The sequence below is a fragment of the Haliotis rubra genome, unplaced genomic scaffold (genome assembly GCF_003918875.1).
Source record: "Haliotis rubra isolate DU_JTF1 unplaced genomic scaffold, ASM391887v1 Scf181, whole genome shotgun sequence".
Classification (NCBI taxonomy): Eukaryota; Metazoa; Mollusca; class Gastropoda; order Lepetellida; family Haliotidae; genus Haliotis; species Haliotis rubra.
In genome coordinates, this window is record NW_025765792.1 from 1,509,426 (window position 1) to 1,653,604 (window position 144,179).

The following is a 144,179-nucleotide window of genomic DNA, read 5'->3' on the forward strand; positions in this document are numbered from 1 at the left end:
GCACAGGAAGTTAAATTCCGTAGCACAAGAAGTTAAATTCCGTTGCACAGGAAGTTAAATTCCGTACCACAGGAAATTAAATTCCGTACCACAGGAAGTTAAATCCCGGTGGTTAGCGTTATAAACAAAATTGATGATGTGTTTATGACGGTGCCACCGGTGGGGCAGGATACGCTCACCTTCTCGCGAACACCTGGTGCCATCACTATTTGATAGTGGTTCATAAACACAGGGCCAGAACACAGTCGGAATTGTACAATCGTTGTGAAAATGGTGCTGTCGCTTTCAATCAGACACCATCCGTAAAGATACGGGTTAGAATTGTTTTTCAGTAACCCATGCTTGCCATAAGAGGCGACTGACGGGGGGGGATCAGGCTCCCTGACTTGGTTTACACATGTCATCTGGATTGTCTGGTCCAGACTCGATTATTTACAGACCACCGCCATACAGCTGGAATATTGCTGAGTGCGGCGTAAAACTTAACTCATTCAATCAATCAAACATCCATACGCCTAAACATCCATGTAGTCTTGGTTAAGAGTTCCAGGGCATATGAAACTATGTTGAACACTCATCATAGATATTTATCAGGAAACTCAATACTCTTACTTTCTCGATATGTTTTATACATCGCGTGTGTAAGGCCCACGCTCAGGTAACAGTATTAATATATGGGATTATACCAATAGCAGTCGATCAGCTAGGACAGTAATCTGATATACAGATCTTTCCTTGAAACCAATCAAGTTGAAATGAGACTCTGTATTTGGTTACGGTACCTATTCTGCAGATCTGATAACACCTCGACCAGTTTTGCAATGGATCGGAACAGCCAGGAGAAGGCAGAATTCCTTTATTTTAGTTACACAAAATATACATGCAAATGGCTGGAAATGGAGACTTGTGATTGCAAGAATATAAAAGCAATACTAAACGCATATATTAAAGATAAAATATTAATATTATAAATACTAATTAAGATACATTATGTTTGCATGTGCTTATACAGAGCGAGAGAGATATCTGCCGAGTATGATAAGGGTAAATGCGAATCTCTCATATTTTTAGTAGACATAAGTCGTTATACATGGTAGTGTTCATATTATAACTGACATACGTGGATCCCAGATTAAAACAACTCCGTAACAACCTACAGTAGTTGGCCATAAGTGAGCCATCATTAGTGAAATTCCCGTAGACTTGCAAGTTAATTAACTTTTGCAAGAATAATCTTTATAAATCCAGTTTCGGTGAAATTGCTTTCAATGCTTATCTACCAGCTGGGAAATCATCTGAGCTACATACACATAATTCCCATTCAATTTTCCGAGGATTATTAAGAAAACTATTTAAACAACATACATTAGACATACAAATCAGGTTTAACGGGGCTGTCTATGTCCATGGGATATATTATAAGTTGTACTTATAGATGGTGCTTCGATATCATTCGATAACTAATCAACGGAAAGATAAAAGAAAAATATGTACAAGTAGCTGAAGATGATTTCAAGATGTTTGCAAAATAACAAAATAAAATGACTTCTTCTAAATTTATGAAAATTATTCTTGCAAAAGTTAATTAACATGTAAGTCTATGGAAATTTCACAAATGATGACTCACTGATGGCCAACTACTGTATATGTTTGCTGAATGTGTATTGGAGCGACAAGTTCTTTTAAACATGCAGGAAATCTGCTAAAAGAAGCGTTGACTTTACGATTCCGACTGTTGTGATCATGTGTTTATGAAGCCCATCAAATAGTAATGACACCGGGTGTTCGCCATAACGTGGGGTCACCGTAATCCTACCCCAAAGCGAGTAAGCGTATCGGGTGGTCAGACAAAGGGATTTGGTTGCTACGATGGACTGTTGCTCGCAAAATAGACCATTGGATGGATTGGTCCAGACTATTCACAGGCCGTCGTCATAACGCCCGAATATTGCCCGAATAAAGGGATGATGTAAATCCAGGTAGGGTCCATGTAGGTAGCATAAGGACTGTAAGTCCCCATGGTCCCTAGTATGGTGATCTACTTTCATGTGTTGGCGATCTATAGCCTGGTTTTATATTGGATCGTCTTCTATAGTTAAACTGTTTTACATTTAATTATTAGTTTGAAATTTGTAACTGTGATAGTCTAGTTGTTTTACTGTCCTTCATTGACAGATGTTTTTAATTTACTTTTAAATTATTATGAATCTATAACTTGATTTTGTCACGATAAGGCTGAAATATTGCCGATGTGACTTAAAGTCTTAACTCACTCACTCACTAGTAAACATGGGACTAGCTGTTTCTCCTGTTCAAGATAAATTAACATCATGAGTTCGAGTTTCAGTGTTCCCTGATTGTATTTTACATATGGATGCTGCTCCTTCGTTTCACCAACGTTTCAAGTATCAGTGACATACATCACAACATCTTTCCATTCCCCGATGCAACTCACATATTCTTCAAAGCACCCTGATTAACCGACGAGACTATTTTAACTCTGTGTTACATTTGGGATTACACATTCGTTTGCTGGGTTGGACCTTAACCCCGAACCGGGACACAAACCCACACCCTCAGAGTCAGGCACCCAATCGCCAGCACACAATATCAGACACTAACCCGCTCAGCCACCGCGGCTTCCACAAAATGGAAGTCGGACAGCTATTAGTCCAGACTGCGGACTAGCTATGAATACACAATGCCATGTGAAACGAGGGATTACACTTTCTTAGTAAAGTACAGATTCTAGTACTTTTGTTGGGTTGAACCTACACCCTCAGGGTCAGGCACCTGATCGATGAAAGCTGTGACGACATCAATGACGATCGGGAAAGGGGTAGGTATGTCCTTCCCTAATGGTAAGACCCGCCATTCACACAATTAGACACGTAAGTTACTATGTAGGGATCAGATTCTTGTATTACATGGCAGAGGATTGTTAAATGTACTTAAATGTTGCCTAGGTTTACTTCACAAACATACTGATTAACTGAATTTTGAATTCTAAAAGGCTGGGCGTAATGTATTGTTATACTGTTTGTTGGACCAAACAATCCCGTGATCTACCCACTTGAGACATGATGACATGAATCGAAGACCTTCTTATCACCCAATTCTCTTGGATGGCTAAATACCAATTCTAACCATGATCCAGGGCTTATTCTGGTGTCAAACCGTACACTCGGCCATTCCATGTCTGTGACCACTACTTCTAGCTATTCCATGTCTGTGACTAATACCTCTAGCCAATCCATGTCTGTGACCACTACTTCTAGCCATTCCATGTCTGTGACCACTACTTCTAGCCATTCCATGTCTGTGACCACTACTTCTAGCAATCCCAATGTGTGACCACTACTTCTAGCCATTCCATGTCTGTGACCACTACTTCTAGCTATTCCATGTTTGTGACTAATACCTCTAGCCAATCCATGTCTGTGACCACTACTTCTAGCCATTCCATGTCTGTGACCACTACTTCTAGCCAATGCGTGTCTGTGACCACTACGTCTAGCTATTCCATGTCTGTGACCACTACTTCTAGCAATCCCAATGTGTGACCACTACTTCTAGCCAATTACATGTCTGTGACCATTACTTCTAGCTATTCCATGTCTGTGACTACAATTCTAGCCAGGATCTTCACGTCTACATAACAGTTGTTACATGACATGTTTCTTTTTTGACAGGTGTTGCCTAACCACTATCTGTACATCAGCACAGTATTTTCTCTCTGGACGGCTACCTCGTTTCTATGTCATCATGTTGCAAAGGAGTTTTTGACCCAAAGCGGGACATTAACAGGAGTCTGTGTCATATCATTTTGTCAGTTGTTATTTTGTGTCACCTGTCTGGAGATTACAATAGAAGACAAGAGTGGCAGCATCCACAAACATCTGAAACACTTTCAACTCCTGAGTGGTGTCAGTCACATGGTCGCTACACTTTCCACCAACTACAGCATGTCCCTCATTCACGCGTCGTGTACCTTTGCCATCAAGATGTTAGAACCAGTCACAAGTGCTCTTGTACAGTGGATTGGGTTCGCTGTTCAACCTCCAGCATCAACTGTGCTCAGTCTCCCCATCATCGTCACAGGAGCAATCATCTTCACAGGCAATCCTTTCAAAGACGCCATCTTGTCCCAAGGTTTAATCTGGGCTCTGGTTTCAAATCTAGCACTTGCGTTCAGAAATATTGCAATGAAGAAACTTTTTGCTGTGGAAATACAGATTGTTCCACGTTCTTACAAGTCTATTCTCTCCATGAACGCTGTGGCTTTTATTGGATTAATCATATTGATGAAGACATCTATCCGCACTGACCTACCCCTGTTGTATATTTTGTCAATAATATCCTCAATCTTCCATGTATTGTACTCCTACCTATCAGTTGCCCTTGTCCTCAAAACAATGTCTGTGGTCACACATGCGGTGATCAACATCTTCAAGCGGGTGTTTGTTGTGGTGTTATTGTGTATAGCTGGGAAACGGGCTCTGAACTTGGAGAACATATCCGGTCTACTGCTCTCCTTCATTGGTCTGTTCATCTATACTTTACAGAAAACCAAGCTGGATACATCAACAGTTACGGGCGGAGGTGAGATTATGTTTCATTAATATTAGTTTGAGAGGGTGTGAGTTTGTGAGTGCCATCCTACTACAGATCTGCTCATTGGTTTTGGTTGGTTTGTTGTTTTACGCCGCACTCAGCAATATTCCAGCTGTATGACGGCGGCCTGTAAATAATCAAGTCTGGACCAAACAATCCATTGATCAACAACATGAGCATCAATCTACGAAATTGGGATACGATGGCATACGTCAGCCAAGTCAGCGAGACTGACCACCCGATCCCGTTAGTCGCCTATGATGACAGGCTAGTTAGTTTGCTGAAGACCAATAACCCGGAGCTTCACGGGTAGTGACTGTTGATTATGGAGACATCAAGCTATTTCGGCAAAATACGTGTTACTGTGTGTAAACAAAGGCAATAAACGTTGAAATATCACTAAAATTCATTCAAATATCACACTTATTTGCCAAAAATTTATGTATTAAACACATATGTTTTATCATGAGTATATATTATTTCATATATGTCAAAAATTGTCTTTAAAGCCGTTCCTATTTTAATGTTTCAGCAAGTTTTATTTCAACCAAATTGCATCATTGATGGATCTCGATGGATCAACGAGTAAGAAATTGTAATAAAAATAACAATTCTTATTCGTAATTTTTCTCAGGTTCGAGACTTTGGAGAGTTACGGCCCTGGGAGCAGCTCTGGTGACGTTGTGTGTGATGACGGTGGGCACCAACTTTCACATGGCCCAACAAATGGCCAGAAGCCCAGAACGGATAATTACAGCCATTTCAAACATCTACCAGCACCAATCAAACAACGCCCCAAACGCACAAACGATGACGAGACAGGAACTGGACCCCAGTATAATTACGAAGATTGAAGAACAAGCGTCCATAGATATGGAGGACTATCTTAAACTTCGTCTCCTGAATCATGCCAACTCAACCGACCTCTTGTCTCCCTTTTTACCAACACATTATCACGTCATAGAAGAAGCTAAGCGGATACATTTAAATATATTCAGCGATCTCTTTGGTGGTGCAAAGTACGCACTGTTGTTTGACATGGCTGATTACGAGAACAAGGGAGACCCTGCTATTGCCACAGGAGAGATTTATTTTTTGAGAAGAATGGGTATCAAGCTTATTTACTACTGTATGACCAGCAAATGTACACAATCGAATATTGACAGATCCCACGGTATCGCAAAGGAATATCCTTTAAACCAGACTATCGTTCTACTCCAAGGTGGCGGAAACATATTCTCCTATGAAGGGCTAGACATACTAAGAGAAAAGGTTCTGAATAGGTTTAAAGAACACAGGGTGGTACTGTTCCCTCAAAGTGTTTGGATGCGATACTCGGAAGCAAAAACGAAACACTATGCTCATGTTTATAACAGTCACCCGTATTTGACCATCACTATTCGGGACAGGATGTCTTTGGACAGAGCTCGAAAGGTCTTAACGAAACCACGGCTTATACTGGCTCCAGACATGGCATTTGAGATAGGTAGCGTGGAAAGGTTCGTGAGCCCTACATTTGACATACTGTGGATGAGGCGGGGTGACGACGAGAGCACCAGATACCAGATGCCATTTATTCCACAACACATATCCTACCACGTAGAAGACTGGCTCGGATGGGCGACGCCCAAATCTCCTGCCATGGAATATGCCTTTCACATGGCCACCAATGGTATGCTGTTCTTACAAAGAGGTCGAGTGGTAATCACTGACCGCCTCCACGGTCACATCCTGTCCACCTTGCTGGGCATCCCCCACGTGATACTGGACAACAACTACCACAAGGTGTCCAGCTATCGAAACAGCTGGACGAGAGGCGTGCCCTATATCAAAGAAGCGAAGGACAGTAAAATGGCTTTGGCCATGGCTTTAGAATTACTACACAAGTACAATGATACCATACCCAAAATACAGCAATACAATACAAGACATGATGGTTATTAGGACTAAATATTCAGTTATAAATTGTATAATTGTATCCAAACATTTCAACAGGAATTATCAAATGAAATTGAATGTCCACCAAACAAACATGGGAAGGGTCGACCATCTTTAGTGCGACGAGTACTTGCGGTTATATATAACTAAAATGGAGTTTACAAATAATAGTGGAGTGGTAGAGAGTTGGAATCTGTTGTCTATGGTCATTTCTTGGTGTCTAACATAAACGAAACAATCTTGCCGTTGCATGTTACGTTTTAGCGATCTTGACATCAAAATATGAGGCCACCCTGCTCCCATCCTACTACATATCTGCTTGCTATTATGAACGTGCTTCATGTTTGAGCTCATGAAGTTAATAGTAAAATTTAATGAACCCGTGAAGATCGGGGTTGGAATTGGTCTTCAACTCATTCTTGTCGTAAGAGGCGACTAACGGGACCGGTTTGTCAGGCTTTCTGACCTTGTTGAAACTTGTCATTGTATCCCAGCTAGGTTGATCGATGCTCATGATGTTGATCACTGGATTGTCTGGTCCAGGCTCAATTATTTACACACCGTCACCATATAGCTGGATTATTGCTAATTGCGGCGTTAAAAAACAAACCAAGAAACCAAGTTATGTTAAATGTGAACTTCAATACACGCTGCAGCTATTTAAAAAAAGAAAACTACCATGCTATACAGAACAAACATTCAATCGCGTTTCTTGCTGGAACGGAATCTAACATCCAGTCCACGTTTAAAAATGACGGCTTGGTTCCTGCCAATTCTGCTCTCTATGGGTGACCGACCCGTGAAGGTCCGGGTTAGAATGAATTTTCAGTAACCCATGCTTGTCGTATGAAGCGACTAACGGGATCAGGCTCGCTGGCTTGGTTGACACGTGTCATCGGTTCCCATTTGCGCAGATCGATGTTCATGCTGTTGATCATTGGATTGTCTGGTCCACACTCGATTATTTACAGACCGCCGCTGTATAGCAGGAACATTGCTTAGTGTGGGGTAAAACTAAACTCACTCACTCACTGTTTGGATGACCCTTTAATATTTACAGATCACACTGTAGCTGAAATAGTCACGGCGGATTTAAAATGCATTTCACTCACTGACTTAAATAGCCGCGTTGAGTATACGCCATACTTACCAATACGCATATTTGGAGTGAGTGAGTTTAGTTTTACGCCGCTCTAGGCAATCTTCCAGCAATATAAACCGCTTCCGTGGTGTTGTGGTTAGAGCGTCTGCTCGGAGAGCGGAAGGTCGCGGGTTCGATCCCCGACCGCGTCATACCAAAAGACGTTAAAATATGGTACTTGTTTGTCCCTGTTGGCAATATCAAGCCGGGGGAGACCAGAACTGTTTTTCACACATTGTACCCATATGGGGAATCGAACCCGGGTATTCGGGTTTAACCACTAGCCCACCCTACCTCCTGATCTACCATGAGTAAACCACGAACATGGTATTGACAAACCTACTCCAAACATACTCAGGGATTCAAACCCACAGTGCAAGCTTTCTGGAAAGTCCAAACCCTCAGTCATAGGTTTCTGGTGAGCCAAAAGCGTGCTACAAATCATAGCGTGATTAAAATGCATTTTACACACTATTGTTTTGAAGCCAATTGAAGTTTTGGTCAGCAGTCTATTACTCGTGGAGTAGAATATTTCGACCTGAACCTTAGCAACAATACATTTCTGCCGTCTCAAACACATGCAAAGGCATGTCAATTGTGCACCTTAACAAAAAACAAACCATAATATGGAACTCGTCAAAATAGAATATTGAATCCGACATCATTCTGATTGCTGATGCATCATATTTGGGCTGTGATTAAAATGTCTACCATAGCACGTTTAGAGTGTATTACTGAAGCCTTGAAAATTCATAAAAGAACTTTTGAACAATGCACTTATGACGATTTTTTTATAGAAACAGAAGTGTGAATGTTATAGATTTTAATACTGAAGCGTCACGCTAACATCAAAGGCGAGTGCAAGCGTTTGAAGCTCACGTGTAACATGCTCATGAAAGGCTTCTGTGGTGAAGATAAACATCTTAATTTCATTCGATTACATTCTGGTGAATAGTTTCCTTTAATCCTAGCTGCACTAAGTGTGTAAGCTATTCCAGAAGCACACGGAGCACGTTTCTTACAGTGAGCGAGTTTAGTTTTCAGCAATAGTCCAACTACATGGCGGCGGTCTGTAGATAATGGAGGTTTCTGATGAGCCAAAAATCGATCCCGGGTCTTCGACATAACAAGCGAACGCTTTAATCACTAGGTTACCCCACCCAAGCGTATTTGGAACGTGCTATGCTAATAACTCGTGACCGCCTCCGTGGTGAAGTGGTTAGAGAGCGGAGAGCGGAGAGCCTGGAGAGCGGAAGGTCGCGAGTTCGGTCCCCGTCATACAAAAAGACGTTAAAATATGGTACTTGTTGGTCCCTCCCTGGCGCTCGGCATTAATGGGTACAACAAGGACTGGTCGGCTCAGAGTTAGTATAATGTGTCTGAGTGGGGTATTCATGCTTCACTGCGGCATGGTATCTCAGTAGGCTAGCACTATAAAACCAGCTTAAGTCTTGGCTAGTACAAGCAACCGCACATACACATACACACGCATGCACGTCGTCATATGAGCGAAATATTCTCAAGTACGAAGTTAAACCAGATTTCACCTCACCTCACCTAATAACTCGTGTTCCAATCTCACAGTGTTTGAAGTATGGTAATAAGATGGTATATAACTATATGAAATTACCCATGTACGAGTCATAGCGTGATTAACATGTATTTTACACACTATTGTCGCTATGTAAACAATCGTTTCTTATTGTGATTGAGTTTAGTTTTACGTCGCACCCAGCAATATTCCAGCTACATTTTCTCACGGTCTATAAATGATCGAATCTGGACCAGACAATCCAGTGATCAACAACATGAGCATCGATCTACGCAATTTGGATACGATGACATGTGTCAACCAATTCAGCGAGCCTGACCACCAGATCCCGTTAGTCGGCTCTTACGACAAGCATGGGTTACTGAAGATCAAGTCATACCGGGATCTTCACGGGTCACATTTTTTGCATTATTTCGCAAATTATGGGCATGAGGGGCAGGACTTCTTTAAAGTGTTACGGAACACCGAAGCCACTGGGGGCATGGTGCTACACTGGCGACGACGTTCTATAAGTGTCGAAAACGTCTTAATTCGTAATTATATTTCTTTACTGTTTAGCTCCGTACTCAGCTCTAACAAGATGGCATGCATCCATCTATCTACTGACATAATTGTTATATTATTGTTGCGTTTGGGACATGAAGTTTGTCATCTGTTTTCAACTCAGTAACTCTATCATAATGTTTGTAATGTTTGGTCAAATTCAATTTCAAGTAAACATAAATGTTTCATTCGCCCGGCTTTTGAGAATATAACAAAAGTATATTTGCCAGAGGCTTGATATATTAATCAGAAAACAAGGGCAACACGCAGTGCGTGGTTGTTTCCTTCAACTTTATGAGTTTATATTTATATATTACTTTATATTATGTACTACTTTTGTATTCCACGAAATATATGTAGGCGTAATGCCTCTTTACCGATCCATTCATTTATTGAATAAAAATATTGTTTAAATCAACTTGAGCAGAACATGAGTCACGAGTTCTCTGTAAGCGTTGGGCGAAATGTCTGTTACCAAGCCAGTTGGTATGACCACCGATAGCAGTGAAACAAGCTTGACAATGGATTCTCAATTACGACTGACTGACTGAGTTTGGTTTTACGCCGCTTTTAGCAATATTCCAGCAACATCACGGCGGGGGACACCTGAAATGGGCTTCACAAATTGTGCCCATGTGGGGCTCAATTACGACACTGGATGGGTAAAGAAGGCATGTCCGTTTGGACCTGACCAAGTGATACCGCATTTTTGGCAACGTCATCGGTAGGCTTTGACGTCGGCGTAAAAGCACATTGATTTCTTCTGTGTTCTCACATTCAAAGGGCAACGGATAATAAATAGAGGATATTATATTCGTGCCCATGTCATACTATGTTTACGACACGAGTGCCTAAATGTTGGTATTTCCCGAGCGAGAGCTAGGGATATACCAATATTTAGGCACGAGTGTCGTAAACATAGTATGATATGGCACGAATATAATATTCTGTGTATTACCGAAGTCGTCAAATTGAGGAAAATGAACTCAAATCTACTTTGAAACATAGGCTGGCTACCCGCCGTCGTGGCAAGTAGAACGCAACGTCATAGAAGAAACGTGACGTCACAGCATTGTTCCGGACGTCACGTCACCATGACAAAGTGATATTTTACCCTAGGGCTTCGTATGAAAAATATGAACCCCGATATATTCGCCTTCGTAGATAATAATATTAATCATTAACATTGAATTTTCTGTCCCTTTTGACAGATACGTGTTTGGCAAGATTCGGGAAAAACATGATAAATGTACTGTCGTCAGGCTCCCCATTGTTCTCGACGCCCTTGGTTTGGTACCTCCTGATCTCTTGGCGCAGATCAGGAGAGTGCCCGGGTCCTCCACCGGGAGCACAGCCCTTCTGACACTCTGGGTAATGCAGAAGGCTGCAGTGTTGGGGAGCCTTCATATTCTCCGGAAAGTTCTTGGTGGGTTCGACTAGGCAGTGTTTCTCGGAGAGTCCCATTCGCTGTCTTGGCTCCGTGTAGAGGGGACAAGGGCCCTGAGCTGATGATGAGCCTTACCAGCCTGACTGTGCCAGGATCACCCGAACCCTCTCTGCTGCATACTATCTTTAACCTGTAAAACATAATAATAATAAATTCACATAACACTTGCGTCCAACTTAGTAATTTGTTCAGCGGCGTTGAACAAACTAGCATGCTAAGTGAATGTGGCGATATTCTGTTGTCAAATGAAGTCTAGATCTGTGACGTGATGGCGGGCATTGTCCTGAAGTGACGTGACATCTATTAGTATGTCGGGGTAAGCGGTACGTCTCATCTCAGGTCTATACGCACGCGGACTCCTATCACTGCTATGACTCTACAGAGGACGTAGCTAATGATGAGCCTTACCAGCCTGACTGTGCCAGGATCACCCGGACCCCCTCTGCTGCATACTATCTTTAACCTGTAAAACATATCGACATATTAATGGTTTCTTAGAGGCCTATTAATGGTTGCTTGGAGACATATTAATGGTCGCTTGGAGGCCTATTTGGAATGCTTGGAACCGAGATTACATGAAACGGTTAGTTACTCGTTTTTGAGTTCAACCCCTTTACCACGGCAACGTCCTCCACGTTCCGGACGACCGCGTTCTGCATGTCCCCGTGTAACCGACATACTAATAGAGTCACGTCAATTCAGGACAATGCCCGCCATCACGTCACAGATCTAGACTTCACTTGACAACAGAATATCGCCACATTCACTTAGCATGCTAGTTTGTCATCGAGCTTATAAGCCAGTCAGATATAACCTGAACGTCACCTTTAACTGCACCTTTAATTGTTTTCTTTGTTTAATGTTGATAAATTATTCCACTTCTCGTTGCGTATAGTGGAGGTGTGACTGGTTTCTGTCGAGAGGCACACTCAAACACAATTGTGTGGAACTTGTTTTCTCGAAATAAAAGGCTTGGCCCCTCAGTATTCCTTAATTAGTCGACCTTCGAGGCTGTGTTGACAGTACTGAAAGTATATGGATGCACACACACAACAAAATCTCTCTCTCTCTCTCTCTCTCTGTGTCTCTCTCTGTCTCTCTCTCTCTCTGTCTCTCTGTCTCTCTCTCTCTCTGTGTCTCTGTGTCTCTCTCTGTCTGTCTCTCTCTCTCTCTCTCTGTCTCTCTCTCTCTCTCCCTTTCTCTCTCTCTGTCTATCTCTGTCTCTCTCTGTCTCTCTCTCTGTCTCTCTCTTTGTCTCTCTCTGTCTGTCTGTCTCTCTGTCCCTCTGTCTCTGTCTCTCTGTCTGTCTGTCTCTCTGTCTGTCTCTCTGTCTGTCTGTCTGTCTGTCTCTCTCTGTCTCTCTGTCTCTGTCTCTCTGTCTCTCTCTCTCTGTCTCTCTGTCTCTCTCTCTTATTGTGAGAGTATGTGCAGATAGATATCTTCCATGTGAAATGTTAAACGTACTCCCGTCACGCCGAAGACCCGGGTTCGATTCCCCACATGGGTACAAAGTGTGAAGACCATTTCTGGTGTCCCCCGCCATGATATTGCCGGGATATTGCCAAAGGCGGCGTAAAACTAAACTCAGTCACTGTCATGCAAGCCCTCAAATAACACAGATACTATACGATAATTGATTTACAGTAACTCATGCTTGTCGTAAGAGGCGACTAACAGGATCGGGTGGTCAGGCTCGCTGAATTGGTTGACACATGTCATCGGATCCCAATTGCGTACACCGATGCTCATGCTGTTGATCACTGGATTGTATGGTCCAGACTCGATTATTTACAGATCCCCGCCATATAGCTGGAATATCGCTGAGTGCGGCGTAAAACTAAACTCAATCACTCCCTCTTTTAAATATTGTTGTTTGTTTATTTCCAGTATAATGACGGTGCTTCATAATCGAATCTCGACAAGATAATCCAGTGGTTGACATTATGAACATCGATCAACGCAATTTTGTAATAATAATAATAATAATAATCTTGTCGAGTCCTTTTCTAATGATATTGGCATGACATTTGGACTCGGCAAATGTAATACTCTTCATTTGAAACGTGGCAAGGTAGTTAATGATGGATCGGTCAAGTTACAAGGGGGAGGAGTTATTGAGCATCTTGTGGAAGATCAGGCCTACACCTATCTTGGAATGCAAGTTCGAGACAAACTCCAGAATGCCCAAATTCAAGGCAAACTTCGGGCCGAGTACAAATCTCGCTTAAAGAAAATCTGGAGCTCAGAGCTAAATGCTCGAAACAAGGTCAAAGCCACCAATACTTTTGCTGTGCCAGTCCTCTCCTATTCCTTTGGAGTAGTTGATTGGACGAAACAAGACATCCAGAGTCTTGACCGCCTGACCAGAAGGATCATGTCTGATAACAGAGCCCACCACCCTCATTCCTCTCTTAACCGTTTATATATGCTAGTCAATTCTGGTGGTCGGGGTTTGATTAATGTGGAGGCTCTTCATGAAAGAATCGTTGGACAGAATCTGAAATTTGAGGTTGACTTTGCTCATGGCAATGTACTGCTGGACGGTACAGCGATCGGAGTAAACCAGGTGAAGTCCTTCACCAACTCTGCCCAGAGTCGGTCTTTTGTGGAGAATCTTTCTGAGAAGCCATTGCATCGTGTGTACATGCAGTGTGTGGAACAGAAGAGCAATCCCACCGACTCCTTCGCCTGGATGAAGTCGGCTGGTCTTAAATGTGAAACTGAGGGCTTCCCGTTTGCTGCCCAGGACCAGTCACTTCCAACTCGTAATCGCCTAAATGTGATTCTTAAAGAAAATATCAGCATGAAATGTCGACTTTGCAATGAATTCACAGAGACTGTCCAACACCTTGTCAGTGGATGCCCTTCCTTGGCACAAACAGCATGTCTTAAACGACATGATGGCATGGTTCGTTGCTTTTACTACCGTTTCCGACATGCCTGTGGCTTTGACTCCGAGTTCCATCCATGGTACGACCCTGAACATGTCCAGGGCGTCATGGAAAATGATGCTTTCAAACTTCTCTGGAATAGGCCCATATACAGCCTGAGGAGAATTCCAGCCAACAAACCTGATCTTGTCCTTTTGATAAAGCCAATGAATTTATTTATATAATTGAATTTTCTGTCCCTTTTGACAGGAATATGATTGACAAGATTCAGGAAAAGCATGATAAATATGCGGACCTCGCCTTTGAAATGTCTCGCTTGCATCCCAAGTACACTGTCGTCAGGCTCCCCGTTGTTCTCGGTGCCCTTGGTTTGGTACCTCCTGATCTCTTGGCGCAGATCAGGAGAGTGCCCGGTTTCTCCACCGGGAGCACAGCCCTTCTGACACTCTGGGTAATGCAGAAGGCTGCAGTGTTGGGGAGCCTTCATATTCTCCAGCAGTTCTTGGTGGGTTCAACTAGGCAGCGTTTCCTGGGAGAAGTCCCATTCGCTGTCTTGGCTGTATGTAGAGGGGGCAAGGGCCCTGAGCTGATGATGAGCCTTACCAGCCTGACTGTGCCAGGATCACCCGAACCCTCTCTGCTGCACATTATCTTTAATCTGTAAAACATAATAATAATAATAATTAATTTGTATAGCGCCTATTTTCCAAATTTGAGCTGCTCAGTGGCGCTGAATAGGGTAGATAATTTACATTTCATATGCTTGATTAAACAGGAAACTTTTTAGACAGTTTGGGAAGGATTTGTATAAGATGGCATGTGTCAATCGAGTCAGCGAGCCTGATAACCCATTCGCCGCTTCTTACGATTAGTATGGTTTTCTAAGAAACGTTACTAACACTGATCTAAACGGGTCTGTGAAGTGGAGTACATTCCGAAATACATCTTCATGACACATTCTTGAAATTTGGAATTAATTTCAGGGTAAGGCAACATACTCAGTTAGGAAGGTTATGAACTTTTATACTTTTTTGCCTCACCGTGAAAGCGGCGTGCATGGCGCTGACAAAAATGCCATCATATTTTAATGTCAATATAGAATTAACGGAGCCTATCACGTCTAAGGGACACAACTCTGCAGAGCGACGTTGGGTTCCCCTGCCCTACCTTCAGTCGGTCGGAGACGAGCATGTCCTGTGTAAGGTCACGTCCTATATGATGCTTTATATATACAGTACAACCAGAAATTATTGAGAATTTAAAGATTGTACTTTTGTATATTTTTTTCACTCATTACTCACGTATTAAATGTGAATATTAGCAGAACATAACTCCAGATTCAAAGACAGGTGAACAGTTAGTAGTTTGTCAAGTCACCATGGGCAGCAATGCAGGCTTCAATGCGGCGGGGCATACTACTGATCAAAGAAGTTAGAAAGTCGTGGTCAACGCTGTCCAAATATCGGACCACCTCTTCATTCATTTCAGCAGTATTTGTAAGATTTTTCTTATTGACACTTTCCTCATAAGTCCCCAAACATTTTCTATTGGATTTAGGTCGTTGCTGTCCTGCTGGAAAATTCAAAGTTTCCATAGAACACGTGAGCAGATGGCAGTAAATGTCCCTCGAGAATATCTGTGTACCGCTCACTGTTCATATTCCCTTCAAATACACAGAGGGGTGTTGCCCCTAACACAGATATGCCACCCCACATGTTAAATTTCGGACTGTACTTTGGGCGCTGATACAAAGGTTTTTCAGTTTGTTTGGTCCAGAATTTCAGTGTAATAGGACACAGCCACACAGAACTTTCATCTGAGAAAATCACATTGTCCCAGTTAAAATTTCTATGCTGTAAGCACCAGTTCAACCTTCGCTCTTTTTGTTCAGTTTTCATGATCGGTGATGGAATTCCTCGACTTTTCTGCCAACCCATTGCATACAGCTCAGTTCTAATTGTCTCTTTACAGACAGCCACAGTTCCTCTATTAATCATATCCAGCCGTAAGTTTTCTAAACTCCTTCGATATTTTTAGAAACAAGAATACCAAGCCACCTCCTGTCAACGACAGTCAATTTTCTGGGCCTACCTGCGCCTCCCTGGTGCTCAATGCCATATCCATTTGCAATGTTTCTCAAAACACGATAAACAGTGGACAAAGGGATGCCTGTTCTACTTGAAATCACTTTAGCTGATCTGATGTCCTTGTTATAATACTCTAAAATCAACTTCTTCTTCTCAAAATCATCCATACTGAGGATCACTGAAAATGTCGTCTGTTAGCAACTAAACAAAGGGGGATAAATTTTCACAAACTAATGAAAAAGGATTAACGGAGCTGTGTCTCTTGAATGAAACCAAGCACTTGATAGCTGGTCAAGGTTGTCCAAAAGTCTCCATAATTTCTGGTCATACTATATATGATAGACAGTGTGGGCCATCCACAGCAAATTCAATTATTAATTGTTTCGAGAGAACCGAGCTTAATGAAATATATTGTTATTGGGTTATAATTGTAGCAACACTAAAAATAGTCACTCGAGCACGTCTTAAATCTCACATGTACACAATACGTCGATTAGTATTGAGTGAGTTATGTTTTACGCCGCTTTTACCGATATTCCAACAATACAGCGGGGGACACCAGAAGTGGACTTCAAACATTGTACCCATGTGGGGAATCGAACCCGGGCTTTCGGCGTGACGAGCGAACGCTTAAACTACTAGGCTAAACCCCACCGCACCCCCGCATCCATCTCCCAGTCCCATCCAACAGTTTTATAGTCTCGTTATCATAGTAGTGTCCCATCCTCATATTCCTTACTCAAATGCTATAGTTCTAAATGAAGTAAATCTATATTTTCCAGTGGTCTCGCATACCACCAGCTATCCCCTTTGTAATATACTTGCTTGTTTCTATCAAAATGTTATACATTGTCAGAGGCTATGGATGTATCTACCGGATGACCAGCAACTAAAAATACTTTTGATGTCCGCTTTCTATACAATGTGACAGAATATTCTGACCCGTAAGAACGATCTGCTTTCGCGGGTGTTTTATGATACGGATTATTCCCCGGAAAACTAATACAAGGAAGTAGATTTGTATGCATGTCTGTATATATCCTTTGGGTTTTCCCTCTTGGCGAAGAGCCAGTGTCCTATTTTCACTTTCGTTTTGTCAGATTACAGAGCCCAACAAGGACGTTGTTGTTGTGTATTGTAATTCATTTCTGTAATCCAAAGAGGTTTTCAGTGATCACAGCCTCAACATACTGATTGAACGCTTCAAGGTAAGATCAGGAAGATCTACATTAGTGCTACTCGGGGATGAAGCAGATTCCTGCGTTTCTGGGAGAGCGACTACTCTAAATGGGGTGGCCCAGATCAGGCCAGGGGTGAAGCTTGGTGACTAGGTTTTATTGTGTCACTGTGTCCCGACGAGGCGTGACGTAGCACATGATACTGATCAATCAATTCATCAATCAACCAATCAGTCAATCAGTCAACCAATCAATGGTTAAAATGTGTGTACTGGGATATATAGAGATCATATGGAAATGTAAATATAGTACGCACAATCAATTGCTTAGCTACAATGGTTCTTGAACAACAACGATATTTTTATGGATAGACAACTTCTTTTTTGCATTGGATGCGACGTTTGGGTGTAGATGCTAACACCGTTATCAAGCAAGTGATACATAACATTATGAACAGGGAGAAATATATATATGTGGGATATAAGACAAGTTGTCTATCCATAAAGTATTGTTCCTGTTCATATTACCAGTTTCTAAATGCCTCTCAAAGAATTACAATATTTCTTGTAAGCTGTGTAGCCCTGACCTCCCAACAACCCAGCGGGTCGTGACATACCACCAGTGTAAAGCACACTGCACACAGTGTCTCATGTCGGTATCTACAAGCTGTGCACATACACTGCAGCTCCCGCCTAGTATCAATATAAATAGGTCATATCAATATTTATAGCACGGGCATATACTACATAAACATGTGAGAAAGGGAGAGATCCACAAAGACAGAGTGATCTTGGGAAAGACAGACTGAGAAAGGGGGGAAAGATCGAAAAAGAGAGAGAGTGAGCCGAAGAAAGATGCCCAGAGAGAGAGAGAGAGAGAGAGAGAGAGAGAGAGAGAGAGAGAGAGAGAGAGAGAGAGAGAGAGAGAGAGAGGGAGGGGAGGATAAAGGTTTGGGGAAGGAAAAATATGACGCGGCAGTGACAGCAATCGGGAACGAGGTAATACCACATTTACCCTTCTACGATATGTTCCCAAGTGATTTATTCGCCTTTGCGTGTGTTTTGACGATGGTGCAGGAGCGAGCACACGATTACTATTTCATTCTCTTTCATAAATGCATGCCCCTATAGACGGAATCGTACAATTGACGCTACCTTTAGCAGGGAGTTCTTGTGAATATGAGGGGCGGTGGGGTAGCCTGGTGGTTACAGCGTCCGCTCGTCACGCCGAAGACCCGGGTTCGAATGCCAGCACGGGCACAATGTGTGAAACCCATTTCTGCTGTCCCCCGCCGTGATATTGCTTTAATATTGCTAAAAGCGGCGTAAAACCATACTCACTCACTCACTCTTGTGAATATGGAAAGTCGCTTGTCGCTTCTAAGTACATATCTTGAAAACAAACAGGACAGGCCACACTCGAAACAAATAGTTCCCCTCGACACATCTTTATAGTAACCTTCAAAGTGTCAGTGTGAAAACAATGATACCCGATGCCAAACTTTGTGGTAACTTCAAACGTATTCACAGTGATCGTGCCGTTCCTTTTAATGACTTGTAATTGCGGCACAAGTATTAGTATCTTTCAAAGAAATTCGTAACAGTTACTGTTCATCTATTATCATATTATTTGTTGTAACCAACAAATGATATTGTCTGTTTTAAGAAGGAGGAGGATCCATTACGCTCCGTTTATGTCTTGTCTTTTTCCCGAACTTGAACGAATCAAGACTTGTGTCATTTAGCGCTTTAGCATTGCAGAAAGGGCTGGGCGGAAGGACAATAATGAGGTTCAGGGACTGTGAGGCAGACTATCCCTGTGCAGGCGTATGGTAGAAATTGTATGGGAGCTTCTAGCGATTGTTCAATTCTCACTCTTTTCCAGAATACCATTGACTCTACAGTGTCCACTCACGATGACCGCTACCTACCCATGTCCGGGCATCAGAGTGGTCAGAGGTCCCGACTGGGCGGGGAGAGATCAAGATGGCGGCGAAGGTCACGTGGGAACGGTTGTGAAGATAGAGGATTCTGATTGGGCAAAAGGCAAAGTGTCTGTTATCTGGGACAGTGGTCGAGAGTTCCAGTACCGGGCAGGATATGATGGCAAGTTCGAGCTGCTGGTGTTTGACTCGGGTCCTACAGGTATGATATACAATGTACCTTTAATAATGACAAATGTATGGAAATGTTTGTTTACTTCATGAACGCCTCAAGTTCTGATATATGCCATAATGCATCTATAACGTAAAATAATTATGTCTTGTTATATAGTGAGTGAGTGACTCACAGTGAGTTTTACGCCGCACTCAGCAATATGCCAGCTATATGTCAGCAGTCTGAAAATAATCGTGTCTGAACCAGACAATCTAGTGATCAGCAGCATGAGCATCGGTCTACGCAATTGGGATACGATGACATGTGTCAACCAAGTCAGCGATCCTGACCACCCGATTCGGTTCGTCGCCTCTTACGACAAGCATGGGTTGCTAAAGATCAATCTAAACAGAATCTTTACGTGTCCTTGTCATATAGTAATACCATATGTCATGAATTAATATCATAGACCAACTGTAAAATGTAAGAGCTGTAATCAGCAGAGAATACATAAGTAGAGTAATTCTCTGTGTGTGTGTGTGTGTGTGTTTTCATGTAAAATCTCGATTTAAGCTTATTGCCATTGTTCAAATTAATTTGTTTGGAGTGAGTGAGTGAAATAGTGATGATGAACGCTGCTTTCACCAGTATTCCAATTATATAACGTGTCAGGGCCCTGTTTCACACAGTTCTCGTAAACCTAAGATCTCATAACTTTTCCCGTAGCACTCGTACCTCCTATACTGTAATATAGGAGGTACGAATGCTATGAGGGAAAGCCCGAAGTGAAGCCGGGTCATTACCACTGTGATGAAGCACACGAACACAGGTCTGGTTCCTGGAAAACCTAATAGAAGCAAATTGGGATTCGAACCCACAACTTTGGTTGTCGTGTCCACATGTCCCAGCGAATATCGGTGGTCTAGACGATTGCGCCAAACATTCCATGATACCAAGGAAGCATTTTGTGAGAGAATGTTAAAGATGTGTCAAATGTATGCGATCAACCGTGTAATATTCTTGGTGTGGGCAGGGAATTTTATCATCAGTCAGTACTTTAAAATAAACACTTCTCTTTGAATTTTAGACAAATGATTTTTGTCGGAATCTTCCAAACTTTTCATTTCTCCATTCTTAGGACACAAAACACAGGCCAATCCGCACAAAGCTCAATAAATTCAAATAGTCACCCCCTAACATTGAGTCATGTTCTCTTTTGTTGAACAGGTGTTTGCACCAAGCTCAAGAAATTCAAATAGTCACCCCCTAACATTGAGTCATGTTCTCTTTTGTTGAACAGGTGTTCGCACCAAGCTCAAGAAATTGAAAGAGTCACCGCCTAACATTGAGTCATGTTCTCTTTTGTTGAACAGGTGTTCGCACCAAGCTCAATTAATTCAAATAGTCACCCCTAACATTGAGCCATGTTCTCTTTTGTTGAACAGGTGTTTGCACCAAGCTCAAGAAATTCAAATAGTCACCCCTAACATTGAGCCATGTTCTCTTTTGTTGAACAGGTGTTCGCACCAAGCTCAAGAAATTCAAATAGTCCCCCTCTAACATTGAGCCATCTTCTCTTTGTTGAACAGGTGTTAGACAAACGGTTAAGCTCAATGAATTGAAATAGATGACGACTTAACATTGAGTCATGTTCTCTTTGTTGAACAGGTGTTCGTGTCCGCACCAAGCTCAATTAATTCAAATAGTCACCCCTAACATTGAGCCATGTTCTCTTTTGTTGAACAGGTGTTCGCACCAAGCTCAAGAAATTGAAATAGTCACCCCTAACATTGCGCGATGTTCTCTTTTGTTGAACAGGTGTTCGCACCAAGCTCAATTAATTCAAAAAGTCACCCCTAACATTGCGCGATGTTCTCTTTTGTTGAACAGGTGTTGGCACCAAGCTCAATTAATTCAAAAAGTCACCCCCTAACATTGCACGATGTTCTCTTTTGTTGAACATGTGTCCGCACCAAGCTCAAGAAATTGAAATAGTCACACCCTAACATTGAGCGATGTTCCCTTTTGTTGAACAGGTGTTCGCACCAAGCTCAATTAATTCAAATAGCCGTCCTTTAACATTGAGCCATGTTCTTATTTGTTGAACAGGTGTTGGCACCAAGCTCAAGAAATTCAAATAGTCATCCCCTAATATTGCGCGATGTTCTCTTTTGTTGAACAGGTGTTGGCTCCAACCCCAATTATTTCAAAGAGTCACCTCCTAACATTGCGCGATGTTCCCTTTGTTGAACATGTGTCCGCACCAAGCTCAAGAAATAGAAATAGTCACCCCTAACATTGTGCGATGTTCTCTTTTGTTGAACAGGTGTCCGCACCAAGCTCAATTAATTCAAAAAGTCACCTCCTAACATTGCGCGATGTTCTCTTTTGTTGAACAGGTGTTGGCACCAAGCTCAATTAATTCAAAAAGTCACCGCCTAACATTGAGTCATGTTCTCTTTTGTTGAACAGGTGTTGGCACCAAGCTCAATTAATTCAAAAAGTCACCTCCTAACATTGCGCGATGTTCTCTTTTGTTGAACAGGTGTTGGCATCAAGCTCAATTAATTCAAAAAGTCACCGCCTAACATTGAGCCATGGTCTCTTTTGTTGAACAGGTGTCCGCACCAAGCTCAATTAATTCAAAAAGTCACCTCCTAACATTGCGCGATGTTCTCTTTTGTTGAACAGGTGTCCGCACCAAGCTCAATTAATTCAAAAAGTCCCCCCCTAACATTGAGCCATGTTCTCTTTTGTTGAACTGGTGTCCGCACCAAGCTCAATTAATTCAGATAGCCACTCAATAGTATTGGGCCATGTTCTCTTTTGTTGAACAGGTCTCCGCACCAAGCTCAATTAAGTCAAATAGTCACCTCCTAACATTGCGCGATGTTCTCTTTTGTTGAACAGGTGTTGGCACCAAGCTCAATTAATTCAAAAAGTCACCGCCTAACATTGCCCGATGTTCTCTTTTGTTGAACAGGTGTCTCCACCAAGCTCAATTAATTCAAAAAGTCCCCCCCTAACATTGAGCCATGTTCTCTTTTGTTGAACTGGTACAGGTGTCCGCACCAAGCTCAATTAATTCAAATAGCCACCCCCTAACATTGAGTCATCTTCTCTTTTGTTGAACAGGTTTTTCGCACCAAGCTCAAGAAATTCAAATAGTTCCCCATAACATGTTCTCTTTCTTTGAACAGGTGTTAGACAAAACGGTTATACGTGCGACGGGTGTGGAGATGACGACTTCCCAGGAGTAAGATGGAAGTGCCAGGAATGCCGAGACTACGACCTGTGTTCTTCATGCTACAACACAGACCGACATAACACGGGCCACGCCTTCCTCCGATGTGTCACCAACAACTCACCACTGTGAGTAGTCTCCCTTGGCTGAACAAGCAACGTAGAAACTAAAGATTGCAAAATGAATAATGATGTTGATGCTGCAGAAGTTCCAGAAAATTCCTGATTTATGGATGTGATCAGTGAATTGTTTAAACATGCTTTGGCCATATTATATATATTGCTGGTGGAAGATCCATCACTGATTGTAACCCAACCGAAGTGTTCTTCACACAGCAACAAACCAATCTCACCCACCCTTCTATACACCCAACCACCGACTTACTGATTCCTTCACTCACTCACTCAATAACTCACTCCTTCACTCACTCACTCACATGTACACCCACCCACTCACTAACTGTAGTTGCCAGTAACTTTCCGAGAGGTTTAATGATACGCTAAATGAATAATTTTAAGTCGTTTTTAGTACTGTGTATAAGCTTTGTGAAAATCCAAGAACTGAAAAATCGTTTGTTTTTAGTTCTAGCAGAGATTATCATACAACTCAACCGTGAGTCGATAATTAACTGATGTTTCACTGATTCACGTTCCAGTCAGCGGGTTTCCTCTCGGTCTAGCACCCGAAGAATCCAGTCTACAGGTCTGTTCGTGGGGGCAAAAGTCAGGCGTGGACCTCACTGGTTTCAGTTGAAACATGGAAATTCAGATGGTCAGTTTTTAGCTCACCTTGCCATCGTATTGGTTTTCATCTGTCAGCAATCTGTCCATAATTTCATTCAACGTCGTATCTTCAAATGACAAACAAACGTATTTACGATCGACGGTCATGGAAGGAAAGTCACATTCTCACATCCTCAAACATGGTGTGAACATGAAAGGTGGTATGGTTTGCGGTGAAGGTCAAGTCTGTAGCCTATGTCTGTCAGGTTTCCAGTTTAATAGGAAACTTTCTCTGTCTGTATTGTTTCTCTCTTGGATTTTGGATTTTGCTTGCTATAAACGGGTCATCACAAGATGTGATAATAATTAAAAATGACAAGTTCAGAAAACTGTAGACTTACTGCACTCTCAATCTGGAGTAAAAATATCTACTTGCAGTAGCCCATTGAATTGAACTGATCAAAACACAAACCCCGCATTGTATAGCGATGTTTAAAACAATCCTGGTTTAATCACCTTGATATAAAGAAAGCACCGGCGAAAATAATTTCCAGTGTCAAATTACTGAACATTTGAATATATATTTTAGTGAAAATGACCTTCATCAAATCTTGCGTATGTTTGTGCGTGTGCTCGATATAACAGTAAAATAAAATATAACATTATGAAAACAAGCCACGCCAAATATCTGAACATCGAAACAAACACGTAAATACTGACGCAAAAATATCCAAATGTGCCAAATTCAGGGGGCGAAGGAAACACTGGTGAAGTCGTCAAAGTGGGCACGTTGGCCGGAGTTTACACCCGAGGCGCTGTCAATGTGAGATGGTTGGCCGATCAGAGCAATCTTAAGGGGTATTGTACCGGTGCCAAGGGCAAGGTTGAGGTCACGGCGGTTAAGGGCTCACCAGGCTGGAAGTACTACAAGGAACATCTCCCTGTCCTTGGTGAGTTATGTCAGACACCACATTGTGTCAAAGTAAAATGTGTGTACATCAGGTGTAACATACCTTATAGTTGGGATTACACTTCCTCAGTAAAGTACAGTTTCCATATGTTGGGTGTTGAGTCCCATCCGGCTCAAGGGTCATTCTGATTTATCCATAATATTAAACTATCACATGGGATCTCTGTGGGCCAACAGTACAAAGATATCGTGACACCAGAGTGGGCCATCACTAGAAAGATATCGTTATATATGAGTGGGCCAGCTCTAGAGCGATATCGTGATATATAAATGGGTCAGCACTAGAAAGATATCATGACACCTGTGTGGGCCAGCACTAGAAAGATATCGTTATATATGAGTGGGCCAGCTCTAGAACGATATCGTGATATCTGAGTGGGCAAGCTCTAGAACGATATCATGATATCTGGTTGACTTACTGACTGAGTGGGCCATTCCAGCAATATAGAAAGAAATGGGCTTAACACATTGCGCCCATGTGGGGAATCGAACCCGGGTCTTCGGCGTGACGAGCCAACGCTTTAACGACCAGGCTACCCCACCGCCCTCATGATATCTGAGTGGGCCAGCTCTAGAACGATATCGTGATTTCTGAGTGGGTCAGCACTAGAAAGATATAGTGATATCTGAGTGGGCCAGCACTAGAAAGATATAATGACACCTGTGTGGGCCAGCACTAGAACGATATCGTGATATCTGAGGGGACAAGCTCTAGAACGATATCATGATATCTGAGTGGGCCAGCTCTAGAACGATATCGTGATTTCTGAGTGGGCCAGCACTAGAAAGATATCGTGATATCTGAGTGGGCCAGCACTAGAAAGATATCATGACACCTGTGTGGGCCAGCACTAGAACGATATCGTGATATCTGAGTGGACAAGCTCTAGAACGATATCATGATATCTGAGTGGGCCAGCTCTAGAACGATATCGTGATTTCTGAGTGGGCCAGCACTAGAAAGATATAGTGATATCTGAGTGGGCCAGCACTAGAAAGATATCATGACACCTGTGTGGGCCAGCACTAGAACGATATCGTGATATCTGAGTGGACAAGCTCTAGAACGATATCATGATATCTGAGTGGGCCAGCTCTAGATCGATATCGTGATATCTGAGTGGGCCAGCACTAGAAAGATATCGTGATATCTGAGTGGACCAGCTCTAGATCGATATCGTGATATCTGAGTGGGCCAGCACTAGTAAGATAACGTGACACCTGAGCGGGCCAGCACTAGAAAGATATCGTGATATCTGAGTGAGCCAACAATGGAACAATATTGTGAAATCTGAGTGGGCCAGCTCTACAAAGTCACCTAATCCACTACAGTAGCACATCAGGACGATAATAAACAGCGTTATCCCGCAATAGTTCCGGCAGCCACTGACACATGAATGGATGTCGCTGTATTAGTGAAATAATGTTAATTTAAACAAACCCCAAATCATCTCAAAACTCTTTGACACTTGTATAATTGTAATATTCGCCGTCTGTGGTAAACAAAAGAGCCATAAAAGATTGTACTTGCTTATTATTGGAGTATTGCTCGAGTCCATAGCAATTGGGGACGAGGACAATTTATCACTTTATTTCAAGATTTCATTTAACCGAGAAATATGTTCTCCATGAATAGTTTTCATGTTTGCACTTACAGATGTTGTACAGCCAAATGACGTTCGGTTGAAACTTGGGGACAAAGTGAAAGTGGAGGACGAAAAAATATTTAGACGAGTGCATTTAGATCACAAACTTTTAAACGAAGAAGCCATGGCACAGGTAACTGTGTAATGACAAATTTTCTCACATAATGCTTGTATATAATTACCCAAAGACACACGGTTCATGTTTTTGTCGTATATTTAGGCACCACAGTGTATGTGATTTGTCAGGCGTGACAGAACCTTGCAGTTCTGGGCCTAGAGTTCTGGAAGCTCTCTTAGCGATTAAGATAGTCGAGTGCCAAACATTAACTTTAACTATCTTAGCGCTCAGAGAGCTTCGAAAATCTAGGCCCTGGGTTCAAATCCCGTTTCGCCTATATAATGTTTACAGATTTGTCAGGGTCATACCTATGGTAAAGTAAGAACCTAAGGACTTGGTTCGTTTCGGTAGCACGCTTTTAGTTAATTGAATCCTGATCAAGCCGGCGTTGAACACCACACACTCACACACTCACTCACTCACTGTTTCAGTGTCTGGAGGAGGTGGGGACGGTTGTGGCTCTAGAAACAGGTAGTAAGATAAAAGCCCAGTACCCAGATGCAGAGAAACACCGCCTGATGAAGTCAACGTTGACGAAGGTGAGTCCCGGTAGACAATAGAAACTTCTGCACATATTTCTGTAGTAACTGGTTGTTTTACGCACTTACACGTACAACATTAATATATTTAACGTTCAAAAACAACTTCAGTTGTTGGTATTATAGCGAACCCAACATTTGTAGTTGATAATGTGACCACAGCCTGTTCCCCCCAAATGAGAACCTTGAAGGTCCGGGTTAAACTTGATCATCAGGACCTCATGCTTGTCGTAAGAGGCGACTAACGGGATCGGGTGGTCAGGATCGCTGACTTGGTTGACACGTGTCATTGTATCCCAATTGCGTAGATCGATGTTCATGCTATTGATCACTGGATTGTCTGGTCCAGACTCGATTATTTACAGACCGCCGCCATACAGCCGGAATATTGCGCCGTAAAAGTAAAATCACACACTCACTCACCCAAAAGAGACCTGACAATATAGTGCACGTGTGTATGAATACACAATGCCATTTATTAAGTGGTGAACTGTCCCTGATGGAACTCACCCAAAAGGTTCTAGAAGCTGTACGTTACTGAGAAAGTGTAGTCTCAAATGTAACATGTGGTAAATATATAGCGTGTGGCTTTGTGCAGGACCGAGTTCGATCTTCAAAATAGCAGTTGAATACATATTTAAACACGTTTTCTCGAACTTTGGTGGGGTGCGATAAATCATGAAGTCCAAAGGTTAGGGGAAAGTGTTCCCCCCCCCCCCCCCCCTCCCCCCCTCTGGATACGCCCCTGGTTTCAGTGTAGGTGAACTGCGGACAATCAACTCCATCCCTGGCAATTGCAGCTTCACACGTTTGCTGTTGGGGACACTGTTAGGATCATCAGCAACTACAACGCTGCCCTTGAGCTTCAGAATGGACATGGCGGTTGGACCGATAAAATGGAAGATGTAAGATTTGTTGTTTATTTCCAGGTATTTTCTAACAATGTCAACCCTCAATGATACCTCTTCTTACATGTATGCCACGAATCTAAAGTAGGTATTTTAGAACATGACTTAAAGTAGGTGTTTTAGACGTACATTTGTTCACCGTATTTCTGCACTTGATGTCGCCCTCATGTCCATGAAATGACTTGGTTAACCACGAGCAATATACAACCTGCATTTTGAACACGTCAAGAATATGAATAATTAATTTGGAATTTGAGAAATATATGTGTCATAAAGGAAAACGAAAAAATCTCATTGTTAAAATCATTAAGTACCTTCCTGCGAGTTACCTGATACTGTAGTCAACCAACATCAGTGAGAATGAACTGGGAACACTGCCCACCCATGGAGAGACAAAAGAAACGTCGGATTGGTATGTGAGGATGTTGCTTAAGTTAACAAAGTACATAATAACGATTAGGGATGTCACGATACATAAGTTTCATGAATCGATACGTATCACGATATCTACGTAACGATTCGATATGTATCACGATACCTATTTTTGCGCCATTATTGCGTAAATTTAGTTACATTTTGAACATTAATATTTTATAATTGTCCATGAAACGATCAATATTTTTTTATTCTCAGAGATTAAAACGTTCTAATTTCCCATCTTTGTGCATGAAAAATAATCATTATAACTCTCATAACATCAAAAAGCATGATACAATTGCAAATGTAAACGATACATAAACATATTTAACCGATACTTACAAAGTAAAAATCGATACAGTTTTGAATCTATCGATAATTGTATCGTCTTAGAAAAAGTATCGATGTATCAATGTATCGTGGCATCCCTTATAAGGATATCATCTGTCGTTGTCATGGGATACTATTCTGAAAATATTTCACACAAATCAGTGAAGAACTTCAATTGTGGGTATCTACGTTTCTCAACAGTGTCTGGGAATGACCGGCCAGGTGGTTGAGATCGACAAGGACGGAGACCTGAGGGTTGACTTTGGGAACGTCAAGTGGTTCCTTAGTCCTGTCTGCTGTGATCCTCAGGACGGAGAGGCCTTGTCAGGGTCCGAACTCTCTTCTGGGTCTAATAAAAGCACCAGCTCAGATTCATCGGACGTGGACAGTGAGTATTCTCCAGGGAAATATGTGATGTAATCATATCAATATTCCTTTATTTATCACAGAGTAGTTGTGAATAATGTGACGACGTTGTGTAAGATCCCGCGATTAAATCAGTCACAGCTACCTCGTGGAAGCTGTAGGTGATCAATAACACACATATAGCTTCGAGATCAGCTTTAGGGAAATGAGGAAATAATGGTGGCCAAGCCCTCTGAAGACCCGCAATTCCATATACAGTCAGGTACCTATTCTGGGTTCGAATCCAATATTCGCCAGGTTTGTTGGATCCATTATTGTGAATTTCACGTTATATAACGTCTATGACATGTAGATATTACCACGCCGCCATTCCGTTGGAAAATAGCTGAATAGCGTTAAACAACAAGGAAAACAAGTTATATCAGCCTCATTCATGCTGACTCACTGATTAACTCACTCATTAACTCACTCATTAACTCGGGGCGGCGTAAAACGGCGTAAAACCAGCCTCATTCACGCTGACTCACTCATTAACTCACTCATTAACTCGCTCACTCGAGGGAAATTCTAACAACTGGTGGAACACTGTCAACTGACGTAGTAGAGTAGCCTCCCTTGTTCTATGTATATTTTACAGCAGCTTAGTCCACTGGCTTCCTCAATATTGAACATGGTTGAAAATGTTAATTTGGGTCAATTTGTTCTTTAATTTCTATAGAACATCATGATATGCTTTTCCAGACATAGCAGAAGGCGTGGCAAAGGTCCTTTTCGACCTTCTGAAACCAGGTGAGAGTGTTATGTTTAAACCCACGACGTCAGTCACAGCCAGGGACCTCGTCATCGCCGTCAGCAACGGCGACACGGAATCAGTGAAAGACATTGTCAAGTCTATTGGTGACAAGGTACGTTTTGATTCAATGTTTCAGTGAAGGCTTTGTATCTATCATTACGCTTACTGCGTTAACTGTCTTTGCTTTACCATATTTAACTTAATTCTTACGAAAGTCCAATGGTATCACACTGATAGCATCAAATAATCAAAGCAAAGAAAAAAATCGGAATTGTATGCTTTTGGAATAAACTTCGAAAATACCGAACAAATATTCGAAAATACGGAAATATATTATTTACAGAGAAAACAATTATTCTAACGATATGCAGATAATTGAAACAATGGGAAATTTCAGTTTAAAAAAATAAGTTATACTACCAAAGTGGCACCATCAGAGTTTGTATCTGCTGAACTGTCGCCAGGTGAATGAAGCCGTGGATGGTCTGACGGCACTGCAGACAGCGTGTTACAAAGGTCACGTTGACATTGCCAAGCACCTGATCAGTGCTAAGGCTGATCTGAACAAGGCCGACAACGACGGCGACACACCTCTACACTATGCCGTATCAGGGTCAGTATTTACCTTTTAAACCCAGGCAAAGAGGTTACGAAACAAGTTGAGAAAGAAACTATGTAACATGATCATACAATTCTTAATGTTTATCCTCAACAGAATCGATGTGGGAGAACAGAACTATATTTACAAAATATACCACTCACAAAAAAAGGTTGGGGACTGCCCGATTCTGTCTTATTATTGTATTTATTCTGTGAAGTTATTTTTTGAAATATAGGATATTGCCATGGGGTAAAATAGACTGTTACCCAAGCGAGATCATTTAGTCTTCTTCATGCAATACACCACATGGGTACAATGTGTGAGGCCCATTTCTGGTGTCCCCGCCGTGCAATTGCTGGAATATTGCTAAAAGCTGCGTAATACTGAACTCACTCACTCATGCAATACAGGACTACTGTACTTAGAATTTTTAGTTCCCCGCCCAGTTGAACAAACGTTGTTGACTTGCTCACTTATCCCGATTTCTATACGAGTTATGTATTTATAAATCATATCGATTTTATTATGTGAAATCATCCTGTCAAACAATAATCGGTAAAATCAATATTAAGATTAAGTGATGGCGATAATTCAAACCATCACAAACAACATGCTATGTGAGCCGTTTGGTGAAGATTTAATATATCAGCAATAATATAGCTATAGATGCGGCTTGTAAATAATCGAGTCCTGACAAACCAAAGATTAAACCGGTGATTAATACAATGAGCAACATCTCACGCCGTCGGGGTTGAATGTCAAACAATTAAAACCAACCAAGTCCCGAACTCAGCCCAATACACACGACCCCTGTATTGTTTATTTTGGCGCTTCGAACGACAAAGATAGTTCCTGTAGACAAATCCCAGGAATCCCTGGAATTGCTTGACCCTGACAGAAGTTCTGCCATATTGACAGAGAGCAACCCACTCTGGTAAGGATACTGCTGGAGGCCAAGGCACGGGGCAACACGAAGAACAAGAAGGGACTGACACCATTACATCTGGCAGTGGCCAAGAAGGACCCCAGCACCCGGTGTCTGAAGACACTCATACAGTACAAGTGTGATCCCAACACTCAGGTGAGATTAAGGTCCCTTCCTCAACACACAAACCTTCACCAAAAGCCTCTAAACTTCGGAAGCCACTCCACGTGGTAATTACATACTACTATTGTATTAGACGGATTCTGTAATCCGTCTTAATCTTCCTAAAATCTCAGCAACAGCGAAAACAATTAATTAACATCATTGTCACCTAAACCATCACAGTATTATTACTTATCAAGCCAGGATTTTATACTGTTATTTTTGTCTTTTCCAATAAACATTCAATTTCTCAATCCTTGAAATATAAATCGTTTTCTTGAAAAATATTCTTCAGGATGAGGACGGAGATACCCCACTTCATGATGCCATTAGAACACAGAACCAGCCTCTTCTTGACGCCTTCCTGGAGTGTGACCAACTCAACCTGAGACTCGCCAACACAGACGGTTGCAACCCGTTCCACGAAGCGTGTACCTCCCTCTCCGGAGCAGCAGAGTGCGTTCTATGATTGCTATACATAACTGATATCTCAAATTGTATTTTATCTCAATAATCTGTCATAAATTATCTCAAACGTGCCAGAGGGATCCACAGGGTTGTCAGACTTCCAGGTTTATGAAGGTGAGTTAGGTCGCTGACTTAGGTGCCTGAATGGGACGTAACAGATAAAATGCCAGAATCTATTCTTGAAAATGAAATCCTAAATATAAACAATGCTCATTATCTCATTGTGGAAAATGTCTCTGTTGTCAGCACTAATTTTTAGTTGTCCTTTGATACGATTTTAACTGTCATTTTGCCTGGTACGCACTGTGTAATACTATATCTATTGTGGCTCTGGCGGTTGTTATTTACTTGACATCAAGTACACAATCCAGGTATTCCACACCTGTCCTTTTGATCTTATTCAGGTTTCCACAAGCACTGATAAAGAAAGAACCGAAGATTGTCAACGTCCCCATGAACAATTCCCTCACCCCCATACACATCGCAGCATTCAGGAGTTTTGTGGCTCTGGCAGGCGTCCTGGTGAAGGTAGGTGTTGCGAGGGCGAGAAGGAAGGTGGATGCTTATGGGTTTAACATCGCGTTGGTGACCGCTGCTTGCATACTTGAGGTGTCCATAGTGCGTGCGTGTTTAGTTTTGAGTTATCATACCAGGGGTTAATAGTTGTACCCAGGAATTCCCTCTGCCCTCCGAAGATTTTTTTCTTCAATCATTAACTTGAAAATTGTTGGTTGGGTTGTTTTCAAATTCAAATTCCTTGTTCAAAATCTAAGGGAGAGGTGCAGTGGAAATTATGATTATGATGTTGTGTTTTGTAAGAATTACGGCAATTAAAATATTTGAAATTAAAATTGTTCATCATATAACTTATAAACTATTGGTTGGTTGTTATGAACTGAAACTACTCGCCTCTTTCCGTGACCTACAAGAAGACTCGTACCCCTATCGTACGCCATTATTGCCAAGAATCGTGGCAAATCAATCAAATCGCGCGTAGTAAAACGCATTTCGAAGCATGAAAATGGCGGCACCGTTGAACTTTGAAACTTCGCTAAACTATGCAAAGCACAATTTAAACATAAACTTTGAGCTAAAGGATCAGAAACTATAAACACTGAAACATATTTACAAAGGAAATGACTGTATTGCTGTTTTGCCCACGGGATATAGGATATTCTTGGGGCCATGTTATCTTTTCTTGGTAATAGTACTAGACTATTTTCATCTCCATGCCCGTTTGCGCTTAGACAGGGCCTAGTCGTAAACATAGCCACGAGAGGGTACGAGACGCCATCCGGCTTGCCGGAATGACACGAGTTGTTACGAATGGAACTGAAATCGTATTACGTCTTAAAGTTGTACCTTATTTTTGAAATCAGAAATTAGAAAATTGTTTCCTACTTCCAGGACTGAAAGTATTGTATAATTCCAACTGGGTAATCTGTTGAGCAGGCTGGGTGTAACGTTAATGCACGAGACGACAACGGCAAGACACCTCTTCATCTGGCAGTGCATGGGTGTAACCTGCAGATGGTCCAACTGCTACTTGAGTCCGGTGAGTGTAGTCTGATGGGAGCAGCAGATGGTCCAACTGCTACGTGAGTGCGGTAAGTGTAGTCTGATGGGAGCAGCAGATGGTCCAACTGCTACTTGAGTCCGGTGAGTGTAGTCTGATGGGAGCAGCAGATGGTCCAACTGCTACTTGAGTCCGGTGAGTGTAGTCTGATGGGAGCAGCAGATGGTCCAACTGCTACTTGAGTCCGGTGAGTGTAGTCTGATGGGAGCAGCAGATGGTCCAACTGCTACTTGAGTCCGGTGAGTGTAGTCTGATGGGAGCAGCAGATGGTCCAACTGCTACTTGAGTCCGGTGAGTGTAGTCTGATGGGAGCAGTGAGTGTAGTCTGAGCAGATGGTCCAGCTGCTACTTGAGTTCGGTGAGTGTAGTCTGATGGGAGCAGCAGATGGTCCAACTGCTACTTGAGTCCGGTGAGTGTAGTCTGATGGGAGCAACAGATGGTCCAGCTGCTACTAGTCAGGTGAATATGGCCTTACGTACTGTAAGTATATCCGGAGTCCTGAGGTCCGGTGGCTAGGGAATAGTGTGACCTGTAGATGGTCCAATTTGTCCTCATGTCTGTTGGCCAGGAACGAGCGTGACCCATGGGATCGTGTAGTAGATTCCTCACCTCCAACCGATGAATGCAGACGGTCTCCACGGTTGAATCGGGAACATTTTGCCCTATAGCTCAATTTAACTCCCAATGAAAGTCCTTGAGTACAGAACGATTTGCCCACTGACATTTGCTTCATCCGGGAATCTGGTCTGTAGAGAAATTTGTAAAGCTAATTATCTTCTTGTCGACAAAGCCACTATCAACAGATGCCTTCCATATTCACTCCAATAACTGTCCAGTAAACAGTTCCACGTCTTTCAGGGTTTTCTATTCTATAACTCACTGTACCTGCTATGATCTGCAGGGGCGGAGATCAATGTACAAGACCAGGATGGTAATTCTCCTCTGCACGCCGCCCACATGGACAGCACGCTGCCTGGAACTGTGAGTACTACCGTGCTTGCGTCTGAACCTTCGTTACAATCAGCTGTGTCAGGTGTTAAAATGTTTGCTGAACGAAAGTCATGTCCTTTTGGCACATATTACCTGCATCAGTTGTTTTATGGTTGTGACAAATAAGGTTGAGTGTACGTAGGAAGATTTTAGTTTCATTTTGATGTTGTTCAACGCTGCACTATTCCGGTGATATGACGGCGGTCTGGAAATAATCGAGTTTTAACCAGACAATCCAGTGATGAACATCATGACCATCGTTCTGCAGATGTCTTTAACGCAAAAAGTACAACACCTAACGCAAAATGTAAAAACATTTCTTAACGTAATATGTAAAAAAATAACGCAATATGTAAAATCCACTTTTACGTTTGAATATTAGGGGTGGCGATCGAAATCCATTTTTGTCGCAATGTTTCCTACAAAATAAACTTCATATTACATTTTTTTACAAAATTTTACCTCGTTCAGTATACATGTAAGCAGAGTCGATAAACATGTAATTTCCTTGTGTATAGAGATATTTTAATCGATCTTATAGTCTATTTTCGAAAGTTTTAAAGGAATAATTTTATTCTTCAAACTTGTTTTCATAAATGGTAATTTGGGTTATTTTGTCATATAAGAAGGTTTGACCTTTCCTTCAAACTGTCCATTCCGTTGTTGATAATCTGTGATCACCGAATAGTTTTTTTAAAGAAAACCACTTATTGATCCTTCTTAATTTGGTTTGAAATAACATGCATGTTGTAGCAATGTTTGACTGTGTACATGAAACAACGATGGGCGGTTTAAGGGACTACTGGAATAGTTCCTAGATGCAGGCATTTTGAGCCGCCAATATGAAAGAAACTATACTCTCTGCGTCTCTCTCTACCGTTGTCCCGTTTACATCAAAGATTCTGACCTCTATCATAAGAGTAGTGTACCAGGTGATCACCATATGTCCCGTGAGTGAGTGAGTGAGTGAGTGAGTGAATGAATTAGTTCATAAGGTTAAACACCTCTTCAGCATTTTTGCAGATATTGAAGACCTTAATTACACTGAGATAAACAATGGAATAACTGGTTCCATTTCTACTAATGTTTGATAGTACGTCAAATAATCACAGGAATGTCACAGAATACACAGCGAATGGTAATCTATGTGATTAACTGGTGAATTACGATCATAATTTCTTAGACGTGGTTGGTGATTTTGCAATTCTATACGTGTATCATTGATCTTTGCTTTTGCATGTTTGATGGATTCAGTTTTCTGACACCTAAAACAACAAGTCATGTTACCCATTTACTTCAAAATTCCATATTACTTAAATTGCATCAAATACAATAACTTTATTTCATTAAATTTGAGCGATCAACATCGGGATCCAATCTCAAATATCTCTGGTATTACTCGATTTCATTGGCAGCAATATTACCTGTGACTTGATTGAAAAATATCAGATGTGATTGGAATGCACATACCCGAATCACTGCGATGCATTTTACATGTCCATTATACCTAAAACTGCAAGATGGATTTACCATTTCTAAATAAAAAGATACTTGTGTCCAGCGACACATTTATACTTAAACAGCAATTTTCACATTTTGGAGTAATATAATATTTGTAAATACATCATCGTAAATATGGTATTTTCTCTAAAATTCATTCAAAGTGTGTCTGAAACAAATTCCCAAGTTTCTCGTCATTTCTATGGGATGGCTCAAACTTTTTATCAGGAATTGTTGCATTTCATTTGTTTATTTTGAGGTGAGATTAAAAAAAACACTGCCAGGAAAATAGCTAATACATTAATTCCATAAAGGAAAATGTTTTGCTATTAATTCACCACTAATAGGACAAATTTGAAAACGAAACTGGTCTCTCAGCAAGAATAAAATGATTTCCTTGGATACTATCGAATATAGATTATGATATCCAGTATCGCTATACATGTATATTACATAATTATCGGCTTTACTTTGGTGTTAAACGACCAAAAAGATCAGATATCAACTAAGTCAGAAATGAGGTTACTTTTGTCAGAAATATTGCAATAGCTTAGGTATTTTGAAACGCATTAAGTAAAGTTTCTAAAAAAATAAACAACAATAAACAACAATAAAGCTGAAATTTTACAGATTCCGTTAATCTTTATCTAATTGCGTTAAAAATTGTTTTTACAATTTGCGTTATGTGTTTACATATTGCGTTGAAGACATTCTTTTACATTTGGCGTTAATCTTTTACATATTGCGTTATATTTTACGTTTTACGTTAAGTTTTTACATATTGCGTTAGTTTTTACATGTTGTCTTGATTCTACATATTGGGGTTGTACAAGCCTGACCACCCGATCCCGTTAGTCGTCTCCTACGGCAAGCATGGATTACAGGAACCAATTCTAACCCGGATCTTCACGGGTCGTATGTAGGTTGAGTTAAGCTGTGGGTGTGTATGACAGAACTGTTTTCATTGGCTGCAGGAGGCAAATAAGGATGAGGACATTGCACTGGAGATCCGCTGCCATCTCGCAGAACGAGGAGGGGACATCAAATTGAAAAACAAAGACGGGAAGACACCTCTTGAGTTTGTGAAGAACAAGGAAGTGCGAGTAATGTTAGAGAGGTAGGACAGATCCCATAGATCAGACAACTATATCTTTTAACAGAAAACGACAGAGCAACAGCTTTATGACAAATAATAAAGAGATAACACGCGACAGCCATTTTGGTTGGTTGGTTGGTTTGGTGTTTAACGCCGCACACAACAATATTCCACCTATATGGCGGCGGTCTGTAAATGAACGAGCCAGGCAATCCAGTGATCAACAGCATGAGCATCAACGTACGCAATTGGGATAGGATGACATGTGTCAATCAAGTCTGCGAGCCTGACCACCCAATTCCGTTAGTTACATGGTTTGCTGAAGATCAATATTCTAACCCGGACCTTCAGGGGTCGGCAGCCATATTGACAAAAACACAAATAACCTTTATTGTGTCATTTCATTTCTTCACTTATACTGTTACAATTATTTTTTTATGTTTTAATACTGTGGATTAATAACTGGGTTAGTAATAACTGCACTAGTGCACACCCCCAGATGTTTATTATCTAGGAATTCCATGAAGTCACAAATTACTTTGCTTGTTGTTTTTGACGCCCACTAAGCAGTGTTCAAGTTATGACGGTAGTTTGAAATAACGTACTCTGGACCAGACATTCCCGGTTGATTCTGGGATTTGAAATCAATGTCAGCTGTTCCTGTGACTACTAGGGGAGACAACTGTGCACAACGAAGTGCGATACCAAGGAAGACAGGACTGGTAGTGCAATCATATAGTGATTGTGTTTTACTCCGTTTTGCAAATGCTCGAATGATATTCTGGAGTCACCAGACTCGGGCTTCTGTTAGTATACCATGTATGGAATCGAACTAAGGTTTTCTCTGTGAGAAGCCAACGCTCTTATCACAATACTTTCCTATTATCCCATATGATACCATGCGCTGATCCAGAGGGGGGTGCGGGGGTGCGCACCACCCCCTAAGAGTGTTCCAAATGTACTACATGTTTTATGCCCTGGGTTCCGAGGATTGGGGTGCACCCCCCACCCCTACCCCCAAACGAAAATCCTGTATCCGCCCTGGATACTAACATCATAACTCTGCTGATTATGTATACATGAAATAATCCTCCCGCTGTTTTGAAACCTATTTATTGACATGCGCCGGATTTGAAAATATATCTTCATTTTCAGAATTGCAAAACGATCTTCGACATCGTCAATGAGCCAATCAAAGCGCCTACCAGCACATTGGGAAACCATGGGACAGGATGGGTTCAGGAAGGTGGAGCTAAGTGAGTCCAACCCGCTGACGGCCTTTGAATACAGACATGTTGAGTCAAAGGTGGAAGAGACGCTGTCAAATAAGAACATCGTGTCCATCTACCGTGTCCAGAATGTGGCACTGTGGGAACAGTATAGGGTGTAAGTATGATGGACCTAAGCACATGCTGCGCGTGTCTCCATACCGGAGCGAATCATGCCTTTTTCACACAGAATGTACTGGGTACCTGTGACGGAGGAGTCCTAACAAGACTGTTATATATTGTAGCTCTATTTGTCGGCTTAGGCTCACAATGATAAACGCAGTTCCTGCATTTCACACGTGTCAGCCTCAGTCGTTATGTCACCATATTACAAATCTGCAGGGGGCCATATAGCTGGAATATTGCTGAGTGCGGCGTAAAACTAAACTCACCCACTCACAAATCTACAGCAGTCCCTTTACAACCAGATACAAGTTTGCCGAGGGTCAAGTTTCGGTGAAATACACAAATTGGCCAACAAATAAACATTGAATATCTGAGAACTCATTGACTAGGTAACCCTGTAGAACCCTAAAATCTTAATCATCTGGTTCAAAGATTCACCTAACACAGTTGTATTCTTTTTATTCGAATGGCATATGTTCGCAGCATTAGAAGCAAGACAATTATAGATACAGCTCCGATGTTTTAGCTAACGTTCCAATGTTGTTGCCTTTTAACTGTTATGTGCAGGTAACCTCAGGAAATAGTTATTTCATTTTGCTATACATGCAAAGCCGTAAAGCTACTGATAGTGTACCTCTCTCTCTCTCTCTCTCTCTCTCTCTCTCTCTCTCTCTCTCTCTCTCTCTCTCTCTCTCTCTCTCTCTCTCTCTCTCTCTCTCTCTCTCTCTCTCTCTCTCTCTCTCTCTCTCTCTCTCTCTCTCTCTCTCTCTCTCAAACACACACACACTCACACACTCCTCCAGTATATGAGACTTTAAGACCTTTCTTGCTTTCAGTGCCAAGGGCAACATGGAACGTGAATACGGTCGGGGTCTTGCCAACGAAATGCAACTCTTTCACGGGACCACACCAGACTCGGCCGATCTCATCCCGCACCAAAACATCGACTTCCGGTTAGCCGGAAGTAGAGTGGGCGCCCTCTATGGCCAAGGAGCGTACTTTGCTGTGGATGCCAAGTACTCGGATGGCTATGCTAAAGAAGACGCCCGGCGTCACAGGTTCATGTTTTTGGCTAAAGTTTTGGTGGGGAAGTCGAGGCAAGGGAACCGAGAGTTAAAACGTCCCCCAGTGTTGGATGCCAGCAACAAAACTAAACTCGCTGACTCAGCATGTGATAAGGAAACAAGTCCGAGAATCTACGTGATTTTCAGCGAGAATCAGATATACCCTGAGTATCTGATTGAATATTGTTGATTGTCCTAATCTGACCTGTGTACTGGCTTCAGACGCGTGTATATCATGCTATAACGTCCTTGTATACCTAGTATCACCACTTTTTATATTGATTCAGCTGATGTATTGCAATAATGATATGAACATAGAAACGCCTTTTCGCTTTCATTTATCTGCAGATGAGACCTTTACAGAGAGCAATATCCATCTATAAGAAATATATCATTTCGATTGAAGAAATATTTTGTATAATGTGTACCAATGTCATATTTCGTTATTTACTTACTTAGGTGTGATACTTTTATTCAGGACTTGCAATCATCTTAAAATCTTTGTTCTTGTTCTGATTAGAGAATTCGATGTTTCCAAATTATTTTGCATCTGTAACCTCTGAAGATCTAAAAAAATTTATTTATTACTTAAAAAACATTATTTTTTAGCTTTGTTGCCAATATGTGTCGACCAGCTTCCGAGTTCAATTCTTACGTCGAACAAGAACGATGTGGTAATCAACTTGTACCTGAATGAGTCGATATCAGTATTTAACCGCTTTTGTTATGTGTAGAGACATAACGGATTCTCCTGGAGCCATATCTATCGGGGTGTTGGAAATCATAATGCTATAACTGTTGTTGGATGGTTCCAGATGTGAAGGCAGTGCAATAAATATAGAAAACTCATATATTATTATTTTTGTTTTGTTTTGCTATTTATAGAAAAGAGAAATGAAGGGGGGAAAAGCCACAATTGACGGATACAACACAACCTAAAGGTGAAAAATAAATTTATTTAATGAGTATAAGTTTATAAAAAACTGAACTCTTCTTACAGTATTACAATTAATTGTTCGTTTATTTGAGGTGGAAAACTAATGTCTGCACCTTGACTGAAACACAAGCACGTCCATTGAGCGGGAATATCAAGGATCATAACCGGGCTGAATTTGGATTCGAACCTATAATCAGTGGTTTCAGGAGGCACAGGAACCCGGTCTACATGCCGCGTATCAAAGAAGCATGAGGAGGAGTCTGTAGAGCCTTTCCAGAGGTAGAGGCTGGATAAGCTACAATAAGTTGTACTCCTTATAATTTATCGATTCGCATACACACGGTCTGCGTGTCCACTGAACAGTGGCCGGAGAATGGACGGTCAGTCCTAAATTCCATTGGTCGCGTCATACCAACTTGCTTTAATATTCTTGATCACTGGATTGTTAGGTCCAGATTCGATTATTTATAGGCCGCCGCCATATATCTGGAATACAGCTGAGTGCGACGTTAAACAAGAACAACACAAACCAACAAGATTTAAAAGAAGGTACATGTTGTTTTCGTGCCTGGCACGCGACATTAAGGATATATATAACAAGGACTCTCGACTTTGCTATCTGAGGATCGGTTTCTCAAATAACAATTTTATATCCTCGAAAACACCCGCTATATTAAGGCCATATATGAACATATTCTTGCTTCTCATTACCGCTAGACCCCCAAATTCGACCCGACCCTAAGATTCGTTTGATGGTTTACACTGGAGAAAATGCAACTTTGATTCTCAGAATGCGCATGAATTTATCACTCTTCTAAGTTTTGATTTTCTATCAGAGAAAAGGTGTAAATATCCACAGAAATCAAACGGTTTGGGACATAACATAAAATAAACGTAACAATATTATCCACCCGCCCGACACATATATTTAGGAATAAGAGATGAGAAACAAGAATATTATTTTATATGGCCTTGGTTCGATTCATCAATGAAGCATTAACTTTTTTTAGACGCACAAAGCAATCATGTAGACACATTTATAGCCCGTTGAGCAACAGCCCAGGTTTTGTTTAGGTGTAATAGACCGCCGTCAGTGCGGATATCTAAAGTCAATCAATATGCACTGTATGGTGTAGACGCATTGTATTATGTCAAGTGACGCAGATATGTTAGCCCGCCATTTCTATTTATAGGTGGGTTTTCTCGCTGGCACAAAGCCACAGTTCTGTTTCTACTTTCGGTTTAGTGAGATGGTAGTTGTTGACAAGGACGTCCATATATTGCTGTGAAGATTGTGTTATTCAAATCGGTGATATCGTGGTAAGTGTAACCGTCACAAGAACACGATTATATTCATGATAAATGCCGATGTTACAATGTATGCAGCGCCCATGCACGTTACGTTGCTTTATTGTGAGAATGTATTAACTATACCTGTTCGAACTTGTCATGCAGACATGTAATAATACACGACATATCACCACAGTTATATATGTATGATATATATAGGTGTTCCTTGTAATACATAGGCGTTCCTTAACTAAAACATCAGCTTGAAAATGTTGAATTTACGTTTTGTATAAAAGTGTGAATGTTGAACTGGCTAAGTTGGAGATATAAATAGATGACCCGATCAATGACATTTCAATAGGGTTCTGTTTATACTTGACCGTGTATCTGTTTAACAGTGTACATGAGCACTGAGGTATATCTTATCGCTAGTGAATTTTCCTTCCTTGTTCTCGTCTTGTAAAAAACCTTTTTGACTGGCTGTACAAAGGTTAACTGATTCACGTTAGACAATCCTGTTGCCAGTTTTCTGTTAACTGATCCGGGTCATGTGATAAGCTAATGTATTCGCTGTTCCGGGTCATATTGTCAGTGGATTTATTCACTCTTTCAGGTCACGTTGTCAGTTGACATAGTTACTGTTCCAGATTATGTCAGTTGATATATTCACTCTTTACGTCATGTTGTCATTTGATATTGGTACTGTGTCAGGTCATGGTGTCTGTTGATTCTTTCACCGTTCTGGATCATGTTCTCGGGTGAGTTTTTCACTGTTTCAGCTCAGTCAGTTCAAATAGTCACTGTTTCAGGTCATGTCAGTTCATATAGTCAATGTTTCATGTCATGTTGTCTGTTCATGTAGTCAATGTTTCAGCTCAGTCAGTTCATATAGTCAATGTTTCAGGTCATGTTGTCAGTTCATGCAGTCACTGCTTCAGGTCATGTTGTCAGTTCATATAGTCACTGTTTCAGGTCATGTTGTCAGTTCATATAGTCACTGTTTCAGGTCATGTCAGTTCATATAGTCAATGTTTCAGGTCATGTCAGTTCATATAGTCACTGTTTCAGGTCATGTCAGTTCATATAGTCAATGTTTCATGTCATGTTGTCTGTTCATGTAGTCAATGTTTCAGCTCAGTCAGTTCATATAGTCAATGTTTCAGGTCATGTTGTCAGTTCATGCAGTCACTGCTTCAGGTCATGTTGTCAGTTCATATAGTCACTGTTTCAGGTCATGTTGTCAGTTCATATAGTCACTGTTTCAGGTCATGTCAGTTCATATAGTCAATGTTTCAGGTCATGTCAGTTCATATAGTCACTGTTTCAGGTCATGTTGTCAGTCCATATAGTCACTGTTTCGGGTCATGTTTGTTCATGTAGTCAATTTTTCATATCATGTTGTCATTTAAAATAGTCACTGCTTCAGGTCATGTTGTCAGTTCATATAGTCACTGTTTCAAGTCATGTTATCAGTCCATATAGATAGTCAGTGTTTTAAGTCATGTCAGTTCATATAGTCAATGTTTCAGGTCATGTTGTCAGTTCATATAGTCACTGTTACAAGTCATGTCAATTCATATAGTCACTGTGTAAGGTCATGTCAGTTAATATAGGCTCTGCTTCAGGTCATGTTGTCACTCCATATAGTCAATGTTTCAGGTCCTGTTGTCAGTTGATTTTGTCACTGATCAGGTCATGTTGTCGGGTTATATATTGATTTATGCATGGACATTTTGTCGGATGGGTATATCAACTGTTTCAATCATTTTCTCTGTGTTTTCATTGATTGTTGCGGGTCAACTGAAGTTGTCAACTGATATCGTTCATCGTTTCGGTTACGTTTTCAGACAGCGTGTCTGTCGATATATCTTCTGTTTCGGGGCATATTGACAGGTGATTGGTTCACTTTTGCGGCTTATATTCCAGATGTGTATTACGTGTCATGTCACGTCAGTAAACATTAAATTTCTCTGATTGGATTGTTAGCTGCCCGTTGTACTAATTCACGCCTTGTTTGATTGGGGTTTGTTAAGTTTTGTTTATTCAGGTTTCCCCGCGTGTCCTTCCTTTTAAACGTATCAGCTGATTGTTAATTTATTATGTTGTGATGTCATTTGCTTGTTTCATTTTGCAGGTCTTGTTGTCATCTACATTTTTGCCGTATCTGGTTCAATTTTCATTTCTAGGATTTTTGTCCTTCATTTATATTGTATTTTACCAAATCAGTAACACTACGAGTATATAGTATGATTATGGCTCTTACAAACCCAGGACCGAGATCAGGCTAAAACTGGGATTCGAACCGACGATCAAAGATTCCCCACAGCTAACACTTAATGACAAAACCACCTCAAAAATCATTTACCTGGTATGGTCGTCATGGAAAAGAACATTTTAAAACGGAAATGGCAACTATGATCAATGAAACAAAACGAGTCGGATTATAAGTTGTGAATGTAGCTTTGTTCCCCATTATATTGAGTCTCATTTGATTCTACTGTCCTTGATTTGTATTTCCGTTGACTAAGATGTGGAGATTTTACCAGCACTCTTCAAGAAGAGCCGATGTCGCACCGTAACAATCACATATTGTAGGTTGATGTATAACCATGGCAAATTTCCATTTAATAAACATGTGTCTACAATTGTCTCTATAGTGTCCCGAAACGACGACCGCTACTTAAGCAATGTCCGAGCATTAAGATGGTCAAATGTTGAACTTTTTACCAGCACATCAAGCTATTGCTGATTTTGTAACTCGTTCTCTGCCATTGCCTTCATCGTGTCCACTCGCAATGACCGCTACTTAAGCCATGTCCGAGGATTAGGATAGTCACATGTTTAACTTTTACCACTGCTTCAAACAATTGCTGATTTTGTAGTTCTTTCTCTGTCATTGCCTTCATAGTGTCCACTCACGATGACCGCTACATACCCATGTCCGGGCATCAGAGTGGTCAGAGGTCCCGACTGGGCGGGGAGAGATCAAGATGGCGGCGAAGGTCACGTGGGAACGGTTGTGAAGATAGAGGATTCTGATTGGGCCAAAGGCAAAGTATCCGTTATCTGGGACGGTGGCCGAGAGTTCCAGTACCGGGCAGGATATGATGGCAAGTTCGAGCTGCTGGTGTTTGACTCAGGTCCTACAGGTATGATACTCGTGTACATATGAAGATGATTTCTCGAACGCTGCTCAGTGACATAAATTGCGTACTGTTGAACCGTAAAATTTGAAAACATACCATCCCTAAAATTCAAACATATTTTCCACCTGGTAGTAAAGTTGTGATGTTCATTATAAAATTATTATTTAACTATTTAACGTTTTTATCATTTTAACTGTACTGTTGTATTTTACTGTGCCCGATTTAATAGAGGATATTATTTAAGTGCCCATGTCATACTATGTTTAGGACACGAGTGCAATATGTTGGTATTTCCCGAGCGTGAGCGAGAGATATACCGATATTTAGGTACGAGTGTCGTAAACATAGTATGATATGGGCACGAATATAATATTCTGTTTATTACCAAAGTCGTCAAATTGAGGAAAATAACCCAAATCAACTTTCAAACATAGGCCCTCCACCCGCCGTCGCCGCATGTAGAACGCAAGGTCACAGAAGAAACGTCACCATGAAAAAGTGATTTTTTGCCTTAGGGCATAGTATGAAAAATATGAACCCCGATATGTTCGCCCTCGTAGGTAATAAATAGAGAATACTACACGAGGTCTCATTACGTACGAATTATACGAAACGAGTGTCCTTCTTATGGTATCTGACCGAGCGAAAGAGAGGTCAGAAACCATAGGAAGGTCACGAGTTCATAATCGATTTTTTGTTTGTCTGTTTGTTTACATTTTAATCCTCAAGAAAAATGCATTCAGGATTTAAATAACAGTTTTGTTTACATCTTTCTAACAGGTGTCCAACAGAAAGGCTTCCAGTGTGATGGATGTGGGGAAAATGACATTTCAGGGATGAGATGGAAGTGTTCGACATGCACGGACTTCGACTTGTGCACCCTGTGTTACAACACAGAACGCCATGACACAGACCACGCCTTCCTCTGCTGTCTCACCAACAACTCCCCACTGTGAGTACGCATACCCACTCTTTACTGTCCTCACAAACATGACCGCCTCCGTGGTGTATTGGTTAGAGCGTCCGCCCGGAGAGCGGAAGGTCGCGGGTTCGATCCCCGACCGCCTCATACCAAAAACCATTAAAATATGGTACTTGTTGGTCCCTGCCTGGCGCTCGGCATTAATGGGTACAACAAGGACTGGTAGGCTCGGAGTCAGTATAATGTGTCTGAGTTGGGTATTCCTGCTTCACTGCGGCATGGCATCTCAGTGGGCTAGCACTATAAAACCAGCTTCAGTCTGGGCTAGTACAAGCAGCTGCACATACACATACACACGCATGCACGTCGTCATTTGAGCGAAATATTCTCAAACACGACGTCAAACATAATTTCACCTCACCTCAGAAACAAACATTCCTGATGAATTAGAGGGAAATTAGCTGTGAAAATATAAATGGATGTCAGTGTTATGGCTGTATTCGACAGAAGCTATGTGAAATCCGTTTCTTCGGACTGTCCATTTCATATCCTTTTGGCGGATGGGTGGGAGAATGATGGATGTTATTGGGCTGCGGGTCTCTTTTTCCCCAATGTCGAGAAATATATTTCGATTTCCCCAGAAAATTGCCTTTGGACATAGAGTGACTGTGTATTTTAAAAATCTGGGGAAAATATTGTTGTAAGCATTTTCTTTAGCAAGGGGTTAGAGATGTAGATATATATCTAGGCACTTTTATAGATAGCAAACATATTTCAGGTAAACGTCAGGTACATCTCAGCTTTCATCACAGAATTCGGGAAACTATTCTAAGCTTTTAAGCCTTTGAATGCTATTTAGGAGCATTGAGTCTTTTATCACAAAGACTAATGAAAATGTTGACATCTATTAATTATTTGTTCCCTTATGCTTCTAAGCTTAAGTTATTAAGCGACTTGCATTTTGCAATCATTTTTATACTGTTTAATCATTACAGCTACTATTATCAGCAGATGACGATTTACATCTTTGACACATTTTCGATATTGTGTGACTGGCGTCAGGTTGTAAATATAAAACGAAAAGTGTATTTTTTTTCTGAAATGACCTGAAGGATCGAGCTGATGTGAAAAACCAATCTGCTTATATTCATATTTCCAGGGTGCGCGTGCCGCCTCGTTCTGGCGCTCAAAGAATCCGTGCCATTGGTCTGTTCAAGGATGCAACGGTCATGCGTGGACCGCACTGGAAATATGGAAATCAAGACGGTCAGTTTTGAAATATGATTCTGCTTGCAAGTGTATGAAGGTGAAGTGGTACTTGTACACTCCAAATTTGTTAATAGGTCATTCGTGTTCATGAATGACATCCCTTACCCCAATAAATTGATGATAAAGTGCTCGGAGAATTGCTCCCGCTTGCATATTGACCTCAAGCTCAATACTCCTTGAATGCCAAATAAGACAAAGGCATGTATCAGTATCAATACATATAACTGATACAGTTCGTCGGCCCCATTTACCTTGTTGTGGTTTAGAAATTACAGAGATAAAGACTTCTGAGTCCCCTTTAAATCAGCCAAATAAAACACAGCCGTGTCTATAATATCCAATCACATCTTGAATAAACAAGGTTACAGTGAATGACAGTGCAGATATTTAATACAATACCATTAGGTTACAAATCTAAAATATTAACTTAATGTCTATAGTTACCAGAGTCTTAATTCTTGTAGATGAACTAATAGAGGTTGTTGTCAGCTGTTGAAAGTTCAGTGTAGACGAGGCCTCCTGAGAAGTCGGTCTTGCAACGTCAGTGTTGGCAGACAGATGAGCGTAAATCCAAAGTCGTTCCCCAAACAACTCAACAACGATTCCTAATATATACCTATTATACAGTTCTTGAGTTTTTTAACAAAAAACATGCCACACCAACACCATCTAGAAATTACTGGAATCCCATCCTCTTCCACCGGTAGCAAGAACAAAGGGAGGTAACTCCTCAGCTTCGAGTTAAAATCCAAATTTAGCGCTTTAAACTTTTGTGACCCATTACAACTAATGTGACAGAATAACTAACAAACACACATACTCATAACTAAGTCAAGGATCGATATTCGAATTGTAAAATTTCCCAGTGCTATGTATGTCAAAAGACTGTGTGAATTCCAATATTTATATCCGAAGCAACAATAGTTCCTCATTCCAATATAAGTTTAGAGCCTGTATTAACATTTATATTCGGATTATCAGCTTTGCACTCGGACACACGCCAAGGGCGGGTGTATAAACATTGATATCTGTCTCCGAATGGTCAGTTTATCAATATCAATATTAATATCTGGCGTTCAGAAAACCGTTACTCCCATCCTTAACACTCGCACCTGTGTCAGTTATACCCTTTGTTGTAAGGGGCCGAGGGCCTTGATCTTACCTTTTCCAGAATTGATAAAGTCTTGTCCCGCTGACTAGCATGGAACCACCACAGACTAGATTCAATGGATCATAGAGTACATCGACACGGCCAGGGTTGTGATATTCTGCAGTATTCTCTTTGCTGACTTGTTGTTTAACGCTAAGCTTAGCAATATTCTAGCTATATGACGTCGATCTGCATATAATCGAATCTTGACGAGACCAACCGGTGATCAATATCATGAACATCACTCTACACAAATTGGATAGGATGACATGTGTCAACCAAATCAGCGAGCCTGACCACCCTATTCCGTTCGTCTTCTCTTACGACAAGCATGGATTGCTAAAGACTAGTTCTAAATCGGATCTTCAGGGGTGAGTCCCATGTAAAGAGCCGTGTAAGCATGACATGTCTGTGATGACGTTTGCAGGTGGAGAAGGAACCACCGGGGACGTCGTGAAGCTCGGGGCGTGGTCAGGAGGGTACAGCCGGGGGGCTGTCAATGTGAGGTGGAAGGGTGGACAGGACAGTGTGAAGGGATACCGTATAGGAGCCCAGGGCAAGGTAGACCTCATCACAGTGGACCAGACTCAAGGTTGGAGGTACTACAAGGCCCATCTCCCGGTGCTGGGTGAGTTGACATCAACAACACATCACCTTTCTGGGCATCCAAAATGTTAACCCGCATTACTGTCAGGTGATACGAAGGCCTAATGCTGCCACTTTTGTAGCATAAAATATTTTTTTCAGCGAAAGTTCTCGTTGCTTCGAATGTTTCCTCGTAGCTCCGATTTATTTCTCGTTGCTTCGGGTATTTCCTCGTTGCTTCAAGTTTCTGACAAACACTTGAAATTTCGAGTATTTACTTTTGAGTATTTTCTCAATCATATTCCAGTTTAACTTTAGTTCCAACAAAACGTAGATATCCATTAGTTGATGATACGTCTCCTAACGCAATGCCATTAATACCCATTTGGAAACTGACATACATTATGGAAACGTGTGAAATAGTAGTTTGGCTGTTACAGATGTTGTGAATCCCAATGACGTTCGCCTGAAAGTTGGGGACAAAGTGAAAGTAGAGGTGGACGCAGATATATTTGAACGCACGCACAAGGACTTGATTGGTTATCGTGACAGCATGGCACAGGTACGTACCAGTCACAACTCAACATTGATGTATTCACCTAATAACTCGTCATCCGTTGAGGTCACAGATGATGGGCGTGACGTCGCAAGTGAGTGAGTATGGTTTTATGCCGCTTTTAGCAATATTCCAGCAATGTCACGGCTGAGGACAACAGAAATGGGCTTCACACATCGTACCTATTTGGGGAATCGAACCCGGGACTTTGGCGTGACGAGCGAGCGCTTCAACCACCGAATGCCCATGTGACGTCGTAAGTGCATCTACGATCAATGAGATGGTCTTCTGTGTTTGTATGTGATGATCTGCCACGACGTCCTTCTGTGACACTTTCTTTTCTCAAACTGACGGTAAGTTCTAGGGAAAACCAAGTTTCCCAAGTAATTAAGAACGTTTTCTATTTCCAGTGTTTGGTAGAGGTTGGTACTGTCACCGGTCTTCCATCTAAAGATGAACGCGTCATTATGGCACAGTACCCGGATGCTGAGAGGTATGGTCTGGTGAAGTCCACTCTGACAAGGGTAGGTAGTCTTTGGGCAACATCAGTCCAGATATGCTGTTACATATAACGGTTTAAGCCGGGTCTGTTTCTATACATTCAGTGCTTATTAAACCCAAAACAAACGCAGCATTGTTCTGGTTTAGTTTAGTAGGTATAATCTGTGGAGACATAATGGAGCGCCTTCTTCATCCATAAAAGGGTCTACTGACCGAAACCTTATAATATCCAACAAATATGTACACATCCAACAAATATGTACCCATATTGTACGCTCCAAATTGTTATCTGCTACACGTTGGAACACACATTCATTCATCCTCGTAGGTGAAGTTGTGATGAAATCTTGGTCGATCTGATTGTTGCAGCTTCACACGTTTGCTGTCGGGGACCTTGTGAAGATTACCAACAACTACAACGCTGCCGTGGAGCTCCAGAACGGACATGGTGGATGGAATGACAAAATGGAAAATGTATGTAATAATAATAATGATATGTATAATGCGTCTTTCCAGGCTAGATATCCTGCTCAAAGCGCTAGAAGGTTAATAGTCTCACGACTTATTTCACCGGGTACCCATCTTCTACTGGGTGAACAGAGGCAGTTTTGAACAAACTCACTTGCCTAAGGTATCACATGTGCTTCGTTGTGGGACAGGAATGAAGTCCTAAAAGCTCTCAGGAGTCAAGCTGCCAAACACGGTCACCCATCCAATGACTCTCCGTGCCCAACGGCTTAACTTCAACTGATTTGTGACCTGAGCGCTATGCACAGGACCACAAACCACCATGTAGAGGGATACAACAGTAAATCCCAACGAATTGTGGGAATATTGTCACAGTAGCACGTTATTGTAATTGTTCGTGTTATCGGTATGTCCTTACTATCTCATAAAGGTCCACAGGTCCATGCTGTGATTTCTTTCGCATTATCATCGTTGCCGAAACGGACCTGAGAAAGGTTCGGTCCATCCGAGTGTTCGACACTTTCCGTTTCTAAATTCACAATAGGAGAAGAAGAATAATACATTGTAAGTAACATGAATTTCTTCAAAGGTGTTTAGAAGTTTGTGTAGTCATACAAGACAAATGCAATAGATAACAACTTCTTTATTTGTTTCTCACGACGTCTATAACTTCCAGTAATTCCTTTATATCAATAAAGCATTCATTGCCGTTGGCATCAATGTTGCAATCCTTCTTCACAGTGTTTGGGAAAGACCGGCCAGGTGGTTGAGATCGACAAGGACGGGGACCTGAGGGTGGCCTTTGGGCCAGTCAAGTGGTTCTTCAGCCCGGTCAGCTGTGATCCTCAGGACAAGGAAGCCTCGTCAGGGTCTCATAAAAGCACCAGCTCAGACTCCTCGACATCTGATGTCGACGGTACATATAACTCTGCATCACCAAAACAATAAAATATTTAAACAACAAACATTGTGAATAACTAATAGGGAACTACTTGGTCAGAGTAGATATCACTGGCCAAAAGGAAAACCAACAACTTTGTGCCTCTACCCCGATACCAGTTGACAAATAGAAGCATTTAACATAATCTAAGATTAATAATAATAATTAATAATGTTACAATAATCTAGGGTATGAAAAATATTTGTACGAAAAGGAATAAAAGCCATATATACCTTGATTGGAACATATATATTAAAATTATTTCATGCATACTATTTACAATTTCGGGAACTCAGATACACGTAGCTAACAGATCTAAGGCAACAATTGCATTTCTTGGTGAAAGCAGGATCCGCTGGAAAGAGTCGATCGTTCGTTAGTTAGCGGCTCATCTGATATGGTGGATTAAATCTAAATGGTAACCGCTGAAGCTTCTCACATTTAGCAAACCTGGTGAGAATAACGTACCTCGTTTTCAAAGAGTCCTTTAAAAGTTCTTTCGGTGCATTCTTCCTTCTCAGACATAGCCGAGGGTGTGGCTAAGGTTCTGTTCGGCCTTCTGAAGCCTGGAGAGAGTGCAATGTTCAAGCCTAATGCGTCATCCAGCAGTACCGTAACAGCCCGAGACCTCGTCATCGCTGTCAGTAACGGCGACACGGAAACAGTGAAAAACATTGTCAGGTCTATTGGTGACAAGGTACATGTGCCGGCTTATCGAGATTAACATTGTTCATTCCGTTTCTCACGACATAATAATAAGAAGTTACTGCCCGTACATTAAAATGATTTGCTGATTGTGGGTTTAAATGTCGGGTTCATCCCGATCATGATTCTTGGCATGTGTACTACCAGGGTCATTGGATGGCATGTAATAGCTGTACATGGTCAGAGCAGGTCAGGTCACTCACATGTTTTAACAATACCACTGAAAGACCTAGCATGTGTTTGGGATGGAAAATATCTTTTAGAAACAAACACTGTATATATATTGGGTTAAACGTGTTTTTTTAATTGTGGTCAGGCTCGCTGACTTAGTTGACAAATGTCGTATCCCAATTGTGTAGATCGATGTTCATGATGTTGATCACTTGGTTGTCTGGTCCAAACTCAATTATTTACAGATGCTGCCATGTTGCTGGAATTGCTGAGTGCGGCGTAAAAGTAAACTCACTCACTCACGGTATCACGTCTACGTTCTTGACAGGACATTGAAAACAATTCACACTTTACATACATTCAGTGGCGTAATGTAGATACTTTAATCCTATTAGCAGGTGTTCAATATGAAGCTATCAAATATTTTTTTCTTAATTCAATCAGGTGAACGAATCAGTGGATGGCCTCACGGCATTGCAGACGGGGTGTTACAAAGGTCATGCTGACATAGTCAAGCTTCTGATCGGTGCTAAGGCTGATCTGAACAAGGCTGACGATGACGGAGACACACCTCTGCACTATGCCGTGTCAGGGTAAGTAGGGGCGGTGGGGTGGCCTAGTGGTTAAAGCGTTCGCTCATCACGCCGAAGACCCGGGTTCGATTCCCTACATGTACATGGGTACAATGTGTGAAGTCAATCATTTATGGTGACCCACGCCGAATGTGCACGAATATTTATAAAAGCATCGTGATACCATATTCACTCATTCCCTCACTAAGAGTGTTGCAAAGATGACGCTTAGAATTGTCACCCCCAAATTACTCGTCACGTTTTTACTTGAGACACGCTCATGACGGTTGTCCTCAATATGTCGAAGTTTGAATATCAACACTCTTGTTTATGTGATAGAGAGACAGCACGACGGAAGTAATATGTCAGAAGAATTGCAAAATGTAACATAAGGATTGTATCAGGAAACAAATATCAAAAGAATGTACAAAATGTAATACCTTTGCTAATGGTTACTATCACCATGTCATCCTAAACTATGGATATCTACTTTCAAAGAGAGATGTATTCTTTTCAACTCTAATCGATGATATTGATGTTGAATTGTATGTCTGTATAGAGATGATGGAACAGCATGACATGCTAGCATATTTTCTTTGGGCCGATGGCGATATTGATGAAATAGCATGGCATTTTACTATTATAGAATTCTCAAAGTATCTGTATAAACTAAAAGATATCCTTAATAACATGTGGTAATAATTTTGCCAATATCACTGTTAGGAGCCTGTTTGTATTGGTGAAACTGTATCTATATTCTATATATATATATATATATATATGTGTGTGTGTGTGTGTGTGTCTGTTGAATATCCTGTTAATAATATAATTACATAAAAATGATGTTTTGAGGATTTTCGGAGGAAAATCTATCTGAGGAAATTTATTCATTTATTCATTCATTCATTCATTGCCATGTTGACAGAGAGCAACCCACTGTGGTAGGGATACTGCTGGACGCCAAGGCACGGGGCAACACGAAGAACAACAAGGGACTGACACCATTACATCTGGCAGTGGCCAAGAAGGACCCCAGCACCCGGTGTCTGAAGACACTGATACGGTACAAGTGTGATCCTAACACACAGGTAGGCGCAGCTTTTGTAATAGTTAAGGCAGTGAGTTTTAGCCAATACACAAAATAAGTTTAAATAATTTGGTAACACAAAATAAAATTCACAAATGTATCTATTCTTTAGGATGAGGAGGGAGATACGCCCCTTCATGATGCACTCAGAGCCCATAACCAGCATCTTCTTGATCCCTTCCTGGAGTGTGCCCAGCTGAATCTGAGACTCGCCAATTCTGAAGGCTGCAACCCTTTCCATGAAGCATGTGTGTCGCTCTCTGGGGCAACAGAGTGAGTTAACTGACTAAAGCTACCTTCACTGACACCCGTGAAGATCCGGGTTAGAATTGATCTTCAATAACCCATGCTTGTCGTAAGAGGATCGGGTGGTCAGGCTCGCTGACTTGGTTGACACAATTCACCGTACCCCAGTTACGTAGATCAATGCCCATGTTATTGATCACTGGATTGTCTGGTCCCATTATTTACAGACGGCCGTCATATAGCTGGAATATTGCTGAGTGCGGTGTAAAACTAAGCTCACTCACTCACTCACCTTCACTGACAGATCACTGAATGGTTGAGAATGATGCCGAAGCGAGTTTTGTGTAACATCGATTGACAGAACATTGAATGGATAAAATCTTTTAACTGATTTTCCAATCTTTGAAGATGAGTAGAAACCTGTTTTGCTGGTATCATATGATAGGTAATTCAATAATTGAAACTGGTGTTGAAATGGTTTGGGCACCTAACCCTGGGTACACCGACCCAACACGACCTATATCTTTGGAAATAACAGTCATGTTTTGTGTTGTTGAAGAGTACGTTTAACTGGTAAACTGTCTACGTTAGTCGTAATCCATGTAAAGACATCCTGCCTAGTCTAATTACTGAGTATTCTTTGTCTTACAGATTTCCACAAGCACTGATAAAGAAAGATCCGAAGATTGTCAACGTCCCCATGAACAACGCCCTCACCCCGATACACATCGCAGCCTTCCGGAGCTTTCTGGCCCTGGCAGGTGTTCTGGTGAAGGTAAGGTGAATCTAAACACTTAAAAGACTAAACTGCTTCTACCCTTTTCAAAAAGCTCGCGGCAATGAGAGATACCTGTCTGTTTCTCGTAATACGGCATTTATTCGTAAGTTCTATAAGTTCTAAAAGATGACCAGCTGTGTCGGTGAAAAGTTTTTGACATAATGTGTAGGCTGGCTGCAACGTCAATGCTCGGGACGACAACGGCAAGACAGCACTTCATATGGCTGTGCAAAGATGTAATCTTCAGATTGTACAACTGCTCCTTGAATCCGGTGAGTGAAGCTTACATGTGAACATACAGTGTGTTATACAAGTCTGTAATCTGCAGAATGCAAAATTGTTCAAGGAATCTGCTAAGAATCGCATGCAGGTAGTATGCCTTGTAAGTCTGTAAATTGCAGAATGTCCAACTGCCCCTGGCATACGATGAGGATAGCGTATATGCAGTCTGGTATTGAAGTCTGTAAATTGCAGAATGTCCAAATGGTCCTGGAAATGTGTAGAGTATAGCTTAGATGCAGTATCATATACAAGTCTGTAAATTGCAGAATGCCCAGCTGCTCCTGGAAGGTATGGGGTATAATAAATATTATCTTAGATGCAGTGTCATATACAAGTCTGTAAATTGCAGAATGTCCAGCTGCTCCTTGAAGGTATAGAGTATAATAAATATTATCTTAGATGCAGTGTCATATACAAGTCTGTAAATTGCAGAATGTCCAGCTGCTCCCGGAATATGATGAGCATAGTTTACATGCAGTTTGACATACAAATTTATACAACATTTACTGATCTGCAGAGGCGGAGATCAACGTACAGGACAAAGATGGAAATTCTCCTCTACACGCCGCCCAGATGGACATCACGCTTCCTGGAGCAGTAAGTCTTTCCTGTATAGAGGACGAGTTAAATTACGTCAAACATTTATTTGTGAGCTGTCTTCACTATCTATAGACATAATTTAGTCAGTGTTGAACATTTTAGATAAAATTGTCTTTACTGTCTACAGGAAGGTCCAAGAAATGAGGATATGGCCCTGGAGATCCTCTGTCATCTTGTAGAACGAGGAGGGGGCATCAGATTAGCGAACAAATCAGGGAAGACACCTCTTGATTTCGTGAAGAACAAGGAAGTGCGAGTAATGTTAGAGAGGTAGGACAGATCAGTTAGATCAGTCAACCATATCCTTTAACAGAAAACGACAGAGCAACAGAAATATATATGTTACTGACAAGTAAGAAACACCGAATCTGCGGCAGCTATTTTGACATATGCATAATTTCTTATGCCATTTCACTTTTTCATTAAAAAAGACCCATAATCTTATGAGACTAGGTATATGTGTAGTTATTAATGAGACACACAGTTTCTGTTCCATTTTTTAATATCGTTAAATCTTCAAAACGTTTCAGTTTGTTCTGAAATGGGACACTTTTCTGGAACCATGTTAGATTGTTCTTCAGAATACTCAAGCAGTGAACAATTTGAAGTTCAGTGTTGCCATTCCTAAAATGAATTCCCATTTCAAATAAATATGTAAAAGGTACCACGTATTCATTACGATAAGACTTAATACCAACACAACTGTATCTGTTAGATTTATATAACAATATGTTTGATAATGTGCATGTTGATTTTAGAATTGCAAAACGACCTTCGACCTCGTCAATGAGCCAATCAAAGCGTCTACCAGCACACTGGGAAATCATGGGACAGGATGGGTTCAAGAAGGTGGAGCTGAGTGAGTCCAACCCGGTGACGGCCTTTGAATACAGACATGTTGAGTCAAAGGTGGAAGAGACACTCTCCAATAAGAGCATCGTGTCCATCTACCGTGTCCAGAATGTGGCACTGTGGGAACAGTATACTGTGTAAGTATATACGATGAATGTAACAGACACTGTATCTGGTACGATCATGAAAACTTGGCGAGGAACTCTATACTGTTACAGTTGAATACGTTTGCACGAGAACTTGAATGTTCTGGAGGTATAGTGGTACTGCAGGGCGACAATTCCAGAGCCATGTTGTTATATGTTTTCGTATTCACTTTGAGAAAAGACTCAATAAAACTGCAGGACGTGAATCACCATATCTCAGATCTATAACACAAACGATTTGTGATCATAGAATAAAAAATATGAAAAATATTATGATGAATAATGTATTCAAGTGTTTCCGAAAATCATTATGACTAATTCATCAAAGTGTTTTCGAAGGTCAGTATCATTAATTTATCCAAAGGGTTTCTAAAGATCACAATGATAATATATCCAAAATGTTCCTGAAGATCATGGTTATTAATGTGCCAAAATGTTCATGAAGATCATGGTTATTAATGTGCCCAAAGTGTTCCTGTAGATCATGGTTATTAATGTGCCAAAATGTTCCTGAAGATCAGGGTTATTAATGTGCCCAAAATATTCCTGAAGATCATGGTTATTAATGTGCCAAAATGTTCCTGAAGATCAGGGTTATTAATGTGCCCAAAATGTTCCTGAAGATCATGGTTATTAATGTGCCAAAATGTTCCTGTAGATCATGGTTATTAATGTGCCCAAAATGTTCCTGAAGATCATGGTGATGATGTAGCTAATACTACTTCTACATGGTATCTGACGTATGCATGTTACAACCTGTAGGAATTGCGTAATAATCACATTTCTTCCAGTTGTTAAAACATTTGCGCACTGACATATGAACGTCGGAATGTTTTCGTGTGGAGGCACATGGTATCAATGTATGGTTAACACATTATTCTCATGACACACGCACACATACGTACTTGCACACCCACACAGACAGACAGGCAAACAAACACACACATATTCTCCAAAATAGGACGACACCTTTGGGCTTTATAATCTTTGTTGTTGTTTTCAGCGCAAAGGTCAACATGGAACGTGAATACGGTCGGGGTCTTGCCAACGAAAAGCAACTCTTTCACGGAACCACACCAGATTCGGCTGATCTCATCCCGCACCAAAACATCGACTTCCGGTTAGCCGGAAGTAGAGTGGGCGCCCTCTATGGCCAAGGAGCGTACTTTGCTGTGGATGCCAAGTACTCGGATGGCTATGATAAAGAAGACGCCCGGCGTCACAGGTTCATGTTTTTGGCTAAAGTTTTGGTGGGGAAGTCGAGGCAAGGGAACCCAGAGTTGAAACGTCCCCCAGTGTTGGATGCCAGCAACAAAACTAAACTTGCTGACTCAGCATGTGATAAGGAAACAGACCCGAGAATCTATGTGATTTTCAGCGAAGGTCAAATATACCCCGAGTATCTGATTGAATATCGTTAAATCACAATGTATCGTGTGTATATTTATCTGGGGGAAAATTCCAGGGATGCAGACAACAAATCTTCAATATGTCAAGTTCCTGCTGACAGGGTTCATTTTATCTTTCGTTAATATCCTTATAAGTTGATTCTCTATGTAAGTATTATAATCCTTTTACTCTTAGACATGTTGTATTTAAAATGCTCCCCCAGACGTTTCCATAAACGTCATTACCATCATTTGGCTGCAAGTCTTACTAGAACATTGCACCGGTCAATTTGAATTCCCTCCCTGATGAACTTAAGCTGTCTCCATCCCTTGAAAACTTTAAGCATCATCTCAAAACCTTTCTCTACAGAAAGTATCATTTTCGTGATAAACGCCCGAAAAGGCGTCTTTCACACAGTCAGTGCATCATACGGAGAAGTGGTATTGAGAAATATTTTAATATTGTCTAGTGACGAATTAGATTGTTGTTCGTTTTAGCAGACACAAGATAGCCATCACACAACATCACCGGGGAAATTGGGTTTATCTGTATCTTTAGCTACATGAAAACGCGTACAAAAAGTCCAGGTTTTTACCAATAGTACAATTCATAATTATATATTGGTCCCGAATTAAAACTGTATTGGTGAATGCGGACACATGGTTGTTGAAAGTCGAGAATGTTTCCAACTTTCGTTCAGCGAGGCGCAGATTCCTTACATTAAGACTGTGTAAGCCTATTTTGGTTGTCCCCCGCCGTGAGGTTCCTGGAATATTCATATTTATAGGCATGTTATTCTTGCTTAACAACATCAGTTTTTGTTGATGTGAGGAAATTAACCCTGAGTTCTTTGTGAGGGAACTTGCTGATATTCTACTCACAAATGCAGGTGACATTTGTATTTCATATATTTTCTGGGCGTTGGACATTAAGAACTGATGAAATAAAAACAATGGCAGTTCACGTACAAAAACATTTGATATATTTATTTTCCATCGCAAAGCGTTAACATTATTGCACAATTTCTTGTGGCTTTTATGTTTTTCTGTAGAGCAAAAGTAGAAATATTACACTTTTTACATGACGTTCAGTACTGAAAATTTAGTGGACACGCGTTTGTTGTCAGTAGAAGGAGTAAAATATATGCAATGTGCAACTGATGACTTTTTCATTTCCAAAAAGCTCTGATCTGATCTCATTAATAACTCCTAGACTGTGTAAGTACGTAAGTACTCCGTATCATATATGCCCAGGTGTGGAAATAACCCATTGCCCGACGCCCGAGTCCAGTGTTTTTTTCTGTTGGGCAAGCAAATTTGTACATCACACTGTACCGGTGTCCAGTTGACTTTCCAATATTAATTATGTTGTTTATTTAAAAATTCAACAAGAAAACGGCCAGTATAGTGGAAAAGTTATTAGGTAAAGTGATTTTCTATTTGCCACTGTACCGGAGTACACTAGCAATTTTACAGTTATTTCCACCCCTGATTATGCATGCTAATGCCAAGGAAATCTGTTTTAAAGGAGATTTGATGACTTATTTCTGTCTATTGGAAACTACGAGTTTCAGTCATACTTTGTTTTGAATCCCACTCATGTTCTTGTTTTGGATTCATAGATAATGTAAAACATTCAGATAGTAGTTTGTGTAACGCAAGTACATGTCAATGCTACCAGACATGTTTCTATTATGTACCTTGATTTAAACTACTACTTCAATAAATATGGATGTACTCTGTCATTCTTGTGAGTTCTAATTGTTCAATATCACGTGTGAGTTCCGTGATCAACGGAAGACTTTACTTTACTGAAAACAGTCGTCGAAACACTGGAAACTGAAGGCCCAAGACACAGCTGTGCTGCCTGTATCAACAACACTACCATCGAATGACCATTTGTGGTTTGAATGCACAATGTCATTTAGAAAGTGGATCAATTCAACATATGTTATATCTGGGGATTACAAGTTCTCAGTAAAAAACGGATTCTAGTACTTTTGTTGGGTTGAGTCCCATCCGGGATTCGAACCCACACTCTACTGAGAAGGTGTAATCCGAAATATAACATGAGTTACAACTGACCGCTTTCTAAATGAATTGTGTATTCATAGTTTCGGCCGTGGACGCCGTGCCAGTATGTGTGTTCTGCTCGGTGTCTGAAGTCAGACACCTAATCGCCGGCACACAAAGTCTGACATCTAACCCACTAATCCACAGCGGCTTCCAAGTTGCATTTGTGGGTTCATTTAGTTTTGGCTCGTCAGCATTAACTGGACTTACCATTCCCCGATTATGTTCTTACATGCATTTAATATTTCATCCGTGGGTGACCAAACACATGTGGTCAGATGGCATAAGGCGTGTCGATGAAGAGACAACCAAGTACGCGACTGGAATCATCTCTATTTTATCGTGATCAATGAACAACTGTTTGTGGTAAAGTAGGAGAGTACGTTTACTTTCTGAATGTCAGTTGTGTGTGTTGAGGCTGCGTCCGGTTAGACAGGACACAGGACACGATAACTCGCGAACACCTGGTCATTTTCAGTGAACTACTTACGTACGGATTCCATTTCACACATGATTGTGGTGAAGGCAATTTCCGGGCTCCTCCGCTGTAATATTGGTTTAAAAGGCATATAAACCATGTACACTAAGAATTGTCATCCGATGTTCGACCCAACCGAAAAGAAAAGAACGAAAGCGTGTGAAGGATCAATCGTAGGTTCGACACATTGACGTTCAGCACAATGGTGTTAGGCTGTTTGCCATCACAATAACGAACCTATATTACTCTGTACAGATGCCAGTAACTATCCAACTGCACAAACATAGGTTCACACGGGTTTTAGCTATTCCGGAAAGCCTCTTTCGGTGTTATTATTGTGCGTCCAACAGCTGCTAACCAGGAAGATAGAGACAGAACACACTACTTGAATCACCATCATACATGACAGTAACTGATAATGGCGTATTTGTCAATGATCTATGTCATTGCCTCATCTCTGATGTTGCAGTGCAGATGCCAAGGTAATTCAATACATTTCTACTACTAATTTAGGCAACAAAGACTTTTATACTATTTCCTGGTTCCTTGTGAGAAAATACCTAATGAACTCATTGTCTGTGATCAGAGGCGACACACTGTAGATAATTGTGCATTTTCGCTGGAGTGACTAAAATTCAGATGATTGTGTATTGCTGTTAGACCTGACTAACATATAGATAATTGTGTATTGCTGTTAGATTGTTCATTGTTGCTAGAGTGACAAAATTTTAGATGATTGTGCAGTGTTGTTAGAGCCGACTAGCATAAAGATAATTGTGTATTGCTGTTAGATTGTTCATTGTTGCTAGAGTGACAAAATTTTAGATGATTGTGCAGTGTTGTTAGAGCCGACTAGCATAAAGATAATTGTGTACTGTTGTAAGATTGTGCATTGTTGCTAGAGTGACAAAATTTTAAATGATTGTGCAGTGTTGTTAGAGCCGACTAACATACTAATAATTATGCATTGTTGTTAGTTTGTGCATTGTTGCTAGAGTGACTAAATTCTAGACGATTGTGCATTGTTGTTAGAGCCAACTAACATTAAGGTATCTGTGGTGGAGTGACTAAACTGAAAGCGATTGTGTCATATATATTTGTTCCATATTTCTGTCACAGGATCACCGGAATCGGAAGTGGTTGTGCTCGTGACGGATGTTGGGGATGCCGGAAAAGCAGGTTCCATCTATATATTTAATGTCTCTCAGATGAACCTGACACAGCTGGAGGTACCCAATATCAACAAGCCATTCGCCATAGATTATGATGTAACAACAGGCCACATCTACTGGACTGATGTCATGATGTATCATATTAGGAGGGCGACTAGTGCTGGCTTGGACGATGTGGTGGTTGCCTCTTTCAATTCGTGTAAGTACCTGGCAGGTGAGTGAGTGAGTGCATGAGTGAGTGAGTGAGTAAGTAAGTGAGTGAGCGAGTGAGTGAGTGAGTGAGTGAGGTCAATATAGACATTATCATTTTCTATCACGGCGTGCCAGCTTGATGTTGGAGGATGGTGCAGGTTTTTCTTGGCTAGAATTGCCCAGAACAACTGTGTTGGACGTAATGGATCGTGTGGAAATTCTCGTGTGGTGACTGAATTAATTGTACCCTAACCTCGTTACTGGTTGTTTTTATATCACTCTCTGGTTTGCCTGGTCTAGATTGGATTTAGAAAACTGCTCCAAACAAAAGTCAAACCTGCCTCAGACATGAAGCAAGTTTGTACTGCAAGTACTCGAGTTAAGATTCACAGTGTACTTACTATGTGTGAAGCCCATTTCTGATGTCCCCCCGCGGTGATATTGCTGGCATTTTGCTGAAAGCGCCGTAAAACTAAACTCACTCACTCATTTTCCTCCAACAGCGTCTTTACTTGGAGGCCTGACACTAGACGGTACCTCACGGAAACTGTTCTACACTGATGAAGGAAGTAAAATCATCGGCCGGATGGACATGGACAGTCTGGAGTCTACAGTGATAGTATACACACACATGGAACAACCACGGGGGATCGTAGCAGATACAGCATACAAGTATGTCATCTAGAATTCATCGCCACGTTTGACTTGAGAGTGAGTGAGTGACTAAGTGGGTTACTGAATGAGTATGGTTTTACGCCACTTTTAGCAATATTCCAGCAATATCACGGCAGGGGACATCGGAAATGGGCTTCACACATTGTACTCATGTGGGGAATCGACGTGACGAACCAAAGGTTTTACCACTAGGCTACACCACCACTCTTTAGAATTAATAGCTTGATACAGTGGATGTCTGATCAGGCGCGGCGGCTTAACTGACTGCATTTCATCGTACCCCAACTTCATGGATTGATGCTCATGATGTTAGTCACTAGTTTGTCTGATCCAGACTCGGGTCATCGTACCCCAGTAGTGTGGGATGATGCTCATGATGTCAGTCACTGGTTTGTCTGATCCAGACTCGGTCATCGTACCCCAGATGCGTAGATTGGTGCTCATGATGTCAGTCACTGGTTTGTCTGATCCAGACTTGTGTCATCGTACCCCAATAGCGTAGATTGATGCTCATAATGTCAGTCACGGATTAGTCTGATCCAGACTCGTGTCATCGTACCCCAGTAGCGTAGATTGATGTTGATCATGTCAGTCACTGGTCTGTCTGATCCAGACTCGTGTCATCGTACCCCAGTAGCGTAGGTTGATGCTCATGATATTAATCACCGGTCAAGGACTATTTATAGACAATCGTCACAAAGCTGCAATATTGCCCGAGGAAGCTAAACAAGAATCACGAAAAAAGCATACAGTTAGCATTACAAAAATACGGTGTGTCATATTTAACAATATCTGCTTATATACAGAAACATCTACTGGACGGACCTGGGCAAGGAGGAAAAGATCGAGACGTGTAACTATAGCGGTGGAAGTCGGCAGTCAGTTGTAACATCAGGACTCTCTGTACCAAGCGGAATATCCATAGATGAGAAAGGTAGGTGCCATCAATGTAGACAAACCAAGGCGCATAATAACGCAAAACATCAAGTTCAGTTTTAAAACACTGACATTCCTCGTAGTTGTCAAGTGGCGTCCTAGTGGGCTATATATAATTTTGTCCACTCGAGGAACAATGAGAAATACACCCAACAAGCAGCTAAATATGATATAGACTCAAGTAGTTTTACAGTGGCCACTTCCTCTTCCTTGTCCACGACTCTCGTGACATAGCGTCAGTCTAGTTAGTATGCGTGTCGTGAAGGAGCTCTGGTGGCACAGCGATGCGAGTATGGGGTTGCGTTCCAGGATCCGCTTATCATGAGTTCGAATCCAAAACATCCATTATGTTACATCGACGGGGTCACACAAAATATCACAACAAAGGCTAGTTGGTCGGTTGTTCAACGCCGCACTCAGCCCAATTCCTGTTATATGGCAGCCGTCTGAAAGTAATCGAGTCTTTTCAAGACGCGCCAATGATCGACATCATGAGCATCGATCTACGCAATTGGGATACGATAACATGTCAACCAAGTCAGCGAGTCTGACCACCCGATCCCGTTAGTCACCTATTACGACAAGTATTGGTTGGTCAATCACCTAAGTCTGCGCGTCGTGTAGGAGCTCTGGTGGCACAGTGATGCGAGGCATGCTAGATGTGTGGAGTTGTGTTCCAGGATCCACTTGTCGTGGGTTCGAATCCAAAATGTCCAAGTTACCACTACAAAGTAGATCACTCTCCCAAAGCTAATCCAATGTTAAGGCGAGTCAGCATAATTGGATCAGCTAGTTCGAATCCCAAATTATCATACCGGGTTGTTTGACAACCATCCCCGTGCCCATTCTACAATCGATATCACCTTCGACTCCACCAAACATTGGGGCACGGGTAACCCAGTTTTTTGTCAAACTGGCACGCCCTCATAAAACTGGAATACTGTTTAAAGCGGCGTTAAACTCACTCCAACACTGATATAGCTGACGTATCTTTTAATAAATACAAACTGTTCAATTCTGATACAATCCCTACTATTCACCACTTTTTATTCCAGCCAGGACAATATGTTTTCGTCACGATATGGCTGCAATATTACCGATGTGACGTTAAATGATAACTCACTTATTCACTCACTCACTCCAGCCAGGACAGCCGGTAGGGTAGCTGAGTGGTTAAAACATTCGCTCGTCTGACCGAAACCAGGGTTTTGATTTCCTAAGTCTATTGTGTTAAACCCTATTTCCTGTGTTTCCTAGTCTGATATTTCTGGACTCATGCTAATAGCAGCATCAAATCATACTCACTCACTTTCTCAAATCCGGAATAGCAACTCCTCAGCAACGTTACCTTGTAGCACATGGAGACATCATAAGTGACTCTGTCATCTGAGCGATAGTTGCTCATAATATCAATCACGAGACTAGTTCGGCCACACGATTATTTACTGGCTGCAACCACAAATGCTGGCGACATATAACAAACAACACTACATAGTTCTCCGTTACCCCCGTATTTCTGTCATCAACAGCTGGTCGACTGTTCTGGTGTGGCAATGGTTTCATAGACTCGGTTCTACTGGATGGTTCTGGGAGGAGGAACGTCGTTACTGATACACCAATGTTAGACGTTACCGTATTCAATGGACTTCTCTACTACACGGCACTACAAGAAAAGTAAGAATACTCAGTAACAACGTCCTGTGTGGCAAGGCGTGGAGACATCCGTGGATAACGTCCTTAACCTCTCTTCTTTAGGGTTATGTTCTTTGGTTATGTGGACAAGGCGTCCGATCGCGGATCGGAAGGTCTGGGGTTTGAATATCATAACGGGATCGGAAATTGTATGTCTGCTGCACCTAACTCGTCAATACCTCTCGGTCATATGTACGGGTGCGATGTCATCTGTGAATGCATAATTGTCGCAGTCATCTGTGATTATTATTGCAGTAATTTGCAATTAAGAATTTCCTTTTTATTCAGCTTTTAACTTCTGATCATGTACAATGATGCCAAATGTCTCCAGCAAGGGGCACACTGGTATATGCCTTGGAAACCCAAAATGTCTAACTGGGAATTTCATGTACTGAGATCAAGGTATATACTGATGCAGTTAGCATATTGATTAACAATCTACGGTCACGATAACAGACCATACCTAATTTTGAACACTTTCTGAAATTTGAGCTCAGTGAGCTCAGTAGGATTTCTGATTTTACTGTTTATTAGTTCACAAGAGACTGAAATTTGTTTTCACTTTGATGTTCTAGCATTACCTTCCTCAATGTCTTTAAACTGGTTATTCAAGGCTGGCATCTTTATGTATATCATTAATATGTGAACATTTTCAGGATCATCCATGTCGTGTCAGAGAACGGACAACACATGGCCCCACTGACGTCGCAACTCTTTCACAAACCTATCGGTATTCACGTCTTCTCACCGAACACAAACAAGTCAGGTACAATTATCAAGCTGCAATTGTAAACTCGGGTCTTTAAATGTAGCTCGGGTGTAATATGTTATGCATTTGGTAAAGTGTTAACTGTGAACGCTTCTAGCATGCCTGTGAGAACCTTTGGTTTACAATGTTTTACAACGTTAACACCGATGTGATGTCCATTTAGATGTCAACAAATCATATGGTAATGCATAACAAAACAGGCTGTTTGACTGAGCGTTTTATCAAATACCTACAACATCTATCCATGACTTAAGCTAAGCACATAAAACCATGTTATACCCAAATGTCAGGTGTATGCCAGTTAGATAACGTGGAGAAGGACTTTTTACGGCAGCGCATGCAATAAGATTCGAAAGCTGAATGTTCCTTCAGTCTCGATTATTTTTCTTATGACACACAAAGAAAAATAAAAAACCCTTAACTGTTTAGTCAGTACTATTGATATTCTGAATGTGTGATATTTCCATCACGTAAACACTCGGCTTATAGTATCTAAACCTGAGGCTTCTTGTACGATTGATGTGGCGATGGGAATTCTAATGGTTAGAACGTCCGCTCGTCATGCTGAAGACTATTGCTGGTGTCACCCGCCGTAATGTTGTTTAAATATTGCTAAAAGCGGTGTAAAAACTCACTCACTCACTCTACTCACTCACTCACTCACCCAGTATGATTGATACTGCTGCATGTCTCTGTTAGTGACCTGTCCGAGTGGCCAGTATGGAACCAGGTGCGAGACGTGCGGTCACTGTGAGAATGGGTTCTGTGAGACGACCACTGGTGTTTGTCTCAGAGGTTGTGCCCCAGGCTACAGGATGCCCAAGTGCCGAGAAGGTGAGAGGAAACATGGTTGCATTCTTACACCCACGCTGACAAAAAATGAGAAATTGTGGTTTAACGCTGCCTCTAACTGTTTTAAAGATACACCAGGGCTTGTCAGGTTGATGTTGCAGGCGTGGTGCCGGCGTCAGATAAACACGGTGCTCAAACCTGGAAACATAATGAGGGCCAATCGGAGATTCGAATCCACTTCTACACAAAGGGGACGCATCTATATATATATGAAGGCTTTCCACCTATGGAAATATCCTTTGAAAGAAAGTCATTCCACACTTCAATGTTCTTTAGTTGAACAAGTTTCATTACAAGAAGCATTGCTAATGTCAACGATGATTAGTTCCTTTTGTAATGCCTTCAATGACTACAAGTATTGAAACTTTATATCAATATAAAATTGTTGATATAAACAGAATTCATCCCCCCGCTAAGGTGTCATACTCCCAGCTTAGATCACGTGTTCCACATGTAAACTAATAGCTTTCAAATCGTTCCTTATAGGTTGTAACGCTGGCACATTTGGAGTGAAGTGTCAGTCAACGTGTTTCAATTGCAAAAGAGAAAGTACTTGCGATCACGTGACCGGACGATGTCCTATTGGATGCATACCCGGATGGAGGGGAGACAACTGCACTTTAGGTAAGATTTGTAGGTAAGTTTGTAAATAATCGAGTCTAGACCAGACAATCAAGCGATCAACAGCATGAGCATCGATCTACGTAATTGGGATACGAGGACATGTGTCAACCAAGTAAGTGAGTTTGACCACCCGATCCCTTTAGTCGCCTCTTACGACAATCACGGGTTGCTGAAGACAAATTCTAACCTGGATCTTCTCGGTCTCTGTTCTGTCAGAGAGCGTTCAGCTACTAGATAACTGTCATAAGGCAAAACTGTTTTCCTTCCAATTCAAGCTGACACTTTGTCCTTTAACTGGCAGACAAATCAACACCAACCTCACTCATGAATAGACACGAGCGGCTTGTCGTGTATTTTCGAGTTAACACAGATTAAATCTCAGACTAAATCCTTAAAGACTACATGAATGAATTCAGAAGGAGCATGATTAATCAGCTGTTATTGTATTCAAATCAAGAATCGAAACCAACTAAAATGCCAAGATCTTGTATTCCAGACAGTTTGCATTGTTATAAAAATACATGACAGTCAATGCCAATAGAAAGTTGTAAAATATACTGATCAGCTTATAAACATAAAAAAACAAGCAAGAGAACTTCTAGGTAAGTCTAAAATGTGAAATGAAAAGTCAAAACTGTTTCATACTATTTGATTATAATTATACTTCATTAACAACAAATTTAATCATTTAAGGTTTATGTTAAGAAAAATTATCAATATTTTCTTATGGGTGGTGGAAGCCCTGAAATCATTTGCTGATCGTATACTGAAAGGCAAAAGAAACGCAATTTTTGTAGGAATTCAGTCTGAGATATTTAGTATGAAAAATAAAAATTGCGAATACATTTCCGAGGGCTTAAACGTTTAATTTTGTGAATTGTTCCATTATTGCCTCATTTTAAGGCATTACTTAGTCATTTTAAAAACATATCGCTAAAAACACCATGGTACCGAGGAATTCGAAATTATCAAAGCGTGAAATGAACATGCACGTCCATCTGTTGACCGAAATGGCTGTAAAATGGTGAAGATTGTTGGTCTCGTCACTATTCGATAGCTGATGCTAAGATTACATGAATGTCAAAGGGATCAAGCTTATTGGTAGACTGAATGATGCAGGTACAAAAGCGCGGCTGACGTTGCCCGTACTTTTAACGTCCATGTTACGACCATTTATCGCCTTAAACTTCTCGTTATGCAACCACGCAGACCACAGCTGACCGAATGGAGAAGTGGTAGGCTGAAACGTGAATTCTACGCCCAGACATTAAGACCGGTTCATCTGTCGTCGACATCAGGCAGATTCATTTATCTGTGCCAGTAAAACAACCCAAAGGGACATTGGAGCCTCACCAACAACCATTAGTGGCCGTACCGTGGCGACGTCGACTGCTAGGGGTCAATCAACATGAAATGTCGCCGCCATGCTTTTCGGTCTATTCCTGACCCCCATGTCACCGTCAGGTACGTCTTCGACGCTTGGGCAACACAGCATCTGAACTGGCGTCACAGACAGTGGAACCGTGTGATCTTCTCAGACGAGTCGATTTTGTCTTTTCCCATTCTGACGGCCGGACGTGTCAGGATATGGCGAAGACGAGGTCAACGTTATACTGATCAAGTGTGTGATGGAAAGGAACGCTTGGGGCAGCCCGAATGTAATGGTATGGGCAGGTATTGGCTACAACCTGAGACTAGGGCCAGTTTCAGAATATTGATCCTGGGAGGGGGAATGGTGTGAATGCTCAGCGGTACATTGATCAGGCTCTCCAACCCCATGTTGTGCCATCTTTTGCCCGACATCAGAACCACATTTACCAGCATGATAATGCGAGACCGCAAAGGTAACACAACAACATCTGCAACATCACAACATTGCTGTTCTGCCCTGGCCATCCATAGTCCCGACTTAAACGTAATTGAACATTTGTGGGACAACTCAAAGACGACTGAACCAAGTTCGTCCAAGGCCAACAAATGCTGTTAAACCTTGAGCAGCAGGGCTACAGGCAGTTACCAACATTCCACTGAACTTTACCAACAATTAGGGGCATTTCAAGTACAGGCGTTCTACTGGAGTGGTAAATGCAAATGGCGGTCATACACGGAACTGACTTTTGTGACCTCGTGACCTTGATGCCTGATCCAAGTCTCCGTGAATGTTACAACACTATCCCAACATTTGTCAACCAAGCGATCTTTGCAACTGTTAACATGCATGCATGTATCAGTTCCATATTGTCTTCTGAAATTGTTATAAACTATTTATTGGACTGCACTTCGGTTTTTTGCCTTTCAGTATGTAAACGATATGATTTTCTCAAAAACAAGGCAAATTATATGATTTCCCTTATTTGATAAATAGCTTTCGACGGTTATGTATGACCAGTTGATAGAACGATAGTATATCATGATCTAACCGCTACAGAGTGTCCGAACAACACGTATGGTGCATGTACACCGTGTGGCCTGTGTGCCGAGGATGATCCCTGTAATATCGGAACAGGTCACTGCCCACGGGGATGCAAGTTTGGATGGACAGGACCCACGTGTAAAACAGGTAAAGGTATCAAAAACATAAATCTATAATTGAGCGAAGCGCGATGGGGTAGCCTAGTGGTTAAAGCGTTCACTCGTCACGCCAAAGACCCTGGTTCGATTTCCCACATGGGTACTCCTTGTGAAGGCCATTTCTGGTGTCCCCCGCCGTGATATTTGCTGGAATAATGCTAAAAGCGACGTAAACTCAACTCTCGGTAGATATTTTAGCGTAGATAAGGAAAGACATCACTGCAAACTTGACTCAAGTGATTATCGTCAAAGATTAGCGTGAAACATTCACAGAACCCTCTCAGCCTAACTTCAGTTAAGATAGAATTTCTAAATTGTCGCTTGACCAAATGGCACAACAGACCAATCGATCGGTGTTTAAAAACACGAATGAAAGAAATACAATGAAAATAGACGTGAGCGTCTCCGTGGAAGCCCCAACCTTCCAGACCATTTTAATCTCCAACGGGTTTGGTACCCTCTACTGGACATCAGTCGATCTTCAAGTACGCAAGTAAACTTGTTCTGTCCTTCAGAAGCCTTCAATGAAATATGTTAATTACATAAATATTATTACACAAATTATAGTGTATTTGTGTTTCATGGGTGTAAGATTAAAAGATGAATGACATTTACAGGTTGGCTGATATTTGTCGCCGCTGGTGCAGTAATACTCGTCATCGTTGCCGTCGTCATCGGTGGCGCTGTATACAATGTCAGGTACGCCAACAACTCGAATTTGAATCTCATATGAAAATATATTTTATACCAAATTATAAAACCAAATACTCTGCAGGAAATACAGAGGAAATGGGAACATGCTTGTCTTTCTCATGGTGGAATCATCGGAGGATGAACATTGGTAGTCTCTAAATATACAATGAAATTGTTAAGAGGGTCAACATGTGCCTCATTGCGTTATTTTCTGTTGGATTACGAGTGAAATAAGTTCCGAGAGAGCCCTACTTTCATGTTTTGGGAGGGAGACAATCTCAACTTCCGGGCGGACCACAAACAATCAGCCATCTTTTTGATAGACCACAACTTAAGCACAGATTCTCAGTTAAAACTCGCCATTCTCTAAGCGCAGAAATGCCAAACTTGGACATAAATAATTGAGAGTGATCTGCTTGAATTTCCCATTATAAACAGCATTCTCAGAAATTATTGAGCTATATGTTATTATTAATAATAACGTACGAGTCCTAGATTTAATTTAATCAAAGTAGGAGACATTTTCTCTCACTAGTATTTGTTGTCTGCCATATGTATATATTTTATGTCATTATTATCTGTGATTTGTAACCATGTCGAGTACTTACAACGAACGGACAAATTCTCCATGATTTCTGGGAGTTCTGTCACTTGTTAACTGTACCTGTGTGACGACTTTGCTGCAACATCGTTAGTTTCATGGAGCAAGGTGAACGTGGTCCCTGTGTCTCCCCTCTTCTTTTCAGCATTAGATATCTAAAGACACTTTATACTGTATTGTTATGCTATTTACTAATATGGATTGTGTGGCAATTTTTCAGAAAACTCAAAAGGAGATACCAAAACTCGTATGTGGAATTTGCTGAGAGATGCAACCGACTGTACGAATTGTAGTGATAAAGGATCGACCTGGAATAGAGGACAGGCAGGATCGCGATGTAACATATCTAGATCGACCACAAAAAGAGGATCGACCCGGAGAGATGTCACGCAGTTTGTCCAAGACACCGCTCTGAATTAGAATTTTCAAAGTGAAGTTTTACAGGTTATTAGGATTTTTGTTTCGCAAAATATACATCTATAAATAACGACCCTGCTAGTATAATCTCAAGGAGATATAGTTTGATTTCAACCAAGATATATCTCTTATGGGGGCACAAATATCAGTGTGTTCATTGAAGCATATATATTTTATGAAACATATCATGATAATATTTTATTAATTTTTAAAACTTATATCAATTGACAAAACTGATATTCATCGCAAATACCCTTGCTGTAATGTCAGTAAGACAATTCTGTTGTATGTGGTGGTTTTCCCACCTTAGAAAGAATTAAACACTGCCCTCTCGAATGTATATACATGTATTATATGTCTATCTGTAATTTAACTCTCACATTTTCGTTCAATGTTTACTTTCCCTTGCGCTTATTTTATGTGCATAAATATTTACTTCAACCAATGGCACTTGTGAGCTTTACATTCTTTACCGTAAACAACTGTATTATGAAGAGAGAACTACCTGGGCGTCAGTGAGGGAATATTGTACACATAACACTGATGTGTGTATGTGTGTGTTTGTGTTTGTGTGATGAGAATAAGATGTTAACCTTACATTGATGCCATGTCCTTCCACAAGAAAACATTACGACGTTCACATGTCAGTGCGAAAATGTTTGAATAAATTAAGGAAATGTGATTATTACGCACTTCCGCCATGTTGTAACATGCATACGTCAATTACTATGCAGTGGTATTCGCTTAAAGAAACTGTTATGCATATTTCGATTCACATGCCATACATCTTGTGTATCGTCACAATGCAATGTGTATCAAAGAGGAATACAGGGCGGTGGGGTAGCCTAATGGTTAAAGCGTTGGCTCGTCACGCCGAAGACCCGGGTTCGAATCCCCACATGGGTACAATGTGTGAAGCTCATTTCTGGTGTCCCCGCCGTGATGTTGCTGGAATATTGCTAAAAGCGGCGTAAAACCAAACTCAATCAGTCAAAGAGGAATACAAAAAGGTATCCAATTACAAGTTTGTTGACGTGGACAAGTTTCCACACACATGGCAATTGTACCCACCAGGGAATCAAATATTTTGCCGTAACGAGCGAGCACTTAAAACAACGAAGCTATTCCATGGCCACTGCTTTGAATGACAGCCATGGACCACCCTTCTGTCAGAGCTTTGCAATGCCACATGAACTGGTTAACCAGTGAACTATCAGATATTATCGTAAGGACTGAGGCAAACCCCCAAAAATTGTATTCATGACGGAAGCTACCCGTGAAGGTCGGGGTTAGAATGAACCTTCAGTAACCCGTGATTGTCGTAAGAGGCGACTAACGGATTGGGTGGTCAGGCACGCTGACTTGGTTGACACATGTCACCGGTTCCCAATTGCGCAGATCGATGATCATGTTGTTGATCACTGGATTGTCTGGTGTTGTTGACTCGATTATTTACAGACCGCCGCCATATAGCTGGAATATTGCTGAGTACGACGTAAAACTAAACTCACTCACTCACCCATAACTTCATTCTACGCAGCGGCAGTAAAATCTTCTTAACATCGCGCAAGGAGATCATCTCGAGTAGAAATGAGTGGGGCAATATCTGTAATTTAATTCAGCGGCAGCGGTGCAGTCTCCCCTACTGCTAGCATCATCGGCCCAATCCTTACTGACAGCATAGTCGGTCCAATCTGTACTGCCAGCATCTCTGGTCCAATCTGTACTCCAAGCATTTCCGGGCCAATTATACTCCCAGCATAACCGGTCCAGTCCTTACTGCCAGCATCACCAGTCCAACCCTTTGTCCTAATAACACCAGCCAAACTCTTACTGCCAGCATCACCGGTCCAGTCCTTACTCCCAGTAACACCAACCCAACCCTTACTGCCAGCATCACCAGCCCATCCCTTATTTCCGGCATCACCAGCCCATCCCTTACTGCCAGCATCACCAGCCCAACCTTTATTTCCGGCATCACCGGCCCATCCCTTACTGCCAGCATCACCGGTCCAACCCTTACTTCCAGCATCACTGGTCCAGTCCTTACTGTTAGCATCACCTGCCCAGCCCTTACTTCCAGCATCACCGGTCCAGTGCTTACTGCCAGCATCACCGGTCCAACCCTTACTGCCAGCATAACCGGTCCAATTCTTACTCCCGTCATCACCGGTCCAGTCCTTCCTGCCAGCATCACCTGTCAAGCTCTTACTCCCAGTAAGATCAGCCCAACCCTTACTCCCGTCATCACCGTTCCAGTCCTTACTGCCAGCATCATCGGTCCAACCCCTTACTCCCAGTAACACCAGCCCAACCCTTGCTGCCAGCATCACCAGCCCAACCCTTATTTCCAGCATCACCGGTCCAACCCTTACTCCCAGTAACACCAGACCAACCCTTGCTGCCAGCATCACCAGTCCAACCCCTTACTGCCAGCATCACCAGCCCAACCCTTACTGCCAGCATCACCGGTCCAGTCATTACTGCCAGCATCACCAGCCCAACCCTTACTTCCAATATCACTGGTCCAGTGCTTACTGCTAGCATCAGCTGCCCAACCCTTACTTCCAGAATCACCGGTCCAGTCCTTACTGCCAGCATCACCGGCCCAACCCTTACTGCCATAGCATAACCGGTCCAGTCCTTACTGCCAGCATCACCGGTCCAACCCTTACTCCCAGTAACACCAGACCAACCCATGGTGCCAGCATCAGCAGTCCAACCCTCACTCCCAGTAAAACCAGCCCAACCCTTACTGACAGCATCATCAGCCCAACCCTTATTTCCAGCATCACCGGTCCAGTCCTTACTGCCAGCATCACCAGCCCAACCCTTACTGCCAGCATCACCAGCCCGACCCTTACTGCCAGTAACACCATCCCAACCCCTACTCCCGTCATCTCCGGTCCAGTCCTTACTTCCAGCATCACTGGTCCAGCCTTTACTGCCAGCATCACCGGTCCAATTCTTACTCCCGTCATCACCGGTCCAGTCCTTCCTGCCAGCATCACCTGTCAAGCTATTACTCCCAGTAAGACCAGCCCAACCCTTACTTCCGTCATCACCGTTCCAGTCCTTACTGCCAGCATCACCGGTCCAACCCTTACTCCCAGTAACACCAACCCAACCCTTACTGCCAGCATCACCGGTCCAACCCTTACTCCCAGTAACACCAACCCAACCCTTACTGCTAGCATCACCAGCCTAACCCTTATTTCCAGCCTCACCAGCCCAACCCTTACTTCCAGCATCACCGGTCCAGTCCTTACTGCCAGCATCATCGGCCCAACCCTTACTGTCTGCATAACCAGTCCAGTCCTTACTGCCAGCATCACCGGTCCAACCCTTACTCCTAGAAACACCAGCCCAACCCTTACTGCCAGCATCACCGGTCCAACCCTTACTCCCAGTAACACCAACCCAACCCTTACTGCTAGCATCACCGGTCCAGTCCTTACTGCCAGCATCACCAGCCCAACCCTTACTTTCAGCATCACCGGTCCATCCTTACTGCCAGCATCACCGGTCCAACCCTTACTGCCAGCATAACCAGTCCAGTCCTTACTGCCAGCATCACCAGCCCAACCCTTACTGCCAGCATTACCAGTCCAACCCTTACTGCCAGCATCAGCTGCCCAACCCTTACTGCCAGTAACACCAGCCAAACCCTTACTCCCGTCATCTCCGGTCCAGTCCTTACTGCCAGCATCACTGGTCCAGCCCTTACTGCAAGCATCACCGGTCCAATTCTTACTCCCCTCATCACCGGTCCAGTCCTTCCTGCCAGCATCACCGGTCAAGCTCTTACTCCCAGTAAGACCAGCCCAACCGTTATTCCCGTCATCACCCCAGTCCAGTCCTTACTGCCAGCATCACCGATCCAACCCTTACTGCCAGCATCAGCGGTCTAGTCCTAACTGCCAGCATCACCGGTCCAACCCTTACTCCCAGTAACACCAGCCCAACCCTTACTCCCGTCATCACCGTTCCAGTCCTTACTGCGAGCTTCACCAGTCCAACCCTTACTGCCAGCATCACCGATCCAATTCTTACTGCCAGCGTCACTGGTCGAGTCCTTACTACGAGCATCACCGGTCGAGTCCTCACTGCGAGCATTACCGGTGCAACCCCTTACTGCCAGTAACACCAGCCCAACCCTTACTTCCGTCATCACCGGTCCAGTCCTTACTGCCAGCAACACCGTTCCAGCCCTTACTCCCAGTAAGACCATCCCAACCCTTACTCCCGTCATCACCGGTCCAGTCCTTCCTGCCAGCATCACAGGTCCAATTCTTACTGTCAACTTCACTGGTCCAGTCCTTACTACCAGCATCACCGGTCCAGTCCTTACTGCGAGCATCACCGGTCCATCCCTTACTCCCAGTAACACCAGCCCAACCCTTACTTCCAGCATCACCGGTCCAGTCCTTACTGCGAGCATCACTGGTCCATCCCTTACTCCCAGTAACACCAGCCCAACCCTTACTCCCGTCATCACCGGCTCAATCACTTCCACACAAGAAGCGATATTATTTGACATTGACCACATAACATGGCATTGCAAGTTTATATGTGTTTCGTATGAGACTTACATCTCAACATCTTGTCTCAATATGACAGATTAGCTCGGGGTGATGGGTTTACCAGGTGTGATACTGACAAAACAGGGATACTTAATAGGGATTCGAACCCAGGATCCTAGATCCTAGTATGTCTTAGAATAACCTAAACAACCCGTGTCCATCTCGACGGTTTCAATATCTAGATTTGAAAAATATCTAAATACACAGTGTATAACCATTTTCTTGCTTAACGAATAAGCGAAACGTGATAAATCGCGTTATTAACCAACACAAAGAACTTAGTTAAAATATAGAATGGCACTTAGAAAAATTCAGAAGCGAAATGACATTTATACACTTCCTCATTTTGTGATGTGTATTTTCCTTGGACTTCCTGAAGAAGGACGGTCTACAGCACTTGGCTACGCCCCCAACGCAGAGAACAATCCCGATGGTCGATGACGTCACAGCGCTGGCCGTGCCTTGAAATGTGTAAAGCAGTTTCATAAATTTATCTTTTTTCTCGTCCTTTATATAACACACTATTTGTTTATAATTATGCTGGTCTATATTTTGTGACATCTTGTGAATCTTTACCAAGACCTCACGCTTGCTGTGTCTGAAGAATGTCGGTAAATGTAATATGGATTGTACACTCTCTAACCAGCCTGAAAAGCTGAAAGGTTGTGAAGCCAGACATTCACATCTATGCCCGCCCATCATCCTCCCACCCACACTTTCTACCTAGAACAGTGAACTCTACAACATATTGGAAATGTACTTACGTTGTAGGGCGTTGTACTCCCCTGACACAACATCAAACATATATATACAGATAGATACACATATACACGAAAATGGCCTTGTTTCGAATCACAATCTTGGCATGTTGTAAATCACATTCATTCTACCAATTGTCTAACGGCTGACTTGGTCTCAGCTTCGTTTACTTGATGGGTACACTGTAAGTTGAAGATTACTGGTGTTCACCGCCGTGATATTGAGGGAACTAAAACCTGAGTATATCCATATTCAATCACTCCCTCTAAGATATAACATAGCTTGACTATCCCAACCCAGTATTTCAGGACATATGACTTCATCATTCGTCAACCATCCACTCTTCCACCCATCATTCCACACATCCATCCATCATCGTGTCCATCTTCCACTTACCACCAATCCGGCCACCCATCCATTGATTACGTCATCCATCCACCCATCAATCATCCATGCTCCGCCCATTTGTTCATTCATCCATCAGCCATCATTCATCCACTATTCCATTTCTCAAGGGGCGGTGGGGTAGCCTAGTGGTTAAAGCGTTGGCTCGTCACGCCGAAGACCCGGGTTCGATTCCCCACATGGGCACAATGTGTTAAGCCCATTTCTGGTGTCCCCCGCCGTGATATTGCTGGAATATTGCTAAAACCGGCGTAAAACTAAACTCAGTCAGTCAGTCAGTCCATTTCTCAATTCAATCCGCCCGTCGACCACTCACCCGCCCATCCGTGTGCTTTTCGATCATCTAGTCCTTTAGTCCTTCATCGGCCTATACCAAACCCTCTCATCCATCCACTCACCATCCATCCTTCATTCCTCCTTCCGCTTATTCGTCCAATCCTCTACTCACAATCTATCCATCGACCCATCCATCAGTCCATCCATCATCTGCACATCTATCATCCATTCAATTGTTCACCCTTCATCCACCAATCGATCCACCCACCGCGCTTCCATCACTTACCAATCTACTAATTGATTGTTGTAAATGTTCATATTGATTTTTATAACTCCACAGGGACTTGGGTCAGCTTTTCCAAGTCATATGAAAGATGTTACATTTCCATTGCATTTATGTCAAATATGCCAGAACCACTGTGACTTATCTGATCTTTACAGCAAACATGATATGATTACATAAGGAGTCATAGTTTATCATTAATGATTATGTTCCATTTGATGTAACGTGGTAACAAACCATCTGGAAAGAACAACTGGGTATATACTCACGTCTGGTGTTGACATAACTATTGAAATACGTTCATTTGGAGAGACTTCTTAACAACCAATTGGAAGTAAAATTGTACACTCACGGGTTTTGTTGTAACTGCTTCCTGAAGGAAAGGAAAGATTCAGTTAGGGATAGCTTTCAAGATTTACACAAATCTCTGCACAACCTTTCATTGTCCAGGCATCCATATTAGTCAGAAGGTGGAACCTTAAGTGCAAAATGCTGACACATTTTGGATAAATCACAAGTGGTATTCTAATACTAGGGTTATGCATACAACCTTTCAGTGTGACTTCGATAGAATCAGTGTTCTTGGGAGCGACAGTCAGCAATATTGCGGCTATATCACAACAGTCTGTTGTTGATAAACCAGTCTGGATGAGACTGGCATCTATTTTGTTGTTGTTGTTGTTGTTGTTGTTGTGCAAATTGTGTTCGTATATATATTGTGTCGTCTCGTGAATCTATAATAAAACTTCAAGTGCCCTGAGTCTAATGCATGTGGCATAGTTACCTCTGTCAGTGGACGGTCATGATTCTCACATTCATGGACTGTAAACGACCTAACCAGTCTGAAAGGCCAGGAGGTTCCGAAGCCATCCAATCACATTTCCACACAAGCTATCCTCCACCTATGCATCCTCCCATCCACTCCCGTATCCAACTATTGGTTACTACCTCTGCTCGCTTATGGATCCGTCTATCCTTCCATCCTCCCGACCGCCCATCCACTGTTTTCACCCCCCCCCCTCCCTCCCCCAACACCTCACCACACCTATCTCCACGCTCCACACACCAGTCACCACACACTAATAACCATGCTCCACACACCTATCCCCACGCTTTACACCCCACACACCAGTCACCACACACTAATCACCACGCTCCACACACCAATCCCCACACTTTTCACACCTCACACCAGTCACCACACACTAATCACCATGCTCCAGACACCTATCTCCACGCTCAAGGCTCACACACCACATTCCATACACCTCTCCCCACGCTCCACACTCCAATGCCCAAGCACCACGCTCCACACACACGTGGTCAACCAGCCAGGAGCCCCACGTCGACCCCGTGACAACCTTAGATACTTCATGCACATGGCATCATTTTTAATATGATATGCCTGCATATATATCTTTCTCCCTGTATGAGACAAATGGGGCAAAACGGGATGTCACTTATCAAACATGTTTGTTATCAAATCTGAGCTGTTTTGGTCCCCGTCACACGCATGGGACTTGCCTTCGGGTGGTTTTTAAGGTAGGAAAACCTGTCATCATCCAAATATGTCAGAAATTACGTGAAAGCTAGGACACGTGCCTTTTCGTCCATAGTAAACACATAACCCTGTGGTCGACGTACGAAACATGAAATGTACACGCAGATTGAAAAGCTGTCGTAAAACGGGATAACTCCGACTTCCAAGGGCCCCGGCGTCGAACCTGTTAAAGGCAGGTCACCAATTCACGTCGATGTGCAACACGTGCATGTGTTGTGCATATTAAACGTCTAATAGAAGTCTAAACGACGGCACCCAACGTGCCTGGCCCATGTAATATATCAGTACAGATATCTATAAATCTATAAATAAATATGCACTGTATGGTGCATAGGCCATATATATGTCGAGTGACGGAGCTATGCTAGCCCGCCATTTGTTTTTACAGGTGGGCTTTCTCGCTGGCAAAAAGCCAAGGTTGTGTTTCTACTTTCGGTTTAATGAGATCGTAGTTGTTGACAAGGACGTCCAGATAGTGCTGTGGAGATTTTCACATCTGTGATATCCTGGTAAGTGTAACCGTCATAATAACACGATTATATTCATAATAAATGCCCATGTTATGCTGCACCCACTCATGTTACGTTGTGTTATTGTGAGAATGTATGAACTGTACCTATTCGAACTTGTCATGTACAGTGGCGTAGCTACAGCGTAGCACAAAAAGCACGTGCTTATACTTAAAAATTGGACGAAAAAATGTTGTGATTTAAGATGCTAAAAAATATATAACATTTAATTTGTGTTCATGTTTTCTGTGTGGTTTCTTGTACAATACCGTGGTACCCGAACGCAACTTGCTTCGCAGATCATTTATAGACAAAACGTGTTTTGTCTACTCTATGCAATAAGTTATGTCTGGAAACAGGCTGACACTTCAGTCCGAAGTCGTTAATTCTTTGAAATTGTTTTACCCCCTTAAATATTGTATATTTTGTTATGTGCAGAAATGAGGAAGAAATCTGCAAAACGTCCATCAGGTCCATTGATTGTTACTTTGTTAAACAACCCAAATTGACTGAAACAATCGTTACCTCTTCATGACCACATCTCTCAGCAAATGGGGCAGAGGTTGATAAAAATTGTACCTAATGGTCGTTTTGAAGCACAGTACCTAGTGCCTAGCTCACTGCACAACCTTACTGGTGAAACGTAGGGGGCATGTTGCGTCAAAGCGACATTGAGATTGAGACATTGACATGTTGAAGTCCGATGTAGGAAATGCCGTTGGCAGGACATAGCCATTGAAGAAAGGCCATCTTGACTGCTGTCAACTCTCTACTTTGCGAAGGAGGATCTTTATCCTCACATCCATATGGCCGTGAAACCCTGGCGACAATGCCAGTGTCCTATGCAACAGGGTGTGGTCTTTCAGCACAATGAGACGCTTTAAGACTTACCTCAGGTCAGCATCTGTTAACTGGCAGATTGTCTTCACTTGCACTTATTCACGTATATTGTGATTTCGTGGTACAATGACATATTCGCACAATTTCAAGCTAGAAGACTTGCTCTTCTATGACCAACATCTGTGATGACTTGATGCTGCTGTGATAGTTTGTTGAATCATCTCTGTCCAGATCCAAGGTATGTTTTGAAGCTGAAGTGTTTCCGAGTTTTATTTAAGATGTTTTAGTACTTAACTGTTTACAATATGAACTTGGTCAGGGTCTGCTTCAGTTCGATCCGGTAGATTGGAGTGATCCTTTATGGTTTACATGTCTTACCATGTTATTGATGTTTGTCTTAACTTTGTCTCGTGTTATGAAGAATGTTTTACTTCTGATGTGGTACACTCTCCATGATTTCAAAATGTTTCATCATTTGTGCTTACACTCTGTATTTTCATGGATATGTGCCCGATGTAGACATGTAATAATGCACAATGACATATCACGACAATGATAAATGTAAGTAATATATAGGTGTTCCTTAACTAAAACATCAGCTTAAACATGTTTAATATACTTTTTGCATAAAAGTGTAAATGTTGAACCGGCTGAGTTGGAGATATGAATAGATGACCTGATCACTGACATTTCAATAGGGTTCTGTTTACACCTGACCGTGAATCAGTCAAACGTCTGAGGTGTATCTTATCGCTAATGCATTTTCTTTTCTCGTTCTGGTCTTCATTGGATGTACAACGATTCGCTAATTCACGTTAGATGCTCGTGTTGCCGGGTTTCTGCTTTCCGTTTTCCGGGTCATGTGGTCCGCTAACATATTTGCTGTTCCAGGTCATATCGTCAGTGGATTTATTCACTACTGCAGGTCAGTTGACTTAGTTACATATTGTCAGGTTATCTATTTACTTTTTCCGGACTATTAACTGTATTAGATCTTGACGTCATTTGCTTCTTTTGCTTCTGTGATGTTGCCATCTGATAGTTTGAATATGTCAGGTTTTATAATCATTTATTGTATACTCTCCCAAAAATGAAACGCATCATGAAAATAGCAGTTTCATGTAGCAATGAATTAAAACGTGATTCATTTTACAAAAGGTTTTGCTCTGTTTATGAGTCCTACGCACCTTCCGTAAAATACCCGTATTTAACAGCATGATTTTCAATTTCGGCGTGTAGTGTCACAGAATACACAATTCACATGCAATGCACGTGAAAGTTGGGGATCAGATAGTCTCAATGATGGGTATAAAAGGTTGATCGCTGTCTGTCGATTATTCACTGTATTTGTAATATTGTTGACGAACGCAAAATGCCACGTCTAAGTGAAGCCAACCGTCATATTGCCGTTCGTTTGCTTGAAGCTGGCCAGTCTCAACGTGCAGTTGCACCATTTCACGGCTCTGGGAGAGATATCGTCGGCAGAATGCGGTAGCAGATGCCCCTCGTAGTGGGCGACCTCGAGCGACCACTGCGGCGCAGGATCGCTACACTCGGGTACATCACCTGCGTCATCGAACAGCTACGGCGACCAGTACCGCTCGACAAATACCCGGATTGAGGAAGCTTTCTGCACAGACCGTCAGGAACAGGTTGAGAGAGGCTGGTTTACGTGCCAGAAAACCTTATTTTGGCACTGTGCTTCGACAACAACATTGTCGACATCGAGTTCAATGGTGCACCAACGTTCAGGCCTGGAACCTACCGAATCGGCGTAGAATCTGGTTCAGTGATGAATCACGATTTCTATTGGAACGACGCAATGGAAGAATGCGGGTGTACAGACGTCGACGTGAACGTTTCGCCGACGCTTGCGTTCCCCAGGTGGACAGATTCGGCTGGGTCAGTGTTATGATGTGGGGAGCGATCACCTGCCGTAATAAAAGTGATTTGGTGATGAACCAGGGCACCCTGACAGCTCAACGGTACTGTGACGAAATCCTACGCCCACAGCTCCTTCCAATCATTGATCGCCAGAGGGAGTTGTTTCAACAGGACAACGCCAGGCCCCACACAGCACGTCACACTAGAGACTTCCTCCAGAACCACAACATCAATGTGCTCCCCTGGCCCTCAAGATCACCTGATCGAACATCTGTGGGATGCCCTGGACAGACGGGTGCGACGCCGTAACCCTCAGCCCCAGACACTTCAGCAACTCGCACAGGCACTACAGGCAGAATGGGCTGCGATTGGGCAACACGAGATTCTGAGACTTATTCGTTCGATGCCAAGGCGATGCCGTGCAGTTCTGGATGCCCACGGTGGTCACACGAGGTATTGACTTCAGCGCCACCACACGTCTCCATGTGAGACTCAAACTGACTTTCCTCGAGTTGGTGCCAAAGACGGATAAGTCTGCATTCCCAGTGTGCAATTTCGCTATGTTGCATTGACTCATAAAGCCTACAAGATGTTTCAAAATAAACATAACAATACAGTTGAATCTAGCAATCGCAGGATTGTGATCAGGCTATATCGGAGATTCGAACTGATGATCATAGCTTTCCCAGTCGGCTAACACTAAATGTTAAAAGATGATACAGGCACTTCCTGTAGAGCCAATGTGGAACCGCAACCATGAGATAGGTTTCATGATGTATAACCCACGGTATACTTCTACAGTTTCCATTTACTAAACATGTGTCTACCATTGCGTCGATAGTGTCCCCAAACGATGACTGCTACTGACCCATGTCCGAGTGGTCATATGTAGAACCTTTACCACCACTTCAAGCTAATGCTCATTTTGGTATTCTTTCTCTGTCAGTGTCTTCATAGTGTAGACTCACAATGACCGCTACTTAAACCATGTCCGACATAAGGATGGTCCAATAAGGAACTTTTACCACCACTTTCAGCTAATGCTGATTTTGAAACTTATTCTCTATCATTGCCTTCAGTGTGTCCACTCACGATGACCTCTACCTACCCATGTCCGGGCATCAGAGTGGTCAGAGGTCCCGGGGAGAGATCAAGATGGCGGCGAAGGTCATGTGGGAACGGTTGTGAAGATAGAGGATTCTGATTGGGCAAAAGGCAAAGTGTCTGTTGTCTGGGACAGTGGCCGAGAGTTCCAGTACCGGGCAGGATATGATGGCAAGTTCGAGCTGCTGGTGTTTGACTCAGGTCCTACAGGTATGATACTCGTGTACATATGAAGATGATTTCTTAAACTCTGCTCAGTGTCAAAAGTTGCGTACTGTTGAGCAGTGACATTTGAAAAAAATATCCTGCCCAAAATTCAAACATATTTTTTACCCTGGTGTGTAAAGCTGTGATGTTTTCAATGAAATATAGAAATATTCAGAGTTTTAGAACATGTTATCTGTACAGTTGTATTTTGCTGTTTCCGATTAAAGCTCCATACAATGACGCGTCATTCTTTACCAGCAAATTGATGATAAATTGCTCTGTTGATTGCTTTCAAAAGGATAGTAACCAGAGTGTCAATATTCCGTGAATGTTTCACGAGTCTAATAAGGCAAAAGCTTAACCTATGACCAGTTCATCATTCTCACATAAGCGAAGGTCATGTATCAATATCTATATTCGAATGGGCAGTTTCTCAGTGTTGTTTATGACAAAGGCCTGTGTCAGTTTCAATATTTATATCCGAATAAATAGTTCTTCAATTCAAATAACTTTAGAGCCTGTATCAATATATACGCTCCCGTATACGTCAGGTGAGTCTGTATCAATATCGATATGTGTTTCCGAATGATCAGTTTATCAGTATTAGCATCAGGATCTGTCGTTAAGACAACCGTTACTTCCATCCTTTAATACACACCTTTGTCAGCCGTTGTGATAAGTACCCTTTGTTGTAAGGGGGCCTCGATAAAAAAAGCGATCTTACCTTTACATTTGTGGTCTTAAATTTGATCAAGTCTTGACCTGTAAATAAGCATAGAATCATCAGCTATATGACTTCGATCTGCATATAATCGAATCTGGACGAGCCAAACCGCTGATTAACAAGAGCTGGGATACGATGACATGTGTCAACCTAATCAGCGACCCTGACCACCCAATCCCGTTAGTCGCCTCTTACGAAAGGCATGGATTGCTGAAGACTAGTTCTAGAATCTTCAGGAGATATTCTGGTGCAAAGAGAGTATCCAACCATGACATGTCTGTGGTTTCTACGTTTGAAGGTGGAGAAGGAACCACCGGGGACGTCGTAAAGCTCGGGGCGTGGTTGGGAAGGTACAGTCGGGGGGCTGTCAATGTGAGGTGGAGTGGTGGACAGGGCAGTCTGAAGGGATACCGTATAGGAGCCCAGGGCAAGGTGGACATCATCACAGTGGACGAGACTCAAGGCTGGAGTTACTACAAGGCCCATCTCCCGGTGCTGGTGAGTTGATATTAACAACACACCACCTTTCTGGGCATCCAGGATGTTAAACCAATATTTCTGTCAGGCGAAGCCTGAGGTAACAATTCTTTCATTTTGCGGAAGCAAATGATATTTTTGTCATTGTTGTCAATAACGTGGGTATCAATATTTCTTGATGCATTTCAAAAGGACACTGTTAATTCTTTTTCTGTCTTACATGGGTGTCTGATAGCATATGTACAGTGTTAGAGTGTGGAGTGTGTGTGCGATCGCCCTTTGTGTGAAAATACCTGAATACACGTTCAATGATTGGATTTTATGAAAGACCAACAGGTTTGGAATTCCAAACCTTATTATTTTTTCTGAGTCAAGTTTGGTAAAATGTTAAGCGATTCCAGAAAAGACTCCTGAATTTGATATGTGATTTCAGCAACATTTGATAGTCGAAATAAATATAACTTGATTGAAGATTGAAAGTATTAATCGGACATATTAAAACAGATCATAATTCTTCTTTTTTTAATTTTCTTATTTATTGTTTACGCTCAGCCCAAAAACGGAAATTCCACCATATCTAAAACAAAAACTCCAACCTAGCAGTCATTACACTTTTATCATTAATATTTATTACATAAACACTAACATATTAAAAAATCTTGTAGATTTTGAGAGATAGATATTAATAGATATAGCCTATTAGAATTATTAAAAATTGGGAGTGCTTTCAGGAAAGCTTCCTTTGTACTAATGCCAAGTGTATGGTACTGCATGATCTCTAAATACAACCGAATCAAAGCACTGTTGTCCATAAGCAAATATTCATGTTGAGCTTGATTCTCTGAAGCGATGGGCCTCCATTTTCCGCGAAGAAGCTACGGTTTTGAGAATGTTTGTGTCAGTTAAGAAACACCAATAAACGCATTATGGATACAGTGCTAAATACGTACTGCATATGGGACACGTACGCCAAAACGCATTCTGCTTCGCGGAAAACATTTCTTTTTAATGTTAATTATCCTTTAATTATTGACTTTCTAAAAGAAATATAATTATTAGATATTTTTTTGTAAATGGTTTGTAAATAGATAAATATTCTATTGTTGGTAGTTTAATTGAGCAGTTGAGATTGTTAGTGGTTGTATCCTCAAAGTGGGTTAAAGTGGTAAAATTATTGTCCTGCTGTGAGGGTACGTAAGTCCCAAAACATCCAAAGTAAATTTAAATCTACCTTTTTATCATCGTAGAATATGTGTTCTATTGATGTGATGAACAACGAGGGTAGTTCTATGGATATACAACTTCTTTTATATAATATAAGCGACGTTTCTGTGTAGCTACTAACACCGTTATCACCGTTGCTTGATAACGGTGTTAGTAGCTACACCAAAACAGCTGCAGGGATGGTCTTTATCCAGCTAGGGTCCAGGCAAGAAGCACATGTACTGTAAGTCCCCATAGTCCCTGGTATGGTGATGCACCTTCAGTTGTTGGCGATCTATAGCCCGTGTTTTATAATGGTTGAGAATTAATTATTACTTTTATATTTATATCTGTGATAACCAAGTTGTTTTACAGTCATTTGTTGACAGGTTTTTATAATTTACCTTTCATAACTTGATATGGCTGAAATACTGCCGATGCGAATTAAAAACTTAACTCACTCACCCACCCCATGTGCCTGCAATCCCATGTTCACTGTCGAATGTCGTGTGTCCCAGTGCCGTTTTTTCTCAATTGATCAAATGTTCCCGGATTTTTCGATCGAATACGATAGGTTTGGAACATGGGAAACGCTCAACATACAAGTTTTATTACAATACATTGATTGCTTTTATTTTTCCAACTAGTTGGACAATCGGTATTATTGTCCCGCTACATAAACAAGGCAGTATCGATGATCCAAATAATTACAGAGGCATTATTCTTTTGAGTATTCTTAGTAAGGTTTTCACTTCTATCATTAACAGAACATTAGAAACCTGGGGAGAGGCATTGAATAAAATAAATGAATCCCAGGCAGGATTTAGACATGGATATACGACTAATGATAATATGTTTATATCACAAAGTATTATACAGAGATACCTCAACACCAAAGGTGGTAAACTCTATACACTTTTCGTTGATTTTGAAAAAGCATTTGATTCAGTTGACAGACAAAAGCTATGGTCTATTTTTAATACACACGGTCTAAGTCCTAAAATGAAATAGTTGATTCATAATATGTATGAAAATGTTAAAGCTTGTGTTAAGAATAACAATGAATTCTCAGATTCTTTTGAACTACAAATCGGGGTAAGACAAGGCTGTATACTTACCCCATTTTTATTTTCATTTTTCGTAAATGAATTAGCAACCCAAACTGAAAGCATTTGTGAGTATGGAATACAGTTACAATCTGACCTAGTACATATTTTTCTGCTGCTTTTTGCAGACGATATCGTGCTATTCTCAAGCACTGTTGCAGGTTTACAAAGACTTATACAAGAACTTGAGAGTTATTGTGACAAATACAAATTAACTGTAAATAGAAATAAAACTAAAGTAGTAGTTTTTAAAAAAGGGGGACGTTTATCAAAACACGAGAAATCCTTGTACAAAGGGAAATAACTAAAATGCACCAGTTCGTACAAATATTTGGGAATGTTCTTCAGTAAATAGAGAATCTCACCCGAGTGTCTTTTGATATCAAATATATCACTACGAGTTGATAAAGAAATAAATATCCGAGGCTTGCCGAGGATATTTTTACTTTTATCAACGAGTGTTGATATATTTGATATCAGAAGACACGAGGGTGAAATTCTATTTATCATCCAAAATCACTCTTCATTAGTTTTCAATGAAAAATTTACATCTCTGAACACTGTACTGCCATTAGATTTGCAGTGCAGCGATGTCATAGCATTGTGACGTCATCAAGTTCATGACGTCATAGCATTGTCAGGGCATTGTGCAAAATCTACTGTCAAAACGATATCTCCTAGGAGATATCGTCTGATCTCACACAAGCGATATCTCCTGTGGAACACAGTTTTGGATGATAATTGTTTATCTTGGACGGCACATGTTAATTACGCTTGTTTGCAAGCACAAAAGGACATGATAGGTATCTTTAAACAATTAAATGCACTTGGAGACATAGATATAAGTTCATATTATAAAATATTTGATGCCAAAATTAAGCCATTTGTATTGTATGGGGCCGAAATATGGGGGTTTGAATTATTACAATGATATCGAGAGTTCAATTGAAAGCATGTAAAAGATTTCTTGGCGTTAAATCCAATACGATGAATACAATGGTGTATGGAGAATGAGATATATACCCGATGCACTTATTTTCAAATATCAGAGTTATAAAATACTGGTTAAAATTACTGAAGATGCCTTCTTATAGGCTACCAAAGTAATGTTACAATATGATGATGCTATTCGATAAAAATGGACACACAAATTGGGTTTCTTCTGTCAGAAGTTTTCTATTGTAGAAAGGGTTCGGTTTTGTATGGAACGATTAGTATCTTGATTCTGAGGGTAAGTTTATTTTAGAACTAACACGAAGATTAAAAGATATCTATTTGCAAGAATGGTTTGAAAAGTTATCACTTTCCGGTAAATGTTTGTATTATAAGATGTTTAAATGTACTTTTGACGCCGCAATTTATCTTTCATGTCTAAACGTAAATAAGTATAGGATAGCTTTAAGCAGATTGAGATGTTCTTCACATGATTTGTTTATTGAAAGTGGAAGATTTAAAAATGCCAAAAAAGAAAATAGAACTTGCAAACTATGTGATCTTAACCATATAGAAGATGAATATCATTTTCTTTTAATTTGCCCTGCTTATAATTCCCTGAGAAAGTTGTACATCAAGAAATATTATTGTGCCCATTTCAGCATTCTTAAACAACCAAAACCATACTATACTTCAAAACTTGTCCATGTTTGCTTACTATGCCATGTTGTTTAGGACAGAGTATATCTCAGAACACAATGTAACCTACAGTTGATTATTTTCTCTTCTTCATGTATATTACTTGTGCGTGTAAATATTGATTTTATAAATGTGTTGTACTACAGGCCTGTGGCCTTTCAGTACCGGAAATAAATATATATATAAAAATATGTTACCTTTCGCATATGAACGAAAGGCACTATAATCCCGAAATACAACATTTTGCTATGAAAATTATACATATTTTGGCAAATTATCTTAATATCAGTTTATTCAAAGCTCTATGATGCAGTAGTTTCTAACCTTTTAGTTCAAAACTGTCTGTGTAGGTTTTGGACGAGCAAATCAAGGAGTTTTCTGAAAAAAACGTCCCACTTGGGGACCCATTTGGTCTAAAACATCATGCCAATCACAGAATAATAGTATAACAGAATTTAGAGTGTTTCCCTTTTATCAACTTACAGTAGCATTGATTACAAGCAAAACTCCCAAATCTAAGACATGAACTGGGGCGATCCCCAAATGTTGCTCGATTTGAACTGGAATTGTTTCTTGTAACGTTATTTTAATTATTTTAGTTTCACAAAAGCGTTGTTATTAGTTCATGAAATGTCTCAAAAGATAAAACCAATTTGGAAACAGACAAATATTATCGGAACGTGTTCACAAGTGTAGTTTGTCCGTTACAGATGTTGTGAATCCCACTGAATTTCGCCTGAAGGTTGGGGACAAAGTGAAAGTAGAGGTTGACGCAGATATATTTGAACGCACGCACAAGGCCTTGACTGTTTATCGTGACAGCATGTCACAGGTACGTACATTGAAGCAGTCTTCTTCATCATGCTGATTTCAACATTGATATATTCAGTTATTACTCGTCATCCGTTGAGGTCACAGATAATGGGTGTGACTTTGTAAATACGTGAGTATGGTTTTACGCCGCTTTTAGCAATATTCCAGCAATATATTGGCGGGGGACACTGGAAATTGGCTTCTCACAGAGTTCGCATGTGGAGAACCGAACCCGGATCTTTGGCGTGACGAGTGAACGCTTTAACTACTGGGATACTCAATGCTCGTGTGACGTCGTAATTGCATCTGCCATCAATGACATGCTGATTAAGCCTTCTGTGTTTTGATGTGATGATCTACAACGATTTCCAACAAATTACGATTTTTATATTTCCAGTGTTTGGTAGAGGTTGGTACTGTCATCGGTCTTCCCTCTCCAGACCGACAGATCATTGTTGCACATGTACAGTACCCAAATGCTGAGAAGTATAGTCTAGTGAAGTCGACTTTGACAAGGGTAGGTAGTGTTTGGGCAATATGAGTCGTGACATGATCTATTTGTTGGCATTTCAGAAATAGATGAATAATAAGAAAGATATGATACTCTCATTCCTGCTTAACAGCGGTGTAAGAATCTATACCGAAACAAGGCATCTTGATACATATAATGAAGCGGTTGTTATCCCTAAAGTACCATATTTGTCTTATCAGTCGAGATATGCTGTTCAACATGACGGCTTAAACCAGGTTTGTTTCTATCAATTCAGTCCTTTTCAATCTAAGACCAAACTGTTCTGGTTTTGTTCAGAGCTCAGAAAGTATGTATAACCTGTGTTAACATAATTTAAAGACTTCATCATCCATAAAAGAGTCTACTGACTGTAACCTTGAATGTCAGAGAAATATGTACACATATTGTATGTTCCACCTTACATTACAAGCTTACTGTACGTTTGAGCACGCATTCACTCAAACACCATCCATTCTCAGATGAAGACGTTTTGATGACGTCTTGGTCGATCTGATTATTGCAGCTTCACACGTTTGCTGTCGGGGACGTTGTGAAGATTACCAACAACTACAACGCTGCCATGGATTTCCAGAACGGACATGGCGGATGGAATTACAAAATGGAAAATGTATGTAGACCGATGCAACAGTAACACGCCATTACTGTATTTTCTTTCTTCTTGTCGTCGTTGCCGAAGAGGAAACGTTCGATTTATCCAATGTTCGACCAATCAGTTTAGAAAGTGTCACCGGGAGTTACTGTAACGTGTTTGGTGATTAATATAAGAATAACAATTAAAGATTGAAAGCGTGAAATTCTGTTCAGGTATGACCGGACTAACAAACTTGTCCCCGTACTTTATTGCAATCCTTCTTCATCCACAGTGTCTGGGAAAGACCGGCCAGGTGGTTGAGATCGACAAGGACGGGGATCTGAGGGTGGCCTTTGGGCCAGTCAAGTGGTTCTTCAGTCCCGTCAGCTGTGATCCTCAAGACAAAGAGGCCTTGTCAGGGTCCGGCATCTCTTTCGGGGCTAATAAAAGCACCAGTTCAGACTCCTCTACATCTGATGTTGATGGTACTCATAAATCTGCATCAGCAGGTAAGATACAATATTTAAACAGTAAACAACATGAATTAGGGATAGGACATTACTTGATTAGAGTACATATCACTGGTTATAACATATTAGAGTACTTATCACTGGTTATAACATATTTTGTTACTGTTTAATATTGTTACAATAATTTCGGATTTTTCAAAAACAGCATGAAATCCTAGTACGAAAACGAATAAAAGCCATTCATACCCTGATAGGAATATCTGCTAAAGATTCCTTTGGTGAACTGTTGCAATTTTGGGAAATAGCTCATGGATCTAAGGCAACCAGTTGCGTTTGTGTGAAAGTAGGATCCGCTGGAAAGAGAGTTGTTCGCTGGTCAATTAGCGGTTCATCTGATGTGGTGGATGAAAATGAAAATGGCAAACCTTGAACTTTCTGACTCTCTGCAATCTTAATGAGTATAACGGTCCTTGTTTTCAAAAAGTCCTTCAAAAGCTCATTCACTGCATTCTTCTTTCTCAGACATAGCCGAACGTGTGGCTGAGGTTCGGTTCGGCCTTCTGAAGCCTAGAGTGAGTGCTCTGTTCAAGCCCAACGCATCATCCAGCAGCACCGTAACAGCCCGAGACCTCGTCATCGCTGTCAGCAACGGCGACACGGAAACAGTGAAAAACATTGTCAAGTCTATTGGTGACAAGGTACCTGTGCCGGCGTAACGAGATTAACATTGTTCATTCAGGCTCTTACGACATAAGACAAAATTACATTGACAGGATCTGCTGATTGTGGGTTTGAATTCCTGATTCGTCCCAATCATGATTCTTGGTTTTTGGCACGTCCTCTACAAGGGTCCTGTGATGACATGTAATAGCTGTGCATGGTTCAAAGTAGCGTCATGGGTAGGTCACTCACAGAATTTTAATAATAACACTGAACTACCAAGGGATGGTGCAATATGTATTAGAAACAAAACCGCATACAGGCTATTTGTCCCATACATCCCACAACAAACACGCGTTACAAACTCTACATTTTTGGCAAGTGTCCATTGATTAAATGCATTTAAATACTGCCATACTGGGATGCATTGCACCTTTACCAGGTAACCTGAGTCAAAACTGGGTTAAACGTTGCGTTCATAATTCTTTCACTTCTACGTTCTTGACAGCACATTAAAAACAATTCACACCCTACAAGCACTGACATGCGTAATTCGTACTGAATCTAAATAATTGATTCCTATTTGTAGGTGATTATTATGAACCTAGTGATCAAATGATTTATTTATGAATCAGGTGAACGAATCAGTGGATGGCCTGACGGCATTGCAGATGGGGTGTTTCAAAAGGTCATGCTGGCATAGTCAAGCTTCTGATCGGTGCTAAGGCTGATCTGAACAAGGCTAACGGTGAGGGAGACACACCTCTGCACTATGCTGTGTCAGGGTGAGTAGGGGGACAGAGTAGTGGTTAACGCACTGCTTTTATCAGAATACAACTTGTGATTAAATCACAATGTATCAGAGAATTAACCACTAATCTGACAGAATTTTCCACTCAACAAGGAGACGGACGGTCGGATAGCCCAGTAGTAATGCATTCGTCCGTCACGCCGAAGAGCCAGTTGAATGGGTACATTGTATATGGGTACAACGCGTGACGCCAATTATTCTGGTGTCCCCTGCCTTGACATTGCAGGAATATCTTAGTGAAACCATATTCAATCACCTCACTCACCTTCAGAGTGAGCAGCACTTAAAAGTGGCGGCTTAAAAATGTCACCCATTGACTCCTGACTCTTAACTTTTTACTTCAGACACCCTCATGACGGTTGTCCTCAGTATGTCTAAGTCTCAATATCCACATTCCTGTTGATGTGACATAGAGACCAGATGGCTAAAGAAATATATCAGGTTTATATTGAGACAATGCTGGTCATGTCAACAGAGAGCAGCCCATTGTGGTCGGGATACTGCTGGAAGCCAAGGCACGGGGCAACACGAAGAACAACAAGGGACTGACACCATTACATCTGGCAGTGGCCAAAAAGGACCCCAGCACCCAGTGTCTGAAGACACTCATACAGTACAAGTGTGATCCTAACACACAGGTAGGCGCAGCTTTTGTAATAGTTTAGAGAGTCAGTGAGTGTTAGCCAATGCATAAAAATGAGTTTATATAATTGTATAACAAGCATTAAAATTCACAAATGTATCTATTCTTTAGGATGAGGAGGGAGATACGCCCCTTCATGATGCACTCTGAACCCATAACCAGCATCTTCTTGATCCCTTCCTGGAGTGTGCCCAGCTGAAACTGAGACTCGCCAATTCTAAAGGCAGCAACCCTTTCCACGAAGCATGTGTGACGCTCTCTGGGGCAACAGAGTAAGTTAACCAACTGAAGCTTTCTCCATTGACAGATCACTGAATCGTTGAAATGATGCAGAAGCGAGCTTTTTTGTATTGTCAGTTGATAGATCATTTGACAGATTGACAATTGTGCCTTGATATATTAGCAGAACCTGTTTTACTGGTACCGTACGATAGAGAATTTAATCATTGGAACTTGTTTTGAAATGATTTGGGAACCTAACTGGGTAAACCACCCCAAAAAGATCTTTATCTTTTCAAATAACTGTCATGTTTTGTGTTGTTAAAGAGTATGTATGTTACAGTTAATACTTTGCCGTGACCAAAGGTTTAAGAGTCCTCTTTGAACCAGCAAAATAGAACTCAGACAAGTCTAAATTCTTCAATAATATATTGAACAAACAATGAGCAAGTTACAATGAATGAGAATACAGAGGGTAGTACAATGCAATTGAGTCACAAATCTAAACTATTGGGTCACAAATATAAAATATTAACTCACCAGAGTCCTGACATTCACAATGAGAACAAATATATCAATTGAAGGTTGTTTACAACGACAGCAGGTGAATAGACAAGCACCTTGAACAACTATATGATGGCAGACAGATGTGTATAAATCCTCCCAGTCGTGTGTAAAGTCCCGTCGCACAACTCAACAACCAGCCTTTATATAGCTCTTACACGGATTTCGAGCATTCTAGCAAAGCTAGGCTCCATCATTATTCTCGCAGAACGTTACGGGACTTTCTCGAACACACGATATGACAAAACCGGAAGTCAAAACAAAATAAAGCCAACCAAGGGAGGCAACTCTGAAGCGCTATCAAAAAGGTTTGCCGCTAAAAATACTATTGCCATTGAACATATATGATGCGAGATGGGATCCAAAACCCACACTCAAAATTTGACCCATAATAACTATCACTTAATCAATGTGATATTACAAATTACAAATTATAAAAAAAACACTCTCATAACACGTTTAAATGGTAAACGATGTACATAACCCGGAATCCTTGCAAAGAAATTCCAGTAAGTCCAATTACCGATTGATACAGCTCCTTAATTTTACAGATTTCCACAAGCACTGATAAAGAGAGATCCGAAGATCGTCAACGTCCCCATGAACAACACCCTCACCCCGATACATATCGCAGCATTCCGGAGTTTTGTGGCCCTGGCAGGTGTCCTGGTGAAGGTAAGGTGAATCGAAAGGCTTAAAAGACAAATCTACTTCTACTCTTTTCCAAACCACTGTGGCAATGAGAGATACCTGTCTGTTTCTAACGATACGGTATTTATTCGCAAGTTCTAAAAGTTCTAAAAGATGACCCGCTGTGTTGATTTTGTAACATCATCCCTAGGCTGGCTGCAATGTCAATGCTCGGGACGACAATGGTAAGACAGCTCTTCATATGGCTGTACAAAGATGTAATCTTCAGATTGTGCAACTGCTCCTTGAATCCGGTGAGTGAAGCTTACATGTGAACATACAAGTCTGTAATGTGCAGAATGCCAAGCTGTTCATGGAATCTGGTAAGAACCACATTCAGGCAGTATGCTATACACGTCTGTAAATTGCCCCTGGAACATTATGAGTATAGCTCACATGCAGCATGATGTACGAGTCTGGAGATTGCAGAATGTCCAACTAAACGTGGAATATGAAGAGTATAGCTTTTATGCAGAATGCCATACAAGTCTGTAAATTGCAGAATGTCCATATGCCCTGGAATATGATGAGTATTGTTTGTATGCAGTATGATTTACAAGTCTGTGAATTACAGAATGTCCAACTGCTCCTAGACTGTATAAAGTAGGGCTCACATGCAGTATGATATAAACAAAACTGTACAACATTTAATGATCTGCAGGGGCGGAGATCAACGTACAAGACCAGGAAGGAAATTCTCCTCTACACGCCACCCACATGGACAGCACGCTTCCTGGAGCTGTGAGTCTTTCGTGTATATAGGACGAGATAAATTGCGTCAAACATCTATTTGTGAGCTGTCGTCACTTTCCATAGAAATATCCTAGTCTATGTTGAACGTTTTCGATACAACTGTCTGCACTGTCTACAGGAAGGTCCAAAAGACGCGGACTTGGCCCTGGAAATCCGATGTCATCTTGTTGAACGAGGAGGAGCCATCAGATTGACGAACAAAGCCGGGAAGACACCTCTAGATTTCGTGAAGAACAAGGAAGTGCGAGTTATGTTGGAGAGGTAGGACAGATCCCATATATCAGACAAAGTTCCAAAACCTTTAACAGAAACGATGCAGCAACAGCACTCTCTCACTGACAAGTAAGAAACAGATGATCCGCAGCAGGCATATTGACAAATCAGTGACCTTTCTGATGCCATTTCATTTTCATATTTAAAAAAAACTAACCATTTACCATTAGGTATATGTGTAGTTATCAGTGTTCTGTTCCTTACTTAGTATAGGTGGGGTTTCGGGGTAGCCTAGTGGTTAAAGTGTTCACTCGTCACGCCGAAGACCCAGGTTCAATTCCCTACATGGGTACAATGTGTGAAGCCCATTTCTGGTGTCCCCCTCCGTGAGATTGCTTGAAAATTGCTAAAAGCGACGTTAAACCATTAGGGCTGCACGGTATTACCGGTATACCGGTAAACCGCAATCCGAAATTGCAACAAATACTTAACGGAATTCGATTATGACCTACCGGTATACCGCCAAAGATTTATTTGTTCAATTTTAACCCATTCAACACGGCACATGAGACTTCCGCCCGTATACTCCCTAACGTTTAATGGTGAGGAAAGAGATATATTCAGGTAATATGGGTGGTGCGGGTGGGTGGGGATTGGGCGGAAGTCTTTCCAACTGATTGGCAACGGGTCCACTTAAAAATTGTCGAAGAGCAAACTATGGACGTTTCGATGAAATCATTAAAATTGAATATACTAATGAATAAAATCAACAGTTTTCATAAAAGTTGTCAAACGCACATCTAAGTCACTATTTCCATCTTTTCCCGCGATCATGTTATGTAAGTCAAGTGACATCTCGGCTTTCGTCACCTCGATCTTCATCCTCGGACACGATGTTTCATGAGAAAACATTTGCATAAAGAATATTTGTCACAGGTTGCCACCTAGCACGATGATGGTGGTGGTGGTCCAATAAGTTCCATAATTTACGCATATATGGCGATTTGTTGCTTAACACGTTTAGAATAGCATTATTGTACCCAAAACTTTTGTCTCAAAGTTTTCGTTTTTGAGGACGGTATCCATTGCTGTAATATGGTAGGTTTACGAGCATGATTTTTACCAATCACGAACCATATATCAGACTGTGGCGAAAAAGCGTCATTAGAAATCAATCTTTATCCAATAAAATCGATTCTTACAACTGCGAAAATATATATATTCCTGGCAAGGTAACTATGATATTATTGATGATTAGAGCTTTGGAACATTACCCGCCATCAAATGAATCTTCTAGAGTGTTGTTCATACTGAGCTTCGAAAACGAAGGCATTTCCCAATGTTGTGTCATGTTACCGGATGAAAAGCCACGATTATCGGGAAATAGGCGACCATACATATTATTTAATTAATCTTTATATAATAATTTTCTGATTGCGTAAACATGAAAACATAACAGAAATAGGTAAGAGGATATTATGGCATCTTACAAATGCATTAAAATAGCTGGAGTTTACGTCTCCTTCGTGGTTTATATGGACATAGTGTATAAATGTGTATTACTATTAGAAAGAAATTTGTATTATTTAAATAAATTCGTCTCAATTAAAGTTGTATTATTTGAATTATATGATAAACATACCTTTGGTATTTATCAACAGTTGGATTAGACCTAAAAAAATTAAATGGTGTATGACATAGCAATAATGTTTCACAAGCTGATATTTTCCTTGATAAACATAGGCTTCTATCTTATTAAAAGGTTATGTTTCTCATGTTTAATTTTTTCATTATTCTATTTAGTCTAAAGAAAGTGTACTTGACCTGATAAAGAGTGACTTGTGCCCACCGTGATTCATGAAATAGGTAATGTAAGTAATACATTTATTCAAAGACAAAGGTGCATAAATCATCGTTTTCATTATAATGTGAACTTCAAGATCATGTCACATGATTGTGACTTCAATTAAATGTTTCTTGAGTGATTCAGATGTGTACAGTAAATTCTTTAACCCTTTAAATTATTTCAAGTTCAACACCCGTTGCTGTTTAAAGAAGTTAAAGTATATGAATAACATGGGTGGGTCGATGGAGGACATTGTGTAAGCTATTTTAAGTTGAATTTGTCATATATGTGAAATGAGAAATCATTCATTTAACTGCTTTAATTTTCCTTTCGAAAGCAGTTTCAATTAAAAGAAAGACTTGTTGAAAGTTTTTTTCAGAGTAAAGCATAGGGCTAGTAAATTTTTGAAAGGACTAGTGACATACAAAATCCACTAGCACGGAGGGCCAGTTAAAACTTGTAGTGAGTGTCGATCCCTACTGTTTTGAAATACAAATATAAACGGAAGAATGTTCTAGATTTCCTTTTTTCACTTTGAAGAATGCACAATGGTTACTCACATATATTATGATTCAATTTGATGGTAAAGGAATATTACCAAGTGGACAGATCTCATAAACTGTTCTTTCACAATATATTGTAATACGTATCGCAATACAGAAAAGTGTATCGTAATAGATCGCAATACGAAATTTGGGGCAATACACAGCCATATAAAACATACTCACTCACTCACTCTTAGTATGGTTATATCGTTAGAAATCACTTGCGATTGTTCTGCAGAATGCTCAAGCTGTGAACAATGTGCAGTTCAATGTCATACCGAAAAATGAGTTCCTTTTTTCAAATTAAAATGTAAAATGGTACATATACCACGTAATTCGTTATTATAAGACGATGTTGTACCTGTACCTAAACTACCGCATCAGTTATATGTAAGTAAAAATATGATTGATAATGTAAATGTGACTTTTCAGAATTTCAAAACGACCTTCGACCTCGTCAATGAGCCAATCAAAGCGTCTACCAGCACACTGGGAAACCATGGGACAGGATGGGTTCAAGAAGGTGGAGCTGAGTGAGTCCAACCCGGTGACGGCCTTTGAATACAGACATGTTGAGTCAAAGGTGGAAGAGACGCTGTCCAATAAGAGCATCGTGTCCATCTACCGTATCCAGAATGTGGCATTGTGGGAACAGTATACTGTGTGAGTATACACGATGAATGTAACAGGCAGTGTATATGGGACGACCATGAAAACTTGGCGAGGAACTCTATACTGTTACAGTTGAATACGTTTGCACGAGAACTTGAATGTTCTGGAGGTATAGTGGTACTGCAGGGAGACTATTCCATACTCTCCCAGAGCCATGTTGTTATTTGTATAGGTATTCACTTTGAGAAAAGACTTGCAGAATTTAATGTGCACAGTCTCAATAATACCGCAGGGGGCGGATCACCACAAGTCAGATCTATAACATCTAAGGTCTTGCGAGAGGTGTCCCGGAAGTTTCAAGCCTGACCATTGAAAAGAAGTTATGTCTGAAACTCTTTCTAGCTATTTGTCAACAAAGTCACCCTTGACTTCTATAACTTGATCTAACGTTTGCTGCCTCGGAGCTCAGATTTGAGCCGAGGAAAAAAGAGGATATCAGAGTGGCAAGATTTGGATGTGGGACGATCGTAAAGCCACAGTCCTGTGCAGAGCTGACTGCTACTTGAGCAGTTATAGTTTGTGCAATTCATGCTTTTCATGTTACATGTTTCTTCATGCCTTAGTACTGTTCTGTGTACACACGCAGGTTTGTTGTGTCTGGAAGATCCGTTCATGGTCAGACCTGAACCTTGTGGGACAACCCTCGTACCGCCCCTTCAGATAGAATGCCGACTTTATGTCTGATGACAATATGTAAATGATTTTTCATTCTTCATCTCTTAAAATGTGAATTCATACAGTTTTACGCCAGGACGCAAGTTGTTTATGTAAATTAGATTATACAGAAAGTTTATTTAAACTAATATGTCCCTGCATGATACCTGAGTGAGCGAGTTTAGTTTTACGCCGCACAAATTCCAGCTGTGTAGCGGCGGTCTGTAAATAGTCCAGTGTGGACCAGATATTCTAGTGATCAACAGCATGAACATCAATCTACGCAGTTTGGATACGATAACATGTGTGAACCAAGTCAGAGAGCCTGACCACCTGATCCCGTTAGTCGCCTCTTACGACAAGCCTTGGTTACTGAAGATCAATTCTAACCCGGATCTCCACGTGTGCATGGTGCCTGACATACGCCACCCCATGTGTATAGATGCATGTTACAACGTGATGATATTGCGTAAATGCGCAGGATTCATCCATTTGCAAAAAAAAAAGCTTGCGAACTGACATATGTACTTAAGAATGCTTTCTTGTAGACATGGTATCAATGGATGGTTAACACCTTATTCTCCTCACACACATCCTCCTAAATAGGAGACTTTACAACCTATGTTGTTTTCAGCGCAAAGGTCAACATGGAACGTGAATACGGTCGGGGTCTTGCCAATGAAAAGCAACTCTTTCACGGAACCACACCAGACTCGGCTGATCTCATCCCGCAGCAAAACATCGACTTCCGGTTAGCCGGAAGTAGAGTGGGCGCCCTCTATGGCCAAGGAGCGTACTTTGTTGTGGATGCCAAGTACGCGGATGGTTATGCTAAAGAAGACGCCCGCCGTCACAGGTTCATGTGTTTGGCTAAAGTTCTGGTGGGGAAGTCGAGGCAAGGGAACCCAGAGCTGAAACGTCCCCCAGTATTGGATGCCAGCAACAAAACTAAACTCGCTGACTCAGCATGTGATAAGGAAACAGACCCGAGAATCTACGTGATTTTCAGCGAAGGTCAAATATACCCCGAGTATCTGATTGAATATCATTAAATCTCAATTTATCGTGTGTGTATTTGTGGGGGTGGGGGTGGGGTTGGGGTTGGGGATGCTTTTCTTGAACCTGCGAATGCTGACTAACAGCGCACAAAGGACCACCATCGGTTGGTTCTTTCAGGAATGCGCCAGTGAAGAATCACGCCACCTCTTTTTATATATAAGCATGTTATTCTAGTTTAACTACACCTGTTTTAATCGATGTACATTTGAAACCTATTTACCACGAGTTGTTTGTAAGGGAACTTGCTGATATTCTACTCACAATGTCACCTGACATTTGTATTTCATACATTCTCTTGCCGTTAGGAATTGAGAACTAATGAAATATAAACTGTGATAATTCACGTAACATAACATTTGATATATTTGTTTCCATCGTACAGTGTAAGAATTATTGCAACAATATCTGGTGGATTTTATGGGCGTTTTTTGTATGGAACGAAAGAAGAAATGTTATAATTGTTCATAACTCTTTTTACAATACGCTCAGTACTGAAGATAGTGTTTGAGTCTGTTGTCAGTAGAGTAAGACAAATGCAACGTATAATTGATGACTTTTTAATTTCCCGTTAACCCATATCTCTGAATGTGTAAAAGTATCTCATGCGCATGAACATCCTAAGAAAATCAGTCTTAACCGAGATTTGATGACATATTTCTGTCTATTGGAAACTACGAATTTCAGTCATACTTTGTCTTGAATCCTTGAAAGTGGTTTTGTTTCGGATTCATAGATAATGTATCAAGGAAAACATTAAAATAGTAGTTTGTTTAACGAAATATCAATGCTACAAACATGTTTCTATTATGTACCTTGATTTAAACAACTGCTTCAATAAAATATGGATGTACTCTGTCACTCTTGTGAGTTTTAATTGTTCAATAGCACGTGCGAGTTCCGTGATCAACGGAAGACTTTACTTACTTATTTAATCTTCTTCGTGCTCTTAGCACATAAGGCTGTTACTAGAGTTCATGCGCGCTCTACATTATAACCAATCACATGCGAAGGGTTTTTAGTGCGGGATAGTTAAAATGGCAGCGTCCAGAGAAAGCCGAACGAGCTTGATATGTTTTTGGTTTAGGAAGTGGCGTGTGTCTCCTGCCTGTTTTTACACATCTTAGTTTTCTGATAGAGAGTTTAGGCAACGATCACTGTGTTTACATAATACGATCTTATGCCATCGCCTGTAATGCTATCATTGCTGGAGTCTATATCCAAAACAAGGACATGTACAATGTAAGTCTAAAGTTGGCCAGGTAGGCATGTGCAGTGTTGGCATAGTAACGTGTCACCTATATCATTTATGGCCAAAACGGGAATCAAACACCGAGGATCGTTTTTTGTCATTCATTAATTGATTATTGTGTTTTTAAAAGATGAATTCATTCGATTTTACGGGAGGTTCCTTTATCGTGTGATGTTTCGGCGTTGATCGCATCCCATCTTTTACCACCAGTTCCAGTCTGTGGGCGCAGGAATGTATAGCAAGCAAATGTGGTGCAAATGTTTTAACTGCATCTCCACTTCGACAGCATATCATTACTGATGCACCATCAAAGTACACTCCAACCAGACTTGATTGCCACTCAGTAGCTCCATAGCTAAGTTTAGAAGTAAACATGTCTACTAGTGCTTCCTTGATGTGCACTGCATCTGGCTACTGAAGAAACACATACAAACGATGATTTTGGTCTGCTGTCATGAACATAGCGAATAAACATTATTTTGTTTTCACTTGTACTCACATCTTACTAACATTACATAGAACAGAGAAGAACTCAGCACTTTTTAGTTCAGAAATAATATCTTTTAAAATTGTTTCATTGATACACATGATAAATTCTCTAGCTTTTTTGGCTGTAGAATAGCTGTGGCCTACATCCAAACCCAGCGATATCAAGAGGTCAAAGATCTTTGGAAAATCTGTGTAGGTTTTCTCATTCAATGCAAGATAGTATGCTTCTCTAAATAATCTCATTAATATTTCTGTATTTCTTACAGTCAATCTTTATAACGGCCTGTTCTAGTGGTAGTTGTGATGTACTGCGAATAGTGGCTAATTCTGAGTGTACAGAACGCTCATATAACTCACTGTTTTCGTGCATTTTAACCTCTTGAAGCCTCATTGAAGTGAGTGAGTGATTGAGTTAATATTTATAGTCACATTGGCAATATTTCAGCCATATTGTGACTTAAAAAGTTCTAAATTTAACATAAACACAATTGCATTATAAGACACCTGTCGACGAAGGACAGTAAAACAACTAGATTATCATAGGAATAAATTTGAGACTAGTAATTAAATCAAAAATATTTTACATACAAATGACAATACAATATAAAACCCGGCTATAGATTGCCAACAACTGAAGGTAGATCACCATACTAGGGACCATAGGGACTTACAGTACATTTGCTTCCTGCATGGACCCTAGCCTCATTGAAAACCCACCCGATCTGTACACATTGTGTCGACCACTTTTGTCGTGTTTCTGACAAAATGTACACTACATCGTTTCACAAAAGAACAGCCAGTCTCTACCCTCTTTCCAAGAATCGCTAAAAAGAATACTTTTCTCTCTTTTTTTGACATCAGGTTTCTTTTCATCTTTTGATTCAGAACTTGGACATTTTTCTGTACTAGCGTCACTCGATTTTGTACTCGAATCATCAACATATGCATGAGTGACAGTTTGAGGTAATACACTGACAGTATCTGGGGTATCAGCGCTTGTACTAGTGCTTGCCGCAGCATCTTTTGCCATGAAAATGTTTTTTTTATCGAAGCCTGTTTTCGATTTGCCATGCCGATACTCAGGCCGAAACATGCTTGTCACAATCGATGTGGGCCTAACGTCTTCAAGTTTCACTTCGTCTGCTAGCGAGCCACACAGACAGACAAATAAAGCGTCATAGCCGATCAAAAAATGTTTGATTGAATAACCTATTCGCACCTAGCTGGATGCAGCCGAAAGATAAATATTCAAGACGAACTTTTAACGTTTCGTACTCTGATTGGCTGACCATTATATTTCCAGAAGATCCGGAGTTTAATTATTCAAACCGAATATTTCAAACCGGTTCCATGGCCTTTCTATGTTTTCTGTTTAGCTTGACAAACTGGATCGCTACTGAAATCGGTTAGGTTCTCTTTACATTTTGTACTGTGACCGATAACTCCTTCTGGATGAAACGGAAGTAACAGTAAGTGATCGAATCGACGATGCTTTTGTAAACTTTCACGTTCAAAAAGGGATTTGGGACAAAGTCTTATTTTTATCCAAAAAAAGGTAACTCGCACTGGGTGCTACCTGATATACAAAATAGGCTGCGCTCAGCAATTTGCCGTTGCACTGGTACAGATTGTAGATAGCGAAATCGACCCCTGAGAAGTACAGTAGTTTGGCAGTTACGTGATTCTTTGACATATATAACATCCCTTTCTCAACAGTTTTTTTGTAATCTAACTTTATGTATAATGAACAGGTCGGGGCGAACCTGAAAAGAACTATAATAGTTAGATCTAGCTATAGTAGTTCGAATGAGCTGTATGTCTATAGGTCGATCGAGCTACATTAGCACGTACCTCGAAGAGGCTTTTTAAGAACCACTTTCCTACTGGAATCGACTTACTTAAATTTAAATCTACTTGCACCACAAACCCTAGCATTTCTATTTTATTAGCTGCTGAACTACCTAACCCTGTCAACATTTACACTTGAAAGACAAAATAACACATCTTAAAACTTATAATATACCTCGAAACTTGGAGACTCACATTGCGAAAGGCTGAACTTGTCAATTGCATGACTTCTGGTTTGAAGCCAATCACAAGTCTTGGATGGCATCAGCCCCGTATCGTGATTGGTGGGGGCAGCTTAATTGGCAAATGCGAAGACAAAGAAGAAATATTTTATTATTCATGGACAACGCCCCTTCCCACAACCATAACCTTAGTCTGAGTAACGTGAAACTTTGCTACCTTCCTGCAAACATGACGTCAGTTCTTCAACCCCTAGATCAAGGTATAATCCACGCAATTAAGGCACATTACAGTCGATATCTTTTGAGATCACTTGTCTCTAGAATTGACACATGTTCCAGCACTCATGAACTTTGAAAAGCAATCACGGTGTTAGATGCAGTGAGGTGAAGTGAAATTGGGTTTAACGTTGTGCTTGAGAATATTTCGTTCATATGACGTAAAGGACGTTTGGTCCCAGTTTAGATTCTTTTGAGGACCAAGTTTCATTTTCGAACGCTTTTTTATCCTATCCATATAAGCCTTGTTTTTTTTCGATATAAATTTTTAGTCCTGAGAATCTTGCAAAGATATCCAATATATTTAACATAGCGGAACCATATCCATTGACTAAAACATTTGATTCGATTCCTCCATTCAAGGTTTTAAGCCATGTTCTAATAGATGATTAACATAATTATATAATGTATAACAAATCAGACAACAAAAAGCAAAGGCAAAAAAATGAAAACGCATGAGTAACAAATGCTGTCAGGTGGTAAACGTCCAGTAATTATCGAAACTTGGTATTTACCTAAGCTTATGAACTAATTGAAATCATAAGAATTTTCTATAATCTACCCTAGAAATGGAATCAAAATAGGTGTACAACTGTGTATATTACGTCGGGGAACTGACATTTGAGAAAACGTCCGTATGTGTTAATATCTGGATTATCTTGGTTATACCAACTTGAAGTATGATCATGTTTACACATTTACAACAGTGACTTACATCGGAAATCATTACCAGTTCATGTTTTTGTGAACACATGTGTCTGTGTTCTATTGTAATTAGCATTGTCCCTTTGTATATCATAAATACTTCCCATCAAAAGTCTAGACTTACTACAAACACCCACTATATGTTATGTGTATATATACTTCAACCTTCAATGGTTACATCGAAGATTGATTTCACTAACTGGGAAGAACCAACTGCATCACGTCGCTGAAAAGCACGCGCAAATATCGAGCATGTAAACAGCTGCGTTTTGGTGTAAGGTTTTGTTACGAATTCGCCAATTTTTACTGGTTTTTATCATTTATTGAACTCAAGATAATAATCTTTTCAACGTAATGAATTTGTTTTTCAATACATCAGTTCATCAGTAAACAGTACATTTAAACAGTGCGGAATATTTTTGCAAAATTCAGTTTAGAGCAAAAGTATGTGGATATATTTACACTATTGAAACTTTTGATGCGAAGTATATAAGCAATGTATCTAGGTCAGTTATTTAAACTGCAATGTAATTTCCATAGCAAAAAGGTATAAACAATATTACCTACTGATCAGAAAGGCTTATTAGTACCCAACCACCGGCCCATACCCTCTCCCTTTCTCTCACATGCACGCACACGTACAGACGCACACACTCCCTAACATACATATCGCTCTGACCCATAGACCCGATATTTGAATCTCTTAAACAGACACCATGGGTATGGCAAGAAAGGCACGCACGTTAATAGCGGTGCTCAGTCATGGGTATCACATCGCCAATGTGTTTCTAATGATCTCAGTACATTATGGCGTTGTCGGTATCGCTAACGAACCCGATGTGACAGTTATATTACAGAACTATTGAAATACATGTTAAAGTAGTGTCAATCTTAGAACACTCTATTTACCCATTACCAATTATTTACGCGCGTATTAAATATATGACAAACCTAACCTTGGTCATACGAGATTTCAAGGGTACTGATCCATGTCCTTCATTCACAACAGTTACGTTTATTACACATGCTAGAAAACACATGAACAATGGCCAGATTTGCACACCAGTGAAACCCATGTAAATACAGAGTTGAGTGTTCAAATATTTTAACACCCCTTTAAACGTGTGTAAATCTGAAAGTCAGATGATGCGTAGATTCCATACGTTGTTCTTATGGCCGCCGGATGAAACGTATATTTCCTCACACTAAATTTGGGAAGTACAGTCATGTTCTGTGGTGCTCGCTTCCATTAGCCCGTCAGACACATTCAGCATTGTCAGTTGAGATACAGGTAGTTGCCCACGATGTAATTATAACATTCACTCACTCATTCGTATTTCCTAACATGATGCAGGGCAACGGGACGCCCAGTCTCTGAAGGACATCGCATTGTGCTACGGAAAGACCAGCATCAATTGTGGCCATGATGTAACTGATACAAAATGTGAAAACACGTCGAAAACTCACTCACTCCATACGTCTCACAATGTATTATAATTAGTTTAACTCACGATAGCTGTCCCACTGCAGGCACCCTCATCAACGAAGTCACTACAGCTTCCATCTTCGATAACCCACTCAGTTGACACGTGTAGCCATCGGTCTTGCAGTAGGATGCACATAGACAATGTTGGTTATTCAGGCAGATCACAGAGCACTCTATCCTGCTTTGAGCTGGTTCGGTTATCATAACATCACTGGTCAATGTTTCTGACGGACAATACATGAAGCTGACACGTCTTCTTTTAGCAAAGACGTACCAGGTGTGAACAATCAGCAAAAGACAGACCTGAAGGAGCTCCACTGTTTGGATGTTTCGGGTTGTTGTGGTTTTAGTTTTGTCTGAAAGGAAACAAAGAAACTAGCTTAAGGTAGATCCAGGGTCACATACACACATTTGTATTTTCACAAAGATGATCTTTGATCTTCATATGACTGTCAATCATAACCACGTAGAGTTATGAATAGATTTCTCCCCTAAAGTATCTGAAATCAACGTGACACAAAACCTGTGCTCATGGGAATAATATCTATGATTATATCCTGATGTTAAGGACCTCAGCGCATCTCTTTCTTCCCAATAAGTTCAATGGAACTCAAACGTGTGATTCATAGGCAAACAGGTAAATTTGCATACCTGGTGTGAGGTCACACCATTGCTCGAGTAAATGCAGACATTTTGTTTGCTTTACTGTGACAAGTTGTCTTTTATTCAAACAAGTTGTTAATATTTTCTTCGTAAACTTTGTCAACATACCTTATCCGGAAAGTGTTTTTAGTGTCAAAACGGCGAGAATACTTTCAGTTTGTAGTGTGGCTATTAATTTGTTTGCACCGTCGTTTACTAAATATATTTAATTGTATAAATGTTTCCGTTTATTTATGTTTCCTTAACTTGTTTCATGAAACAAATTCATCCAACGCCCATACAAAATGTGGTGCTGATGCAATCCGTATTACATTCATGTGGTTGAATGCATTCGTTGATAATTTATGTTTAGCGTCCTTGGGTGTTTGCAGAAATAACAAAACGATTATAGATTACATTGGTATGAACGTGGAGACAGTCATTCCTTACTTTGTGAACAAGCAATATGTTGATACGAAATATTTGTCAAGAGAAATAGCATGAACTTCCTTATATATTTCTGTTATTAACATTTACTCAAGACACAGGATCAATATTGACATTGCAAATTAGTTTACGAAACCATTGGATGGCAGAATCACACAACATCCCAGTATACAGAGGTCTGGCTGAATGAAACATATATTGTGTCAACAATCATAATCCCGATTTTCAGGAATATATTGCCCGGAGTTGACAAAATACAGTTTTTTAGTAAAACAAGATACATTAGTTGGTTGATTTCAGGTCTGTCTCAAAATGTCACCTAGCACAATCTAGGCGAACTGCATATAACAACGATTTATGTTTCTTTGTTTGTTTAGATGAACGTTTGGTGTTAATCAACGTACCCAGCAACATTCCAGCTGTATTAAGGCGACTTGTAATTGATCTAGTCTTAAGCAATTAATCAAGTGAATAACGTCACGAGCGTGAATATACGCTTGAGAGAGTGAGTGTGTGAGTTTAGTTTTACGCCGCTTTTAGCAATATTCCAGCAATATCACGGCGGGGAACACCTGGAATGGGCTTCACACATTGTACCCATGTTGAGAAAGGAACCCGGGACTTCGGCGTGACGAGCGAATGCTTTAACCATTAGGTTATCCCACCGCCCCAATTTCATGATGTAATATAGATACAAATCAACTGAGTTTATAATCCTGACCACACGGGATAGGCGTGGATACAGATGTATTTATATATTGCTGTACCTGAGCAGTTCGGTGACTGGAACATGTCCTGTAAGATAATATATACACTTTGATAACATAAACCTGTACACAAAGGGTAGTTCCCGAGAAAACCTGATTTCATTATAGTAATCTCCCAGGCCACTGGAAGATAACAGATACTGGCGTGGTGTGAAGAAGGTTTCATATCACAGTAACATTCTCCCTTGTGATACATCGTAATGTACATGTCAGACGATTTGACCCGCTCGATACGCGATATGGTATGACATACTACATTACACTTCTGATGCAGTGTGCGAAATAGTTTCCGAATTAGCTCTGCCTGAAAGATACTACCCCACAGAATAATTCACTATTTGGACATCATAAGTCTCCATTAAGCTGCTAATATGATGAACATTTTCATCCGGCCAGAATCTTGCATGATTTAAAAGTGTATTATAACTTAAAAAGTCGGAGAAAGTGATATATTTACAAAATGACCCCATAGAAATTCACTAGCCAGTCGGGCCAATGACTGTGCAGATTTACTGGACCGACTTGATTTTTACTAGCCACGGGCTGGCAGGCCAGTGCCTATTTCGCACACTGTTCTGATGACTGAAGTTTGTAGTCTTTGAACTATATTGTGCTCTGTACACATGACTGTAAACACTGCTTTGTCAAAACAGTCAATCTCCTTGATATGGTTTCACAGCTGTTACGGGTCACGTGACATGGCCTCCTTACTGTTTTGCAGCGTGAAACAAGACGGCATGGACACATACAGTAACTCCAAACACATTGTGTCTATATGTATGTCCTTTGTGAATGTGTGCCTTATTTAACACATCCTTTGTTAATGCTTGTCTTTATACGCATATCATTTATGAATGTGTCTAAATACACACATATACAATGTGAATGTATGTCTCTATACACGTCACTCGTGAAGAACCTCCTCGTGGTGAGTGCTGGGTAACGCTAATAGCTCTTCCCCCGTGTCGACCCGGGGTAGAATTGGCATGACATACACGCAGTTAAGGTTAACAGTAACGTGCTTTCCAAAACATTCAAGTGCTAAAGAATAATCAACCTTTCTTCATTTTGAATATCAAGTGTGTGAACTTCAAGTGTCAAACTGAGTAAGTTCATTGTGCACGAAGTGCATTTGGAGCGGTTATGTGCCGAAATATATTTCCAGATTCAATACATACATTCGGCTTCCAAACTCACATCCGATATTTGACCTTCATTAATTCACATAGAACGAAATGAGGGGATATGTGGAGTTAAAAGTACAAAGACAGCAAGCCCTTGTTAACCTATCACCCGTTAGCCTGACTGCAGTCAAAATCCCTATCAAAATGTTAATTTTTGTCCCAATGCTCGACTGCACACTTTGTTGTTGTTTTTTGCAAAACGGATGTGATGTCAGCATGGTCCTGCATGCTTTCTGAGGCTTGTCAATACTGAGTTTTTTCTTCTCTTGAAATGTAGACAATCTCCACATCTCACCGCAAAATAGCCAAATGAAGAATGTTGTCACAATCTGCATCGGATACTGTAAGTTCAGCTCCTATATTCACACGAAACGCAACTACTGCTCTTTCTATTTTTCATTGTGTAGTCTACTTAGTCTTTTGTATGTTTTTGTTATGACGACATTACTATCCATAAAATTTTTCTTCCTTGGGTGTAGCGCTTATAAATGGCATGCAAATATGTAATTTAATTTGTGCCATTATATCCATTGCTAACAAATACAAATTACAAACTGACAAACAACACCTAAAAAGCTTTGAACTTCTGCCTGTTTAAATGTTACTTGCCGTCTTTTCTGAACAACGTAGTATTTTTGTGCTTTAACTTATGGCTAAATTAGACTACCAGCGCTGAAGGGATAATATAAATCCAGCTAGGGTCCATGCAGGTAGCAAACGTACTGTAAGTCCCCATGGTCCCTAAAGTACTGTCGGAAATTCTAGAAAAATGCTTTTTGACTCATATTTAAAATTCAGAGGTATAACAGTTACTTAAATAACAAATATCACTTTAAGAAACATGTACCTAATGTAAACCGAGGGAATAAATTTTGAGACATGCCCTAAAGTGTGTCTTTACTGATGAAAATACCAAAAACTTAGAAAAATAAGCGGTAGTGGGGCGTTATTTGATACAAACTTTAACTGCCTGTGTTACGTCATCAGCATGCACGGTATGACAGGTGAAATTGACACATGAGCACAAGCTCGGGCGAGGGGTCATCTCAATAGATGTTTTCTTCAAAAGTTGAATATGTGTACGTATCGTATACGTGTTGGTTATGTAAGGGATCATGTGATATCCACATTTCGCATATATATATATGTGTGTGTGTGTGTGTGTGTGTATGTGTGTGTGTGTGTTTGTTTGTTTTGAAATAAACATACGAATGACTGTACATTGGAAAGAATCCTATCACTTGTGTTATCTTATCGATTGATTGTAGAAATGTGCAACGTTTTAATCAATGTTTTGCATGTCAACAGTATATTTCATTGCAAAAATATGGATGTAATTCGGTCAGTTTCATCAAGTTGTGAACATTGGCCAAAGATTAAACGAAGTCACTGGTGTAGCTTCTTTGGTATATATTTATTCTTCTTCTCATAAAGTTTGTAGACCGCCCGTCTAAGTACTCCCTTGTCAAAGTTGTCAAGGATGGTTTTACGTCCCCGGTTTTGCTCTTGAGACGGTCCCTGTCTTATCTGATTTGTTTACAATATTGTAAACTTGTTGGTAAGACACACCAACAGCTCTACAAGTTCTGTAATATACCCTTTCTAAACTAATGAAAGGTATACCTCTGTCTTTTTCACGCACAAAAAACTTATAAACCTTTGCAACAATCGACTGCAAATAGTTGGCCATAGTGAACGCTGTGATAAAGATGTGCATGCATGACGGGAAACTTATTTATCAAGGCTTAACATTTATATTAATATTTCTTCAATAAAGAAACGATAATAAATTAAAGTCACAGAAACATTCAACATTTATTTGTTTAAGAAAAACGCTAATTCATATTTTTATACCGCCTGTATTATTAGCATTAATGTAAAGACTATTTCAGATTTCTGTTGTTGAACTCTGAAAAAATCTTGAGTTGTTGTTTTTGTACCAAATTCTCTCCTGTAAACTTCCCTTTAAATGCATGGGAATGTTAAATCAATTGAACTAAAAATTAGGTACACTATAGGCGAGTTGATATGTTGACAACATAGTACATTTATCACCTTTATAAAGATATCAAGGCTGAAAAGCATTTTTCTAGCATTTCCGACAGAACTTTGTAGTATGGCGATCAACCTTCAGTTGCTGGTGATCTATGGCCCGTTTTTATATTGTATTGTTGCCTCTAGTGATATCCTTTTTATGATAGCGTACTATACTAGGCACATAAAGAAACTATGCATACAAAATTTAAAATCTAAATTTATCATACCGGTGTAGACACATAAAGATTTAAACTCAGAGATTAGTGATATGTATCCAACATGCATGCACGTGCCACGTTCCGTGACGTCAGTGGGTTCGTCCTTGAGACGTGCAATACGTTGTTGCACGTGCATTCCGGGAAAGAGAAACAGAGCAAATGATTGCCACACAATACTGTCACTTTGGAAAGCTCAACCCCTGCCCTTGCGATCGTTAAAAAAATTAAACGGCTATTGAAACGCATAGCATGCAAAGGCTAACATTTGCACAACGTCATGAGGCCATTGGGATGGTCCATGGGGGAATGTCTCAACGACAAGTGGCTGCACATTTCCACTGCCACCGGAACACCATTTCTGCACTGGTGTGACGCTACCAGAACACAAATGACGTCATCGATCGGCCACGTTCTGGACGTCCACGTGTAACAACGCCAATACAGGACAGATGGATAAGGGTGACCCATCTTGGCCACAGGTTTTAAACTGCAGTGATGACTGCCCCACCCATCCCAGGTCTTCGCTGTATCCACCCCAACACAGTTCGACAACGTTTACGTCATCACGGGATCAGACCACGACGTCCCGCCATACGGCCTATCCTGACACAACGTCATCGACAAGCTCGCCGAATGTGGTGCCGAAATCATGTCCGAGTGAAGATCCAATTCCTCTCCCGTGTTGCAAGTGCCAAACGTCTGGTGATTGTGCCAGGACCTGTACATGCAAAATGGTAGGCTGTTGTTGAATGAATGAATGAATGGTTTATTCTCATGAAGATCACGCAATAGTGACATAGAGAGAAAAATACAAATGTACATATTTGTTTCATAGGAGCATACGTAGTCCGGTTTTCGCATAGTTGCTTATTTTTAACAATGGTGCTTTATGCATACAAGACATGAGGGATATACATTTATCTAAGGATGGATATCTACAATAATAGTTTGGTAGGAATGAATTTATTACATTACTTAAACACGGACAATATAACAGGAAGTGGAGTTCATCTCCTATTGTGTTCTTACAGTGTACATAATCTTTCTTCTTTAATAATATTATACCATCTACCTGTTTTTATTGAGAGTTTATGGTTACGAGTTCAACAAGTTGTTCAAGAAGTGTATCGGCCTCCGAATTCCGTAGCATTTTACAACTTGTGTGTGCAATGAAAACCACGTGACATTGGGAAAACCCACTTAAAAATCCCTACTTCCGGCCTCCGTATAGCTGCGTGATGCGTATTCGGGCACTTTTTTTAGCGTATGCAAATTCACGCACTACGCACTGCGTATCACGCATCACGTTTTATACGTGTATGGAAACCGCTATACTATTTTAGTATAAAGTGTTGTATACGCATTACGCCCTACACACTACCCATTACGCATCACACACTGCGCGCACATGGAAACCCGGCTTTAGTGTGTATGGTTTTACGCCTTTTAAAGCAATATTACATCAGTCTCATGGCGGAGACTGGAAATTGCCTTCACCACACTCATGTGTGAAAAGGAATCCATACGTAAGTAGTAATAGTTTTCGCGAGCTATCATGTCCTGTCTAGCCAGAAGCACCCTCCACACACACAATTGACATTCAGAAAGTAAACGTACTCCCCTTCTGTACCACAGACAGTAGTTCATTGATCACTATGAAAAAGAGATGATTCCAGTCGCGTACTTGGTTGGCTCTTCATCGAAACACTTCATGCTGTCCATGAACATGTACACAAGTTAACTGACCATCTGACCACATGTGTTTGGTCACCCACGGATGAAATACTAAATGCATGGAAGAACATAATCGGGGAATAGTAAGTCCAGTTTGATGCTGACGAGCTAAAACTAAATGAACCCACAACTGCAACTTGGAAGCCGCTGTGGCTGAGTGGGTTAGATGGCAGACTTTGTGTGCCTGCGATTATGTGTCTGACTTCAGACACGGAGCAGAACACATACTGGCACGGCTTCCACGGCTGAAACTATGAATACACAATGTCATTTAGAAAGCGGTCAGTTGAAACACGACTTATATTTCGGATTACACCTTCTCAGTAGAGTGTGGGTTCGACTCAACCCAACAAAAGTAGTAGAATCGGTTCTTTTCTGAGAACCTGTACCCCCAGATATAACATATGTTGAATTTATCCACTTTCTAAATGACATTGTGCATTCAAACCGCAAATGGTCATTCGATGGTAGTGATGTTGATGTAGCTGGGTCTTGGGCCTTTAGTTTGCAGTGTTTCACAGACTATTTTCAGAAATGTAAAGTCTCCACATTCAAAGGAGACATGGAGGCAAGATCTGTGGAGGCAGAGATGAAGGTCGCAGGGTGGACCTGGGGACAGGTGCAGCAATGTGCCCAGGATATACAGCATTAGAAAAGTCTAGTAACAGCCTTATGTGCTAAGAGCACTAACAGGATTAAGTAAGTAAGTAAGGTCTTCCGTTAATCAAGGAACTCACACGTGCTATTGAACAATTAGAACTCACAAGAATGACAGAGTACATTCATATTTTATTGAAGCAGTAGTTTAATTCAAGGTACATAATAGAAACATGTTTGTAGCATTGATATTTCGTTAAACAAACTACTATTTTAATGTTTTCCTTGATACATTATCTATGAATCCGAAACAAAACCACTTGTAGGATTCAACACAAAGTATGACTGAAATTCATAGTTTCCAATAGACAGAAATATGTCATCAAATCTCGGTTAAGACTGATTTTCTTAGGATGTTCATGCGCATGAGATACTTTTACACAGTCAGAGATATGAGTTAATTGGAAATGAAAAAGTCACCAATTATACATTGCATTTGTCTTACTCCTTCTACTGACAACAGACTCAAACATTATTTTCAGTACTGAGCGTCATGTAAAAAGGGTGACATTGTGAGTAGAATATCAGCAAGTTCCCTTACAAACAACTCGTGGTAAATAGGTTTGAAATGTAACGTTTCCTCACATCAATTAAAACAGGCGTGGTTAAACTAGAATAACATGCTTATATATAAAAAGAAGTGGCGTGATTCTTCACTGGCGCATTCCTGAAAGAACCAACCGATGGTGGTCCTTTGTACGCTGTTGGTCAGTATTCCAGGTTCAAGAAAAGCGAGTGAGTGATTTCGGATTAAATTAAATATTTATATAATTCAATGTTTATAATGTACGTCGATCTGTACCGTTAACATTTTCAACGTTTCGCAAAGACTTTTAGAATATAAAATGAGCATTTTCGAACTAAAATAGATCCCACAATATTACGTCCATTTATAGGAACGTATGACTGGCCAAATCATTTACTCACTACGCCATCACAGCATGATGAAACACCTCTTGAAACGTAACGATCGCCGATGACTGTTAATTTGCCTTTACGGAAGTCATGGAGAACATTTTAGATACAACAAGTCTAAGATTAAAAGAAATATGGTACTTACGTAGAGAGTCAATTGATAAGGAATCTAAAGAAAGACAAAATGAATCCTGCCAGCAAGAGCAGGATATACTGAAGATTTCTTGTGTGCAGTCCTGGCACTCCAACCCCACCCCCCACCCCATCCCTCTGATAAATACACACACGTTAAATTGAGATTTAATGATATTCAATCAGATACTCGGGGTATATTTGACCTTCGCTGAAAAGCACGTAGATTCTCGGGTCTGTTTCCTTATCACATGCTGAGTCAGCGAGTTTAGTTTTGTTGCTGGCATCCAACACTGGGGGGCGCTTCAACTCTCGGTTCCCTTGCCTCGACTTCCCCACTAAAACTTTAGCCAAAAACATGAACTTGTGACGCCGGGCGTCTTCTTTAGCATAACCATCCGAGTACTTGGCATCCACAGCAAAGTACGCTCCTTGGCCAAGGAGGGCGCCTACTCTACTTCCGGCTAACCGGAAGTCGATGTTTTGGTGCGGGATGAGATCAGCCGAGTCTGGTGTGGTTCCGTGAAAGAGTTGCTTTTCGTTGGCAAGACCCCGACCGTATTCACGTTCCATGTTGACCTTTGCGCTGAAAACAACAAAGGTCGTAAAGTCTCCTATTTAGGAGGACGTGTGTGATGAGAATAAGGTGTTAACCATCCATTGCTACCACGTCTACAAGAAAGCATTCTGACGAACATATGTCAGTGCGCAAGTTGTTTTTTTACAAATGGATGAATCGTGCGCATGTACGCACAGTCCTCACGTTGTAACATGCATCTATACACATGGGGTGGCGTATGTCAGGCACCATGCACACGTGGAGATCCGGGTTAGAATTGATCTTCAGTAACCAAGGCTTGTCATAAGAAGCGACTAGCGGGATCGGGTGGTCAGGCTCTCTGACTTGATTCACACATGTTATTGTATCCAAATTGCGTAGATTGATGTTCATGCTGTTGATCACTAGAATATCTGGTCCACACTGGATTATTTACAGACCGCCACTACACAGCTGTAATTTGTGCGGCGTTAAACTAAACTCGCTCACTCAGGTATCATGCAGGGACCTATTAGTTTAAATAAACTTTCTGTATATACTAATTTACATAAACATAAACAACTTGCGTCCTGGCGTAAAACTGTATGAATTCACATTTTAACATATGAAGAATGAAGAATCATTTACATATTGTCATCAGACATAAAGTCGGCAGTCTGTGTGAAGGGGCGGTGCGAGGGGTGTCCCATAAGCTTAAGGTCTAACCATGAACGGATCTTCCAGATACAACAAACCTGCCTCTGTACACAGAACAGTACTAAAGCATGAAAATGTGTAACATGTAACATGAAAACCATGGACTGCACAAACTACAACTGCTCAAGTAGCAGTCAGCTTCGCACAGGACTGTGGCTTTATGATCTTTCCACATCCAGATCTTGCCACTCTTATTTCCTCCTCTTTCCACGGCCCAAATCTGAGCTCCGAGGCAGCAAATTTGAGACGAATGAGCACGTTATTACTACCGTGGGGTACTTTGTAGGGTTTTCGGTGGTTTTTGGATGGGTTACAAATGTTATAGAAGTCAAGGGTAACATTGTTGATAAATAGCTAGAAAGAGTTTCATACATAACGTATATTTCATGGTCAGGCTGGAAACCTCCGGGACACCCCTCGCAAGACCTTAGATGTTATGGATCTGAGTTATGGTGATCAGCATCCTGTAGTATTATTGAGACTGTGCACATGAAAGTCTGCAAGTCTTTTCTCAAAGTGAATACGTATACAAATAACAAAATGGCTCTGGGAGAGTATGGAATAGTCTCCCTGCTGTACAACTTTACCTCCAGAATAGTCAAGGTCTCGTGCGAACTTATTCAACTGCAATATGCAATTGATGCAATATGATTACAACTTTTGATGATTGTCACAAATACACATCGTATTATACTTACACAGTATACTGTTCCCACAATGCGACATTCTGGATACGGTAGATGGACACGATGCTCTTATTGGACAGCGTTTCTTCCACCTTTGATTCAACATGTCTGTATTCAAAGGACGTCACCGGGTTGGACTCACTCAGCTCCACCTTCAGGAACCCATCCTGTCCCATGGCTTCCCAGTGTGCTGGTAGACACTTTGATTGGCTCACTGACGAGGACAAGGGTCGCTTTGAAATTCTGAAAAGTCACATTTACATTATCAATCATATTTTTACTTACATATAACTGATGCGGTAGTGTAGGTATAGGTACAACAGCCTCTTATCATAATAACGAATTACGTGGTATATGTACCATTTTACATTTTAATTTGAAAAAGGAACTCATTTTCGGTATGACATTGAACTGCAAATTGTTCACAGCTTGAGCATTCTGCAGAACAATCGTAAGTGATTTCTAACGATTTAACCATACTAAGAGTGAGTGAGTGAGTGAGTATGGTTTAACGCCGATTTTAGCAATATTCCAGCAATATTACGGCTGGGGACATCAGAAATGGGCTTCACACATTGTACCCATGTGGGGAATCGAACCCGGGTTTCCAGCGTGACGAGTGAACGCATTAACCACTAGGCTACCCCCGAAGCCCCAACTATACTTAGTAAGGAACAGAACACTGATAACTACACATATACCTAATGGCAAATGGTTAGGGTTTCTTAAATATGAAAATGAAATGGCATCAGAAAGGTCACTGATTTGTCAATATGGCTGCCGCGGATTATCTGTTTCTTACTGTCAGTGATAGAGTGCTGTTGCTGCGTCGTTTCTGTTAAAGGTTTTGGAACTTTGTCTGATGTATGGGATCTGTCCTACCTCTCCAACATTACTCGCACTTCCTTGTTCTTCACGAAATCTAGAGGTGTCTTCCCGGCTTTGTTCGTCAATCTGATGTCCCCTCCTCGTTCTACAAGATGACATCGAATTTCAAGGGCCAAATCCGCGTCTTTTGGACCTTCCTGTAGACAGTGCAGACAGTTTTATCGAAAAAGTTCAACACAGACTAACATATTTCTATAGATAGTGACGACAGCTCACAAATAGATGTTTGACGCAATTTATCTCGTCCTATAAACACGAAAGACTCACAGCTCCGGGCAGCGTGCTGTCCATGTGGGTGGCGTGTAGAGGAGAATTTCCTTCCTGGTCTTGGACGTTGATCTCCGCCCCTACAGATCAGTAAATGTTGTACAGTTTTGTATATCATACTGCATGTAAGCCCTACTTTATATAGTCTAGGAGCAGTTGGACATTCTGTAATTCACAGACTTGTAAATCATACTGCATACAAACAATACTCATTATATTCCAGGGCATATGGACATTCTGCAATTTACAGACTTGTATGTCTTTCTGCATAAAAGCTATACTCTTCATATTCCAGGTCATATAGACATTTTGCAATTTACAGACTCGTATATCATGCTGCATGTGAGCTATACTCATAATGTTCCAGGGGCAATTTACAGACGTGTATAGCATACTGCCTGCATGTGGTTCTTACCAGATTCCATGAACAGCTTGGCATTCTGCAGATTACAGACTTGTATAACACACTGTTTGTTCACATGTAAGCTTCACTCACCAGATTCAAGGAGCAGTTGCACAATCTGAAGATTACATCTTTGTACAGCCATATGAAGAGCTGTCTTGCCGTTGTCGTCCCGATCATTGACATTGCAGCCAGCCTACGGATGATGTTACAAAATCAACACAGCGGGTCATCTTTTAGAATTTATAGAACTTGCGAATAAATGCCGTATCGTTAGAAGCAGACAGGTATCTCTCATTGCCGCAGAGGTTTGGAAAAACGTAGAAGTAGATTTATCTTTTAAGCCTTTTTATTCACCTTACCTTCACCAGGACACCTGCCAGGGCCACAAAACTCCGGAATGCTGCGATGTGTATCGGGGTGAGGGCGTTGTTCATGGGGACGTTGACGATCTTCGGATCTCTCTTTATCAGTGCTTGTGGAAATCTGTAAAATTAAGGAGCTGTATCAATCAGTAATTGGACTTAGTGGAATTTCTTTGCAAGGATTCCGGGTTATGTAGATCGTTTACCAGTTCAACGTGTTATGAGAGGTTTCTTTTCATAATTTGTAATTTGTAATATCACATTGATTAAATGATAGTTAATATGGGTCACACTGTTTTGAGTGTGGGTTTTGGATCGCATCTCGCATATATGTTCAATGGCAAAAGTATTTGTAGCGGCAAGCCTTTTTGATAGCGCTTCAGAGTTGCCTCCCTTGGTTGGCTTTATTTTGTTTCAGGATCTTGTCACATCGTGTGTTCGAGAAACTGCCGTAACGTTCTGCGAGAATATTGATGGAGCCTAGTATAGCTTAGCTAGAATGCCCGAGATCCGTGTAAGAGCTATATAAAGGCTGGTTGTTGAGTTGTGCGACGGGACATTACACACCGCGCGGAAGATTTATACACATCTGTCTGCCATCATCAAGTTGTTCAAGGTGCTTGTCTATTCAACTGATGTCGTTGCAAACACCCTTCCATACGTGTATTTGTTCTCATTGTGAATGTCAAGACTCTTGTGTGTTAACATTTTATATTTGTGACCCAATAGTTTAGATTTGTGACTCAATTGCATTGTACTAGATATCTGTAGTGTCATTCATTGTAGCTTGCTCATTGTTTGTTCAATACATTATTGAATAAATTAGACTTGTCTGAGTTCTATTTTGCTGGTTCAAAGAGGACTCTTAAACCTTTTGTCACGGCAAAGTATTAACCGTAACATACATACTCTTTAACAACACAAAACATGACAGTTATTTCCAAAGATAAAGATCTGTTGTGGCGGTTTACCCAGTTAGGTTTCCAAATCATTTCAAAACAAGTTCCAATGATTAAATTATCTATCGTACGGTACCAGTAAAACAGGCTCTGCTAATATAAACTCTGTCAAAAAAGAAACGCAACCCCTGTCCTCAGATATGAAAAATTCGTTTGAATGAAGTTATTGCTTCCAAACTAAATTTTATTCGAATGTATTGAAATTATACACGTAATTAATGAAGATTACCATCCAAACAACTGCATTTGTACGCATAAGTGTATTTTATTGCTTATTCCGTCACAACGCATGAAATGACCCTCATGGTGACTTCGCACAAAAAAAACACATGCAAATCATGAAAATGGCAGTTAATGTAGGGGTGTATAAAAGCCCATGTGCTTTCGTATTATATTCATTCATTTGTCGCCGAAAAGCTGTGCCACGATTGAGTGCTGCCGACCGAAATATCGCCATTGGTCGTGTTCAAGCCGGAGAAAGTTTTGGAACTGTTGCACGGCACCTAAATGTTCACAAAACAACGATATCCCGACTTTGGAGCCGCTACAACAACTTCAATTTGACCAACGATCGCCCGAGAAGTGGAAGGCCAAGAATCACGACCCCCCTTCAAGATCGGTACATCCGGGTCCATCACCTGCGTAATCGGCATGCCCTACCAACCGTGACTGCCACACAAATACCAGGTTTGAGGAGAGTGTCAGCTCAAACGATTAGGAACCGTCTGAAAGAAGCGGGTTTACGTGCCTGTAGACCAGTTGTTGGACCTGTACTACGCCCCCTACATCTCCGCCGACGACTCAGGTGGTGCAACAACGTAAGGATATGGACTTTACAAAACTGGAGGCGCATCTGGTTTTCTGATGAATCCCGTTTTCTTTGCAACGTCACGACGGAAGAAAACGTGTGTATAGGAGACGTCATGAACGTTTTGCGCCCATCTGCGTCCGACAGGGGACAGATTTGGCGGAGAAAGCGTTATGGTTTTGGGATCCATCTCATACAACCAGAAATCAGACTTGGTGATCGTTGAAGGAACCTGACAGCCCAACGTTACATCAACCACGTATTACAGCCTCACCTTCTCCCGATTATTGACCAACAGACACAGATTTTTCAACCAGACAACGCCCGGCCTCATACTGCACGTGCAACAATGAACTTTCTGCAGAATTCCAACGTCAATGTCTTGCCATAGCCCTCTAAATCACCAGACCTCAACCCTATTGAACACCTGTGGGATACTCTGGGTCGACGCGTACGTCAACGTCAGCCGCCGCCACAGACGCTGCAACAGCTCGGCGTTGCACTGCAGGAGGAGTGGAGAGCCATTCCCCAGGAAAGAATCCGGCGTCTTATCCGTTCTTGTCCAAGGAGATGCCGTGCAGTGATTGCAGCGCGTGGTGCTCATACGAGATACTGAGAAAGACGCCCCCCTGGTGACAAACTGGTGTCTGTGAGATGACTTTTGAAATGACAATTTTAAACATGCCCATCTTGGTTATTATTCTGCCAAATTTCAGACTTCTGTCTTAAATAATAAAAATGCTGTGTCGTCTTAAAACTTCAGATCAAAATCTCTAAAATACAGGGGTTGCGTTTCTTTTTTGACAGAGTTTATAAAGGCACAATTGTCAATCTGTCAAATGATCTATCGACTGACAATACACAAACTCGCTTTGGCATCATTTTCAACGATTCAGTGATCTGTCAATGGAGAAAGCTTCAGTTGGTTAACTTACTCTGTTGCCCCAGAGAGCGACACACATGCTTCATGGAAAGGGTTGCTGCCTTTAGAATTGGCGAGTCTCAGATTCAGCTGGGCACACTCCAGGAAGGGATCAAGAAGATGCTGGTTATGGGTTCTGAGTGCATCATGAAGGGGCGTATCTCCATCTTCATCCTAAAGAATAGATACAATTATATTAACTCACTTTATGTATTGGCTAAAACTCACTGCCTGAACTATTACAAAGCTGCGCCTACCTGTGTGTTGGGATCACACTTGTACTGTATGAGTGCCTTCAGACACCAGGTGCTGGGGTCCTTCTTGGCCACTGCCAGATGTAATGGTGTCAGTCCCTTGTTGTTCTTCGTGTTGCCCCGTGCCTTGGCGTCCAGCAGTATCCCTACCACAATGGGCTGCTCTCTGTTGACATGACCAGCATTGTCTCAATATAAACCTGATATATTTCTTTAGCCACCCGGTCTCTATGTCACATCAACAGGAATGTGGATATTGAGACTTAGACATACTGAGGACAACCGTCATGAGGGTGTCTCAAGTAAAAAGGTGACAAGTTTAGAGTCACGGGGGTGACATTTTTAAGCGTCACGTGCTACTCATTCTGAGTGAGTGAGGGAGTGATTGAATATGGTTTCACGAAGATTTTCCTGCAATGTCAAGGCAGGGGACACCAGAAATAATTGGCGTCACACGTTGTACCCATATACAATGTACCCATTCAACTGGCTCTTCGGCGTAACGGGCGAATGCATTAACTACTGGGCTACCCCACCGTCCCTCCTTTAGTGGTAAATTCTGACACATTGTGATTTAATCACAAGTTGTATTCTGATAAAAGCAGTGCGTTAACCACTACTCTATCTCCCTACTCACCCTGACACAGCATAGTGCAGAGGTGTGTCTCCTTCATCGTCGGCTTTGTTCAGATCAGCCTTAGCACCGATCAGAAGCTTGACTATGTCAGCATGACCTTTGTAACACCCCGTCTGCAATGCCGTCAGGCCATCCACTGATTCGTTCACCTGATTCATAAATAAATCAAGATCATTTGATCAGTAGGTTCATAACAATAATCACCTACAAATAAGAATAAATTATTTAGATTCAGTACGAATTACGCCAGCCAATGCTTGTAAGGTGTGAATTGTTTTTAATGTGCTGTCAAGAACGTAGAAGTGATAGAATTATGAACGCAACGTTTAACCCAATTTTGACTCAGTTTACCTGGTAAAGGTGAAATGCATACCAGTATAGCAGTATTTAACTGCATTTAAGCAATGGACACTTGTCACAAATGTAGAGTTTGTAACGCGAATTTGTTGTGGGATGGCAAATAGCCTGTATGGGACACAGGGCTAAACATATTGCACCATCCCTTGGTGGTTCAGTGTTATTCTTAGAATTCTGTGAGTGACCTGCCCATGACGCTGCTTTGAACCATGCACAGCTATTACATGTCATCACAGGACCCTTGTAGAGGACGTGCCAAAAAACCAAGAATCATGATTGGGACGAATCAGGAATTCAAACCCACAATCAGCAGATCCTGTCAATGTACGGGCAGTAATTTTGTCTTATGTCGTAAGAGCCTGAGTGAACAATGTTAATCTCGTTACGCCGGCACAGGTACCTTGTCACCAATAGACTTGACAATGTTTTTCACTGTTTCCGTGTCGCCGTTGCTGACAGCGATGACGAGGCCTCGGGCTGTTATGGTGCTGCTGGATGATGCGTTGGGCTTGAACAGAGCACTCGCTCCAGGCTTCAGAGGGCCTAACCGAACCTGAGCCACACCTTCGGCTATGTCTGAGAAAGAAGAATGCAGTGAATGAGCTTTGGAAGGACTTTTTGAAAACAAGGAACGTTATACTCATTAAGATTGCAGAGAGTGGGAAAGTTCAAGGTTTGCCATTTTCATTTTCATCCACCACATCAGATGAACCGCTAACTGACCAGCGAACAACTCTCTTTCCAGCGGATCCTACTTTCACACAAACGCAACTGGTTGCCTTTGATCCATGAGCTATCCGATTTCCCAAAATTGCAACAGTTCACCAAAGGAATCTTTAGCAGATGTTCCTATCAGGGTATGAATGGCTTTTGCTCGTTTTCGTACTAGGATTTCATGCTGTTTTTGAAAAACCCGTAACAATTATTGTAACAATATTAAACAGCTCAAAAATATTTTTTCTTTATTTAAAATAATGGTAAATGCTAGTTGTCAACCACAAAGTTGTTGGTTGTTATTATAACCAGTGATATGTACTCTGATCAAGTAATTTCCTATCCGTAATTCATGATGTTTACTGTTTAAATATTGTATCTTACCTGCTGATGCAGATTTATAAGTACCATCAACATCAGATGTAGAGGAGTCTGAACTGGTGCTTTTATTAGCCCCGAAAGAGATGCCGAACCCTGACAAGGCCTCTCCGTCCTGAGGATCACAGCTGACGGGACTGAAGAACCACTTGACTGGCCCAAAGGCCACCCTCAGATCCCCGTCCTTGTCGATCTCAACCACCTGGCCGGTCTTTCCGAGACACTGTGGATGAAGAAGGGTTGCAATAAAGTACAGGGACAGGTTTGTTACTCCGATCATACCTGAAGAGAATTTCACGGTTTCATTATTTATTTTTTATTCTTATATAAATCACGAAACACGTTACAGTAACTCCCGGTGACAGTTTCTAAACTGATTGGTCGAACATTGGATAAATCGAACGTTTGTCATGTCCTTTTCGTCAACGACGACAAGAAGACAGAAAATACAGTAATGGCGTGTTACTGTTGCATTGGCCAACATATACATTTTCCATTTTGTCATTCCATCCGCCATGTCCGTTCTGGAGATCCACGGCAGCGTTGTAGTTGTTGGTAATCTTCACAACGTCCCCGACAGCAAACGTGTGAAGCTGCAATAATCAGATCGACCAAGACGTCATCAAAACGTCTTCATCTGAGAATGGATGGTGTTTGAGTGAATGCGTGCTCAAATTAAGATTGTAATGTAAGGTGGAACGTACACAATGTATACATATTTCTTTGACATTCAAGGTTACAGTCAGTAGACTCTTATGGATGATGAAGTCTTTCAATTATGTTACAGGTTATAATACTTTCTGAGCTCTGAACAAAACCAGAACAGTTTGGTTTTAGATTGAAAAGGACTGAATTGATAGAAACAAAACTGGTTTAAGCCGTTATGTTGAACAGCATATCTCGACTGATAAGACAAGTATGATACTTTAGGGATGACAACCGCTTCATTAAATATATTATGATGCCCCGTTTCGCTAAAGATTCTTACACCGTTGTTAAGCAGGAATGAGAGTATCATACCTTTCTTATTATTCATCTATTTCTGAAATGCCAATCAAACAGATCATGCCACGACTCATATTGCCCAGGCACTACCTACCCTTGTCAAAGTCGACTTCACCAGACCATACTTCTCAGCATCTGGGTACTGTACATGTGCAACAATGATCTTTCGGTCTGGAGAGGGAAGACCGATGACAGTACCAACCTCTGCCAAACACTAGAAATACAAAAAATGTCATTATTGGCAGATGCAATAAAGCGTTCACGTCCCTAGTATGGTGATCTACCTTCAGTTGTTGGCAATATATAGCCCGGTTTTATATTGTATTGTCAACTATAGTTAAACTGTTTTAGATTTAATTACTAGTTTTAAATTATTCTCTGTGCTACTCTAGTTATTTTACAGTCCTTCGATGACTGATTATTTAGCAACTTTAATTTATTGTTTATGTAAAACATTTCTCGTCACTATGTGGCTGAAATATTGCCGAGGTGACGTTAAATTCTAACTCACTCACTAAAGCGTTCACAAACTCTGTGAGAAGCCCATTTCCAGTGTCCCCCGCCATGAAATTGCTAGAATATTGATAAAAGCGGCGTAAAACCATACTCACTTATTTACGAAGTCACACCCATTATCTGTGACCTCAACGGATGACGAGTAATAACTGAATATATCAATGTTGAAATCAGCATGATAAAGAAGACTGCTTCAATGTACGTACCTGTGACATGCTGTCACGATAAACAGTCAAGTCCGTGTGCGTGCGTTCAAATATATCTGCGTCAACCTCTACTTTCACTTTGTCCCCAACCTCCAGGCGAAATTCAGTGGGATTCACAACATCTGTAACAGCGAAACTACAATTGTGAACACGTTTCGATAATATGTGTCTGTTTCCAAATTGGTTTTATCTTTTGAGACATTTCATGAACTAATAACAACGCTTTTATGAAACTGAAGTAATTGAAATAATGTTATAAGAAACAATTCCAGTTCAAATCGACCAACATTTGGGGATCGCCCCAGTTCATGTCATAGATTTGGGATTTTTGCTTGTAATCAATGCTACTGTAAGTTGATAAAAGGGAAACACTCTAAACTCTGTCATACTTTCATTATTCTGTGATTGGCGTGATGTTTTAGTCCAAATGGGTCCCCACATGTGACGTTTTTCTCAGATAAAACCCTTGATTTGCTCGTCTATACCTTACACAGATTAAACTAAAAGATTAGAAACTATTGCATCATAGAGCTTAAAATATTATAAAGTCTGTTGAAATAAATTGATATTAAGAAGTCGCAATAATATGCCAAAATATGTATAATTTTCATTGCAAAATGTAGTATTTCGGGATTATAGTGCCTTTCCTTCATATGCGAAAGGTAATATATATATATATTTAGTTCCGGTACTGAAAGGCCACAGGCCTGTAGTACCACACATTTATAAAATCAATATTTACACGCACATGTAATATACATGAAGAAGAGAAAATAACCAACTGTAGGTTACATTGTGTTCTGAGATATAATCTGTCCTAAACAACATGGCATAGTAAGCAAACATGGACAAGTTTTGAAGTATAGTATGGTGTTGGTTGTTTACAATGCTGAAACTTTATAAAGGTTTGGATGGGCACAATAATATTTTTTGATATACAACTTTGTCAGGGAATTATAAGCAGGGCAAATTAAAAGAAAATGATATTCATCTTCTATATGGTTAAGATCACATAGTTTGCAAGTTCTATTTTCTTTTTTGACATTTTTAAATCTTCCACTTTCAATAAATAAATCATGTGAAGAACATCTGAATCTGCTTAAAGCTATCCTATACTTTTTAACGTTTAGACATGAAAGATCTATTTCGGCGTCAAAAGTACATTTAAACATCTTATAATGCAAACATGTACTGGAAGGTGATAACTTTTCAAACCATTCTTGCAAATAGATATCTTTTAATCTTCGTGTTAGTTCTAAAATAAACTTACCCTCAGAATCAACATACTGATCGTTCCATGCAAAACCAAACCCTTTCGAGAATAGAAAATTTCTAACAGAAGAAACCTTATTTGTGTGTCCATTTTTATCGAATAGCATCATCATATTGTAACATTTCTTTGGTAGCCTATAAGAAGGCATCTTCAGTAATTTTAACCAGTATTTTATAACTCTGATATTTGAAAATAAGTACATCGGGTATATACCACATTCTCCATACACCATTGTATTCATCGTATTGGATTTAACGCCAAGAAATATTTCACATGCTTTCAATTGAACTCTTTCAATAAAAGTGGCTTAATTTTGGCATCAAATATTTTTAAGTATGAACTTATACCTATGTCTCCAAGTGCATTTAATTGTTTAAAGATACCTATCATGTCCTTTTCTGCTTGCAAACAAGCGTAATTAACATGTGCTCTCCAAGATAAACAATTACTGAAAAACATACAGAACATACAAGACGTATACAGCCTTGTCTTACTCCGAGTTTTAGTTCAAAACAAGCTGAGAATTCATTGCTATTCTTAACACAAGCTTTAACATTTTCATAGATATTATGAATCAACTTTTTCATTTTAGGACTTAAACCGTGTGTATTAAAAATAGACCATACCTTTTGTCTGCCAACTGAATCAAATGCGGTTTCGAAATCACCGAAAAGTGTATAGAGTTTACCACCTTTGGTGTTGAGGTATCTCTGTATAATACTTTGTAATATAAACATATTGTCAGTAGTCGTATATCCATGTCTAAATCCTGCCTGGGATTCATTTATTTTATTCAATGCCTCTTCCCAGGTTACTAATCGTCTGTTAATGATAGAAGTGAAAACCTTACTAAAAATACTCAAAAGAATAATGCCTCTGTAATTATTTGGATTATCGATACTGCCTTGTTTATGTAGAGGGACAATAATACCGATTGTCCAACAAATGGGAAAAATAAAAGCAATCAGTGTATTGTAATAAAACTTGTATGTTTCATCAGTCTGGGTGTCAGCAAGTAGAAATGTGTAACTGTACCAAAATGATATGTCGCCATGTCACATTTGCATAATTTATCTTCAAACTGTTCGAAAAAGTGCCCAAAATGTTGAGCGTTTTCCATGTTCCAAACCTATCGTATTCGATCGAAAAATCCGGGAACATTTGATCAATTGAGAAAAAAACGGCACTGGGACACGCGATAAGTCGACAGTGTACATGGGATTGCAGGCACATGGGGTGGGTGAGTGAGTTAAACTTTTAATTCGCATCGGCAGTATTTAAGTCATATCTTGACTATATCAAGTTATAGATTAATAATAATTAAAGGTAAATTATAAAAACCTGTCAACAAAGGACAGTAAACCAACTTGTTTATCACAGATATAAATGTAAAAGTAATAATTAATTCTCAACCATTATAAAACACGGGCTATAGATCGCCAACAACTGAAGGTGCATCACCAAACCAGGGACTATGGTGACTTACAGTACATTTGCTTCTTGCATGGACCCTAGCTGGATTTAGACCATCCCTGCAGCTGTTAGCAATTTACAACGAGGAGAGTTCTATGAATATACAACTTCTTTAATATAATATGAGCGACGTTTTCGGTGTAGCTACTAACACCGTTATCAAATACGGTGATAACGGTGTTAGTAGCTACACCGAAACGTCGCTCATATTATATTAAAGAAGTTGTATATCTATAGAACTATCTTCGTTGGTCATCACACCAACTTCTAAATACCACTCAAAAAAGTTAGCAATTTAGACAAATCTAGCCATACATCAATAGAACACATATCCTACGATTATAAAGAGGTAGCTTTAAATTTACTTTGAATGTTTTGGGACTTACGTACCCTCTCAGCCGGCCAATAATTTTACCACTTTAACCCCCTTTGAGGATACAACCACTAACAATCTCAGCTGCTCAATTAAACTACCAATAATAGAATATTTATTTATTTACAAACCATTTACAAAAAATTATCTAATAATTATATTTCTTTTCGAAAATCAATAATTAAAGGATAATTAACATTAAAAAGAATTGTTTTCCGCGAAGCAGAATGCGTTTTGGCGTACGTGTCCCATATGCAGTACGTATTTAGCAATGTATCCATAATGCGTTTATTGATGTTTCTTAACTGACACAAACGTTCTCAAAACCGTAGCTTCTTCGCGGAAAATGGAAGCCCATCGTTTCAGAGAATCAAGCTCAACATGAATATTTGCTTATGGACAACAGTGCTTTGATTCGGTTGTATTTAGAGATCATGCAGTACCAATACACTTGGCATTAATACAAAGGAAGCTTTCCTGAAATCACTCCCCATTTTTAATATTTCTACTAGGCTATACCTATTAATATCAATTTCTCAAAAACTAACAGATTTTTTAATATCTTAGTGTTTATGTAATTAAATATTAATGATAAAAGTTTAATGACTGTGCTGTGTTTCTGTCTTAAATATGGTGGAATTTCCGTTTTTGTGCTGAGCGTACACAATAAATAAGAAAATTAAAAGAAGAATTATGATATGTTATAATATGTCCGATTAATACTTTCAATCTTCAATCAAGTTATATCTATTACGACTATCAAATGTTGCTGGAATCACATATCAAATTAAGGAGTCTTTTCTGGAATCGCTTAAAATTTTACCAAACTTGACTCATAACCTAGCTCATATAGCAGAAAAAAATAAGGTTTGTCGGGAATGATTTTCTTTAACTGCTGCATTTGATAGAAAAACGCTACTCCCCCTCCCCTACACTCTCCCCCTCTCCCCACCCCTCTGAGCAAAGATGACACCAAGAACAACAACCCGAACCAACATCATGTATAAAAATGTCGAGGAAACTAAAGGCAACAATGAGAACAAGTAGTTAATACGCTTTGGCCTCTACACTCGTCCAGTGAACCCATTCCTTCATATCTTATCAAACAGCATTACTGACCAGCCAGAAAATCATCACACATAACACAGCATTTTAACGGAAATCCCCAAACCTAAGTTCGTGCTCCTAAGAATATAATATACTCCGTCAGTTCGTTTTCCCTATGTTACAGAAAATAACATCCATAGATTCCAAACCTGTTGGTCTTTTTATAAAATCCAATCATTGAACGTGTATTCAGGTATTTTCACACAAAGGGCGCCCATACACACACTCCAGACACATCTCAACACTCAAACACTGTACATATGCAATCAGACAACCATGTAAGACAGAAAAAGAATTAACAGTATCCTTTTGAAATGCATCAAGAAATATTGATATCCACGTTATTGACAACAATGACAAAAATATCATTTGCTTCCGCAAAATGAATGCATTGTTACTTCAGGCTTCGCCTGACAGTAATGTTGGTTTAACATCCTGGATGCCCAGAAAGGTGATGTGTTGTTGATGTCAACTCACCGAGCACCGGGAGATGGGCCTTGTAGTAACTCCAGCCTTGAGTCTCGTCCACTGTTATGACGTCTACCTTGCCCTGGGCTCCTATACGGTATGACTTCAGACTGTCCTGTCCTCCCCTCCACCTCACATTGACAGCCCCACGACTGTACACTCCCGACCACGCCCCGAGCTGTACGACGTCCCCGGTGGTTCCTTCTCCACCTGCAAACGTAGAAACCACAGACATGCCATGGTTGGATACTCTCTGTGCACCAGAATATCCCCTGAAGATTCTAGAACTAGTCTTCAGCAATCCATGCCTTTCGTAAGAGGCGACTAACGGGATCGGTAGGTCAGGGTCGCTGATTAGGTTGACACATGTCATCGTATCCCAGCTGTGTACATTGATGCTCTTGTTAATCACCGGTTTGGCTCGTCCAGATTCGATTATGTGCAGATCGAAGTCATACAGCTGATGATTCTATGCTTATTTACAGGTCAAGACTTGATCAAATTTAAGACTACAAATGTAAAGGTAAGATCGCCCTTTTATTGAGGCTCCCTTACAACAAAGGGTACTTAATACAACGACTGACAAAGGTGTGTATTAAAAGATGGAAGTAACGGTTGTCTTAACGACAGATGCTGATGCTAATACTGATAAACTGATCATTCGGAAACATATATCGATGTTGATACACCTTACCTGACCTGACGTATACGGGAGCGTATATATTGATACAGGCTCTAAAGTTATATTGAATTGAAGAACTATTTATTCGGATATAAATATTGAAACTGACACAGGCCTTTGTCATATAAAACACTGAGAAACTGACCATTCGAATATAGATATTGATAATGATACATGACCTTGGCTTATGTGAGAATGATGAACTGATTATAGGTTAAGCTTTTGCCTTATTGGACTCGTGAAACATTCACGGAATATTGACACTCCGGTTACTATCCTACTGAAAGCAATCAACAGAGCAATTTATCATCATTTTGCTGGTAAAGAATGACGCGACACTTCACTTTCATACAATTGCAAGAAGAATCATACATCAAAACTGACCGTATTGATCTTCATTTTTCCAGTGTGGTCCACGAATGACCTTTGCATTCTTGAATAGACCAATAGCACGTATTCGTTGAGCGCCAGAACGAGGCGGCACGCGCACCCTGAAAATATGAATAGAAGCAGATTGGTTTTTCACATCAGCTCGATCCTCTAGGTCATTCCAGTAAGCCTTTAAACTTTTTGTTTTCATATATAACAAGTGCTCGAAAGAAAGTATACAGTGTGTTTGACCAAACCTAAAAAGAAGAGAAAATCATTTTATAAATGAACATCTGTTGAATGTCAGTAGAGTGACTATTCAATTCAACAGCAAATGTACACAGTTTCATTTCCTACAAAGTCGAACGTACGGTTTGACTGACACTACAAATCAACAAGGCGTTTTTTTCTGCAAAATGGCATCAAATGTTGAATCAATAGTGAGTGTGAGCACCACTGGCTTCAAAACACGAAGAACGCATTCATGACGTAAGACGCCGAATGACGTTAGGCGTGATCCGTTGCCATTGCTGGCAGGAATTATTCCAGTTGTTGAGCGGTGACAGGAGGCGCTGGTAGTCTTCTGATTTGTCGATCTAGGTGTTCGGATTCATGTCGGGAGAACATGCTGATCACGGCGAAACAAGATAAATGGCAACGCATCTGGTCGCAAAACTTTAACTCTGTATCTTCGAGCATTCAGGCTGCCATGAATAACCACAAGTCTCGTTTTGAGATCACCGCAGAAATCCTCCCTACAGGTTCCAGGTTCCACTACACTATCCTGTATCAATATTGACGGTACAGAGTAATCATTTTGATTTCCTGGAAGTATTTCAAAGTCTTAGTTTCAGGAATCAATAAAATCAAGTGTAAGTTCTTACCATGCTGAGTGCTGAAAACGATTCCATCTGTTTAAGGAGTCATTTTCCTTCCTCGCCTAACATGTGGTAGGGTTCTCTAATGAGTGTTTTAGACTGCTGGGTATAATCCAACCCCTTTCGTTAAACTTTCTGGCAAAGTTCATCATCCAGCCTTTCATATGTTAGGATGTTAAAGCTGCTTAATGTGAAACCTATCCAATTTCTGGCCTGAATTCCATGATTTTTGTCGTTCATAATATATTTTAGGTTGATATGATCTAGGCAGCCCCAGTCATGCATGGAATTAAACCATGACAGCCTTCTAGTGTGAAATATGAGTAAAGTCCCATGGTATATGTATGATTATTAATTTTCTATATTAATGCAAACATACATTTTCCAAAGCATTGATGATATGAACATAAACTCTCAAAGCTCTCTTGTGGCATATAGACATGTAGGACAAGAAAACCTTTTGAAGCTTCATCCGATAATTTTTTCTGAGAAGCTACATGTATATATAATACATGAATCACAGATTTGCCTACGTCGGATGTTTCCTAATGTACCTACAGATTCCAATACACTAAATCAGAAGCATAGGCTCCTTGAGCGAATAGCGTTTGTAAACATCTGAAGTGATAGAGACATGTGTCAGCTGTGATTGGATGAAATAGTGGAAGACTTTTATGTTTTTCAAAAACTAGCCACAGCTTTTAGTATTTAGTGCTGTCATTTTCAACAACCATGACTTATGCTTAATATGAGTACAGATATGTTCAAGTAGGTGACATTTGGTGCGGAACAGGGGAAATATCTTCCTAATAACACCAACTGACTACATGCCATTAACGTATATCTTAATGATCCCCTTGGACGTAATAAGAAAAAAATAGTTTAAATTTTGTTGGTCACTTGGGGAAAAAGTTACTTAAGTAACTATCATTGAAATTTCTGTTTGTTTACGTCTCAAGATACGGGATGTGGTCGCAGTAAACGTAACAGCTTACCGGTTAGGTCAGAGCGCAATTAACGCGCATGACCTCGGGTCATCATTACAAGTGACTTGGAAGGACAGAGTTGTTATACAATACTGGACTTCCTGAACTGCCAGCGTTTATGTATAGGTATGCCACAGCATCAGAACACAAAGAAGATCCCAGATACAGTCTGCACCTGTACACTGACCCATGTTCCAGAAATAGGAAACCTATGACGCCAAATCTTTGAAAAGAGGATCCACAGTTATCCGAACAAAGAACTAGCATTGAAATAGAATGTTACACAAAATACAAAATAAAAGACAATGCTTTTTCATCAGAGATATTTCACTGATAACTACTAGTGTAAATAAGCTGCAAACAATATACCCTAAGTTCAAAGCTTCTCGTCAATACAATTACATATTGACATTATTGCTTCTTAAACAATGATAATCTTTGTTTTATCAGATCTGAGAATATATCCCTTGAGACATAACATTAATAACACTATTTCCTTTTCTGAGATACTTACTAGTGTCATGAAAATTATAGTAAGTTGATTCAAAATTTGGTAAAAGTCATTACAAAAGTTTAGGAAAACACACATAAAATTGTCCTGAAGCTTTCACCTCCTACAAACCATTGTGCAGTTTAATATGAAGCTCATTTTCCACATAACCATCAACAAACCTTGAACAATTTGTCCAAAACCAACATCTTAATTAACACTAGCTTTGGCTCAGTCTTCAAATATTAGTAACCTCCTCAAAAGCTGATGATTTATAAGAAGATCGAATAACATCAAATCTAGGTAATATATGTTTCAATATTAATTCTGTTAAAAGAAAAGTCAACTGAGATTTTTGTAACTTAATAATGTTATTCTGTTCCAGGACTGGATAATGCCTGACCAGGGCGTGACCGAATCGTAGACTTTGCTTTTTCAGATTCTCTGAATGTTGAAATAACTTTGATAACTAGCAATCACTTTTAGAATTATCTTATTAGTAAATATATTATTTAACAAAAATATCTAAAAGCAGGAGCCAACAAACTAAGTTAATACCAAGTGATTGTCCTGCCATAATATGCATAGTGTTTGTTTGCCTAGTTCTGCTTTAAAATCATATGAATAGGATATGTCAATCAATTAAATAATTATTTATAATTGATTAGATTATTATTTATTTTATTACCCGCCCACATTTACTTAAGAAAGAAAGAATCTTAAAACATACCTTGCTATCATTTTCAGTGAATTAATCAAAATAACAGTTGTAATATTACTCCTAAAATATACCAATATATGCGAATAATTTATGTTGTAACAAAACTTCAAATAATGTTCTCATAATTAAGAAATACACTATATTTTACTGCGTCCATTACTCCAGAAAGTCACTATTCTTCTCACATAGTTTTTGTATTTGATCCACATGGAGGATGGTAATTCAATTCAAGGTCCCATGCATCTCTTTATCAAAATTCTGAAATATTTAAAGCATGGTTTTATAGGCACCCATATGAACTATTTTTGATATTTGGATATTGCATGATAGGCAACTGCTGACACTGACTATATTTCCGAGTAATAAATAATATTACTCCTCGAATATTTAGCACCATTAACAAGATACTGTAGATTGTGCTTTTGAAACTTAAAACATCCTAACATATGTGACAAATTTAAGAATATCAAAGAGCGAAGGGAACAATATCCGCCACATTTTTGTTTCTGTCATCTTATGAACTATGAGTTGCGTCCCTTGGTGAACCAAGGCGCCTACGGTTTGAGATTTCGAATATCGATTCACCCTGATTGTGTTTCTGGGTTATCAACACCATACCCTGCTGGTGGATTTTATTAATAATAAACCCATATAAATTAAAAAGGAGCCCCAGGGAGAGAGATTCAGAACCTGGGGAAACCTAGGGAAACATAGACTTCCTTCATTTAGGGTTTTAGCATTGCAGGGAGGGCTCGGCTATAGGGAAAATAATATGGTTCAGGGACTGTGAGACAGAATAACCCTGACCCCAGTATCACACGATATCGAAAGAAAGAAATGAGCGTCATCTGCTGAAGCGCAGAAGGGCTCATGACTTCCGTGATGATGCCCTAGATATAACTGATTACATTATGGCAAATATGGAGACTGAAATATGTTTGTTATCTATAAAAGTCCCTAGATATATACCTCTCCAACACAACTCGCTGGAGAAATTGCTAACAACGCAAGATTGTGTATGCGTGACATTGAGACGCGTACTCACAGTGGTGAGTTGATGGTGAGACTGCGGAGGAAGGCGTGGTCTGTGTCGTGGCGTTCTGTGTTGTAACAAAGGGTGCACAGGATGAAGTTCGTGCATGTCGAGCACGTCCATATCATCCCTGAAATGTTAACTTCTCCACATCCATCACACAGGGCGCCTTTCACTTGGTCTCCTGGACAATATACAAAGGCATGTTAGTAAGATGCAAGCATAACTGTAACTTAACACAGAATGCATTTTTGATTCTAGAGGATTAAAAGGTAAAAATAATAATAATAAAATTCGATTCCTGCACGTCAGAGGTAAATCTTAATTAATCTCATCTCGTAAAACAATTCAGGAAATAAAATTTAATATTGTGGTGATCTGTGCTTTTATTGAATAAGTCTTCCTTTCAATAAAGGTATGTCATTTATAATGGTATTGTGGACCCAGGATCCCCAGTCATCTTATGAACTATGAGTTGCGTCCCTTGGTGAAACCAGGAGCCTACGGTCTGAGATTTCGAATATCGATTCGCCCTGATTGTGTTTCTGGGTTTATAAACACCATACCCTGCTGGTGGATTTTTTTAAAGTAGTAAAGTCGGAGAACTGCATTGAACTTTCCTTCCGCGTAAAGCTTACATGTCGTAATATAACTGGAAAATTGCTCAAAGCAGCGTTGAGCTGACTTCACTCACTCACTGTTGTGCATGTGTGATAGCTGCCTTTAATCGGAAACAGCAAAATACAACTGTACAGATAACATGTTCTAAAACTCTGAATATTTCTATATTTCATTGAAAACATCACAGCTTTACACACCAGGGTAATAAATATGTTTGAATTTTGGGCAGGATATTTTTTCAAATGTCACTGCTCAACAGTACGTTGTCACTGAGCAGAGTTCAAGAAATTATCTTCATATGTACACGAGTATCATACCTGTAGGACCTGAGTCAAACACCAGCAGCTCGAACTTGCCATCATATCCTGCCCGGTACTGGAACTCTCGGCCACTGTCCCAGATAACGGACACTTTGCCTTTTGCCCAATCAGAATCCTCTATCTTCACAACCGTTCCCACGTGACCTTCACCGCCATCTTGATCTCTCCCCGCCCAGTCGGGACCTCTGACCACTCTGATTCCCGGACATGGGTAGGTAGCGGTCATCTTGAGTGGACACACTGAAGGCAATGATAGAGAATAAGTTTCAAAATCAGCATTAGCTGAAAGTGGTGGTAAAAGTTCCTTATTGGACCATCCTGATGCTCGGACATTGTTTAAGTAGCGGTGAGTCTACACTATGACGACACTGTCAGAGAAAGAATTACAAAATGAGCATTAGCTTGAAGCGGTGGTAAACGTTCTACATGTGACCACTCTCATACTCGGACATGGGTCAGTAGCAGCCATCGTTTGGGGACACTATAGAGGCAATGGTAGACACATGTTTATTAAAGAGAAAATGTATAAGTATACAGCGGGTTATACATCATGCAACCATTTCTCGTGGTTGCGGTGCCACATCGGCTCAACCGGAAGTGCCTGTATAATCTTTTGCCATTAAGTGCTAGCCGATTGCGAAAGCTATGCTCATCAGTATAGCCTGATCACAATCCTGCGATTGCTAGAGCCATACTCATAATTGTCAGTGTCACCGAATTGGTATATAAACAATAAATTATGGACTAAAATACAATAAATGATTATAAAACCTGACATGTTCAAACAATCAAATGGCAACATCACAGAAGCAAAAGAAGCAAATGACGTCAAGATCTAATGCAGTCAATAGTCAACTGATACCTTTAAAAGGAAGGAAATATGGGGAAACTTGTGCAAGACCTTAAAAACAACAATCAGTTTGAAATGAAAACATGGTCTGAGCCAATACAACAAGCAGCTGACAATACGACCTGAGAAATAAACATTTAACTGACATGATAAAACACGTAAATATACACCTGCAGCATGACCCCCAAAAGTGAACCAATCACCTGACAATATGCCCTGAAACAATAGATACAATTTGTTTATCAATAGACCGATCCAGTCCCGGCCGATAAGCCCCGGGACTAAAGTAGTATACACAATGGGGGTACTAGATAAATTCCAACAAAAGCCTCTGTAAAGCTTCATTCACGAAATAAAGCTTTTGTCAGGCCCTTATCTCTCCCCGCTATTGTATATACCAGTTTTGAACCCCCAGTTAACTTCCTGGTCACTATGAACGCGAACCAACACTTTCCTGATCACGTGGCACTATTGTGATCGCCCTATGTCATGTTGACAGGAAACAGTTGAATGTGAGCTGGTTACAGGATACTATTGGGATTACTTGGTAAGGTAAGTGTTAAATATTTTGCTTGGGGGGTAACATTGTGTCGTATGGTATGACCAATAATTCCTCTCTAATTTGAAACCTCTCCCTGGTCCATCTTCAAGTAGTACAAGTTCGGGCTCGCCGGCTTTGATGTCCACTTTATCTACGCTTGTAAGTTCTGACTGACCATGTTGGGTCGGTGGCTCGTTTCGAGTGTCCCTTCATGTTCTCCCGGCTGGCTGACACCACTTGAGGTAGCCTCGCCACCCATTCCGTCAGATCATTTTCCCAGGTTGGCCATCTCTCGCATACTGGTGTCCGAATAAGCTACCGGCCAAAGTCCCATTGAATCTCAACGATGGCTTGACTGGCGATGAGCCCCGGTCGCCATGCCTGACCTGGATGATGTGTTTGGCTAGCAGTTGTAACATGGCACCCATGAACTCCCGTCCGGATCGACTTGCAGTTCCGGTAATAAATCCAGTTAAGGCTGCTTTGTATATGCGTTCGAACTGCGGGCTACCTGGGCCGAGTCTTTCGGGTTTAGGTTCGGCTTTCTTTGTAGCAGCTGGCCACGTCCACTTCCATTTAATTAGGGGATATACCTGTAACCTCCTGTCATTGGTAGGAACAGGAGGTCGCACTCGGTGAACGCTTTAATGGTACAGCAATATCGAACTTTTTTCTAGGCACGAAGCGTGGTGCCAGTAAATAGATCTGCCACAGGCTTTTGTTTCTTCGCCACGCTTTGGCCTCGTCTGGGGTACTCTCGCCATTCTCGACAAGCTTTATGTATGGCTAGCTCGGCCTTTTCCAGTACCCACACGGGCTGCAGCAAATAGCTTTCAAACTTTTCTCTTCCGTGACATCGTACATGCACCCATGTTCTTCCGTTCAATTTTCATGCCCCGTATAGCGCACGCAGCGATCCCGCCGATGGCTATCCAACGCTTTCGTGTCCATCGGCGACAGGGACGTCTTGTTTATCGTCAGTCTGTATATCCTGTGTCCTTTCGCTTTAAGCTTGTTCATCTGATGCTTGAAGGTGCGCCCCTGAACAGGGCCACCTTGAACTCCGGCGTGTTTGAAGTGTTGTTTCACCACGTACTTTTGACACCCTTCACCTGGTGGATCTCGCTATTGTCGGCTTTCAGGATGGAGTACATCTTGGGTCTCGCTCGTGTACTTGCTATGGGCGTGCCAGCACACTCGTCCTTCATCTTACCGAGGACCTTTTTGTTAACCGTGCTGTGCATGGCATGGTCCTGGGGTAGTCACTGGTGTCGGTATAAATGGATGTGTTTTTACCATGCCCTGTAAACGTCCTCGGTTCGAATCTCCATCAGCAGGAGTCCGTGTCCGCGGTACAGCACCGCACCCGTCGCCGCATCGTTTCATCAGTTCGTTGTAGTAAAAGTCGCACATCAGGTGTTTGATAAGTCGAGGATGCTCATCCCCACGCAAACAGTGGCCGGCTGAACTTGATGTGGCTCTTCCTCATATGTAGGGCCACCAGATCGTCGGTGAATATCTTGCTCTGGTTGAATGCCGAGCTGGCTATCAGTCCCTGAGCTTGTCTTCCTCTTCTGACCGGACCAGCTTCATGGTCAGTACGCTTTCGCGAGATCTTCCATTGTCTTACCGAACACCAAAGTTGTTCCGCGAGCCTTGTAGAGGTTCTTCGAAGACACTGTACAGCTTTTGCAGGTCTGTGTTCATTCTGATGTAGGGCCCATCCACGGCTCTGGTCGAACTTGAGCAATCTATGGGTTTTAGTCAAGCCTCATACCCAGCTTACAGGTACAGCTGCAGGTTACAATAGTGAATGATGTACTTGGTCTTGTTCATCAAGTTGGGGTACGAGTTTTTCAACGTTGGCTAGCTTTATTACCTCCACCCTCCGTTGGTAGTCGAACATCCAGTCCGTAGGGTTCACCATCAAACGTTCTGGGGCCAGGGGTAGCTGTTGTGTGACTTATGTAATGCTGTTGGGTACTCAAGTCAACTCCTCGAGTATGTAACCTACCACCAAATCCGGCGGTATGCTCATGACGTCTATCTCAGGCAATCCACTGAAACTCCCAGGTGGGTAGATATTGGCTCATGGCCCAACCGTACAGGTTGTTGGCGTCGAGGAGATGATTAATGGGTTTGGCAGCATTTGAGCCCTTCATGTACTTATTGTTGGCTCTTGCGTAGCGTTTGGCAGCCATGGAGATCCCACCTTGCAATCCTTTTCGATGAACAGGCATGCATGTAATCGGTGAGGAGTTCCAGCTTATCTCCGGTTTTCTTCAACAAGGCATCCTAAGAGAGCCTGGGGCTGGGTAGTACCACGCGGGTCGAGTTGATACTGCTTGAAACATGTCTTTCTGAACGTCTCGAACACGTCAGCCAGCAGGGAGCATGTCCGTTCTCAAGTACAGGTCGTGGTAATTGCCCAGATTCTGCGTTCAGTTTATTCCACGCTTAATGGCGATCCGCGCATTAATCATCTTGGGTGATGGCCAAGTCGGGTCAGGTTGCTGTAAAATTCCCTGATGGGGGTAGTCGGTCTCGCGAACTTGGCCCAGCCATCCATGTAATCGTAGGGTTAACACCCTTCCTCATCAGCAGGGCCGAGTCTCGGCGTCAGTGTATCGATCAGTGATCGGAAGGTATCGCTGGCTTTGACCAAACTATCGAGAGATGATAGCAGGAACTGAACTGAGTCTATGAACCTCAGGCCGTTCAGGAGAAGGAGATGTATCCCTCCATGTTGTTGGGGATGCACGTCAGGGTGTCCGTCGACCTTCGCGATGGCCTGTACGATCAAGCGGGGAGTCAAAATACCCGTCAAGTTGTGGAAAGACCACGGGATGTTGATCCTTTAGGGTTGATTCTGAGCTTGAGGTTGCACGCGCTCGTGCCGGCGCCTCTGTACTCACCGGAATACATGGCAGTGATCTTTCACCGAACTGCCGTTGATGGGCCATCGCATGCCGGTGGCAGTGAGTGCTGCGTCGTGGGCTCGTCGGTTGGCTTGGGTCATTTGCATGGGGACGACATTGCACAAATTTCTTCCTGATGGCTTTCTTCCTCCTGCAAGCACTTTAGAAACTTTTCAGCCGGGAAAGGTACCCTGTACACAACGGAGCTTTCGCTTCCCCATCACATCGGACGACCACGTATCCGAAGCCACAGGCCCTCGTGCTCCTGTGTTTTGTGGCGTGTTTGGGAGTCGGGCCGCTATCAACGGTTTCATGAGGGCTTTGAAGTCGGCATAAATGATACCAAGGTGACGACATCTGGTTCTTATGGTTGTCGAATTTTTAGGATATTGTCGCCTTCCTTGGGCATGTTCGATTCAGTATGGACATCTGCCCAAACTCTAGGCAATACTCCCGTGGAATTCCAGCAGCCCTGGTCGTGGTGAAACCCGCAGAGCACCGTTCAGAAGTGACTTCTTTTTCGTGTGCCGAATTGGTCGTATATAACAGCCCGCTGAAGTGTTTAATCCCACGCCAGTAGTGGTATTTATCACCTCGCTGGATCATGAATATATTGATCACGCCGGCGACCTCCATTGGCTGATCACCTGTGCACGATCGTTTTGTTGCCTTCGTGCCCAAAGACGTTGACAGCTATATCATTCTGTTTCGATTTTGGTGGACCTGGGAGGTGATGAGTGGGTCTCCGTCCCCACTGCTCCAGTTGAGCCCATCATTTTGGGATAGCTAGAAGGGCATGTTCTGAATTAACGTTGGCTGGAAACAAGGCTGACCTGATCGTGGGGCTAACCTCATTCAATCGTCCCTCTGTGATTTTAATGTTGACCATGGCCTTTTTTTTTCTTGTAGTAAGGGTGTCTAGGTACGATCCCTCCTGAATGGTAACCTCAATGTGAAGTTAGCTATGTCTAGATAGAGTTTATCGATTTTATCTACCACGCTCAACAGGAACCCTCTCAGCGCGGGAAGCGCTGCGGTGGTCCCTGATGGCTGAAGACTGGTATCGATGGACTCGTCTATAGTCTCGGCATGAGTCACAACTTCTTGTTTACCCAGATGTAAGCAAGGTTGAACGTTCTCAACGACACCATTCTGCTGTTTATCGAAAGTGACATCTTTGTCGTTATTTGAAACTTTAGACTTCCCAAATCATTCAGCCCCATTAAATTTGTCAGGCTTATCAGCGGCTTGACGCCGACAAGCGTCTATGTTCTATTCACATGCATGCCAGCCTCTCAGATAGTTACTCTTAAGCTAGTTTAGGTGCGTTACATCAAACTGTAGATCGGGGAACGACCTTGTGATGATGTAACAGTTCAACAAGCTCAGGCTCTCTATACGGGAATAAATCACTTCAACCCCAGCTCTCGGCTTCCTGCTCTGATGTTGTTTCACAGTGTGGGACGCACGGGGTCATGCAACAGCTCGACTAGCCCAGCTTCCTCATAATGGGAATAACCAGTCAACCCCAGCCTTCTGGCTTCGTGTTTGAGTTGCTTCACCATGGAGGGGGTTGTATGTCGAGTAATCTAAACAATTGGGGTCTACCATTCAGGAGTAACCAACTACACCTTGCTTCTCTCGCAATCCAGGTGTATAGTAACCCTAATGGGGCTGCCAACAAGGGAGGTAAATTCCAACCTTAATTCAGTCCGCCTTATATTTAGGAATAAATAACCGTATTCCATTCTGGTCTGCATAGCTTTCCGCTTTTATTATTTCCAGAACGTTGGGGATACACGTATATATATTAGCTGATCTCAGTCAATACTTGTTCTCTTGAAGACACATCCAGCTTTGTAGTAACAATCATTTGAAAGTTGATGTCCCACTCCGTTTATTTCTCTTCGAGTTTGCTAATGACCAGAGGTCTGATGTTATCAATACTTCACATTTACCCGGAAACATCAACCAGCTTCTCAGGCCAAAAGCCAGGGTGGAATTCACAACGAACTGAATAGCATGCATTTATTATACCTAGGTGTACACAGTCTCTAATTGGGTCACTGGCTATGGAAGAGAGGTAACTCCCCAGCTCTAAGCAAAAATAATGAGAGCTACACCTCCATACTTCAAGGAGGCGCCTCTATCATCTGCTTATGTAGTCCTTTTCCTCGCGATAAGCCTGGTGCCTGACTACGCTTTGCCCTGTGGCTTTACATAAACAGTATTGACATTTCACTCCAATACTGCACACAGAACACGTGTAGTTTATGTGAAACACTCCTCCCTATGAAAAAAACAGCAGTACCCCTCCATCCTACATTTCCATCCGCAGGTCTCGGGCCTCTCCCATAAGGTATGTGTACTGGCATCGGTAATGGGGAGGTCTCATCATCTTTGGTATACATGGTACATATGGGGACTTAGTTTAATTGCTTTACGATCAACACAGTCGCCGCTAGACCTGCGCTACGACGAAGGTCAGTTCTCGGTCCTTTTGCCCCGGGTATGGCGTGTTGTACTGAGCAAGTGTGTGGGTCCCTCGATTGGTCTGGATTGCTCGT

The 144,179-nt window shown here is 41.1% G+C and overlaps 6 protein-coding genes and 1 long non-coding RNA gene across 9 annotated transcripts; 5 read left to right on the forward strand and 2 right to left on the reverse strand.

Annotated features, from left to right (window-relative positions):
* Window positions 1-17,274: 17,274 nt before the first annotated feature.
* On the forward strand, window positions 17,275-40,166 carry LOC124273523 (E3 ubiquitin-protein ligase mind-bomb-like). Of its 2 annotated transcripts, none has more exons than XM_046708806.1 (19): window positions 17,275-17,421; window positions 19,276-19,535; window positions 22,688-22,859; window positions 23,387-23,502; window positions 24,203-24,403; window positions 26,081-26,202; window positions 26,619-26,726; window positions 27,527-27,631; window positions 28,583-28,769; window positions 29,489-29,652; window positions 30,005-30,153; window positions 31,060-31,222; window positions 31,524-31,684; window positions 32,101-32,224; window positions 33,149-33,251; window positions 34,175-34,254; window positions 36,738-36,880; window positions 38,015-38,245; window positions 39,090-40,166. In XM_046708806.1, the coding sequence occupies exons 2-19, from the start codon at window positions 19,307-19,309 to the stop codon at window positions 39,505-39,507; spliced, it is 2,976 nt and encodes a 991-aa protein (XP_046564762.1). In that variant the 5' UTR covers window positions 17,275-17,421; window positions 19,276-19,306; the 3' UTR covers window positions 39,508-40,166. The 2 variants fall into 2 exon arrangements, with proteins under 2 accessions (XP_046564762.1, XP_046564763.1); XM_046708807.1 differs by having other exon boundaries at window positions 38,015-38,153; window positions 39,090-39,260.
* A 1,278-nt stretch (window positions 40,167-41,444) lies between these two features.
* On the forward strand, window positions 41,445-59,653 carry LOC124273524 (E3 ubiquitin-protein ligase mind-bomb-like). The gene is made up of 19 exons (XM_046708808.1): window positions 41,445-41,574; window positions 44,453-44,693; window positions 45,471-45,642; window positions 46,772-46,878; window positions 48,459-48,659; window positions 49,057-49,178; window positions 49,583-49,696; window positions 50,043-50,147; window positions 50,883-51,057; window positions 51,603-51,778; window positions 52,402-52,550; window positions 53,455-53,617; window positions 53,729-53,889; window positions 54,514-54,637; window positions 54,810-54,912; window positions 55,440-55,519; window positions 55,650-55,792; window positions 56,281-56,511; window positions 57,524-59,653. The coding sequence occupies exons 2-19, from the start codon at window positions 44,465-44,467 to the stop codon at window positions 57,939-57,941; spliced, it is 2,973 nt and encodes a 990-aa protein (XP_046564764.1). The 5' UTR covers window positions 41,445-41,574; window positions 44,453-44,464; the 3' UTR covers window positions 57,942-59,653.
* Window positions 59,654-60,877: 1,224 nt separating this feature from the next.
* Window positions 60,878-68,285, forward strand: LOC124273493 (low-density lipoprotein receptor-related protein 4-like). The gene is made up of 9 exons (XM_046708762.1): window positions 60,878-60,941; window positions 61,579-61,830; window positions 62,327-62,495; window positions 63,305-63,432; window positions 64,964-65,108; window positions 65,783-65,892; window positions 66,595-66,729; window positions 67,234-67,371; window positions 68,275-68,285. The coding sequence occupies exons 1-9, from the start codon at window positions 60,878-60,880 to the stop codon at window positions 68,283-68,285; spliced, it is 1,152 nt and encodes a 383-aa protein (XP_046564718.1).
* Window positions 68,286-69,812: 1,527 nt separating this feature from the next.
* Window positions 69,813-71,764, forward strand: LOC124273527. The gene is made up of 3 exons (XR_006897673.1): window positions 69,813-69,931; window positions 70,560-70,641; window positions 71,457-71,764. It is a non-coding gene; the product is annotated as an uncharacterized LOC124273527 (long non-coding RNA).
* Window positions 71,765-73,266: 1,502 nt separating this feature from the next.
* LOC124273494 (collagen alpha-2(I) chain-like) lies at window positions 73,267-77,812 on the reverse strand. Its single transcript, XM_046708763.1, has 5 exons — window positions 77,799-77,812; window positions 75,773-75,922; window positions 75,074-75,433; window positions 74,491-74,651; window positions 73,267-74,054 (listed from the first exon to the last, which is right to left on the reverse strand). Exons 1-5 carry the CDS (start codon window positions 77,810-77,812, stop codon window positions 73,267-73,269), a joined length of 1,473 nt encoding a protein of 490 aa, XP_046564719.1.
* Window positions 77,813-93,853: 16,041 nt separating this feature from the next.
* LOC124273526 (protein mono-ADP-ribosyltransferase PARP12-like) lies at window positions 93,854-101,779 on the forward strand. The gene is made up of 7 exons (XM_046708809.1): window positions 93,854-93,978; window positions 95,041-95,164; window positions 95,331-95,433; window positions 95,841-95,920; window positions 96,051-96,193; window positions 98,969-99,199; window positions 100,497-101,779. The coding sequence occupies exons 2-7, from the start codon at window positions 95,090-95,092 to the stop codon at window positions 100,912-100,914; spliced, it is 1,050 nt and encodes a 349-aa protein (XP_046564765.1). The 5' UTR covers window positions 93,854-93,978; window positions 95,041-95,089; the 3' UTR covers window positions 100,915-101,779.
* Window positions 101,780-114,959: 13,180 nt separating this feature from the next.
* On the reverse strand, window positions 114,960-137,561 carry LOC124273528 (E3 ubiquitin-protein ligase mind-bomb-like). Of its 2 annotated transcripts, none has more exons than XM_046708811.1 (18): window positions 137,301-137,561; window positions 136,375-136,546; window positions 132,270-132,376; window positions 131,213-131,413; window positions 126,510-126,631; window positions 125,882-126,001; window positions 125,271-125,375; window positions 124,813-125,005; window positions 124,091-124,266; window positions 123,334-123,482; window positions 122,700-122,862; window positions 122,456-122,616; window positions 119,751-119,874; window positions 119,482-119,584; window positions 118,986-119,065; window positions 118,713-118,855; window positions 117,843-118,073; window positions 114,960-116,475 (listed from the first exon to the last, which is right to left on the reverse strand). In XM_046708811.1, exons 1-18 carry the CDS (start codon window positions 137,527-137,529, stop codon window positions 116,058-116,060), a joined length of 2,997 nt encoding a protein of 998 aa, XP_046564767.1. In that variant the 5' UTR covers window positions 137,530-137,561; the 3' UTR covers window positions 114,960-116,057. The 2 variants fall into 2 exon arrangements, with proteins under 2 accessions (XP_046564767.1, XP_046564766.1); XM_046708810.1 differs by having other exon boundaries at window positions 124,789-125,005.
* Window positions 137,562-144,179: the final 6,618 nt, after the last annotated feature.

Coding starts and splice junctions, on each gene's coding strand:
- LOC124273523 (XM_046708806.1), top strand. CDS start 19,307: ATGACCGCTACCTACCCATGTCCGGGCATCAGAGTGGTCAGAGGTCCC. Junction 30,154..31,059: donor CTACACTATGCCGTATCAGG/GTCAGTATTTAC, acceptor CCATATTGACAG/AGAGCAACCCACTCTGGTAA. Junction 31,685..32,100: donor TCCCTCTCCGGAGCAGCAGA/GTGCGTTCTATG, acceptor GATCTTATTCAG/GTTTCCACAAGCACTGATAA.
- LOC124273524 (XM_046708808.1), top strand. CDS start 44,465: ATGACCGCTACATACCCATGTCCGGGCATCAGAGTGGTCAGAGGTCCC. Junction 48,660..49,056: donor GGCCCATCTCCCGGTGCTGG/GTGAGTTGACAT, acceptor TGGCTGTTACAG/ATGTTGTGAATCCCAATGAC. Junction 55,793..56,280: donor GTGCGAGTAATGTTAGAGAG/GTAGGACAGATC, acceptor TGTTGATTTTAG/AATTGCAAAACGACCTTCGA.
- LOC124273493 (XM_046708762.1), top strand. CDS start 60,878: ATGGCGTATTTGTCAATGATCTATGTCATTGCCTCATCTCTGATGTTG. Junction 60,942..61,578: donor GTTGCAGTGCAGATGCCAAG/GTAATTCAATAC, acceptor TTTCTGTCACAG/GATCACCGGAATCGGAAGTG. Junction 61,831..62,326: donor GGTTGCCTCTTTCAATTCGT/GTAAGTACCTGG, acceptor TTCCTCCAACAG/CGTCTTTACTTGGAGGCCTG.
- LOC124273494 (XM_046708763.1), bottom strand. Junction 75,434..75,772: donor GGCAGTAAGGGGTTGCACCG/GTAATGCTCGCA, acceptor TGATGCTGGCAG/GAAGGACTGGACCGGTGATG. Junction 74,055..74,490: donor TCGGGCTGGTGATGCTGGCA/GTAAGGGTTGGG, acceptor TGATGCTGGCAG/CAAGGGTTGGTCTGGTGTTA.
- LOC124273526 (XM_046708809.1), top strand. CDS start 95,090: ATGAACAACACCCTCACCCCGATACATATCGCAGCATTCCGGAGTTTT. Junction 95,165..95,330: donor TGGCAGGTGTCCTGGTGAAG/GTAAGGTGAATC, acceptor CATCATCCCTAG/GCTGGCTGCAATGTCAATGC. Junction 99,200..100,496: donor TTGTGGGAACAGTATACTGT/GTGAGTATACAC, acceptor TGTTGTTTTCAG/CGCAAAGGTCAACATGGAAC.
- LOC124273528 (XM_046708810.1), bottom strand. CDS start 137,529: ATGACCGCTACCTACCCATGTCCGGGAATCAGAGTGGTCAGAGGTCCC. Junction 123,483..124,090: donor TCAAGTCTATTGGTGACAAG/GTACCTGTGCCG, acceptor TTTATGAATCAG/GTGAACGAATCAGTGGATGG. Junction 116,476..117,842: donor TTGTGGGAACAGTATACTGT/GTAAGTATAATA, acceptor TGTTGTTTTCAG/CGCAAAGGTCAACATGGAAC.